Source organism: Oncorhynchus mykiss, chromosome 18 (genome assembly GCF_057628025.1).
Source record: "Oncorhynchus mykiss isolate SJ-2025 chromosome 18, ASM5762802v1, whole genome shotgun sequence".
Lineage (NCBI taxonomy): Eukaryota > Metazoa > Chordata > Actinopteri > Salmoniformes > Salmonidae > Oncorhynchus > Oncorhynchus mykiss.
In genome coordinates this window covers 6,273,305-6,417,483 of record NC_143039.1, presented here as the reverse complement: position 1 = coordinate 6,417,483, position 144,179 = coordinate 6,273,305, and the positions used below count along the sequence as shown (strand labels likewise).

The 144,179-nt window shown below is 41.3% G+C and overlaps 2 protein-coding genes and 1 long non-coding RNA gene across 24 annotated transcripts in view; 1 reads left to right on the top strand and 2 right to left on the bottom strand.

Moving 5' to 3' along the window:
* Positions 1-89,243: 89,243 nt before the first annotated feature.
* Positions 89,244-141,308, bottom strand: LOC149975367 (LIM domain only protein 7-like). 21 transcript variants are annotated; one of them, XM_090206703.1, is made up of 28 exons: positions 141,185-141,308; positions 137,373-137,443; positions 136,369-136,438; positions 135,566-135,672; positions 133,979-134,009; positions 133,134-133,247; positions 132,587-132,809; positions 130,388-130,544; positions 118,700-118,729; positions 117,647-117,806; positions 117,220-117,359; positions 116,212-117,076; positions 114,851-115,144; positions 111,017-111,128; positions 109,470-109,631; positions 107,906-107,967; positions 107,721-107,784; positions 106,181-106,240; positions 105,127-105,152; positions 104,893-105,000; positions 102,724-103,106; positions 102,138-102,182; positions 100,798-100,853; positions 99,076-99,259; positions 96,327-96,590; positions 93,755-93,863; positions 92,393-92,495; positions 89,527-90,251 (listed from the first exon to the last, which is right to left on the bottom strand). In XM_090206703.1, exons 1-28 carry the CDS (start codon positions 141,251-141,253, stop codon positions 90,229-90,231), a joined length of 4,092 nt encoding a protein of 1,363 aa, XP_090062829.1. In that variant the 5' UTR covers positions 141,254-141,308; the 3' UTR covers positions 89,527-90,228. The 21 variants fall into 21 exon arrangements, with proteins under 21 accessions (XP_090062846.1, XP_090062848.1, XP_090062837.1 ...); XM_090206704.1 differs by having other exon boundaries at positions 109,479-109,631; XM_090206720.1 differs by lacking the exons at positions 93,755-93,863; positions 102,138-102,182 and having other exon boundaries at positions 89,244-90,251; positions 116,212-116,958; positions 117,009-117,076; positions 141,185-141,284.
* On the bottom strand, positions 126,114-126,353 carry LOC149975368 (uncharacterized). 2 transcript variants are annotated; one of them, XR_016488191.1, is made up of 2 exons: positions 126,270-126,353; positions 126,114-126,225 (listed from the first exon to the last, which is right to left on the bottom strand). It is a non-coding gene; the product is annotated as an uncharacterized LOC149975368 (long non-coding RNA). The 2 variants fall into 2 exon arrangements; XR_016488190.1 differs by having other exon boundaries at positions 126,114-126,229; positions 126,270-126,316.
* Positions 141,309-142,417: 1,109 nt separating the features above from the next.
* LOC149975366 (Krueppel-like factor 12) overlaps positions 142,418-144,179 on the top strand; it is an 11,378-nt gene continuing 9,616 nt past the window's right edge. Inside the window, exon 1 of the mRNA XM_090206725.1 lies at positions 142,418-142,520. The gene's annotated coding sequence lies outside the window, so the exon portion shown is untranslated. The remainder of the gene's footprint in view (positions 142,521-144,179) is intronic.

Genomic DNA, 144,179 nt, shown 5'->3' with positions numbered 1-144,179 from the left:
AGTAGATGTAGGTGGTCTGTCATGATATTATAAAGACAGTAGATCTATCTGGTCTGTCATAATATAAATAAGACAGTAGATCTAGCTGGTCTGTCATAATATAATAGAGACAGTAGATGTAGGTGGTCTGTCATGATATTATAAAGACAGTAGATCTATCTGGTCTGTCATAATATAATAGAGACAGCAGATCTAGCTGGTCTGTCATAATATAATAGATACAGTACATCTGGCTGGTATTCCATAATATAATAGAGAGGGTAGATCTAGATGGTCTGTCATAATATAAATGAGACAGTAAATCTAGCTGGTCTGTCATATTATAATAGAGATATAGAGACAGTACATCTAGCTGGTCTGTCATATTATAATAGAGATATAGAGACAGTAGATCTAGCTGGTCTGTCATAATATAATAGAGACAATAGATCTAGCTGGTATGTCATAATATAATAGAGACAGTAGATCTATCTGGTCTGTCATAATATAATAGAGACAGTAGATCTAGCTGGTATGTCATGATATAATAGAGACAGTAGATCTAGTTGGTCTATCAAAATATAATAGAGACAGTAGATCTAGCTGGTCTGTCATAATATAATAGAGACAGTAGATCTATCTGGTCTGTCATAATATAATAGAGACAGTAGATCTAGCTGGTCTGTCATAATACAATAGAGACAGTAGATCTAGCTGGTCTGTCATAATATAATAGAGACAGTAGATCTAGCTGGTCTGTCATAATATAATAGAGACCGTAGATCTATCTGGTCTGTCATAATATAACATAGACAGTAGACTTATCTGGTCGGTCATATTATAATAGAGACAGTATATCTAGCTGGTATGTCATAATATAATAGAGACAGTAGATTTAGCTGGTATGTCATAATATAATAGAGACAGTAGATCTAACTGGTATTCCATAATATAATAGAGATGGTAGATCTAGCTGGTCTGTCATAATATGATAGAGATATAGAGACAGTAGATCTAGCTGGTCTGTCATAATATAATAGAGGCAGTAAATCTAGCTGGTGTGTCATAATATAAGAGAGACAGTAGATCTAGATGGCCTGTCATAATATAAATGAGACAGTAGACATAGCTGGTCTGTCATAATATAATAGAGACAGTTGATCTATTTGGTCTGTCGTAATATAATAGAGCCAGTAGATCTAGCTGGTCTGTCATAATACAATAAAGACAGTAGATCTAGCTGGTCTGTCATAATATAACAGTGACATTTGATCTAGCTGGTCTGTCATAATATAATAGAGACCGTAGATCTATCTGGTCTGTCATAATATAACATAGACAGTAGACTTATCTGGTCGGTCATATTATAATAGAGACAGTATATCTAGCTGGTATGTCATAATATAATAGAGACAGTAGATTTAGCTGGTATGTCATAATATAATAGAGACAGTAGATCGAGCTGGTCTGTCATAATATAAATAAGACAGTAGATCTAGCTGGTCTGTCATAATATAATAGAGACAGTAGATGTAGGTGGTCTGTCATGATATTATAAAGACAGTAGATCTATCTGGTCTGTCATAATATAAATAAGACAGTAGATCTAGCTGGTCTGTCATAATATAATAGAGACAGTAGATGTAGGTGGTCTGTCATGATATTATAAAGACAGTAGATCTATCTGGTCTGTCATAATATAAAAGAGACAGCAGATCTAGCTGGTCTGTCATAATATAATAGATACAGTACATCTGGCTGGTATTCCATAATATAATAGAGAGGGTAGATCTAGATGGTCTGTCATAATATAAATGAGACAGTAAATCTAGCTGGTCTGTCATATTATAATAGAGATATAGAGACAGTACATCTAGCTGGTCTGTCATATTATAATAGAGATATAGAGACAGTAGATCTAGCTGGTCTGTCATAATATAATAGAGACAATAGATCTAGCTGGTATGTCATAATATAATAGAGACAGTAGATCTATCTGGTCTGTCATAATATAATAGAGACAGTAGATCTAGCTGGTATGTCATGATATAATAGAGACAGTAGATCTAGTTGGTCTATCAAAATATAATAGAGACAGTAGATCTAGCTGGTCTGTCATAATATAAGAGACAGTAGATCTAGCTGGTCTGTCATAATACAATAGAGACAGTAGATCTAGCTGGTCTGTCATAATATAATAGAGACAGTAGATCTAGCTGGTCTGTCATAATATAATAGAGACCGTAGATCTATCTGGTCTGTCATAATATAACATAGACAGTAGACTTATCTGGTCGGTCATATTATAATAGAGACAGTATATCTAGCTGGTATGTCATAATATAATAGAGACAGTAGATTTAGCTGGTATGTCATAATATAATAGAGACAGTAGATCGAGCTGGTCTGTCATAATATAAATAAGACAGTAGATCTAACTGGTATTCCATAATATAATAGAGATGGTAGATCTAGCTGGTCTGTCATAATATGATAGAGATATAGAGACAGTAGATCTAGCTGGTCTGTCATAATATGATAGAGATATAGAGACAGTAGATCTAGCTGGTCTGTCATAATATAATAGAGGCAGTAAATCTAGCTGGTGTGTCATAATATAAGAGAGACAGTAGATCTAGATGGCCTGTCATAATATAAATGAGACAGTAGACATAGCTGGTCTGTCATAATATAATAGAGACAGTTGATCTATTTGGTCTGTCGTAATATAATAGAGCCAGTAGATCTAGCTGGTCTGTCATAATACAATAAAGACAGTAGATCTAGCTGGTCTGTCATAATATAACAGTGACATTTGATCTAGCTGGTCTGTCATAATATAATAGAGACCGTAGATCTATCTGGTCTGTCATAATATAACATAGACAGTAGACTTATCTGGTCGGTCATATTATAATAGAGACAGTATATCTAGCTGGTATGTCATAATATAATAGAGACAGTAGATTTAGCTGGTATGTCATAATATTATAGAGACAGTAGATCGAGCTGGTCTGTCATAATATAAATAAGACAGTAGATCTAGCTGGTCTGTCATAATATAATAGAGACAGTAGATGTAGGTGGTCTGTCATGATATTATAAAGACAGTAGATCTATCTGGTCTGTCATAATATAAATAAGACAGTAGATCTAGCTGGTCTGTCATAATATAATAGAGACAGTAGATGTAGGTGGTCTGTCATGATATTATAAAGACAGTAGATCTATCTGGTCTGTCATAATATAATAGAGACAGCAGATCTAGCTGGTCTGTCATAATATAATAGATACAGTACATCTGGCTGGTATTCCATAATATAATAGAGAGGGTAGATCTAGATGGTCTGTCATAATATAAATGAGACAGTAAATCTAGCTGGTCTGTCATATTATAATAGAGATATAGAGACAGTACATCTAGCTGGTCTGTCATATTATAATAGAGATATAGAGACAGTAGATCTAGCTGGTCTGTCATAATATAATAGAGACAATAGATCTAGCTGGTATGTCATAATATAATAGAGACAGTAGATCTATCTGGTCTGTCATAATATAATAGAGACAGTAGATCTAGCTGGTATGTCATGATATAATAGAGACAGTAGATCTAGTTGGTCTATCAAAATATAATAGAGACAGTAGATCTAGCTGGTCTGTCATAATATAATAGAGACAGTAGATCTATCTGGTCTGTCATAATATAATAGAGACAGTAGATCTAGCTGGTCTGTCATAATACAATAGAGACAGTAGATCTAGCTGGTCTGTCATAATATAATAGAGACAGTAGATCTAGCTGGTCTGTCATAATATAATAGAGACCGTAGATCTATCTGGTCTGTCATAATATAACATAGACAGTAGACTTATCTGGTCGGTCATATTATAATAGAGACAGTATATCTAGCTGGTATGTCATAATATAATAGAGACAGTAGATTTAGCTGGTATGTCATAATATAATAGAGACAGTAGATCTAACTGGTATTCCATAATATAATAGAGATGGTAGATCTAGCTGGTCTGTCATAATATGATAGAGATATAGAGACAGTAGATCTAGCTGGTCTGTCATAATATAATAGAGGCAGTAAATCTAGCTGGTGTGTCATAATATAAGAGAGACAGTAGATCTAGATGGCCTGTCATAATATAAATGAGACAGTAGACATAGCTGGTCTGTCATAATATAATAGAGACAGTTGATCTATTTGGTCTGTCGTAATATAATAGAGCCAGTAGATCTAGCTGGTCTGTCATAATACAATAAAGACAGTAGATCTAGCTGGTCTGTCATAATATAACAGTGACATTTGATCTAGCTGGTCTGTCATAATATAATAGAGACCGTAGATCTATCTGGTCTGTCATAATATAACATAGACAGTAGACTTATCTGGTCGGTCATATTATAATAGAGACAGTATATCTAGCTGGTATGTCATAATATAATAGAGACAGTAGATTTAGCTGGTATGTCATAATATAATAGAGACAGTAGATCGAGCTGGTCTGTCATAATATAAATAAGACAGTAGATCTAGCTGGTCTGTCATAATATAATAGAGACAGTAGATGTAGGTGGTCTGTCATGATATTATAAAGACAGTAGATCTATCTGGTCTGTCATAATATAAATAAGACAGTAGATCTAGCTGGTCTGTCATAATATAATAGAGACAGTAGATGTAGGTGGTCTGTCATGATATTATAAAGACAGTAGATCTATCTGGTCTGTCATAATATAAAAGAGACAGCAGATCTAGCTGGTCTGTCATAATATAATAGATACAGTACATCTGGCTGGTATTCCATAATATAATAGAGAGGGTAGATCTAGATGGTCTGTCATAATATAAATGAGACAGTAAATCTAGCTGGTCTGTCATATTATAATAGAGATATAGAGACAGTACATCTAGCTGGTCTGTCATATTATAATAGAGATATAGAGACAGTAGATCTAGCTGGTCTGTCATAATATAATAGAGACAATAGATCTAGCTGGTATGTCATAATATAATAGAGACAGTAGATCTATCTGGTCTGTCATAATATAATAGAGACAGTAGATCTAGCTGGTATGTCATGATATAATAGAGACAGTAGATCTAGTTGGTCTATCAAAATATAATAGAGACAGTAGATCTAGCTGGTCTGTCATAATATAAGAGACAGTAGATCTAGCTGGTCTGTCATAATACAATAGAGACAGTAGATCTAGCTGGTCTGTCATAATATAATAGAGACAGTAGATCTAGCTGGTCTGTCATAATATAATAGAGACCGTAGATCTATCTGGTCTGTCATAATATAACATAGACAGTAGACTTATCTGGTCGGTCATATTATAATAGAGACAGTATATCTAGCTGGTATGTCATAATATAATAGAGACAGTAGATTTAGCTGGTATGTCATAATATAATAGAGACAGTAGATCGAGCTGGTCTGTCATAATATAAATAAGACAGTAGATCTAGCTGGTCTGTCATAATATAATAGAGACAGTAGATGTAGGTGGTCTGTCGTGATATTATAAAGACAGTAGATCTATCTGGTCTGTCTTAATATAAATGAGACAGTAGATCTAGCTGGTCTGTCATAATATAATAGAGACATTAGATATAGCTGGTCTGTCATAATATAATAAAGACAGCAGATCTAGCTGGTCTGTCATAATATAATAGATACAGTACATCTGGCTGGTATTCCATAATATAATAGAGAGGGTAGATCTAGATGGTCTGTCATAATATAAATGAGACAGTAAATCTAGCTGGTCTGTCATAATATAATAGAGATATAGAGACAGTACATCTAGCTGGTCTGTCATATTATAATAGAGATATAGAGACAGTAGATCTAGCTGGTCTGTCATAAATCAAATCAAATCAAATCAAATCTTATTTGTCACATACACATGGTTAGCAGATGTTAATGCGAGTGTAGCGAAATGCTTGTGCTTCTAGTTCCGACAATGCAGTAATAACCAACAAGTAATCTAACTAACAATTCCAAAACTACTGTCTTGTACACAGTGTAAGGGGATAAAGAATATGTACATAAGGATATATGAATGAGTGATGGTACAGAGCAGCATAGGCAAGATACAGTAGATGGTATCGAGTACATTATGTACAAATGAGATGAGTATGTAAACAAAGTGGCATAGTTTAAAGTGGCTAGTGATACATGTATTACATAAGGATACAGTCGATGATATAGAGTACAGTATATACGTATGCATATGAGATGAATAATGTAGGGTAAGTAACATTATATAAGGTAGCATTGTTTAAAGTGGCTAGTGATATATTTACATCATTTCCCATCAATTCCCATTATTAAAGTGGCTGGAGTTGAGTCAGTGTCAGTGTGTTGGAAGCAGCCACTCAATGTTAGTGGTGGCTGTTTAACAGTCTGATGGCCTTGAGATAGAAGCTGTTTTTCAGTCTCTCGGTCCCAGCTTTGATGCACCTGTACTGACCTCGCCTTCTGGATGATAGCGGGGTGAACAGGCAGTGGCTCGGGTGGTTGATGTCCTTGATGATCTTTATGGCCTTCCTGTGACATCGGGTGGTGTAGGTGTCCTGGAGGGCAGGTAGTTTGCCCCCGGTGATGCGTTGTGCAGACCTCACCACCCTCTGGAGAGCCTTACGGTTGAGGGCGGAGCAGTTGCCGTACCAGGCGGTGATAATAGAGACAATAGATCTAGCTGGTATGTCATAATATAATAGAGACAGCAGATCTATCTGGTCTGTCATAATATAATAGAGACAGTAGATCTAGCTGGTATGTCATGATATAATAGAGACAGTAGATCTAGTTGGTCTATCATAATATAATAGAGACAGTAGATCTAGCTGGTTTGTCATGATAGAAATGAGACAGTAGATCTAGCTGGTCTGTCATAATTTAATAAAGACAGTAGATCTAGCTGGTATGTCATAATATAATAGAGACAGGAGATCTAGCTGGTCTGTCATATTATAATAGAGATATAGAGACAGTAGATCTAGCTGGTCTGTCATAATATAATAGAGGCAGTAAATCTAGCTGGTGTGTCATAATATAATAGAGACAGTAGATCTAGATGGTCTGTCATAATATAAATGAGACAGTAGACATAGCTGGTCTGTCATAATATAATAGAGACAGTAGATCTAGCTGGTCTGTCATAACATAATAGTGACATTAGATCTAGCTGGTATGTCATAATATAATAGAGACAGTAGATTTAGCTGGTATGTCATAATATAATAGAGACAGTAGATCGAGCTGGTCTGTCATAATATAAATAAGACAGTAGATCTAGCTGGTCTGTCATAATATAATAGAGACAGCAGATCTAACTGGTATTCCATAATATAATAGAGACAGAATATATACCTGGTCTGTCATAATATAATAGAGACAGTAGATCTATCTGGTCTGTCATAATATAACAGAGACAGTAGATCTAGCTGGTCTGTCATAATACAATAGAGACAGTAGATCTAGCTGGTCTGTCATAATATAATAGAGACAGTAGATCTATCTGGTCTGTCATATTATAATAGAGACAGTATATCTAGCTGGTCTGTCATAATATAATAGAGACATTCGATATAGCTGGTCTGTCATAATATAATAAAGACAGTAGATCTAGCTGGTCTGTCATAATATAACAGATATATTAGATATATCTGGTCTGTCATAGTATAATAGAGACAATATATCTAGCTGGTATGTCATAATATAATAGAGACAGTAGATCTAGCTTGTCTGTCATAATACAATAGAGACAGTAGATCTAACTTGTCTGTCATGATATAATCGAGACAGTAGATCTAGCTTTTCTGTCATAATACAATAGAGACAGTAGATCTAACTGGTATTCCATAATATAATAGAGATGGTAGATCTAGCTGGTCTGTCATAATATGATAGAGATATAGAGACAGTAGATCTAGCTGGTCTGTCATAATATAATAGAGGCAGTAAATCTAGCTGGTGTGTCATAATATAATAGAGACAGTAGATCTAGATGGCCTGTCATAATATAAATGAGACAGTAGACATAGCTGGTCTGTCATAATATAATAGAGACAGTTGATCTATTTGGTCTGTCGTAATATAATAGAGCCAGTAGATCTAGCTGGTCTGTCATAATACAATAAAGACAGTAGATCTAGCTGGTCTGTCATAATATAACAGTGACATTTGATCTAGCTGGTCTGTCATAATATAATAGAGACCGTAGATCTATCTGGTCTGTCATAATATAACATAGACAGTAGACTTATCTAGTCGGTCATATTATAATAGAGACAGTATATCTAGCTGGTATGTCATAATATAATAGAGACAGTAGATTTAGCTGGTATGTCATAATATAATAGAGACAGTAGATCGAGCTGGTCTGTCATAATACAATAAAGACAGTAGATCTAGCTGGTCTGTCATAATATAACAGTGACATTTGATCTAGCTGGTCTGTCATAATATAATAGAGACCGTAGATCTATCTGGTCTGTCATAATATAACATAGACAGTAGACTTATCTAGTCGGTCATATTATAATAGAGACAGTATATCTAGCTGGTATGTCATAATATAATAGAGACAGTAGATTTAGCTGGTATGTCATAATATAATAGAGACAGTAGATCGAGCTGGTCTGTCATAATATAAATAAGACAGTAGATCTAGCTGGTCTGTCATAATATAATAGAGACAGTAGATGTAGGTGGTCTGTCATGATATTATAAAGACAGTAGATCTATCTGGTCTGTCATAATATAAATAAGACAGTAGATCTAGCTGGTCTGTCATAATATAATAGAGACAGTAGATGTAGGTGGTCTGTCATGATATTATAAAGACAGTAGATCTATCTGGTCTGTCATAATATAATAGAGACAGCAGATCTAGCTGGTCTGTCATAATATAATAGATACAGTACATCTGGCTGGTATTTCATAATATAATAGAGAGGGTAGATCTAGATGGTCTGTCATAATATAAATGAGACAGTAAATCTAGCTGGTCTGTCATAATATAATAGAGATATAGAGACAGTACATCTAGCTGGTCTGTCATATTATAATAGAGATATAGAGACAGTAGATCTAGCTGGTCTGTCATAATATAATAGAGACAATAGATCTAGCTGGTATGTCATAATATAATAGAGACAGTAGATCTATCTGGTCTGTCATAATATAATAGAGACAGTAGATCTAGCTGGTATGTCATGATATAATAGAGACAGTAGATCTAGTTGGTCTATCATAATATAATAGAGACAGTAGATCTAGCTGGTTTGTCATAATAGAAATGAGACAGTAGATCTAGCTGGTCTGTCATAATATAATAGAGACAATAGATCTAGCTGGTATGTCATAATATAATAGAGACAGTAGATCTATCTGGTCTGTCATAATGTAATAGAGACAGTAGATCTAGCTGGTATGTCATGATATAATAGAGACAGTAGATCTAGTTGGTCTATCAAAATATAATAGAGACAGTAGATCTAGCTGGTCTGTCATAATATAATAGAGACAGTAGATCTATCTGGTCTGTCATAATATAATAGAGACAGTAGATCTAGCTGGTCTGTCATAATACAATAGAGACAGTAGATCTAGCTGGTCTGTCATAATATAATAGAGACAGTAGATCTATCTGGTCTGTCATATTATAATAGAGACAGTATATCTAGCTGGTCTGTCATAATATAATAGAGACATTCGATATAGCTGGTCTGTCATAATATAATAAAGACAGTAGATCTAGCTGGTCTGTCATAATATAACAGATATATTAGATATATCTGGTCTGTCATAGTATAATAGAGACAATATATCTAGCTGGTATGTCATAATATAATAGAGACAGTAGATCTAGCTTGTCTGTCATAATACAATAGAGACAGTAGATCTAACTTGTCTGTCATGATATAATCGAGACAGTAGATCTAGCTTTTCTGTCATAATACAATAGAGACAGTAGATCTAACTGGTATTCCATAATATAATAGAGATGGTAGATCTAGCTGGTCTGTCATAATATGATAGAGATATAGAGACAGTAGATCTAGCTGGTCTGTCATAATATAATAGAGGCAGTAAATCTAGCTGGTGTGTCATAATATAATAGAGACAGTAGATCTAGATGGCCTGTCATAATATAAATGAGACAGTAGACATAGCTGGTCTGTCATAATATAATAGAGACAGTTGATCTATTTGGTCTGTCGTAATATAATAGAGCCAGTAGATCTAGCTGGTCTGTCATAATACAATAAAGACAGTAGATCTAGCTGGTCTGTCATAATATAACAGTGACATTTGATCTAGCTGGTCTGTCATAATATAATAGAGACCGTAGATCTATCTGGTCTGTCATAATATAACATAGACAGTAGACTTATCTAGTCGGTCATATTATAATAGAGACAGTATATCTAGCTGGTATGTCATAATATAATAGAGACAGTAGATTTAGCTGGTATGTCATAATATAATAGAGACAGTAGATCGAGCTGGTCTGTCATAATATAAATAAGACAGTAGATCTAGCTGGTCTGTCATAATATAATAGAGACAGTAGATGTAGGTGGTCTGTCATGATATTATAAAGACAGTAGATCTATCTGGTCTGTCATAATATAAATAAGACAGTAGATCTAGCTGGTCTGTCATAATATAATAGAGACAGTAGATGTAGGTGGTCTGTCATGATATTATAAAGACAGTAGATCTATCTGGTCTGTCATAATATAATAGAGACAGCAGATCTAGCTGGTCTGTCATAATATAATAGATACAGTACATCTGGCTGGTATTTCATAATATAATAGAGAGGGTAGATCTAGATGGTCTGTCATAATATAAATGAGACAGTAAATCTAGCTGGTCTGTCATATTATAATAGAGATATAGAGACAGTACATCTAGCTGGTCTGTCATATTATAATAGAGATATAGAGACAGTAGATCTAGCTGGTCTGTCATAATATAATAGAGACAATAGATCTAGCTGGTATGTCATAATATAATAGAGACAGTAGATCTATCTGGTCTGTCATAATATAATAGAGACAGTAGATCTAGCTGGTATGTCATGATATAATAGAGACAGTAGATCTAGTTGGTCTATCAAAATGTAATAGAGACAGTAGATCTAGCTGGTTTGTCATAATACAAATGAGACAGTAGATCTAGCTGGTCTGTCATAATTTAATAAAGACAGTAGATCTAGCTGGTATGTCATAATATAATAGAGACAGGAGATCTAGCTGGTCTGTCATAATACAATAGAGACAGTAGATCTAACTGGTATTCCATAATATAATAGAGAGGGTAGATCTAGCTGGTCTGTCATATTATAATAGAGATATAGAGACAGTATATCTAGCTGGTCTGTCATAATATAATAGATGCAGTAAATCTAGCTGGTGTGTCATAATATAATAGAGACAGTAGATCTAGATGGTCTGTCATAATATAAATGAGACAGTAGACATAGCTGGTCTGTCATAATATAATAGAGACAGTAGATCTAGCTGGTCTGTCATAATATAATAGTGACATTAGATCTAGCTGGTCTGTCATAATATAATAGAGACAGTAGACTTATCTGGTCGGTCATATTATAATAGAGACAGTATATCTAGCTGGTATGTCATAATATAATAGAGACAGTAGATTTAGCTGGTATGTCATAATATAATAGAGACAGTAGATCGAGCTGGTCTATCATAATATAATAGAGACATTAGATATAGCTGGTCTGTCATAATATAATAAAGACAGTAGATCTAGCTGGTCTGTCATAATATAACAGATATATTAGATATATCTGGTCTGTCATAGTATAATAGAGACAGTAGATCTAGATGGCCTGTCATAATATAAATGAGACAGTAGACATAGCTGGTCTGTCATAATATAATAGAGACAGTTGATCTATTTGGCCTGTCGTAATATAATAGAGCCAGTAGATCTAGCTGGTCTGTCATAATACAATAGAGACAGTAGATCTAGCTGGTCTGTCATAATATAACAGTGACATTAGATCTAGCTGGTCTGTCATAATATAATAAAGACAGTAGATGTAGCTGGTCTGTCATAATATAATAGAGACATTAGATATAGCTGGTCTGTCATAATATAATAAAGACAGTAGATGTAGCTGGTCTGTCATAATATAATAGAGACAGCAGATCTAGCTGGTCTGTCATAATATAATAGATACAGTACATCTGGCTGGTATTCCATAATATAATAGAGAGGGTAGATCTAGATGGTCTGTCATAATATAAATGAGACAGTAAATCTAGCTGGTCTGTCATAATATAATAGAGATATAGAGACAGTACATCTAGCTGGTCTGTCATATTATAATAGAGATATAGAGACAGTAGATCTAGCTGGTCTGTCATAATATAATAGAGACAATAGATCTAGCTGGTATGTCATAATATAATAGAGACAGTAGATCTATCTGGTCTGTCATAATATAATAGAGACAGTAGATCTAGCTGGTATGTCATGATATAATAGAGACAGTAGATCTAGTTGGTCTATCATAATATAATAGAGACAGTAGATCTAGCTGGTTTGTCATAATAGAAATGAGACAGTAGATCTAGCTGGTCTGTCATAATTTAATAAAGACAGTAGATCTAGCTGGTATGTCATAATATAATAGAGAGGGTAGATCTAGCTGGTCTGTCATAATACAATAGAGACAGTAGATCTAACTGGTATTCCATAATATAATAGAGAGGGTAGATCTAGCTGGTCTGTCATATTATAATAGAGATATAGAGACAGTATATCTAGCTGGTCTGTCATAATATAATAGAGGCAGTAAATCTAGCTGGTGTGTCATAATATAATAGAGACAGTAGATCTAGATGGTCTGTCATAATATAAATGAGACAGTAGACATAGCTGGTCTGTCATAATATAATAGAGACAGTAGATCTAGCTGGTCTGTCATAATATAATAGTGACATTAGATCTAGCTGGTCTGTCATAATATTATAGAGACAGTAGACTTATCTGGTCGGTCATATTATAATAGAGACAGTATATCTAGCTGGTATGTCATAATATAATAGAGACAGTAGATTTAGCTGGTATGTCATAATATAATAGAGACAGTAGATCGAGCTGGTCTGTCATAATATAAATAAGACAGTAGATCTAGCTGGTCTGTCAAAATATAATAGAAACAGTAGATGTAGGTGGTCTGTCATGATATTATAAAGACATTCGATATAGCTGGTCTATCATAATATAAATGAGACAGTAGATCTAGCTGGTCTATCATAATATAATAGAGACATTAGATATAGCTGGTCTGTCATAATATAATAAAGACAGTAGATCTAGCTGGTCTGTCATAATATAACAGATATATTAGATATATCTGGTCTGTCATAGTATAATAGAGACAGTAGATCTAGATGGCCTGTCATAATATAAATGAGACAGTAGACATAGCTGGTCTGTCATAATATAATAGAGACAGTTGATCTATTTGGCCTGTCGTAATATAATAGAGCCAGTAGATCTAGCTGGTCTGTCATAATACAATAGAGACAGTAGATCTAGCTGGTCTGTCATAATATAACAGTGACATTAGAACTAGCTGGTCTGTCATAAAATAATAGAGACCGTAGATCTATCTGGTCTGTCATAATATAACATAGACAGTAGACTTATCTGGTCGGTCATATTATAATAGAGACAGTATATCTAGCTGGTATGTCATAATATAATAGAGACAGTAGATTTAGCTGGTATGTCATAATATAAATAAGACAGTAGATCTAGCTGGTCTGTCATAATATAATAGAGACAGTAGATGTAGGTGGTCTGTCATGATATTATAAAGACAGTAGATCTATCTGGTCTGTCTTAATATAAATGAGACAGTAGATCTAGCTGGTCTGTCATAATATAATAGAGACAGCAGATCTAGCTGGTCTGTCATAATATAATAGATACAGTACATCTGGCTGGTATTCCATAATATAATAGAGAGGGTAGATCTAGATGGTCTGTCATAATATAAATGAGACAGTAAATCTAGCTGGTCTGTCATAATATAATAGAGATATAGAGACAGTACATCTAGCTGGTCTGTCATATTATAATAGAGATATAGAGACAGTAGATCTAGCTGGTCTGTCATAATATAATAGAGACAATAGATCTAGCTGGTATGTCATAATATAATAGAGACAGTAGATCTATCTGGTCTGTCATAATATAATAGAGACAGTAGATCTAGCTGGTATGTCATGATATAATAGAGACAGTAGATCTAGCTGGTTTGTCATAATAGAAATGAGACAGTAGATCTAGCTGGTCTGTCATAATTTAATAAAGACAGTAGATCTAGCTGGTATGTCATAATATAATAGAGACAGGAGATCTAGCTGGTCTGTCATAATACAATAGAGACAGTAGATCTAACTGGTATTCCATAATATAATAGAGAGGGTAGATCTAGCTGGTCTGTCATATTATAATAGAGATATAGAGACAGTAGATCTAGCTGGTCTGTCATAATATAATAGAGGCAGAAAATCTAGCTGGTGTGTCATAATATAATAGAGACAGTAGATCTAGATGGTCTGTCATAATATAAATGAGACAGTAGACATAGCTGGTCTGTCATAATATAAAAGAGACATTAGATCTAGCTGGTCTGTCATAATATAATAGAGACAGTAGACTTATCTGGTCGGTCATATTATAATAGAGACAGTAGATCTAGCTGGTCTGTCATAATATAACAGATATATTAGATATATCTGGTCTGTCATAGTATAATAGAGACAGTAGATCTAGCTGGTCTGTCATAATATAACAGATATATTAGATATATCTGGTCTGTCATAGTATAATAGAGACAGTAGATCTAGATGGTCTGTCATGATATAAATGAGACAGTAGATCTAGCTGGTCTGTCATAATACAATAGAGACAGTAGATCTAGCTGGTCTGTCATAATATAATAGAGACAGTAGATCTAGCTGGTCTGTCATAATATAATAGTGACATTAGATCTAGCTGGTCTGTCATAATATAATAGAGACAGTAGACTTATCTGGTCGGTCATATTATAATAGAGACAGTATATCTAGCTGGTATGTCATAATATAATAGAGACAGTAGATTTAGCTGGTATGTCATAATATAATAGAGACAGTAGATCGAGCTGGTCTGTCATAATATAAATAAGACAGTAGATCTAGCTGGTCTGTCAAAATATAATAGAAACAGTAGATGTAGGTGGTCTGTCATGATATTATAAAGACATTCGATATAGCTGGTCTATCATAATATAAATGAAACAGTAGATCTAGCTGGTCTATCATAATATAATAGAGACATTAGATATAGCTGGTCTGTCATAATATAATAAAGACAGTAGATCTAGCTGGTCTGTCATAATATAACAGATATATTAGATATATCTGGTCTGTCATAGTATAATAGAGACAGTAGATCTAGATGGCCTGTCATAATATAAATGAGACAGTAGACATAGCTGGTCTGTCATAATATAATAGAGACAGTTGATCTATTTGGCCTGTCGTAATATAATAGAGCCAGTAGATCTAGCTGGTCTGTCATAATAGAATAGAGACAGTAGATCTAGCTGGTCTGTCATAATATAACAGTGACATTAGATCTAGCTGGTCTGTCATAATATAATAGAGACCGTAGATCTATCTGGTCTGTCATAATATAACATAGACAGTAGACTTATCTGGTCGGTCATATTATAATAGAGACAGTATATCTAGCTGGTATGTCATAATATAATAGAGACAGTAGATCGAGCTGGTCTGTCATAATATAAATAAGACAGTAGATCTAGCTGGTCTGTCATAATATAATAGAGACAGTAGATGTAGGTGGTCTGTCATGATATTATAAAGACAGTAGATCTATCTGGTCTGTCTTAATATAAATGAGACAGTAGATCTAGCTGGTCTGTCATAATATAATAGAGACATTAGATATAGCTGGTCTGTCATAATATAATAAAGACAGTAGATGTAGCTGGTCTGTCATAATATAATAGAGACAGCAGATCTAGCTGGTCTGTCATAATATCATAGATACAGTACATCTGGCTGGTATTCCATAATATAATAGAGAGGGTAGATCTAGATGGTCTGTCATAATATAAATGAGACAGTAAATCTAGCTGGTCTGTCATAATATAATAGAGATATAGAGACAGTACATCTAGCTGGTCTGTCATATTATAATAGAGATATAGAGACAGTAGATCTAGCTGGTCTGTCATAATATAATAGAGACAATAGATCTAGCTGGTATGTCATAATATAATAGAGACAGTAGATCTATCTGGTCTGTCATAATATAATAGAGACAGTAGATCTAGCTGGTATGTCATGATATAATAGAGACAGTAGATCTAGCTGGTCTGTCATAATTTAATAAAGACAGTAGATCTAGCTGGTATGTCATAATATAATAGAGACAGGAGATCTAGCTGGTCTGTCATAATACAATAGAGACAGTATATCTAACTGGTATTCCATAATATAATAGAGAGGGTAGATCTAGCTGGTCTGTCATATTATAATAGAGATATAGAGACAGTATATCTAGCTGGTCTGTCATAATATAATAGAGGCAGTAAATCTAGCTGGTGTGTCATAATATAATAGAGACAGTAGATCTAGATGGTCTGTCATAATATAAATGAGACAGTAGACATAGCTGGTCTGTCATAATATAATAGAGACAGTAGATCTAGCTGGTCTGTCATAATATAATAGTGACATTAGATCTAGCTGGTCTGTCATAATATTATAGAGACAGTAGACTTATCTGGTCGGTCATATTATAATAGAGACAGTATATCTAGCTGGTATGTCATAATATAATAGAGACAGTAGATTTAGCTGGTATGTCATAATATAATAGAGACAGTAGATCGAGCTGGTCTGTCATAATATAAATAAGACAGTAGATCTAGCTGGTCTGTCAAAATATAATAGAAACAGTAGATGTAGGTGGTCTGTCATGATATTATAAAGACATTCGATATAGCTGGTCTATCATAATATAAATGAGACAGTAGATCTAGCTGGTCTATCATAATATAATAGAGACATTAGATATAGCTGGTCTGTCATAATATAATAAAGACAGTAGATCTAGCTGGTCTGTCATAATATAACAGATATATTAGATATATCTGGTCTGTCATAGTATAATAGAGACAGTAGATCTAGATGGCCTGTCATAATATAAATGAGACAGTAGACATAGCTGGTCTGTCATAATATAATAGAGACAGTTGATCTATTTGGCCTGTCGTAATATAATAGAGCCAGTAGATCTAGCTGGTCTGTCATAATACAATAGAGACAGTAGATCTAGCTGGTCTGTCATAATATAACAGTGACATTAGATCTAGCTGGTCTGTCATAAAATAATAGAGACCGTAGATCTATCTGGTCTGTCATAATATAACATAGACAGTAGACTTATCTGGTCGGTCATATTATAATAGAGACAGTATATCTAGCTGGTATGTCATAATATAATAGAGACAGTAGATTTAGCTGGTATGTCATAATATAAATAAGACAGTAGATCTAGCTGGTCTGTCATAATATAATAGAGACAGTAGATGTAGGTGGTCTGTCATGATATTATAAAGACAGTAGATCTATCTGGTCTGTCTTAATATAAATGAGACAGTAGATCTAGCTGGTCTGTCATAATATAATAGAGACAGCAGATCTAGCTGGTCTGTCATAATATAATAGATACAGTACATCTGGCTGGTATTCCATAATATAATAGAGAGGGTAGATCTAGATGGTCTGTCATAATATAAATGAGACCGTAAATCTAGCTGGTCTGTCATAATATAATAGAGATATAGAGACAGTACATCTAGCTGGTCTGTCATATTATAATAGAGATATAGAGACAGTAGATCTAGCTGGTCTGTCATAATATAATAGAGACAATAGATCTAGCTGGTCTGTCATAATATAATAGAGACAATAGATCTAGCTGGTATGTCATAATATAATAGAGACAGTAGATCTATCTGGTCTGTCATAATATAATAGAGACAGTAGATCTAGCTGGTATGTCATGATATAATAGAGACAGTAGATCTAGCTGGTTTGTCATAATAGAAATGAGACAGTAGATCTAGCTGGTCTGTCATAATTTAATAAAGACAGTAGATCTAGCTGGTATGTCATAATATAATAGAGACAGGAGATCTAGCTGGTCTGTCATAATACAATAGAGACAGTAGATCTAACTGGTATTCCATAATATAATAGAGAGGGTAGATCTAGCTGGTCTGTCATATTATAATAGAGATATAGAGACAGTAGATCTAGCTGGTCTGTCATAATATAATAGAGGCAGTAAATCTAGCTGGTGTGTCATAATATAGTAGAGACAGTAGATCTAGATGGTCTGTCATAATATAAATGAGACAGTAGACATAGCTGGTCTGTCATAATATAATAGAGACATTAGATCTAGCTGGTCTGTCATAATATAATAGAGACAGTAGACTTATCTGGTCGGTCATATTATAATAGAGACAGTAGATCTAGCTGGTCTGTCATAATATAACAGATATATTAGATATATCTGGTCTGTCATAGTATAATAGAGACAGTAGATCTAGCTGGTCTGTCATAATATAACAGATATATTAGATATATCTGGTCTGTCATAGTATAATAGAGACAGTAGATCTAGATGGTCTGTCATGATATAAATGAGACAGTAGATCTAGCTGGTCTGTCATAATACAATAGAGACAGTTGATCTAGCTGGTCTGTCATAATATAATAGTGACATTAGATCTAGCTGGTCTGTCATAATATAATAGAGACGGTAGATCTATCTGGTCTGTCATAATATAACATAGACAGTTGTCTTATCTGGTCGGTCATATTATAATAGAGACAGTATATCTAGCTGGTATGTCATAATATAATAGAGACAGTAGATTTAGCTGGTATGTCATAATATAATAGAGACAGTAGATCGAGCTGGTCTGTCATAATATAAATAAGACAGTAGATCTAGCTGGTCTGTCATAATACAATAGAGACAGTAGATCTAGCTGGTCTGTCATAATATAATAGTGACATTAGATCTAGCTGGTCTGTCATAATATAATAGAGACAGTAGATCTATCTGGTCTGTCATAATATAACATAGACAGTAGACTTATCTGGTCGGTCATATTATAATAGAGACAGTATATTTAGCTGGTATGTCATAATATAATAGAGACAGTAGATTTAGCTGGTATGTCATAATATAATTGAGACAGTAGATCGAGCTGGTGTGTCATAATATAAATAAGACAGTAGATCTAGCTGGTCTGTCAAAATATAATAGAAACAGTAGATGTAGGTGGTCTGTCATGATATTATAAAGACATTCGATATAGCTGGTCTATCATAATATAAATGAGACAGTAGATCTAGCTGGTCTATCATAATATAATAGAGACATTAGATATAGCTGGTCTGTCATAATATAATAAAGACAGCAGATCTAGCTGGTCTGTCATAATATAATAGAGACATTCGATATAGCTGGTCTGTCATAATATAATAAAGACTGTAGATCTAGCTGGTCTGTCATAATATAACAGATATATTAGATATATCTGGTCTGTCATAGTATAATAGAGACAGTAGATCTAGCTGGTATGTCATAATATAATAGAGACAGTAGATCTAGCTTGTCTGTCATAATACAATAGAGACAGTAGATCTAACTTGTCTGTCATAATATAATAGAGAGGGTAGATCTAGCTGGTCTGTCATAATATAATAGAGATATAGAAACAGTAGATCTAGCTGGTCTGTCATAATATAATAGAGATATAGAGACAGTAAATCTAGCTGGTGTGTCATAATATAATAGAGACAGTAGATCTAGATGGTCTGTCATAATATAAATGAGACAGTAGACATAGCTGGTCTGTCATAATATAATAGGGACATTCGATATAGCTGGTATGTCATAATATAATAGAGACAGTAGGTCTAGCTGGTCTGTCATAATATAATAGAGACAGTAGATCTAGTTGGTCTATCATATTATAATAGAGACAGTAGATCTATCTGGTCTGTCATAAAATAATAGAGACCGTAGATCTATCTGGTCTGTCATAATATAACATAGACAGTAGACTTATCTGGTCGGTCATATTATAATAGAGACAGTATATCTAGCTGGTATGTCATAATATAATAGAGACAGTAGATTTAGCTGGTATGTCATAATATAAATAAGACAGTAGATCTAGCTGGTCTGTCATAATATAATAGAGACAGTAGATGTAGGTGGTCTGTCATGATATTATAAAGACAGTAGATCTATCTGGTCTGTCTTAATATAAATGAGACAGTAGATCTAGCTGGTCTGTCATAATATAATAGAGACAGCAGATCTAGCTGGTCTGTCATAATATAATAGATACAGTACATCTGGCTGGTATTCCATAATATAATAGAGAGGGTAGATCTAGATGGTCTGTCATAATATAAATGAGACAGTAAATCTAGCTGGTCTGTCATAATATAATAGAGATATAGAGACAGTACATCTAGCTGGTCTGTCATATTATAATAGAGATATAGAGACAGTAGATCTAGCTGGTCTGTCATAATATAATAGAGACAATAGATCTAGCTGGTATGTCATAATATAATAGAGACAGTAGATCTATCTGGTCTGTCATAATATAATAGAGACAGTAGATCTAGCTGGTATGTCATGATATAATAGAGACAGTAGATCTAGCTGGTTTGTCATAATAGAAATGAGACAGTAGATCTAGCTGGTCTGTCATAATTTAATAAAGACAGTAGATCTAGCTGGTATGTCATAATATAATAGAGACAGGAGATCTAGCTGGTCTGTCATAATACAATAGAGACAGTAGATCTAACTGGTATTCCATAATATAATAGAGAGGGTAGATCTAGCTGGTCTGTCATATTATAATAGAGATATAGAGACAGTAGATCTAGCTGGTCTGTCATAATATAATAGAGGCAGTAAATCTAGCTGGTGTGTCATAATATAATAGAGACAGTAGATCTAGATGGTCTGTCATAATATAAATGAGACAGTAGACATAGCTGGTCTGTCATAATATAAAAGAGACATTAGATCTAGCTGGTCTGTCATAATATAATAGAGACAGTAGACTTATCTGGTCGGTCATATTATAATAGAGACAGTAGATCTAGCTGGTCTGTCATAAAATAACAGATATATTAGATATATCTGGTCTGTCATAGTATAATAGAGACAGTAGATCTAGCTAGTCTGTCATAATATAACAGATATATTAGATATATCTGGTCTGTCATAGTATAATAGAGACAGTAGATCTAGATGGTCTGTCATGATATAAATGAGACAGTAGATCTAGCTGGTCTGTCATAATACAATAGAGACAGTAGATCTAGCTGGTCTGTCATAATATAATAGAGACAGTAGATCTAGCTGGTCTGTCATAATATAATAGTGACATTAGATCTAGCTGGTCTGTCATAATATAATAGAGACAGTAGACTTATCTGGTCGGTCATATTATAATAGAGACTGTATATCTAGCTGGTATGTCATAATATAATAGAGACAGTAGATTTAGCTGGTATGTCATAATATAATAGAGACAGTAGATCGAGCTGGTCTGTCATAATATAAATAAGACAGTAGATCTAGCTGGTCTGTCAAAATATAATAGAAACAGTAGATGTAGGTGGTCTGTCATGATATTATAAAGACATTCGATATAGCTGGTCTATCATAATATAAATGAAACAGTAGATCTAGCTGGTCTATCATAATATAATAGAGACATTAGATATAGCTGGTCTGTCATAATATAATAAAGACAGTAGATCTAGCTGGTCTGTCATAATATAACAGATATATTAGATATATCTGGTCTGTCATAGTATAATAGAGACAGTAGATCTAGATGGCCTGTCATAATATAAATGAGACAGTAGACATAGCTGGTCTGTCATAATATAATAGAGACAGTTGATCTATTTGGCCTGTCGTAATATAATAGAGCCAGTAGATCTAGCTGGTCTGTCATAATACAATAGAGACAGTAGATCTAGCTGGTCTGTCATAATATAACAGTGACATTAGATCTAGCTGGTCTGTCATAATATAATAGAGACCGTAGATCTATCTGGTCTGTCATAATATAACATAGACAGTAGACTTATCTGGTCGGTCATATTATAATAGAGACAGTATATCTATCTGGTATGTCATAATATAATAGAGACAGTAGATTTAGCTGGTATGTCATAATATAATAGAGACAGTAGATCGAGCTGGTCTGTCATAATATAAATAAGACAGTAGATCTAGCTGGTCTGTCATAATATAATAGAGACAGTAGATGTAGGTGGTCTGTCATGATATTATAAAGACAGTAGATCTATCTGATCTGTCTTAATATAAATGAGACAGTAGATCTAGCTGGTCTGTCATAATATAATAGAGACATTAGATATAGCTGGTCTGTCATAATATAATAAAGACAGTAGATGTAGCTGGTCTGTCATAATATAATAGAGACAGCAGATCTAGCTGGTCTGTCATAATATAATAGATACAGTACATCTGGCTGGTATTCCATAATATAATAGAGAGGGTAGATCTAGATGGTCTGTCATAATATAAATGAGACAGTAAATCTAGCTGGTCTGTCATAATATAATAGAGATATAGAGACAGTACATCTAGCTGGTCTGTCATATTATAATAGAGATATAGAGACAGTAGATCTAGCTGGTCTGTCATAATGTAATAGAGACAATAGATCTAGCTGGTATGTCATAATATAATAGAGACAGTAGATCTATCTGGTCTGTCATAATATAATAGAGACAGTAGATCTAGCTGGTATGTCATGATATAATAGAGACAGTAGATCTAGTTGGTCTATCATAATATAATAGAGACAGTAGATCTAGCTGGTTTGTCATAATAGAAATGAGACAGTAGATCTAGCTGGTCTGTCATAATTTAATAAAGACAGTAGATCTAGCTGGTATGTCATAATATAATAGAGACAGGAGATCTAGCTGGTCTGTCATAATACAATAGAGACAGTAGATCTAACTGGTATTCCATAATATAATAGAGAGGGTAGATCTAGCTGGTCTGTCACATTATAATAGAGATATAGAGACAGTATATCTAGCTGGTCTGTCATAATATAATAGAGGCAGTAAATCTAGCTGGTGTGTCATAATATAATAGAGACAGTAGATCTAGATGGTCTGTCATAATATAAATGAGACAGTAGACATAGCTGGTCTGTCATAATATAATAGAGACAGTAGATCTAGCTGGTCTGTCATAATATAATAGTGACATTAGATCTAGCTGGTCTGTCATAATATTATAGAGACAGTAGACTTATCTGGTCGGTCATATTATAATAGAGACAGTATATCTAGCTGGTATGTCATAATATAATAGAGACAGTAGATTTAGCTGGTATGTCATAATATAATAGAGACAGTAGATCGAGCTGGTCTGTCATAATATAAATAAGACAGTAGATCTAGCTGGTCTGTCAAAATATAATAGAAACAGTAGATGTAGGTGGTCTGTCATGATATTATAAAGACATTCGATATAGCTGGTCTATCATAATATAAATGAGACAGTAGATCTAGCTGGTCTATCATAATATAATAGAGACATTAGATATAGCTGGTCTGTCATAATATAATAAAGACAGTAGATCTAGCTGGTCTGTCATAATATAACAGATATATTAGATATATCTGGTCTGTCATAGTATAATAGAGACAGTAGATCTAGATGGCCTGTCATAATATAAATGAGACAGTAGACATAGCTGGTCTGTCATAATATAATAGAGACAGTTGATCTATTTGGCCTGTCGTAATATAATAGAGCCAGTAGATCTAGCTGGTCTGTCATAATACAATAGAGACAGTAGATCTAGCTGGTCTGTCATAATATAACAGTGACATTAGATCTAGCTGGTCTGTCATAAAATAATAGAGACCGTAGATCTATCTGGTCTGTCATAATATAACATAGACAGTAGACTTATCTGGTCGGTCATATTATAATAGAGACAGTATATCTAGCTGGTATGTCATAATATAATAGAGACAGTAGATTTAGCTGGTATGTCATAATATAAATAAGACAGTAGATCTAGCTGGTCTGTCATAATATAATAGAGACAGTAGATGTAGGTGGTCTGTCATGATATTATAAAGACAGTAGATCTATCTGGTCTGTCTTAATATAAATGAGACAGTAGATCTAGCTGGTCTGTCATAATATAATAGAGACAGCAGATCTAGCTGGTCTGTCATAATATAATAGATACAGTACATCTGGCTGGTATTCCATAATATAATAGAGAGGGTAGATCTAGATGGTCTGTCATAATATAAATGAGACCGTAAATCTAGCTGGTCTGTCATAATATAATAGAGATATAGAGACAGTACATCTAGCTGGTCTGTCATATTATAATAGAGATATAGAGACAGTAGATCTAGCTGGTCTGTCATAATATAATAGAGACAATAGATCTAGCTGGTCTGTCATAATATAATAGAGACAGTAGATCTATCTGGTCTGTCATAATATAATAGAGACAGTAGATCTAGCTGGTATGTCATGATATAATAGAGACAGTAGATCTAGCTGGTTTGTCATAATAGAAATGAGACAGTAGATCTAGCTGGTCTGTCATAATTTAATAAAGACAGTAGATCTAGCTGGTATGTCATAATATAATAGAGACAGGAGATCTAGCTGGTCTGTCATAATACAATAGAGACAGTAGATCTAACTGGTATTCCATAATATAATAGAGAGGGTAGATCTAGCTGGTCTGTCATATTATAATAGAGATATAGAGACAGTAGATCTAGCTGGTCTGTCATAATATAATAGAGGCAGTAAATCTAGCTGGTGTGTCATAATATAGTAGAGACAGTAGATCTAGATGGTCTGTCATAATATAAATGAGACAGTAGACATAGCTGGTCTGTCATAATATAATAGAGACATTAGATCTAGCTGGTCTGTCATAATATAATAGAGACAGTAGACTTATCTGGTCGGTCATATTATAATAGAGACAGTAGATCTAGCTGGTCTGTCATAATATAACAGATATATTAGATATATCTGGTCTGTCATAGTATAATAGAGACAGTAGATCTAGCTGGTCTGTCATAATATAACAGATATATTAGATATATCTGGTCTGTCATAGTATAATAGAGACAGTAGATCTAGATGGTCTGTCATGATATAAATGAGACAGTAGATCTAGCTGGTCTGTCATAATACAATAGAGACAGTTGATCTAGCTGGTCTGTCATAATATAATAGTGACATTAGATCTAGCTGGTCTGTCATAATATAATAGAGACAGTAGATCTATCTGGTCTGTCATAATATAACATAGACAGTTGTCTTATCTGGTCGGTCATATTATAATAGAGACAGTATATCTAGCTGGTATGTCATAATATAATAGAGACAGTAGATTTAGCTGGTATGTCATAATATAATAGAGACAGTAGATCGAGCTGGTCTGTCATAATATAAATAAGACAGTAGATCTAGCTGGTCTGTCATAATACAATAGAGACAGTAGATCTAGCTGGTCTGTCATAATATAATAGTGACATTAGATCTAGCTGGTCTGTCATAATATAATAGAGACAGTAGATTTAGCTGGTATGTCATAATATAATAGAGACAGTAGATCGAGCTGGTCTGTCATAATATAAATAAGACAGTAGATCTAGCTGGTCTGTCAAAATATAATAGAAACAGTAGATGTAGGTGGTCTGTCATGATATTATAAAGACATTCGATATAGCTGGTCTATCATAATATAAATGAGACAGTAGATCTAGCTGGTCTATCATAATATAATAGAGACATTAGATATAGCTGGTCTGTCATAATATAATAAAGACAGTAGATCTAGCTGGTCTGTCATAATATAACAGATATATTAGATATATCTGGTCTGTCATAGTATAATAGAGACAGTAGATCTAGATGGCCTGTCATAATATAAATGAGACAGTAGACATAGCTGGTCTGTCATAATATAATAGAGACAGTTGATCTATTTGGCCTGTCGTAATATAATAGAGCCAGTAGATCTAGCTGGTCTGTCATAATACAATAGAGACAGTAGATCTAGCTGGTCTGTCATAATATAACAGTGACATTAGATCTAGCTGGTCTGTCATAAAATAATAGAGACCGTAGATCTATCTGGTCTGTCATAATATAACATAGACAGTAGACTTATCTGGTCGGTCATATTATAATAGAGACAGTATATCTAGCTGGTATGTCATAATATAATAGAGACAGTAGATTTAGCTGGTATGTCATAATATAAATAAGACAGTAGATCTAGCTGGTCTGTCATAATATAATAGAGACAGTAGATGTAGGTGGTCTGTCATGATATTATAAAGACAGTAGATCTATCTGGTCTGTCTTAATATAAATGAGACAGTAGATCTAGCTGGTCTGTCATAATATAATAGAGACAGCAGATCTAGCTGGTCTGTCATAATATAATAGATACAGTACATCTGGCTGGTATTCCATAATATAATAGAGAGGGTAGATCTAGATGGTCTGTCATAATATAAATGAGACCGTAAATCTAGCTGGTCTGTCATAATATAATAGAGATATAGAGACAGTACATCTAGCTGGTCTGTCATATTATAATAGAGATATAGAGACAGTAGATCTAGCTGGTCTGTCATAATATAATAGAGACAATAGATCTAGCTGGTCTGTCATAATATAATAGAGACAATAGATCTAGCTGGTATGTCATAATATAATAGAGACAGTAGATCTATCTGGTCTGTCATAATATAATAGAGACAGTAGATCTAGCTGGTATGTCATGATATAATAGAGACAGTAGATCTAGCTGGTTTGTCATAATAGAAATGAGACAGTAGATCTAGCTGGTCTGTCATAATTTAATAAAGACAGTAGATCTAGCTGGTATGTCATAATATAATAGAGACAGGAGATCTAGCTGGTCTGTCATAATACAATAGAGACAGTAGATCTAACTGGTATTCCATAATATAATAGAGAGGGTAGATCTAGCTGGTCTGTCATATTATAATAGAGATATAGAGACAGTAGATCTAGCTGGTCTGTCATAATATAATAGAGGCAGTAAATCTAGCTGGTGTGTCATAATATAGTAGAGACAGTAGATCTAGATGGTCTGTCATAATATAAATGAGACAGTAGACATAGCTGGTCTGTCATAATATAATAGAGACATTAGATCTAGCTGGTCTGTCATAATATAATAGAGACAGTAGACTTATCTGGTCGGTCATATTATAATAGAGACAGTAGATCTAGCTGGTCTGTCATAATATAACAGATATATTAGATATATCTGGTCTGTCATAGTATAATAGAGACAGTAGATCTAGCTGGTCTGTCATAATATAACAGATATATTAGATATATCTGGTCTGTCATAGTATAATAGAGACAGTAGATCTAGATGGTCTGTCATGATATAAATGAGACAGTAGATCTAGCTGGTCTGTCATAATACAATAGAGACAGTTGATCTAGCTGGTCTGTCATAATATAATAGTGACATTAGATCTAGCTGGTCTGTCATAATATAATAGAGACAGTAGATCTATCTGGTCTGTCATAATATAACATAGACAGTTGTCTTATCTGGTCGGTCATATTATAATAGAGACAGTATATCTAGCTGGTATGTCATAATATAATAGAGACAGTAGATTTAGCTGGTATGTCATAATATAATAGAGACAGTAGATCGAGCTGGTCTGTCATAATATAAATAAGACAGTAGATCTAGCTGGTCTGTCATAATACAATAGAGACAGTAGATCTAGCTGGTCTGTCATAATATAATAGTGACATTAGATCTAGCTGGTCTGTCATAATATAATAGAGACAGTAGATCTATCTGGTCTGTCATAATATAACATAGACAGTAGACTTATCTGGTCGGTCATATTATAATAGAGACAGTATATTTAGCTGGTATGTCATAATATAATAGAGACAGTAGATTTAGCTGGTATGTCATAATATAATTGAGACAGTAGATCGAGCTGGTGTGTCATAATATAAATAAGACAGTAGATCTAGCTGGTCTGTCAAAATATAATAGAAACAGTAGATGTAGGTGGTCTGTCATGATATTATAAAGACATTCGATATAGCTGGTCTATCATAATATAAATGAGACAGTAGATCTAGCTGGTCTATCATAATATAATAGAGACATTAGATATAGCTGGTCTGTCATAATATAATAAAGACAGCAGATCTAGCTGGTCTGTCATAATATAATAGAGACATTCGATATAGCTGGTCTGTCATAATATAATAAAGACTGTAGATCTAGCTGGTCTGTCATAATATAACAGATATATTAGATATATCTGGTCTGTCATAGTATAATAGAGACAGTAGATCTAGCTGGTATGTCATAATATAATAGAGACAGTAGATCTAGCTTGTCTGTCATAATACAATAGAGACAGTAGATCTAACTTGTCTGTCATAATATAATAGAGAGGGTAGATCTAGCTGGTCTGTCATAATATAATAGAGATATAGAAACAGTAGATCTAGCTGGTCTGTCATAATATAATAGAGATATAGAGACAGTAAATCTAGCTGGTGTGTCATAATATAATAGAGACAGTAGATCTAGATGGTCTGTCATAATATAAATGAGACAGTAGACATAGCTGGTCTGTCATAATATAATAGGGACATTCGATATAGCTGGTATGTCATAATATAATAGAGACAGTAGGTCTAGCTGTTCTGTCATAATATAATAGAGACAGTAGATCTAGTTGGTCTATCATATTATAATAGAGACAGTAGATCTATCTGGTCTGTCATAATATAATAGAGACAGTGGATCTAGCTGGTCTGTCATAATTTAATAGAGACAGGAGATCTAGCTGGTCTGTCATAATATAATAGAGACCGTAGATCTAGCTGGTCTGTCATAATACAATAGAGACAGTAGATCTAACTGGTATTCCATAATATAATAGAGAGGGTAGATCTAGCTGGTCTGTCATATTATAATAGAGATATAGAGACAGTAGATCTAGCTGGTCTGTCATAATATAATAGAGGCAGTAAATCTAGCTGGTGTGTCATAATATAATAGAGACAGTTGATCTAGCTGGTCTGTCGTAATATAATAGAGCCAGTAGATCTAGCTGGTCTGTCATGATAAAATAGAGACAGTAGATCTAGCTGGTCTGTCATAATATAATAGTGACATTAGATCTAGCTGGTCTGTCATAATAAAATAGAGACAGTAGATCTATCTGGTCTGTCATAATATAACATAGACAGTAGACTTATCTGGTCGGTCATATTATAATAGAGACAGTATATCTAGCTGGTATGTCATAATATAAAAGAGACAATAGATTTAGCTGGTATGTCATAATATAATAGAGACAGTAGATCGAGCTGGTCTGTCATAATATAAATAAGACAGTAGATCTAGCTGGTCTGTCAAAATATAATAGAAACAGTAGATGTAGGTGGTCTGTCATGATATTATAAAGACAGTAGATCTAGCTGGTCTGTCTTAATATAAATGAGACAGTAGATCAAGCTGGTCTGTCATAATATAATAGAGACATTAGATATAGCTTGTCTGTCATAATATAATAAAGACAGTAGATCAAGCTGGTCTGTCATAATAGCATAGAGACAGCAGATCTAGCTGGTCTGTCATAATATAATAGAGACAGTAGATCTATCTGGTCTGTCATAATATAACATAGACAGTAGACTTATCTGGTCGGTCATATTATAATAGAGACAGTATATCTAGCTGGTATGTCATAATATAATAGAGACAGTAGATTTAGCTGGTATGTCATAATATAATTGAGACAGTAGATCGAGCTGGTGTGTCATAATATAAATAAGACAGTAGATCTAGCTGGTCTGTCAAAATATAATAGAAACAGTAGATGTAGGTGGTCTGTCATGATATTATAAAGACATTCGATATAGCTGGTCTATCATAGTATAAATGAGACAGTAGATCAAGCTGGTCTATCATAATATAATAGAGACATTAGATATAGATGGTCAGTCATAATATAATAAAGACAGTAGATCTACCTGGTCTGTCATAATATAGAGACAGCAGATCTAGCTGGAATGTCATAATAGAATAGAGACATTCGATATAGCTGGTCTGTCATAATATAATAAAGACAGTAGATCTAGCTTGTCTGTCATAATATAACAGATATATTAGATATATCTGGTCTGTCATAGTATAATAGAGACAGTAGATCTAGCTGGTATGTCATAATATAATAGAGACAGTAGATCTAGCTTGTCTGTCATAATACAATAGAGACAGTAGATCTAACTTGTCTGTCATAATATAATAGAGAGGGTAGATCTAGCTTGTCTGTCATAATATAATAGAGATATAGAGACAGTAGATCTAGCTGGTCTGTCATAATATAATAGAGATATAGAGACAGTACATCTAGCTGGTCTGTCATATTATAATAGAGATATAGAGACAGTAGATCTAGCTGGTCTGTCATAATATAATAGAGGCAGTAAATCTAGCTGGTGTGTCATAATATAATAGAGACAGTAGATCTAGATGGTCTGTCATAATATAAATGAGACAGTAGACATAGCTGGTCTGTCATAATATAACAGATACAGTAGATCTGGCTGCTCTGTCATAATATAATAGATACAGTAGATCTAGTTGGTCTATCATAATATAATAGAGACAGTGGATTTAGCTGGTTTGTCATAATATAAATGAGACAGTACATCTAGCTGGTCTGTCATAATATAACAGATACAGTAGATCTGGCTGCTCTGTCATAATATAATAGATACAGTAGATCTAGTTGGTCTATCATAATATAATAGAGACAGTGGATTTAGCTGGTATGTCATAATATAATTGAGACAGTAGATCGAGCTGGTGTGTCATAATATAAATAAGACAGTAGATCTAGCTGGTCTGTCAAAATATAATAGAAACAGTAGATGTAGGTGGTCTGTCATGATATTATAAAGACATTCGATATAGCTGGTCTATCATAATATAAATGAGACAGTAGATCTAGCTGGTCTATCATAATATAATAGAGACATTAGATATAGATGGTCAGTCATAATATAATAAAGACAGTAGATCTACCTGGTCTGTCATAATATAGAGACAGCAGATCTAGCTGGTCTGTCATAATATAATAGAGACATTCGATATAGCTGGTCTGTCATAATATAATAAAGACAGTAGATCTAGCTGGTCTGTCATAATATAACAGATATATTAGATATATCTGGTCTGTCATAGTATAATAGAGACAGTAGATCTAGCTGGTATGTCATAATATAATAGAGACAGTAGATCTAGCTTGTCTGTCATAATACAATAGAGACAGTAGATCTAACTTGTCTGTCATAATATAATAGAGAGGGTAGATCTAGCTTGTCTGTCATAATATAATAGAGATATAGAGACAGTAGATCTAGCTGGTCTGTCATAATATAATAGAGATATAGAGACAGTACATCTAGCTGGTCTGTCATATTATAATAGAGGCAGTAAATCTAGCTGGTGTGTCATAATATAATAGAGACAGTAGATCTAGATGGTCTGTCATAATATAAATGAGACAGTAGACATAGCTGGTCTGTCATAATATAATAGTACAGTTGATCTATTTGGTCTGTCGTAATATAATAGAGCCAGTAGATCTAGCTGGTCTGTCATAATACAATAGAGACAGTAGATCTAGCTGGTCTGTCATAATATAATAGTGACATTAGATCTAGCTGGTCTGTCATAATATAATAGAGACAGTAGATATATCTGGTCTGTCATAATATAACATAGACAGTAGACTTATCTGGTCGGTCATATTATAATAGAGACAGTATATCTAGCTGGTATGTCATAATATAATAGAGACAGTAGATTTAGCTGGTATGTCATAATATAATAGAGATAGTAGATCGAGCTGGTCTGTCATAATATAAATAAGACAGTAGATCTAGCTGGTCTGTCATAATATAATAGAGACAATAGATCTATCTGGTCTGTCATTCTATAATAGAGACAGTAGATCTATCTGGTCTGTCATAATATAATAGACACAGTAGATCTAGTTGGTCTATCATAATATAATACAGACAGTAGATCTTGTTGGTTTGTCATAATATAAATGAGACAGTAGATCTAGCTGGTCTGTCATAATTTAATAAAGACAGTAGATCTATCTGGTCTGTCATAATATAGTAGAGACAGTAGAACTTGTTGGTATGTCATAATAGAATAGAGACAGTAGGTCTAGCTGGTCTGTCATAATACAATAGAGCCAGTAGATCTAGCTGGTCTGTCATAATATAATAGAGATATAGAGACAGTAGATCTAGCTGGTCTGTCATATTATAATAGAGATATAGAGACAGTAGATCTAGCTGGTCTGTCATAATATAATAGAGGCAGTAAATCTAGCTGGTGTGTCATAATATAATAGAGACAGTAGATCTAGATGGTCTGTCATAATATAAATGAGACAGTAGACATAGCTGGTCTGTCATAATATAATAGGGACATTCGATATAGCTGGTATGTCATAATATAATAGAGACAGTAGGTCTAGCTGGTCTGTCATAATACAATAGAGACAGTAGATCTAGCTGGTCTATCATATTATAATAGAGACAGTAGATCTACATGGTCTGTCATAATATAATAGAGACAGTAGATCTAGTTGGTCTATCATATTATAATAGAGACAGTAGATCTATCTGGTCTGTCATAATATAATAGAGACAGTAGATCTAGCTGGTCTGTCATAATTTAATAAAGACAGTAGATCTAGCTGGTATGTCATAATATAATAGAGACAGGAGATCTAGCTGGTCTGTCATAATATAATAGAGACCTTAGATCTAGCTGGTCTGTCATAATACAATAGAGACAGTAGATCTAACTGGTATTCCATAATATAATAGAGAGGGTAGATCTAGCTGGTCTGTCATATTATAATAGAGATATAGAGACAGTAGATCTAGCTGGTCTGTCATAATATAATAGAGGCAGTAAATCTAGCTGGTGTGTCATAATATAATAGAGACAGTTGATCTAGCTGGTCTGTCGTAATATAATAGAGCCAGTAGATCTAGCTGGTCTGTCATAATAAAATAGAGACAGTAGATCTAGCTGGTCTGTCATAATATAATAGTGACATTAGATCTAGCTGGTCTGTCATAATATAATAGAGACAGTAGATCTATCTGGTCTGTCATAATATAACATAGACAGTAGACTTATCTGGTCGGTCATATTATAATAGAGACAGTATATCAAGCTGGTATGTCATAATATAATAGAGACAGTAGATTTAGCTGGTATGTCAAAATATAATAGAGACAGTAGATCGAGCTGGTCTGTCATAATATAAATAAGACAGTAGATCTAGCTGGTCTGTCAAAATATAATAGAAACAGTAGATGTAGGTGGTCTGTCATGATATTATAAAGACAGTAGATCTAGCTGGTCTGTCTTGATATAAATGAGACAGTAGATCTAGCTGGTCTGTCATAATATAATAGAGACATTAGATATAGCTTGTCTGTCATAATATAATAAAGACAGTAGATCTAGCTGGTCTGTCATAATATCATAGAGACAGCAGATCTAGCTGGTCTGTCATAATATAATAGAGATATAGAGACAGTACATCTAGCTGGTCTGTCATATTATAATAGAGATATAGAGACAGTAGATCTAGCTGGTGTGTCATAATATAATATAGACAGTAGATCTAGATGGTCTGTCATAATATAAATGAGACAGTAGACATAGCTGGTCTGTCATAATATAATAGAGACAGTTGATCTAGCTGGTCTGTCGTAATATAATAGAGCCAGTAGATCTAGCTGGTCTGTCATAATACAATAGAGACAGTAGATCTAGCTGGTCTGTCATAATACAATAGAGACAGTAGATCTAGCTGGTCTGTCATAATATAATAGAGACAGAAGATCTATCTGGTCTGTCATTTTATAATAGAGACAGTAGATCTATCTGGTATGTCATATTATAATAGAGACAGTAGATCTATCTGGTCTGTCATATTATAATAGAGACAGAAGATCTATCTGGTCTGTCATTTTATAATAGAGACAGTAGATCTATCTGGTCTGTCATAATACAATAGAGACTGTAGATCTAGCTGGTATGTCATAATATAATAGAGACAGTACATCTAGCTGGTCTGTCATAATATAACAGATACAGTAGATCTGGCTGCTCTGTCATAATATAATAGATACAGTAGATCTAGTTGGTCTATCATAATATAATAGAGACAGTGGATTTAGTTGGTTTGTCATAATATAAATGAGACAGTAGATCTAGCTGGTCTGTCATAATATAATAAAGACAGTAGATCTAGCTGGTCTGTCATAATATAATAGAGACAGTAGATCTATCTGGTCTGTCATAATATAATAGCGACAGTAGATCTAGCTGGTATGTCATAATATAATAGAGACAGTAGGTCTAGCTGGTCTGTCATAATACAATAGAGACAGTAGAGCTAGCTGGTCTGTCATAATATAATAGAGACATTAGATATAGCTGGTCTGTCATAATATAATAAAGACAGTAGATCTAGCTGGTCTGTCATAATATAATAGAGACAGCAGATCTAGCTTGTCTGTCATAATATAATAGAGACAGTAGATCTAGCTGGTCTGTCATAATACAATAGAGACAGTAGATCTAACTGGTATTCCATAATATAATAGAGAGGGTAGATCTAGCTGGTCTGTCATAATATAATAGAGATATAGAGACAGTACATCTAGCTGGTCTGTCATATTATAATAGAGATATAGAGACAGTAGATCTAGCTGGTCTGTCATAATATAATAGAGACAGTAGATCTAGATGTCTGTCATAATATAAATGAGACAGTAGACATAGCTGGTCTGTCATAATATAATAGAGACAGTTGATCTAGCTGGTCTGTCGTAATATAATAGAGCCAGTAGATCTAGCTGGTCTGTCATAATACAATAGAGACAGTAGATCTAGCTGGTCTGTCATAATATAATAGTGACATTAGATCTAGCTGGTCTGTCATAATATAATAGAGACAGTAGATCTATCTGGTCTGTCTCAATATAACATAGACAGTAGACTTATCTGGTCGGTCATATTATAATAGAGACAGTATATCTAGCTGGTATGTCATAATATAATAGAGACAGTAGATCTAGCTGGTATGTCATAATATAATAGAGACAGTAGATCTAGCTGGTCTATCATAATATAATAGAGACAGTAGATGTAGGTGGTCTGTCATAATATAATAGATACAGTACACCTGGCTGGTCTGTCATAATATAATAGAGAGTGTAGATCTAACTGGTCTGTCATAATATAAATGTGACAGTAACTCTAGCTGGTCTGTCATAATATAAATGAGACAGTAGATCTATCTGGTCTGTCATAATATAATAGGGACATTCGACATAGCTGGTCTATCATAATATAAATGAGACAGTAGATCTAGTTGGTCTGTCATAATATAATAAAGACAGTAGATCTAGCTGGTCTGTCATAATATAATAAAGGCAGTACATACAGCTGGTCTGTCATATTATAATAGAGACAGTAGATCTAGCTGGTCTGTCATAATATAATAGAGACATAGAGACAGTACATCTAGCTGATCTGTCATAATATAATAGATACAGTAGATCTGGCTGCTCTGTCATAATATAATAGATACAGTAGATCTGGCTGGTCTGTCATAATATAATAGAGACAGAATATCTATCTGCTCTGTCATAATATAATAGAGACAGAATATCTACCTGGTCTGTCATAATATAATAGAGACAGTAGATATATCTGGTCATTCATAATATAATAAAGGCAGTAGATCTAGCTGGTATGTCAGAATATAATAGAGACAGTAGATCTAGCTGGTCTGTCATAATACAATAGAGACAGTAGATCTAACTGGTCTGTCATAATATAATCGAGACAGTAGCTATATCTGGTCTGTCATAATATAATAGATACAGTAGATCTGGCTGGTCTGTCATAATATAATAGAGACAGTAGATCTAGCTGGTATGTCATAATATAATAGAGACAGTAGATCTAGCTGGTCTGTCATAATACAATAGAGACAGTAGATATAGCTGGTCTGTCATAATATAATAAAGACAGTAGATCTAGCTGGTCTGTCATAATATAATAAAGACATTACATACAGCTGGTCTGTCATATTATAATAGAGACAGTAGATCTATCTGGTCTAACATAATATAATAGAAACAGTAGATCTAGCTGGTCTGTCATAATATAATAGAGACATAGAGACAGTACATCTAGCTGGTCTGTCAAAATATAATAGAGACAGTAGATCTATCTGGTCTGTCATAATATAATAGAGACAGTAGATCGAGCTGGTATGTCATAATATAATAGAGCCAGTAGATCTAGCTGGTCTGTCATAATACAATAGAGACAGTAGATCTAGCTGGTCTGTCATAATATAATAGAGACAGTAGATCTAGCTGGTATGTCATAATATAATAGAGACAGTAGATGTAGCTGGTCTGTCATAATACAATAGAGTCAGTAGATCTAACTGGTCTGTCATAATATTATCGAGACAGTAGATATATCTGATCTGTCATAATACAATAGAGACATTAGATCTAACTTGTCTGTCATAACATAATAGAGACAGTAGATCTAGCTGGTCTGTCATAATATAATAGATACAGTACATCTGGCTGGTCTGTCATAATATAATAGATACATTACATCTGGCTGGTATTCCATAATATAATAGAATGGGTAGATCTAGCTGGTCTGTCATAATATAATAGAGATATAGAGACAGTACATCTAGCTGGTCTGTCTTAATATAAATGAGACAGTAGATCTAGCTGGTCTGTCATAATATAATAGAGACATTAGATATAGCTTGTCTGTCATAATATAATAAAGACAGTAGATCTAGCTGGTCTGTCATAATATCATAGAGACAGCAGATCTAGCTGGTCTGTCATAATATAATAGATACATTACATCTGGCTGGTATTCCATAATATAATAGAATGGGTAGATCTAGCTGGTCTGTCATAATATAATAGAGATATAGAGACAGTACATCTAGCTGGTCTGTCATATTATAATAGAGATATAGAGACAGTAGATCTAGCTGGTGTGTCATAATATAATATAGACAGTAGATCTAGATGGTCTGTCATAATATAAATGAGACAGTAGACATAGCTGGTCTGTCATAATATAATAGAGACAGTTGATCTAACTGGTCTGTCGTAATATAATAGAGCCAGTAGATCTAGCTGGTCTGTCATAATACAATAGAGACAGTAGATCTAGCTGGTCTGTCATAATACAATAGAGACAGTAGATCTAGCTGGTCTGTCATAATATAATAGAGACAGAAGATCTATCTGGTCTGTCATTTTATAATAGAGACAGTAGATCTATCTGGTATGTCATATTATAATAGAGACAGTAGATCTATCTGGTCTGTCATATTATAATAGAGACAGAAGATCTATCTGGTCTGTCATTTTATAATAGAGACAGTAGATCTATCTGGTCTGTCATAATACAATAGAGACTGTAGATCTAGCTGGTATGTCATAATATAATAGAGACAGTACATCTAGCTGGTCTGTCATAATATAATAAAGACAGTAGATCTAGCTGGTCTGTCATAATATAATAGAGACAGTAGATCTATCTGGTCTGTCATAATATAATAGCGACAGTAGATCTAGCTGGTATGTCATAATATAATAGAGACAGTAGGTCTAGCTGGTCTGTCATAATACAATAGAGACAGTAGATCTAGCTGGTCTGTCATAATATAATAGAGACATTAGATATAGCTGGTCTGTCATAATATAATAAAGACAGTAGATCTAGCTGGTCTGTCATAATATAATAGAGACAGCAGATCTAGCTGGTCTGTCATAATATAATAGAGACAGTAGATCAGGCTGGTCTGTCATATTATAATAGAGACAGTAGATCTAGCTGGTCTGTCATAATATAATAGAGACAGAGACAGTACATCTAGCTGGTCTGTCATAATATAATAGATACAGTAGATCTGGCTGCTCTGTCATAATATAATAGAGACAGTAGATCTGGCTGGTCTGTCATAATATAATAGAGACAGAATATCTATCTGCTCTGTCATAATATAATAGAGACAGAATATCTACCTGGTCTGTCATAATATAATAGAGACAGTAGATCTATCTGGTCATTCATAATATAATAAAGGCAGTAGATCTAGCTGGTATGTCAGAATATAATAGAGACAGTATATCTAGCTGGTCTGTCATAATACAATAGAGACAGTAGATCTAACTGGTCTGTCATAATATAATCGAGACAGTAGCTATATCTGGTCTGTCATAATATAATAGATACAGTAGATCTAGCTGGTCTGTCATAATATAATAGAGACAGTAGATCTAGCTGGTATGTCATAATATAATAGAGACAGTAGATCTAGCTGGTCTGTCATAATATAATAAAGACAGTAGATCTAGCTGGTCTGTCATAATATAATAAAGACAGTACATACAGCTGGTCTGTCATATTATAATAGAGACAGTAGATCTATCTGGTCTAACATAATATAATAGAAACAGTAGATCTAGCTGGTCTGTCATAATATAATAGAGACATAGAGACAGTACATCTAGCTGGTCTGTCAAAATATAATAGAGACAGTAGATCTATCTTGTCTGTCATAATATAATAGAGACAGTAGATCGATCTGGTATGTCATAATATAATAGAGCCAGTAGATCTAGCTGGTCTGTCATAATACAATAGAGAGAGTAGATCTAGCTGGTCTGTCATAATATAATAGAGACAGTAGATCGAGCTGGTATGTCATAATATAATAGAGCCAGTAGATCTAGCTGGTCTGTCATAATATAATAGAGACAGTAGATCTAGCTGGTATGTCATAATATAATAGAGACAGTAGATGTAGCTGGTCTGTCATAATACAATAGAGTCAGTAGATCTAACTGGTCTGTCATAATATTATCGAGACAGTAGATATATCTGATCTGTCATAATACAATAGAGACATTAGATCTCACTTGTCTGTCATAACATAATAGAGACAGTAGATCTAGCTGGTCTGTCATAATATAATAGATACAGTACATCTGGCTGGTCTGTCATAATATAATAGAGACATAGCGACAGTACATCTAGCTGGTCTGTCATAATATAATAGAGACAGTAGATCTAGCTGGTATGTCATAATATAATAGAGACAGTAGATCTAGCTGGTCTGTCATGATATAATAAAGACAGTAGATCAAGCTGGTCTGTCATAATATAATAAAGACAGTACATACAGCTGGTCTGTCATATTATAATAGAGACAGTAGATCTATCTGGTCTAACATAATATAATAGAAACAGTACATCTAGCTGGTCTGTCAAAATATAATAGAGACAGTAGATCTATCTGGTCTGTCATAATATAATAGAGACAGTAGATCGAGCTGGTATGTCATAATATAATAGAGCCAGTAGATCTAGCTGGTCTGTCATAATACAATAGAGACAATAGATCTAGCTGGTCTGTCATAATATAATAGAGACAGTAGATCTAGCTGGTATGTCATAATATAATAGAGACAATAGATGTAGCTGGTCTGTCATAATACAATAGAGTCAGTAGATCTAACTGGTCTGTCATAATATTATCGAGACAGTAGATATATCTGATCTGTCATAATATAATAGATACAGTACATCTGGCTGGTCTGTCATAATATAATAGAGACATAGCGACAGTACATCTAGCTGGTCTGTCATAATATAATAGATACAGTAGATCTAGCTGGTCTGTCATAATATAATAGAGACAGTAGATCAGGCTGGTCTGTCATATAATAATAGAGACAGAATGTCAATCTGGTCTGTCATAATATAATAAAGATAGTAGATCTAGCAGGTATGTCATAATATAATAGAGCCAGTAAATCTGGCTGCTCTGTCATAATATAATAGATACAGTAGATCTATCTGGTCTGTCATATTATAATAGAGACAGTAGATCTAGCTGGTCTGTCATAATATAATAGAGACAGTAAATCTAGTTGGTCTATCATAATATAATAGAAACACTAGATCTGGCTGGTCTGTCACAATATAATAGAGACAGTAGATCTAGCTGATCTGTCATATTATAAGAGAGACAGTAGATCTATCTGGTCTGTCATAATATAATTGAGACAGTAGATCTAGCTGGTCTGTCATAATATAATAGAGACAGTAGATCAGGCTGGTCTGTCATATTATAAAAGAGACAGAATGTCAATCTGGTCTGTCATAATATAATTAAGAAAGTAGATCTAGCTGGTATGTCATAATATAATAGAGCCAGTAGATCTAGCTGGTCTGTCATAATATAATAGAGACATAAAGACAGTAGATCTATCTGGTCTGTCATAATATAATTGAGACAGTAGATCTGGCTGGTCTGTCATAATATAATAGATACAGTAGATCTGGCTGGTCTGGCATAATATAATAGATACAGTAGATCTGGCTGGTCTGTCATAATATAATAAATACAGTAGATCTGGCTGCTCTGTCATAATATAATAGATACAGTAGATCTGGCTGGTCTGTCATAATATAATAGAGACAGAATATCTATCTGGTCTGTCATAATATAATAGAGACAGTAGATCTAGCTGGTCTGTCATAATATAATAGAGACAGAATATCTATCTGGTCTGTCATAATATAATAGAGACAGAATATCTATCTTGTCTGTCATAATATAATAGAGACAGTAGATCTAGCTGGTCTGTCATAATACAATAGAGACAGTAGATCTAACTGCACTGTCATAATATAATCGAGACAGTAGATATATCTCGTCTGTCATAATACAATAGAGACAGTAGATCTAACTGGTCTGTCATAATATAATAAATACAGTAGATCTGGCTGCTCTGTCATAATATAATAGATACAGTAGATCTGGCTGGTCTGTCATAATATAATAGAGACAGTAGATCTAGCTGGTCTGTCATAATATAATAGAGACAGAATATCTATCTGGTCTGTCATATTATAATAGAGACAGAATATATATATGGTCTGTCATAAAATAATAGAGACAGTAGATCTAGCTGGTCTGTCATAATACAATAGAGACAGTAGATCTAGCTGGTCTGTCATAATATAATAGAGACAGTAGATCTATCTGGTCTGTCATATTATAATAGAGACAGTATATCTAGCTGGTCTGTCATGATATAAGAGACATTCGATATAGCTGCTCTGTCATAATATAATAGAGACAGTAGATCTAGCTGGTCTGTCATAATACAATAGAGACAGTAGATCTAGCTGGTATGTCATAATATAATAGAGCCTGTAGATCTAGCTGGTCTGTCATAATACAATAGAGACAGTAGATCTAGCTGGTCTGTCATAATATAATCGAGACAGTAGATCTAGCTGGTCTGTCATAATACAATAGAGACAGTAGATCTAACTGGTCTGCCATAATAAAATACAGACAGTAGATATAGCTGGTCTGTCATAATACAATAGAGACAGTAGATCTAGCTGGTCTGTCATTATATAAATGAGACAGTAGATTTAGCTGGTCTGTCATAATATAGCAGAGACAGTAGTTATAGCTGGTCTGTCATAATATAAATGAGAAAGTAGATCTAGCTGGTCTGTCATAATATAAATGAGACAGTAGATCTAGCTGGTCTGTCATAATATAAATGAGACAGTAGATCTAGCTGGTCTGTCATAATACAATAGAGAGTGTAGATCTAGCTGGTCTGTCATAATATAAATGAGACAGTAGATCTAGCTGGTCTGTCATAATACAATAGAGAGTGTAGATCTAGCTGGTCTGTCATAATATAAATGAGACAGTAGATCTAGCTGGTCTGTCATAATATAAATGAGACAGTAGATCTAGCTGGTCTGTCATAATATAAATGAGACAGTAGATCTAGCTGGTCTGTCATAATATAATAGAGCCAGTAGATCTAGTTGGTCTATAATAATATAATAGAAACACTAGATCTAGCTGGTCTGTCATAATTTAATAGAGACAGTAAATCTAGCTGGTCTGTCATAATATAATAGAGACATAGAAACAGTACATCTAGCTGGTCTGTCATAATATAATAGATACAGTAGATCTGGCTGGTCTGTCATAATATAATAGAGACAGTAGATCTAACTGGTCTGTCATAATATAATCGAGACAGTAGATATATCTGGTCTGTCATAATACAATAGAGACAGCAGATCTAACTGGTCTGTCATAATATAATAGAGACAGTAGATCAAGCTGGTCTGTCATATTACAATAGAGACAGAATGTCAATCTGGTCTGTCATAATATAATAAAGACAGTAGATCTACTTGGTAAGTCATAATATAATAGAGCCAGTAGATCTAGCTGGTCTGTCATAATATAATAGAGACATATAGACAGTACACCTAGCTGGTCTGTCATAATATAACAGATACAGTAGATCTGGCTGGTCTGTCATAATATAATAGAGACAGTAGATCTATCTGGTCTGTCATATTATAATAGAGACAGTAGATCTAGTTGGTCTATCATAATATAATAGAGACAGTAAATCTAGTTGGTCTATCATAATATAATAGAAACACTAGATCTGGCTGGTCTGTCACAATATAATAGAGACAGTAGATCTAGCTGATCTGTCATATTATAATAGAGACAGTAGATCTAGCTGGTCTGTCATAATATAATAGAGACAGAATATCTATCTGGTCTGTCATAATATAATAGAGAGTGTAGATCTAGCTGGTCTGCCGTAATATAAATGAGACAGTAGATCTAGCTGGTCTGTCATAATATAAATGAGACAGTAGATCTAGCTGGTCTGTCATAATATAATAGAGACAGAATATCTATCTGGTCTGTCATAATATAATAAATACAGTAGATCTGGCTGCTCTGTCATAATATAATAGATACAGTAGATCTGGCTGGTCTGTCATAATATAATAGAGACAGAATATCTATCTGGTCTGTCATAATATAATAGAGAGTGTAGATCTAGCTGGTCTGCCGTAATATAAATGAGACAGTAGATCTAGCTGGTCTGTCATAATATAAATGAGACAGTAGATCTAGCTGGTCTGTCATAATATAATAGAGACAGAATATCTATCTGGTCTGTCATAATATAATAGAGACAGTAGATCTAGCTGGTCTGTCATAATATAATAGAGACAGAATATCTATCTGGTCTGTCATAATATAATAGAGACAGAATATATACATAGTATGTCATAATATAATAGAGACAGTAGATCTAGCTGGTCTGTCATAATATAATAGAGACAGTAGATCTAGCTGGTCTGTCATAATACAATAGAGACAGTAGATCTAGCTGGTCTGTCATAATATAATAGAGACAGTAGATCTAGTTGTTCTATCATAATATAATAGAGACAGTAGATCTAGCTGGTCTGTCATAATAGAAATGAGACACTAGATCTAGCTGATCTGTCATAATATAATAGAGACAGTAGATCTAGCTGGTCTGTCATAATAGAAATGAGACACTAGATCTAGCTGATCTGTCATAATATAATAGAGACATATAGACAGTACACCTAGCTGGTCTGTCATAATATAACAGATACAGTAGATCTGGCTGGTCTGTCATAATATAATAGAGACAGAATATCTATCTGGTCTGTCATAATATAATAGAGACAGAATATCTATATTGTCTGTCATAATATAATAGAGACAGTAGATCTAGCTGGTCTGTCATAATACAATAGAGACAGTAGATCTAACTGCACTGTCATAATATAATCGAGACAGTAGATATATCTCGTCTGTCATAATACAATAGAGACAGTAGATCTAACTGGTCTGTCATAATATAATAAATACAGTAGATCTGGCTGCTCTGTCATAATATAATAGATACAGTAGATCTGGCTGGTCTGTCCTAATATAATAAATACAGTAGATCTGGCTGCTCTGTCATAATATAATAGATACAGTAGATCTGTCTGGTCTGTCATAATATAATAGAGACAGAATATCTATCTGGTCTGTCATAATATAATAGAGACAGAATATCTATCTGGTCTGTCATATTATAATAGAGACAGAATATATATATGGTCTGTCATAAAATAATAGAGACAGTAGATCTAGCTGGTCTGTCATAATACAATAGAGACAGTAGATCTAGCTGGTCTGTCATAATATAATAGAGACAGTAGATCTATCTGGTCTGTCATATTATAATAGAGACAGTATATCTAGCTGGTCTGTCATGATATAAGAGACATTCGATATAGCTGCTCTGTCATAATATAATAGAGACAGTAGATCTAGCTGGTCTGTCATAATATAATAGAGCCTGTAGATCTAGCTGGTCTGTCATAATACAATAGAGACAGTAGATCTAGCTGGTATGTCATAATATAATAGAGCCTGTAGATCTAGCTGGTCTGTCATAATACAATAGAGACAGTAGATCTAGCTGGTCTGTCATAATACAATAGAGACAGTAGATCTAACTGGTCTGCCATAATAAAATACAGACAGTAGATATAGCTGGTCTGTCATAATACAATAGAGACAGTAGATCTAGCTGGTCTGTCATTATATAAATGAGACAGTAGATTTAGCTGGTCTGTCATAATATAGCAGAGACAGTAGTTATAGCTGGTCTGTCATAATATAAATGAGAAAGTAGATCTAGCTGGTCTGTCATAATACAATAGAGAGTGTAGATCTAGCTGGTCTGTCATAATATAAATGAGACAGTAGATCTAGCTGGTCTGTCATAATATAAATGAGACAGTAGATCTAGCTGGTCTGTCATAATATAATAAATACAGTAGATCTGGCTGCTCTGTCATAATATAATAGATACAGTAGATCTGGCTGGTCTGTCATAATATAATAAATACAGTAGATCTGGCTGCTCTGTCATAATATAATAGATACAGTAGATCTGGCTGGTCTGTCATAATATAATAGAGACAGAATATCTATCTGGTCTGTCATAATATAATAGAGACAGAATATATACATAGTATGTCATAATATAATAGAGACAGTAGATCTAGCTGGTCTGTCATAATATAATAGAGACAGTAGATCTAGCTGGTCTGTCATAATACAATAGAGACAGTAGATCTAGCTGGTCTGTCATAATATAATAGAGACAGTAGATCTAGTTGTTCTATCATAATATAATAGAGACAGTAGATCTAGCTGGTCTGTCATAATAGAAATGAGACACTAGATCTAGCTGATCTGTCATAATATAATAGAGACAGTAGATCTATCTGGTCTGTCATATTATAATAGAGACAGTATATCTAGCTGGTCTGTCATGATATAAGAGACATTTGATATGTCTGGTCTGTCATAATATAATAGAGACAGTAGATCTAGCTGGTCTGTCATAATACAATAGAGACAGTAGATCTATCTGGTCTGTCATATTATAATAGAGACAGTAGATCTATCTGGTCTGTCATATTATAATAGAGACAGTAGATCTATCTGGTCTGTCATATTATAATTGAGACAGTATATCTAGCTTGTCTGTCATGATATAAGAGACATTCGATATAGCTGGTCTGTCATAATATAACAGAGACAGTAGTTATAGCTGGTCTGTCATAATATAAATGAGACAGTAGATCTAGCTGGTCTGTCATAATATAATAGAGAGAGTAGATCTAGCTGGTCTGTCGTAATATAAATGAGACAGTAGATCTAGCTGGTCTGTCATAATATAAATGAGACAGTAGATCTAACTGGTCTGCCATAATAAAATACAGACAGTAGATATAGCTGGTCTGTCATAATACAATAGAGACAGTAGATCTAGCTGGTCTGTCATAATATAAATGAGACAGTAGATCTAGCTGGTCTGTCATAATATAAATGAGACAGTAGATCTAGCTGGTCTGTCATAATATAATAAATACAGTAGATCTGGCTGCTCTGTCATAATATAATAGATACAGTAGATCTGGCTGGTCTGTCATAATATAATAAATACAGTAGATCTGGCTGCTCTGTCATAATATAATAGATACAGTAGATCTGGCTGGTCTGTCATAATATAATAGAGACAGAATATCTATCTGGTCTGTCATAATATAATAGAGAGTGTAGATCTAGCTGGTCTGCCGTAATATAAATGAGACAGTAGATCTAGCTGGTCTGTCATAATATAAATGAGACAGTAGATCTAGCTGGTCTGTCATAATATAATCGAGACAGTAGATCTAGCTGGTCTGTCATAATACAATAGAGACAGTAGATCTAACTGGTCTGCCATAATAAAATACAGACAGTAGATATAGCTGGTCTGTCATAATACAATAGAGACAGTAGATCTAGCTGGTCTGTCATTATATAAATGAGACAGTAGATTTAGCTGGTCTGTCATAATATAGCAGAGACAGTAGTTATAGCTGGTCTGTCATAATATAAATGAGAAAGTAGATCTAGCTGGTCTGTCATAATACAATAGAGAGTGTAGATCTAGCTGGTCTGTCATAATATAAATGAGACAGTAGATCTAGCTGGTCTGTCATAATATAAATGAGACAGTAGATCTAGCTGGTCTGTCATAATATAATAAATACAGTAGATCTGGCTGCTCTGTCATAATATAATAGATACAGTAGATCTGGCTGGTCTGTCATAATATAATAAATACAGTAGATCTGGCTGCTCTGTCATAATATAATAGATACAGTAGATCTGGCTGGTCTGTCATAATATAATAGAGACAGAATATCTATCTGGTCTGTCATAATATAATAGAGAGTGTAGATCTAGCTGGTCTGCCGTAATATAAATGAGACAGTAGATCTAGCTGGTCTGTCATAATATAAATGAGACAGTAGATCTAGCTGGTCTGTCATAATATAATAGAGACAGAATATCTATCTGGCCTGTCATAATATAATAGAGACAGTAGATCTAGCTGGCCTGTCATAATATAATAGAGACAGAATATCTATCTGGTCTGTCATAATATAATAGAGACAGAATATATACATAGTATGTCATAATATAATAGAGACAGTAGATCTAGCTGGTCTGTCATAATATAATAGAGACAGTAGATCTAGCTGGTCTGTCATAATACAATAGAGACAGTAGATCTAGCTGGTCTGTCATAATATAATAGAGACAGTAGATCTAGTTGTTCTATCATAATATAATAGAGACAGTAGATCTAGCTGGTCTGTCATAATAGAAATGAGACACTAGATCTAGCTGATCTGTCATAATATAATAGAGACAGTAGATCTATCTGGTCTGTCATATTATAATAGAGACAGTATATCTAGCTGGTCTGTCATGATATAAGAGACATTTGATATGTCTGGTCTGTCATAATATAATAGAGACAGTAGATCTAGCTGGTCTGTCATAATACAATAGAGACAGTAGATCTATCTGGTCTGTCATATTATAATAGAGACAGTAGATCTATCTGGTCTGTCATATTATAATAGAGACAGTAGATCTATCTGGTCTGTCATATTATAATTGAGACAGTATATCTAGCTTGTCTGTCATGATATAAGAGACATTCGATATAGCTGGTCTGTCATAATATAACAGAGACAGTAGTTATAGCTGGTCTGTCATAATATAAATGAGACAGTAGATCTAGCTGGTCTGCCATAATAAAATACAGACAGTAGATCTAGCTGGTCTGTCGTAATATAAATGAGACAGTAGATCTAGCTGGTCTGTCATAATATAAATGAGACAGTAGATCTAACTGGTCTGCCATAATAAAATACAGACAGTAGATATAGCTGGTCTGTCATAATACAATAGAGACAGTAGATCTAGCTGGTCTGTCATAATATAAATGAGACAGTAGATCTAGCTGGTCTGTCATAATATAAATGAGACAGTAGATCTAGCTGGTCTGTCATAATATAATAAATACAGTAGATCTGGCTGCTCTGTCATTATATAATAGATACAGTAGATCTGGCTGGTCTGTCATAATATAATAAATACAGTAGATCTGGCTGCTCTGTCATAATATAATAGATACAGTAGATCTGGCTGGTCTGTCATAATATAATAGAGACATAATATCTATCTGGTCTGTCATAATATAATAGAGAGTGTAGATCTAGCTGGTCTGCCGTAATATAAATGAGACAGTAGATCTAGCTGGTCTGTCATAATATAAATGAGACAGTAGATCTAGCTGGTCTGTCATAATATAATAGAGACAGAATATCTATCTGGTCTGTCATAATATAATAGAGACAGTAGATCTAGCTGGTCTGTCATAATATAATAGAGACAGAATATCTATCTGGTCTGTCATAATATAATAGAGACAGAATATATACATAGTATGTCATAATATAATAGAGACAGTAGATCTAGCTGGTCTGTCATAATATAATAGAGACAGTAGATCTAGCTGGTCTGTCATAATACAATAGAGACAGTAGATCTAGCTGGTCTGTCATAATATAATAGAGACAGTAGATCTAGTTGTTCTATCATAATATAATAGAGACAGTAGATCTAGCTGGTCTGTCATAATAGAAATGAGACACTAGATCTAGCTGATCTGTCATAATATAATAGAGACAGTAGATCTAGCTGGTCTGTCATAATAGAAATGAGACACTAGATCTAGCTGATCTGTCATAATATAATAGAGACATATAGACAGTACACCTAGCTGGTCTGTCATAATATAACAGATACAGTAGATCTGGCTGGTCTGTCATAATATAATAGAGACAGAATATCTATCTGGTCTGTCATAATATAATAGAGACAGAATATCTATCTTGTCTGCAATAATATAATAGAGACAGTAGATCTAGCTTGTCTGTCATAATACAATAGAGACAGTAGATCTAACTGCACTGTCATAATATAATAGAGACAGAATATCTATCTGGTCTGTCATAATATAATAGAGACAGAATATCTATCTTGTCTGCAATAATATAATAGAGACAGTAGATATATCTCGTCTGTCATAATACAATAGAGACAGTAGATCTAACTGGTCTGTCATAATATAATAAATACAGTAGATCTGGCTGCTCTGTCATAATATAATAGATACAGTAGATCTGGCTGGTCTGTCCTAATATAATAAATACAGTAGATCTGGCTGCTCTGTCATAATATAATAGATACAGTAGATCTGGCTGGTCTGTCATAATATAATAGAGACAGTAGATCTATCTGGTCTGTCATATTATAATAGAGACAGTATATCTAGCTGGTCTGTCATGATATAAGAGACATTTGATATGCCTGGTCTGTCATAATATAATAGAGACAGTAGATCTAGCTGGTCTGTCATAATACAATAGAGACAGTAGATCTATCTGGTCTGTCATATTATAATAGAGACAGTAGATCTATCTGGTCTGTCATATTATAATAGAGACAGTAGATCTATCTGGTCTGTCATATTATAATTGAGACAGTATATCTAGCTTGTCTGTCATGATATAAGAGACATTCGATATAGCTGGTCTGTCATAATATAACAGAGACAGTAGTTATAGCTGGTCTGTCATAATATAAATGAGACAGATCTAGCTGGTCTGTCATAATATAATAGAGAGTGTAGATCTAGCTGGTCTGTCGTAATATAAATGAGACAGTAGATCTAGCTGGTCTGTCATAATATAAATGAGACAGTAGATCTAACTGGTCTGCCATAATAAAATACAGACAGTAGATATAGCTGGTCTGTCATAATACAATAGAGACAGTAGATCTAGCTGGTCTGTCATAATATAAATGAGACAGTAGATCTAGTTGTTCTATCATAATATAATAGAGACAGTAGATCTAGCTGGTCTGTCATAATAGAAATGAGACACTAGATCTAGCTGATCTGTCATAATATAATAGAGACAGAATATCTATCTGGTCTGTCATAATATAATAGAGACAGTAGATCTAGCTGGTCTGTCATAATATAATAGAGACAGAATATCTATCTGGTCTGTCGTAATATAATAGAGACAGAATATATACATAGTATGTCATAATATAATAGAGACAGTAGATCTAGCTGGTCTGTCATAATATAATAGAGACAGTAGATCTAGCTGGTCTGTCATAATACAATAGATACAGTAGATCTAGCTGGTCTGTCATAATATAATAGAGACAGTAGATCTAGTTGTTCTATCATAATATAATAGAGACAGTAGATCTAGCTGGTCTGTCATAATAGAAATGAGACACTAGATCTAGCTGATCTGTCATAATATAATAGAGACAGTAGATCTATCTGGTCTGTCATATTATAATAGAGACAGTATATCTAGCTGGTCTGTCATGATATAAGAGACATTTGATATGCCTGGTCTGTCATAATATAATAGAGACAGTAGATCTAGCTGGTCTGTCATAATACAATAGAGACAGTAGATCTATCTGGTCTGTCATATTATAATAGAGACAGTAGATCTATCTGGTCTGTCATATTATAATAGAGACAGTAGATCTATCTGGTCTGTCATATTATAATTGAGACAGTATATCTAGCTTGTCTGTCATGATATAAGAGACATTCGATATAGCTGGTCTGTCATAATATAACAGAGACAGTAGTTATAGCTGGTCTGTCATAATATAAATGAGACAGTAGATCTAGCTGGTCTGTCATAATATAATAGAGAGTGTAGATCTAGCTGGTCTGTCGTAATATAAATGAGACAGTAGATCTAGCTGGTCTGTCATAATATAAATGAGACAGTAGATCTAACTGGTCTGCCATAATAAAATACAGACAGTAGATATAGCTGGTCTGTCATAATACAATAGAGACAGTAGATCTAGCTGGTCTGTCATAATATAAATGAGACAGTAGATCTAGCTGGTCTGTCATAATATAAATGAGACAGTAGATCTAGCTGGTCTTTCATAATATAATAAATACAGTAGATCTGGCTGCTCTGTCATAATATAATAGATACAGTAGATCTGGCTGGTCTGTCATAATATAATAAATACAGTAGATCTGGCTGCTCTGTCATAATATAATAGATACAGTAGATCTGGCTGGTCTGTCATAATATAATAGAGACAGAATATCTATCTGGTCTGTCATAATATAATAGAGAGTGTAGATCTAGCTGGTCTGCCGTAATATAAATGAGACAGTAGATCTAGCTGGTCTGTCATAATATAAATGAGACAGTAGATCTAGCTGGTCTGTCATAATATAATAGAGACAGAATATCTATCTGGTCTGTCATAATATAATAGAGACAGTAGATCTAGCTGGTCTGTCATAATATAATAGAGACAGAATATCTATCTGGTCTGTCATAATATAATAGAGACAGAATATATACATAGTATGTCATAATATAATAGAGACAGTAGATCTAGCTGGTCTGTCATAATATAATAGAGACAGTAGATCTAGCTGGTCTGTCATAATACAATAGAGACAGTAGATCTAGCTGGTCTGTCATAATATAATAGAGACAGTAGATCTAGTTGTTCTATCATAATATAATAGAGACAGTAGATCTAGCTGGTCTGTCATAATAGAAATGAGACACTAGATCTAGCTGATCTGTCATAATATAATAGAGACAGTAGATCTAGCTGGTCTGTCATAATAGAAATGAGACACTAGATCTAGCTGATCTGTCATAATATAATAGAGACATATAGACAGTACACCTAGCTGGTCTGTCATAATATAACAGATACAGTAGATCTGGCTGGTCTGTCATAATATAATAGAGACAGAATATCTATCTGGTCTGTCATAATATAATAGAGACAGAATATCTATCTTGTCTGCAATAATATAATAGAGACAGTAGATCTAGCTGGTCTGTCATAATACAATAGAGACAGTAGATCTAACTGCACTGTCATAATATAATAGAGACAGAATATCTATCTGGTCTGTCATAATATAATAGAGACAGAATATCTATCTTGTCTGCAATAATATAATAGAGACAGTAGATATATCTCGTCTGTCATAATACAATAGAGACAGTAGATCTAACTGGTCTGTCATAATATAATAAATACAGTAGATCTGGCTGCTCTGTCATAATATAATAGATACAGTAGATCTGGCTGGTCTGTCCTAATATAATAAATACAGTAGATCTGGCTGCTCTGTCATAATATAATAGAGACAGAATATCTATCTGGTCTGTCATAATATAATAGAGACAGAATATCTATCTGGTCTGTCATATTATAATAGAGACAGAATATATATATGGTCTGTCATAAAATAATAGAGACAGTAGATCTAGCTGGTCTGTCATAATACAATAGAGACAGTAGATCTAGCTGGTCTGTCATAATATAATAGAGACAGTAGATCTATCTGGTCTTTCATATTATAATAGAGACAGTAGATCTAGCTGGTCTGTCATAATATAATAGAGCCTGTAGATCTAGCTGGTCTGTCATAATACAATAGAGACAGTAGATCTAGCTGGTATGTCATAATATAATAGAGCCTGTAGATCTAGCTGGTCTGTCATAATACAATAGAGACAGTAGATCTAGCTGGTCTGTCATAATATAATCGAGACAGTAGATCTAGCTGGTCTGTCATAATACAATAGAGACAGTAGATCTAACTGGTCTGCCATAATAAAATACAGACAGTAGATATAGCTGGTCTGTCATAATACAATAGAGACAGTAGATCTAGCTGGTCTGTCATTATATAAATGAGACAGTAGATTTAGCTGGTCTGTCATAATATAGCAGAGACAGTAGTTATAGCTGGTCTGTCATAATATAAATGAGAAAGTAGATCTAGCTGGTCTGTCATAATACAATAGAGAGTGTAGATCTAGCTGGTCTGTCATAATATAAATGAGACAGTAGATCTAGCTGGTCTGTCATAATATAAATGAGACAGTAGATCTAGCTGGTCTGTCAAAATATAATAAATACAGTAGATCTGGCTGCTCTGTCATAATATAATAGATACAGTAGATCTGGCTGGTCTGTCATAATATAATAAATACAGTAGATCTGGCTGCTCTGTCATAATATAATAGATACAGTAGATCTGGCTGGTCTGTCATAATATAATAGAGACAGAATATCTATCTGGTCTGTCATAATATAATAGAGAGTGTAGATCTAGCTGGTCTGCCGTAATATAAATGAGACAGTAGATCTAGCTGGTCTGTCATAATATAAATGAGACAGTAGATCTAGCTGGTCTGTCATAATATAATAGAGACAGAATATCTATCTGGTCTGTCATAATATAATAGAGACAGTAGATCTAGCTGGTCTGTCATAATAGAAATGAGACACTAGATCTAGCTGATCTGTCATAATATAATAGAGACAGTAGATCTAGCTGGTCTGTCATAATAGAAATGAGACACTAGATCTAGCTGATCTGTCATAATATAATAGAGACATATAGACAGTACACCTAGCTGGTCTGTCATAATATAACAGATACAGTAGATCTGGCTGGTCTGTCATAATATAATAGAGACAGAATATCTATCTGGTCTGTCATAATATAATAGAGACAGAATATCTATCTTGTCTGCAATAATATAATAGAGACAGTAGATCTAGCTGGTCTGTCATAATACAATAGAGACAGTAGATCTAACTGCACTGTCATAATATAATAGAGACAGAATATCTATCTGGTCTGTCATAATATAATAGAGACAGAATATCTATCTTGTCTGCAATAATATAATAGAGACAGTAGATCTAGCTGGTCTGTCATAATATAATAGAGACAGAATATCTATCTGGTCTGTCATAATATAATAGAGACAGAATATATACATAGTATGTCATAATATAATAGAGACAGTAGATCTAGCTGGTCTGTCATAATATAATAGAGACAGTAGATCTAGCTGGTCTGTCATAATACAATAGAGACAGTAGATCTAGCTGGTCTGTCATAATATAATAGAGACAGTAGATCTAGTTGTTCTATCATAATATAATAGAGACAGTAGATCTAGCTGGTCTGTCATAATAGAAATGAGACACTAGATCTAGCTGATCTGTCATAATATAATAGAGACAGTAGATCTATCTGGTCTGTCATATTATAATAGAGACAGTATATCTAGCTGGTCTGTCATGATATAAGAGACATTTGATATGCCTGGTCTGTCATAATATAATAGAGACAGTAGATCTAGCTGGTCTGTCATAATACAATAGAGACAGTAGATCTATCTGGTCTATCATATTATAATAGAGACAGTAGATCTATCTGGTCTGTCATATTATAATAGAGACAGTAGATCTATCTGGTCTGTCATATTATAATCGAGACAGTATATCTAGCTTGTCTGTCATGATATAAGAGACATTCGATATAGCTGGTCTGTCATAATATAACAGAGACAGTAGTTATAGCTGGTCTGTCATAATATAAATGAGACAGTAGATCTAGCTGGTCTGTCATAATATAATAGAGAGTGTAGATCTAGCTGGTCTGTCGTAATATAAATGAGACAGTAGATCTAGCTGGTCTGTCATAATATAAATGAGACAGTAGATCTAGCTGGTCTGTCATAATATAATCGAGACAGTAGATCTAGCTGGTCTGTCATAATACAATAGAGACAGTAGATCTAACTGGTCTTCCATAATACAATACAGACAGTAGATCTAGCTGGTCTGTCATAATATAATAGAGACAGTACATTTAGATCTAGCGGGTCTGTCATAATACAAACGAGACAGTAGATCTAACTGGTCTAACGTAATGTAATAGAAACAGTAGATCTAGCTGGTCTGTCATAATATAATAGAGGCACAGAGACAGTACATCTAGCTGGTCTGTCATAATATAATAAATACAGTAGATCTGGCTGCTCTGTCATAATATAATAGATACAGTAGATCTGGCTGGTCTGTCCTAATATAATAAATACAGTAGATCTGGCTGCTCTGTCATAATATAATAGATACAGTAGATCTGGCTGGTCTGTCATAATATAATAGAGACAGAATATCTATCTGGTCTGTCATAATATAATAGAGACAGTAGATCTAGCTGGTCTGTCATAATATAATAGAGACAGAAAATCTATCTGGTCTGTCATAATATAATAGAGACAGAATATCTATCTGGTCTGTCATAATATAATAGAGACAGTAGATCTAGCTGGTCTGTCATAATACAATAGAGACAGTAGATCTAGCTGGTCTGTCATAATATAATAGAGACAGTAGATCTAGTTGTTCTATCATAATATAATAGAGACAGTAGATCTAGCTGGTCTGTCATAATATAATAGAGAGTGTAGATCTAGCTGGTCTGTCATAATAGAAATGAGACACTAGATCAAGCTGATCTGTCATAATATAAATGAGACAGTAGATCTAGCTGGTCTGTCATAATATAATAAATACAGTAGATCTGGCTGCTCTGTCATAATATAATAGATACAGTAGATCTGGCTGGTCTGTCCTAATATAATAAATACAGTAGATCTGGCTGCTCTGTCATAATATAATAGATACAGTAGATCTGGCTGGTCTGTCATAATATAATAGAGACAGAATATCTATCTGGTCTGTCATAATATAATAGAGACAGTAGATCTAGCTGGTCTGTCATAATATAATAGAGACAGAAAATCTATCTGGTCTGTCATAATATAATAGAGACAGAATATCTATCTGGTCTGTCATAATATAATAGAGACAGTAGATCTAGCTGGTCTGTCATAATACAATAGAGACAGTAGATCTAGCTGGTCTGTCATAATATAATAGAGACAGTAGATCTAGTTGTTCTATCATAATATAATAGAGACAGTAGATCTAGCTGGTCTGTCATAATATAATAGAGAGTGTAGATCTAGCTGGTCTGTCATAATAGAAATGAGACACTAGATCTAGCTGATCTGTCATAATATAAATGAGACAGTAGATCTAGCTGGTCTGTCATAATATAATGAAGTCAGTAGATCTAGCTAGTCTGTCATAATATAATAGAGACAGTAGATCTATCTGGTCTGTCATAATATAATAGAGACAGTAGATCTATCTGGTCTGTCATAATATAATAGAGATAGTAGATCTATCTGGTATGTCATAATATAATAGCGACAGTAGATCGAGCTGGTATGTCATAATATAATAGAGCCAACAGATCTAGCTGGTCTGTCATAATACAATAGAGACAGAAGATCTAGCTGTTCAGTCATAATATAATAGAGACAGTAGATCTAGATCTAGCGGGTCTGTCATAATACAAACGAGACAGTAGATCTAACTGGTGTAACATAATATAATAGAAACAGTAGATCTAGCTGGTCTGTCATAATATAATAGAGGCATAGAGACAGTACATCTAGCTGGTCTGTCATAATATAATAAATACAGTAGATCTGGCTGCTCTGTCATAATATAATAGATACAGTAGATCTGGCTGGTCTGTCAAAATATAATAAATACAGTAGATCTGGCTGCTCTGTCATAATATAATAGATACAGTAGATCTGGCTGGTCTGTCATAATATAATAGAGACAGAATATCTATCTGGTCTGTCATAATATAATAGAGACAGTAGATCTAGCTGGTCTGTAATAATATAATAGAGACAGAATATCTATCTAGTCTGTCATAATATAATAGAGACAGAATATCTATCTGGTCTGTCATAATATAATAGAGACAGTAGATCTAGCTGGTCTGTCACAATAGAAATGAGACACTAGATCTAGCTGATCTGTCATAATATAATAGAGACAGTAGATCTAGCTGGTCTGTCATAATAGAAATGAGACACTAGATCTAGCTGATCTGTCATAATATAAATGAGACAGTAGATCTAGCTTGTCTGTCATAATATAATGAAGACAGTAGATCTAGTTAGTCTGTCATAATATAATAGAGACAGTAGATCTAGCTGGTCTGTCATAATATAATAGATACAGTAGATCTGGCTGTTCTGTCATAATATAATAGAGACAGTAGATCTATCTGGTCTGTCATATTATAATAGAGACAGTAGATCTAGTTGGTCTATCATAATATAATAGAGACAGTAAATCTAGTTGGTCTATCATAATATAATAGAGCCAGTAGATCTAGCTGGTCTGTCCTATTATAATAGAGACAGTAGATCTATCTGGTCTGTCATAATATAATAGAGACAGTAGATTGAGCTGGTATGTCATAATATAATAGAGCCAGTAGATCTAGCTGGTCTGTCATAATACAATAGAGACAGTAGATCTATCTGGTCTGTCATAATAGAATAGAGACAGTAGATCTAGATCTAGCGGGTCTGTCATAATACAAACGAGACAGTAGATCTAGCTGGTATGTCATAATATAATAGAGCCTGTAGATCTAGCTGTTCTGTCATAATACAATGGAGACAATAGATCGAGCTGCTCTGTCATAATATAACAGAGACAGTTGTTATAGCTGGTCTGTCATAATATAATAAAGACAGTAGATCTAGCTGGTCTGTCATAATATAAATGAGACAGTAGATCTAGCTGGTCTGTCATAATATAACAGAGACAGTTGTTATAGCTGGTCTGTCATAATATAAATGAGACAGTAGATCTAGCTGGTCTGTCATAATATAAATGAGACAGTAGATCTAGCTGGTCTGTCATAATATAATAGAGACAGTACATTTAGATCTAGCGGGTCTGTCATAATACAAACGAGACAGTAGATCTAACTGGTCTAACGTAATGTAATAGAAACAGTAGATCTAGCTGGTCTGTCATAATATAATAGAGGCACAGAGACAGTACATCTAGCTGGTCTGTCATAATATAATAAATACAGTAGATCTGGCTGCTCTGTCATAATATAATAGATACAGTAGATCTGGCTGGTCTGTCCTAATATAATAAATACAGTAGATCTGGCTGCTCTGTCATAATATAATAGATACAGTAGATCTGGCTGGTCTGTCATAATATAATAGAGACAGAATATCTATCTGGTCTGTCATAATATAATAGAGACAGTAGATCTAGCTGGTCTGTCATAATATAATAGAGACAGAAAATCTATCTGGTCTGTCATAATATAATAGAGACAGAATATCTATCTGGTCTGTCATAATATAATAGAGACAGTAGATCTAGCTGGTCTGTCATAATACAATAGAGACAGTAGATCTAGCTGGTCTGTCATAATATAATAGAGACAGTAGATCTAGTTGTTCTATCATAATATAATAGAGACAGTAGATCTAGCTGGTCTGTCATAATATAATAGAGAGTGTAGATCTAGCTGGTCTGTCATAATAGAAATGAGACACTAGATCAAGCTGATCTGTCATAATATAAATGAGACAGTAGATCTAGCTGGTCTGTCATAATATAATAAATACAGTAGATCTGGCTGCTCTGTCATAATATAATAGATACAGTAGATCTGGCTGGTCTGTCTTAATATAATAAATACAGTAGATCTGGCTGCTCTGTCATAATATAATAGATACAGTAGATCTGGCTGGTCTGTCATAATATAATAGAGACAGAATATCTATCTGGTCTGTCATAATATAATAGAGACAGTAGATCTAGCTGGTCTGTCATAATATAATAGAGACAGAAAATCTATCTGGTCTGTCATAATATAATAGAGACAGAATATCTATCTGGTCTGTCATAATATAATAGAGACAGTAGATCTAGCTGGTCTGTCATAATACAATAGAGACAGTAGATCTAGCTGGTCTGTCATAATATAATAGAGACAGTAGATCTAGTTGTTCTATCATAATATAATAGAGACAGTAGATCTAGCTGGTCTGTCATAATATAATAGAGAGTGTAGATCTAGCTGGTCTGTCATAATAGAAATGAGACACTAGATCTAGCTGATCTGTCATAATATAAATGAGACAGTAGATCTAGCTGGTCTGTCATAATATAATGAAGTCAGTAGATCTAGCTAGTCTGTCATAATATAATAGAGACAGTAGATCTATCTGGTCTGTCATAATATAATAGAGACAGTAGATCTATCTGGTCTGTCATAATATAATAGAGATAGTAGATCTATCTGGTATGTCATAATATAATAGCGACAGTAGATCGAGCTGGTATGTCATAATATAATAGAGCCAATAGATCTAGCTGGTCTGTCATAATACAATAGAGACAGAAGATCTAGCTGTTCAGTCATAATATAATAGAGACAGTAGATCTAGATCTAGCGGGTCTGTCATAATACAAACGAGACAGTAGATCTAACTGGTGTAACATAATATAATAGAAACAGTAGATCTAGCTGGTCTGTCATAATATAATAGAGGCATAGAGACAGTACATCTAGCTGGTCTGTCATAATATAATAAATACAGTAGATCTGGCTGCTCTGTCATAATATAATAGATACAGTAGATCTGGCTGGTCTGTCAAAATATAATAAATACAGTAGATCTGGCTGCTCTGTCATAATATAATAGATACAGTAGATCTGGCTGGTCTGTCATAATATAATAGAGACAGAATATCTATCTGGTCTGTCATAATATAATAGAGACAGTAGATCTAGCTGGTCTGTAATAATATAATAGAGACAGAATATCTATCTAGTCTGTCATAATATAATAGAGACAGAATATCTATCTGGTCTGTCATAATATAATAGAGACAGTAGATCTAGCTGGTCTGTCACAATAGAAATGAGACACTAGATCTAGCTGATCTGTCATAATATAATAGAGACAGTAGATCTAGCTGGTCTGTCATAATAGAAATGAGACACTAGATCTAGCTGATCTGTCATAATATAAATGAGACAGTAGATCTAGCTTGTCTGTCATAATATAATGAAGACAGTAGATCTAGTTAGTCTGTCATAATATAATAGAGACAGTAGATCTAGCTGGTCTGTCATAATATAATAGATACAGTAGATCTGGCTGTTCTGTCATAATATAATAGAGACAGTAGATCTATCTGGTCTGTCATATTATAATAGAGACAGTAGATCTAGTTGGTCTATCATAATATAATAGAGACAGTAAATCTAGTTGGTCTATCATAATATAATAGAGCCAGTAGATCTAGCTGGTCTGTCATATTATAATAGAGACAGTAGATCTATCTGGTCTGTCATAATATAATAGAGACAGTAGATTGAGCTGGTATGTCATAATATAATAGAGCCAGTAGATCTAGCTGGTCTGTCATAATACAATAGAGACAGTAGATCTATCTGGTCTGTCATAATAGAATAGAGACAGTAGATCTAGATCTAGCGGGTCTGTCATAATACAAACGAGACAGAAGATCTAGCTGGTATGTCATAATATAATAGAGCCTGTAGATCTAGCTGTTCTGTCATAATACAATGGAGACAATAGATCGAGCTGCTCTGTCATAATATAACAGAGACAGTTGTTATAGCTGGTCTGTCATAATATAATAAAGACAGTAGATCTAGCTGGTCTGTCATAATATAAATGAGACAGTAGATCTAGCTGGTCTGTCATAATATAACAGAGACAGTTGTTATAGCTGGTCTGTCATAATATAAATGAGACAGTAGATCTAGCTGGTCTGTCATAATATAAATGAGACAGTAGATCTAGCTGGTCTGTCATAATATAAATGAGACAGTAGATCTAGCTGGTCTGTCATAATATAATAGAGACAGAATATCTATCTGGTCTGTCATAATATAATAGAGACAGTAGATCTAGCTGGTCTGTCATAATATAATAGAGACAGAATATCTATCTGGTCTGTCATAATATAATAGAGACAGAATATATATATAGTATGTCATAATATAGTAGAGACAGTAGATCTAGCTGGTCTGTCATAATACAATAGAGACAGTAGATCTAGCTGGTCTGTCATAATATAATAGAGACAGTAGATCTATCTGGTCTGTCATATTATAATAGAGACAGTATATCTACCTGGTCTGTCATGATATAAGAGACATTTGATATACCTGGTCTGTCATAATATAATAGAGACAGTAGATCTAGCTGGTCTGTCATAATACAATAGAGACAGTAGATCTATCTGGTGTGTCATATTATAATCGAGACAGCATATCTAGCTTGTCTGTCATGATATAAGAGACATTCGATATAGCTGGTCTGTCATAATATAATAGAGACAGTAGATCTAGCTGGTCTGTCATAATATAACAGAGACAGTAGTTATAGCTGGTCTGTCATAATATAAATGAGACAGTAGATCTAGCTGGTCTGTCATAATATAATAGAGAGTGTAGATCTAGCTGGTCTGTCGTAATATAAATGAGACAGTAGATCTAGCTAGTCTGTCATAATATAAATGAGACAGTAGATCTAGCTGGTCTGTCATAATATAATCGAGACAGTAGATCTAGCAGGTCTGTCATAATACAATAGAGACAGTAGATCTAACTGGTCTTCCATAATACAATACAGACAGTAGATCTAGCTGGTCTGTCATAATATAATAGAGACAGTAGATTTAGATCTAGCGGGTCTGTCATAATACAAACGAGACAGTAGATCTAACTGGTCTAACGTAATATAATAGAAACAGTAGATCTAGCTGGTCTGTCATAATATAATAGAGGCATAGAGACAGCACATCTAGCTGGTCTGTCATAATATAATAAATACAGTAGATCTGGCTGCTCTGTCATAATATAAAAGATACAGTAGATCTAGCTGGTCTGTCATAATATAATAGAGACAGTAGATCTAGCTGATCTGTCATATTATAATAGAGACAGTAGATCTATCTGGTCTGTCATAATATAATAGAGACAGTAGATCCATCTGGTCTGTCATAATATAATAGAGATAGTAGATCTATCTGGTCTGTCATAATATAATAGAGACAGTAGATCGAGCTGGTATGTCATAATATAATAGAGCCAATAGATCTAGCTGGTCTGTCATAATACAATAGAGACAGAAGATCTAGCTGGTCAGTCATAATATAATAGAGACAGTAGATCTAGATCTAGCGGGTCTGTCATAATACAAACGAGACAGTAGATCTAACTGGTGTAACATAATATAATAGAAACAGTAGATCTAGCTGGTCTGTCATAATATAATAGAGGCATAGAGACAGTACATCTAGCTGGTGTGTCATAATATAATAAATACAGTAGATCTGGCTGCTCTGTCATAATATAATAGACACAGTAGATCTGGCTGGTCTGTCAAAATATAATAAATACAGTAGATCTGGCTGCTCTGTCATAATATAATAGATGCAGTAGATCTGGGTGGTCTGTCATAATATAATAGAGACAGAATATCTATCTGGTCTGTCATAATATAATAGAGACAGTAGATCTAGCTGGTCTGTCATAATATAATAGAGACAGAATATCTATCTGGTCTGTCATAATATAATAGAGACAGAATATCTATCTGGTCTGTCATAATATAATAGAGACAGTAGATCTAGCTGGTCTGTCATAATACAATAGAGACAGTAGATCTAGCTGGTCTGTCATAATATAATAGAGACAGAATATATATATAGTATGTCATAATATAATAGAGACAGTAGATCTAGCTGGTCTGTCATAATAGAAATGAGACACTAGATCTACCTGATCTGTCATAATATAAATGAGACAGTAGATCTAGCTGGTCTGTCATAATATAATGAAGACAGTAGATCTAGCTAGTCTGTCATAATATAATAGATACAGTAGATCTGGCTGGTCTGTCATAATATAATAGAGACAGTAGATCTATCTGGTCTGTCATATTATAATAGAGACAGTAGATCTAGTTGGTCTATCATAATATAATAGAGACAGTAAATCTAGTTGGTCTATCATAATATAATAGAAACACTAGATCTAGCTGGTCTGTCATAATATAATAGAGACAGTAGATCTGGCTGGTCTGTCAGAATATAATAGAGACAGTAGATCTAGCTGGTCTGTCACAATATAATAGAGCCAGTAGATCTAGCTGGTCTGTCATAATATAATAGAGACAGTAGATCTATCTGGTCTGTCATAATATAATAGAGACAGTAGATCGAGCTGGTATGTCATAATATAATAGAGCCAGTAGATCTAGCTGGTCTGTCATAATACAATAGAGACAGTAGATCTAGCTGGTCTGTCATAATACAAACGAGACAGTAGATCTAGCTGGTATGTCATAATATAATAGAGACAGTAGATCTAGCTGCTCTGTCATAATATAATCGAGACAGTAGATCTAGCTGGTCTGTCAAAATAGAATAGAGACAGTAAATCTAACTGGTCTGCCATAATACAATACAGACAGTAGATCTAACTGGTCTGTCATAATACAATAGAGACAGTAGATATAGCTGGTCTGTCCTAATTTAATAAAGACAGTAGATCTAGCTGGTCTGTCATAATATAAATGAGACAGTAGATCTAGCTGGTATGTCATAATATAACAGAGACAGTTGTTATAGCTGGTCTGTCATAATATAAATGAGACAGTAGATCTAGCTAGTCTGTCATAATATAAATGAGACAGTAGATCTAGCTGGTCTGTCATAATATAATAGAGACAGAATATCTATCTGGTCTGTCATAATATAATAGAGACAGTAGATCTAGCTGGTCTGTCATAATATAATAGAGACAGAATATCTATCTGGTCTGTCATATTATAATAGAGACAGTATATCTAGCTGGTCTGTCATGATATAAGAGACATTTGATATACCTGGTCTGTCATAATATAATAGAGACAGTAGATCGAGCTGGTATGTCATAATATAATAGAGCCGATAGATCTAGCTGGTCTGTCATAATACAATAGAGACAGAAGATCTAGCTGGTCAGTCATATTATAGTAGAGACAGTAGATCTAGATCTAGCGGGTTTGTCATAATACAAACGAGACAGTAGATCTAACTGGTGTAAACTAATATAATAGAAACAGTAGATCTAGCTGGTCTGCCATAATATAATAGAGGCATAGAGACAGTACATCTAGCTGGTCTGTCATAATATAATAAATACAGTAGATCTGGCTGCTCTGTCATAATATAATAGATACAGTAGATCTGGCTGGTCTGTCATAATATAATAGAGACAGAATATATATCTGGTCTGTCATAATATAATAGAGACAGTAGATCTAGCTGGTCTGTCATAATATAATAGAGACAGATTATCTATCTGGTCTGTCATAATATAATAGAGACAGAATATCTATCTGGTCTGTCATAATACAATAGAGACAGTAGATTTAGCTGGTCTGTCATAATATAATAGAGTGTGTAGATCTAGCTGGTCTGTCATAATAGAAATGAGACACTAGATCTAGCTGATCTGTCATAATATAAATGAGACAGTAGATCTAGCTGGTCTGTCATAATATAATAAATACAGTAGATCTGGCTGCTCTGTCATAATATAATAGATACAGTAGATCTGGCTGGTCTGTCATAATATAATAGAGACTGTAGATCTAGCTGGTCTGTCATAATACAATAGAGACAGTAGATTTAGCTGGTCTGTCATAATATAATAGAGAGTGTAGATCTAGCTGGTCTGTCATAATAGAAATGAGACAGTAGATCTAGCTGGTCTGTCATAATATAATAGATACAGTAGATCTGGCTGGTCTGTCATAATATAATAGAGACAGTAGATGTATCTGGTCTGTCATATTATAATAGAGACAGTAGATTTAGTTGGTCTATCATAATATAATAGAGACAGTAAATCTAGTTGGTCTATCATAATATAATAGAAATACTAGATCTAGCTGGTCTGTCATAATATAATAGAGACAGTAGATCTGGCTGGTCTGTCAGAATATAATAGAGACAGTAGATCTAGCTGGTCTGTCACAATATAATAGAGCCAGTAGATCTAGCTGGTCTGTCATATTATAATAGAGACAGTAGATCTATCTGGTCTGTCATAATATAATAGAGACAGTAGATCGAGCTGGTATGTCATAATATAATAGAGCCAGTAGATCTAGCTGGTCTGTCATAATACAATAGAGACAGTAGATCTAGCTGGTCTGTCATAATATAATAGAGACAGTAGATCTGGATCTAGCGGGTCTGTCATAATACAAACAAGACAGTAGATCTAGCTGGTATGTCATAATATAATAGAGCCTGTAGATCTAGCTGGTCTGTTATAATACAATGGAGACAATAGATCTAGCTGGTCTGTCATAATATAATCGAGACAGTAGATCTAGCTGGTCTGTTAAAATAGAATAGAGACAGTAAATCTAACTGGTCTGCCATAATACAATACAGACAGTAGATCTAGCTGGTCTGTCCTAATATAATAAAGACAGTAGATCTAGCTGGTCTGTCTTAATATAAATGAGACAGTGATCTAGCTGGTATGTCATAATATAACAGAGACAGTTGTTATAGCTGGTCTGTCATAATATAAATGAGACAGTAGATCTAGCTGGTCTGTCATAATATAAATGAGACAGTAGATCTAGCTGGTCTGTCATAATATAATAGAGACAGAATATCTATCTGGTCTGTCATAATATAATAGAGACAGTAGATCTAGCTGGTCTGTCATAATATAATAGAGACAGAATATCTATCTGGTCTGTCATAATATAATAGAGACAGAATATATATATAGTATGTCATAATATAATAGAGACAGTAGATCTAGCTGGTCTGTCATAATACAATAGAGACAGTAGATCTAGCTGGTCTGGCATAATATAATAGAGACAGTAGATCTATCTGGTCTGTCATATTATAATAGAGACAGTATATCTAGCTGGTCTGTCATGATATAAGAGACATTTGATATACCTAGTCTGTCATAATATAATAGAGACAGTAGATCGAGCTGGTATGTCATAATATAATAGAGCCAATAGATCTAGCTGGTCTGTCATAATACAATAGAGACAGAAGATCTAGCTGGTCAGTCATAATATAATAGAGACAGTAGATCTAGATCTAGCGGGTCTGTCATAATACAAACGGGACAGTAGATCTAACTGGTGTAACCTAATATAATAGAAACAGTAGATCTAGCTTGTCTGCCATAATATAATAGAGGCATAGAGACAGTACATCTAGCTGGTCTGTCATAATATAATAAATACAGTAGATCTGGCTGCTCTGTCATAATATAATAGATACAGTAGATCTGGCTGGTCTGTCAAAATATAATAAATACAGTAGATCTGGCTGCTCTGTCATAATATAATAGATACAGTAGATCTGGCTGGTCTGTCATAATATAATAGAGACATAATATATATCTGGTCTGTCATAATATAATAGAGACAGTAGATCTAGCTGGTCTGTCATAATATAATAGAGACAGAATATCTATCTGGTCTGTCATAATATAATAGAGACAGAATATCTACCTGGTCTGTCATAATATAATAGAGACAGTAGATCTAGCTGGTCTGTCATAATACAATAGAGACAGTAGATCTAGCTGGTCTGTCATAATATAATAGAGAGTGTAGATCTAGCTGGTCTGTCATAATAGAAATGAGACACTAGATCTAGCTGATCTGTCATAATATAAATGAGACAGTAGATCTAGCTGGTCTGTCATAATATAATGAAGACAGTAGATCTAGCTAGTCTGTCATAATATAATAGAGACAGTAGATCTAGCTGGTCTGTCATAATATAATAGATACAGTAGATCTGGCTGGTCTGTCATAATATAATAGAGACAGTAGATCTATCTGGTCTGTCATATTATAATAGAGACAGTAGATCTAGTTGGTCTATCATAATATAATAGAGACAGTAAATCTAGTTGGTCTATCATAATATAATAGAAACACTAGATATAGCTGGTCTGTCATAATATAATAGAGACAGTAGATCTGGCTGGTCTGTCAGAATATAATAGAGACAGTAGATCTAGCAGGTCTCTCACAATATAATAGAGCCATTAGATATAGCTGGTCTGTCATATTATAATAGAGACAGTAGATCTATCTGGTCTGTCATAATATAATAGAGACAGTAGATCGAGCTGGTATGTCATAATATAATAGAGCCAGTAGATCTAGCTGGTCTGTCATAATACAATAGAGACAGTAGATCTAGCTGGTCTGTCATAATATAATAGAGACAGTAGATCTAGATCTAGCGGGTCTGTCATAATACAAACGAGACAGTAGATCTAGCTGGTATGTCATAATATAATAGAGCCTGTAGATCTAGCTGGTCTGTCGTAATACAATAGAGACAGTAGATCTAGCTGGTCTGTCATAATATAATCGAGACAGTAGATCTAGCTGGTCTGTCATAATACAATAGAGACAGTAGATCTAACTGGTCTGCCATAATACAATAGAGACAGTAGATATAGCTGGTCTGTCCTAATATAATAAAGACAGTAGATCTAGCTGGTCTGTCATAATATAAATGAGACAGTAGATCTAGCTGCTCTGTCATAATATAATAGAGAGTGTAGATCTAGCTGGTCTGTCATAATATAAATGAGACAGTAGATCTAGCTGGTCTGTCATAATATAAATGAGACAGTAGATCTAGCTGGTCTGTCATAATATAATCGAGACAGTAGATCTAGCGGGTCTGTCATAATACAAACGAGACAGTGGATCTAACTGGTCTAACGTAATATAATAGAAACAGTAGATCTAGCTGGTCTGTCATAATATAATAGAGGCAGTAGATCTAGATCTAGCGGGTCTGTCATAATACAAACGAGACAGTAGATCTAACTGGTCTAACGTAATATAATAGAAACAGTAGATCTAGCTGGTCTGTCATAATATAATAGAGGCATAGAGACAGAGTACAGTAGTATGGTGTCATTAAACCAGTACAGTAGTGTGGTATCATTACACCAGTACAGTAGTATGGTATCATTACACCAGTACAGTAGTATGGTGTCAACACACCAGTACAGTAGTATGGTATCATTACACCAGTAGAGTAGTGTGGTATCATTACACCAGTACAGTAGTATGGTATCATTACACCAGTACAGTAGTATGATATCATTACACCAGTACAGTAGTATGGTATCATTACACCAGTACAGTAGTATGATATCATATTGGTATCATTACACCAGTACAGTAGTATTGTATCATATTAGTGTCATTACACCAGTACAGTAGTATGGTATCATTACACCAGTACAGTAGTATGATATCATATTGGTATCATTACACCAGTACAGTAGTATTGTATCATATTAGTGTCATTACACCAGTACAGTAGTATGGTATCATTACACCTGTACAGTAGTATGATATCATTTTGGTATCATTACACCAGTACAGTAGTATGATATCATATTGGTATCATTACACCAGTACAGTAGTATTGAATCATATTAGTGTCATTACACCAGTACAGTAGTATTGTATCATTACACCAGTACAGTACTATGGTATCATTAAACCAGAACAGTAGTATGGTATCATATTAGTGTCATTTCACCAGTACAGTAGTATGGTATCATTACACCAGTACAGTAGTATGGTATCATTACATCAGTACAGTAGTATGGTAGTATGATATCATTACACCAGTACAGTAGTATGGTATCATTACACCAGTACAGTAGTATGATATCATATTGGTATCATTACACCAGTACAGTAGTATTGTATCATATTAGTGCCATTACACCAGTACAGTAGTATGGTATCATTACACCAGTACAGTAGTATGATATCATATTGGTATCATTACACCAGTGCAGTAGTATTGTATCATATTAGTGTCATTACACCAGTACAGTAGTATGGTATCATTACACCTGTACAGAAGTATGATATCATTTTGGTATCATTACACCAATACAGTAGTATGATATCATATTGGTATCATTACACCAGTACAGTAGTATTGAATCATATTAGTGTCATTACACCAGTACAGTAGTATTGTATCATTACACCAGTACAGTAGTATGGTATCATTACACCAGTACAGTACTATGGTATCATTAAACCAGAACAGTAGTATGGTATCATATTAGTGTCATTTCACCAGTACAGTAGTATGGTATCATTACACCAGTACAGTAGTATGGTATCATTACATCAGTACAGTAGTATGGTATCATTACACCAGTACAGTAGTATGATATCATTACACCAGTACAGTAGTATGGTATCATTACACCAGTACAGTAGTATGATATCATATTGGTATCATTACACCAGTACAGTAGTATTGTATCATATTAGTGTCATTACACCAGTACAGTAGTATGGTATCATTACACCAGTAGAGTAGTGTGGTATCATTACACCAGTACAGTAGTATGGTATCATTACACCAGTACAGTAGTATGATATCATTACACCAGTACAGTAGTATGGTATCATTACACCAGTACAGTAGTATGATATCATATTGGTATCATTACACCAGTACAGTAGTATTGTATCATATTAGTGTCATTACACCAGTACAGTAGTATGGTATCATTACACCAGTACTGTAGTATGATATCATATTGGTATCATTACACCAGTACAGTAGTATTGTATCATAGTGTCATTACACCAGTACAGTAGTATGGTATCATTACACCTGTACAGTAGTATGATATCATTTTGGTATCATTACACCAGTACAGTAGTATGATATCATATTGGTATCATTACACCAGTACAGTAGTATTGAATCATATTAGTGTCATTACACCAGTACAGTAGTATTGTATCATTACACCAGTACAGTACTATGGTATCATTAAACCAGAACAGTAGTATGGTATCATATTAGTGTCATTTCACCAGTACAGTAGTATGGTATCATTACACCAGTACAGTAGTATGGTATCATTACATCAGTACAGTAGTATGGTAGTATGATATCATTACACCAGTACAGTAGTATGGTATCATTACACCAGTACAGTAGTATGATATCATATTGGTATCATTACACCAGTACAGTAGTATTGTATCATATTAGTGCCATTACACCAGTACAGTAGTATGGTATCATTACACCAGTACAGTAGTATGATATCATATTGGTATCATTACACCAGTGCAGTAGTATTGTATCATATTAGTGTCATTACACCAGTACAGTAGTATGGTATCATTACACCTGTACAGAAGTATGATATCATTTTGGTATCATTACACCAATACAGTAGTATGATATCATATTGGTATCATTACACCAGTACAGTAGTATTGAATCATATTAGTGTCATTACACCAGTACAGTAGTATGGTATCATTACACCAGTACAGTACTATGGTATCATTAAACCAGAACAGTAGTATGGTATCATATTAGTGTCATTTCACCAGTACAGTAGTATGGTATCATTACACCAGTACAGTAGTATGGTATCATTACATCAGTACAGTAGTATGGTATCATTACACCAGTACAGTAGTATGATATCATTACACCAGTACAGTAGTATGGTATCATTACACCAGTACAGTAGTATGATATCATATTGGTATCATTACACCAGTACAGTAGTATTGTATCATATTAGTGTCATTACACCAGTACAGTAGTATGGTATCATTACACCAGTAGAGTAGTGTGGTATCATTACACCAGTACAGTAGTATGGTATCATTACACCAGTACAGTAGTATGATATCATTACACCAGTACAGTAGTATGGTATCATTACACCAGTACAGTAGTATGATATCATATTGGTATCATTACACCAGTACAGTAGTATTGTATCATATTAGTGTCATTACACCAGTACAGTAGTATGGTATCATTACACCAGTACAGTAGTATGATATCATATTGGTATCATTACACCAGTACAGTAGTATTGTATCATATTAGTGTCATTACACCAGTACAGTAGTATGGTATCATTACACCTGTACAGTAGTATGATATCATTTTGGTATCATTACACCAGTACAGTAGTATGATATCATATTGGTATCATTACACCAGTACAGTAGTATCGAATCATATTAGTGTCATTACACCAGTACAGTAGTATTGTATCATTACACCAGTACAGTACTATGGTATCATTAAACCAGAACAGTAGTATGGTATCATATTAGTGTCATTTCACCAGTACAGTAGTATGGTATCATTACACCAGTACAGTAGTATGGTATCATTACATCAGTACAGTAGTATGGTAGTATGATATCATTACACCAGTACAGTAGTATGGTATCATTACACCAGTACAGTAGTATGATATCATATTGGTATCATTACACCAGTACAGTAGTATTGTATCATATTAGTGCCATTACACCAGTACAGTAGTATGGTATCATTACACCAGTACAGTAGTATGATATCATATTGGTATCATTACACCAGTGCAGTAGTATTGTATCATATTAGTGTCATTACACCAGTACAGTAGTATGGTATCATTACACCTGTACAGAAGTATGATATCATTTTGGTATCATTACACCAATACAGTAGTATGATATCATATTGGTATCATTACACCAGTACAGTAGTATTGAATCATATTAGTGTCATTACACCAGTACAGTAGTATTGTATCATTACACCAGTACAGTAGTATGGTATCATTACACCAGTACAGTACTATGGTATCATTAAACCAGAACAGTAGTATGGTATCATATTAGTGTCATTTCACCAGTACAGTAGTATGGTATCATTACACCAGTACAGTAGTATGGTATCATTACATCAGTACAGTAGTATGGTATCATTACACCAGTACAGTAGTATGATATCATTACACCAGTACAGTAGTATGGTATCATTACACCAGTACAGTAGTATGATATCATATTGGTATCATTACACCAGTACAGTAGTATTGTATCATATTAGTGTCATTACACCAGTACAGTAGTATGGTATCATTACACCTGTACAGTAGTATGATATCATTTTGGTATCATTACACCAGTACAGTAGTATGGTATCATATTAGTGTCATTTCACCAGTACAGTAGTATGGTATCATTACACCAGTACAGTAGTATGGTATCATTACATCAGTACAGTAGTACGGTATCATTACACCAGTACAGTAGTATGGTATCATTACACCAGTACAGTACTATGGTATCATTAAACCAGAACAGTAGTATGGTATCATATTAGTGTCATTTCACCAGTACAGTAGTATGGTATCATTACACCAGTACAGTAGTATGGTATCATATTAGTGTCATTTCACCAGTACAGTAGTGTGGTATCATTAAACCAGTACAGTAGTATGGTATCATATTAGTGTCATTACACCAGTACAGTAGTATGGTATCATATTGGTATCATTACACCAGTACAGTAGAATGGTATCATTACACCAGTACAGTGGTATGGTATCATATTGGTATCATTACACCAGTACAGTAGAATGGTATCATTACACCAGTACAGTAGTGTGGTATCTTATTGGTATCATTACACCAGTACAGTAGAATGGTATCATTACACCATTACAGTAGTGTGGTATCAGTACACCAGTACAGTAGTATGGTATCATATTGGTATCATTACACCAGTACAGTAGTATGGTATCATTACACCAGTACGGTAGTATGGTATCATTACACCAGTACAGTAGTATGGTATCATTACACCAGTACAGTAGAATGGTATCATTACACCAGTACAGTAGAATGGTATCATTACACCAGTACAGTAGTATGGTATCATTACACCAGTACAGTAGAATGGTATCATTACACCAGTACAGTAGTATGGTATCATATTGGTATCATTACACCAGTACAGTAGTATGGTATCATTAGAATAGTGATTTCATTATTATTCCCCCAGAAGCAGTCCTTTCCCAGCCAGCCCTTGGCCAGAAACTAACGCGTCTGGTTTGAGAACCACACAGGGGTCGTTAGAGAGAGTTTCACTGCTCACAATGGAAGTTATATGGATCCCTGGTTCCTCGTTAGGACTCAGGAGCTCTGACGCATCAAGAGGTTCTGATGGTGATTACACAACGCACAGGTGATCTCTGGGTCGGTGTCAGAACAGGTCTGTTGTCATGGAGACCAGCTTGGGGATGGGGGCAAGGGAGGACAGGTAGAGAATGAGGAGTCACTAGAGAGGAAGGTATTTAAAGGTTGGTCATGGTTGGTAGGATGAAGGAAGAGTATTTAAAGGTTGGTAGGATGAAGGAAGGTATTTAAAGGTTGGTCATGGTTGGTAGGATGAAAGAAGAGTTTTAAAAGGTTGGTCAGTGTTGGTAGGATGAAGGAAGAGTTTTAAAAGGTTGGTCAGTGTTGGTAGGATGAAGGAAGGTATTTAAAGGTTGGTCAGTGTTGGTAGGATGAAGGAAGGTATTTAAAGGTTGGTCATGGTTGGTAGGATGAAGGAAGAGTATTTAAAGGTTGGTCAGTGTTGGTAGGATGAAGGAATATATTTAAAGATCGGTCAGTGTTTTCATAGTCAGTACATTATTAACCTTCAGATATCTAGGTTAGACAACCACATATCTCAGTCACAGTCAGGTCATTCATCTTCAGATATCTTGGTTAGACAACCACATATCTCAGTCATAGTCAGGTCATTCATCTTCAGATATCTAGGTTAGACAACCACATTTCTCAGTCATAGTCAGGTCATTCATCTTCAGATATCTAGGTTAGACAACCACATATCTCAGTCACAGTCAGTGCATTCATCTTGAGATATCTAGGTTAGACAACCACATATCTCAGTCAGTCAGTACATTCATCTTCAGATATCTAGGTTAGACAACCACATATCTCAGTCACAGTCAGGTCATTCATCTTCAGATATCTAGGTTAGACAACCACATATCTCAGTCACAGTCAGGTCATTCATCTTCAGATATCTAGGTTAGACAACCACATATCTCAGTCACAGTCAGTGCATTCATCTCCAGATATCTAGGTTAGACAACCACATATCTCAGTCATAGTCAGGTCATTCATCTTCAGATATCTAGGTTAGACAACCACATATCTCAGTCACAGTCAGTGCATTCATCTTCAGATATCTAGGTTAGACAACCACATATCTCAGTCACAGTCAGTACATTCATCTTCAGATATCTAGGTTAGACAACCACATATCTCAGTCACAGTTAGGTCATTCATCTTCAGATATCTAGGTTAGACAACCACATATCTCAGTCACAGTCAGGTCATTCATCTTCAGATATCTAGGTTAGACAACCACATATCTCAGTCACAGTCAGGTCATTCATCTTCAGATATCTAGGTTAGACAACCACATATCTCAGTCACAGTCAGGTCATTCATCTTCAGATATCTAGGTTAGACAACCACATATCTCAGTTATAGTCAGGTCATTCATCTTCAGATATCTAGGTTAGACAACCACATTTCTCAGTCATAGTCAGTGCATTCATCTTCAGATATCTAGGTTAGACAACCACATATCTCAGTCACAGTCAGTGCATTCATCTTCAGATATCTAGGTTAGACAACCACACATCTCAGTCACAGTCAGTGCTTGTTCCTCCATAAAGGAAGGAGACGGACAGGGACTCTGCTGTCCTCACGTCAGCTGGTTCCACTAAGAGAGATCCTTTTAAACTCGTATTCTAACTACTAATTATATGATTCCGTTCTACGGTGGTTTGCCAGGACAGAGGAGAGGCTTTGTCTGGGCCTTCGGCTTGTTGTAAACACTCCCAACTTGTTTGTTTAAAAACTGAATTTTAGTTTCCCCCAAGTCAATACTTTTCATGGTCAGGTTTCGGGGGTCATGGAGATACTGTGGGAATGATGCAGGATGTGTTGTGTACAAAACCAACATCATTATCATACTCAATCATCATACCCAGTTTCTCTCAGTCTACAGCAGCATATCTGTTCAGGAGACTAAGAGACCAGACCAGTCTACAGCAGCATATCTGTTCAGGAGACTAAGAGACCAGACCAGTTAATTCAGTCTACAGCAACATATCTATTCAGGAGAATAAGAGACCAGACCAGTTAATTCAGTCTACAGCAGCATATCTATTCAGGAGACTAAGAGACCAGACCAGTCTACAGCAACATATCTATTCAGGAGACTAAGAGACCAGACCAGTTAATTCAGTCTACAGCAGCATATCTATTCAGGAGACTAAGAGACCAGACCAGTCTACAGCAACATATCTATTCAGGAGACTAAGAGACCAGACCAGTCTACAGCAACATATCTATTCAGGAGACTAAGAGACCAGACCAGTCTACAGCAACATATCTATTCAGGAGACTAAGAGACCAGACCAGTCTACAGCAGCATATCTATTCAGGAGACTAAGAGACCAGACCAGTCTACAGCAGCATATCTATTCAGGAGACTAAGAGACCAGACCAGTCTACAGCAACATATCTATTCAGGAGACTAAGAGACCAGACCAGTCTACAGCAGCATATCTATTCAGGAGACTAAGAGACCAGACCAGTCTACAGCAACATATCTATTCAGGAGACTAAGAGACCAGACCAGTTAATTCAGTCTACAGCAGCATATCTATTCAGGAGAATAAGAGACCAGACCAGTCTACAGCAGCATATCTATTCAGGAGACTAAGAGACCAGACCAGTTAATTCAGTCTACAGCAGCATATCTATTCAGGAGACTAAGAGACCAGACCAGTCTACAGCAACATATCTATTCAGGAGACTAAGAGACCAGACCAGTCTACAGCAACATATCTATTCAGGAGACTAAGAGACCAGACCAGTTAATTCAGTCTACAGCAACATATCTATTCAGGAGACTAAGAGACCAGACCAGTCTACAGCAACATATCTATTCAGGAGACTAAGAGACCAGACCAGTCTACAGCAGCATATCTATTCAGGAGAATAAGAGACCAGACCAGTCTACAGCAGCATATCTATTCAGGAGACTAAGAGACCAGACCAGTTAATTCAGTCTACAGCAACATATCTATTCAGGAGACTAAGAGACCAGACCAGTCTACAGCAGCATATCTATTCAGGAGACTAAGAGACCAGACCAGTCTACAGCAACATATCTATTCAGGAGACTAAGAGACCAGACCAGTCTACAGCAACATATCTATTCAGGAGACTAAGAGACCAGACCAGTTAATTCAGTCTACAGCAACATATCTATTCAGGAGACTAAGAGACCAGACCAGTTAATTCAGTCTACAGCAGCATATCTGTTCAGGAGACTAAGAGACCAGACCAGTCTACAGCAACATATCTATTCAGGAGACTAAGAGACCAGACCAGTTAATTCAGTCTACACAGCAGCATATCTATTCAGGAGACTAAGAGACCAGACCAGTCTACAGCAGCATATCTATTCAGGAGACTAAGAGACCAGACCAGTTAATTCAGTCTACAGCAACATATCTATTCAGGAGACTAAGAGACCAGACCAGTCTACAGCAACATATCTATTCAGGAGACTAAGAGACCAGACCAGTCTACAGCAGCATATCTATTCAGGAGACTAAGAGACCAGACCAGTCTACAGCAGCATATCTATTCAGGAGACTAAGAGACCAGACCAGTCTACAGCAACATATCTATTCAGGAGACTAAGAGACCAGACCAGTCTACAGCAGCATATCTATTCAGGAGACTAAGAGACCAGACCAGTCTACAGCAACATATCTATTCAGGAGACTAAGAGACCAGACCAGTTAATTCAGTCTACAGCAGCATATCTATTCAGGAGACTAAGAGACCAGACCAGTCTACAGCAGCATATCTATTCAGGAGACTAAGAGACCAGACCAGTTAATTCAGTCTACAGCAGCATATCTATTCAGGAGACTAAGAGACCAGACCAGTCTACAGCAACATATCTATTCAGGAGACTAAGAGACCAGACCAGTTAATTCAGTCTACAGCAACATATCTATTCAGGAGACTAAGAGACCAGACCAGTTAATTCAGTCTACAGCAGCATATCTATTCAGGAGACTAAGAGACCAGACCAGTCTACAGCAGCATATCTATTCAGGAGACTAAGAGACCAGACCAGTTAATTCAGTCTACAGCAACATATCTATTCAGGAGACTAAGAGACCAGACCAGTTAATTCAGTCTACAGCAGCATATCTATTCAGGAGACTAAGAGACCAGACCAGTCTACAGCAGCATATCTATTCAGGAGACTAAGAGACCAGACCAGTTAATTCAGTCTACAGCAACATATCTATTCAGGAGACTAAGAGACCAGACCAGTCTACAGCAACATATCTATTCAGGAGACTAAGAGACCAGACCAGTCTACAGCAACATATCTATTCAGGAGACTAAGAGACCAAACCAGTCTACAGCAGCATATCTATTCAGGAGACTAAGAGACCAGACCAGTCTACAGCAACATATCTATTCAGGAGACTAAGAGACCAAACCAGTCTACAGCAGCATATCTATTCAGGAGACTAAGAGACCAGACCAGTCTACAGCAACATATCTATTCAGGAGACTAAGAGACCAGACCAGTCTACAGCAACATATCTATTCAGGAGACTAAGAGACCAGACCAGTCTACAGCAACATATCTATTCAGGAGACTAAGAGACCAGACCAGTTAATTCAGTCTACAGCAACATATCTATTCAGGAGACTAAGAGACCAGACCAGTTAATTCAGTCTACAGCAACATATCTATTCAGGAGACTAAGAGACCAGACCAGTCTACAGCAACATATCTATTCAGGAGACTAAGAGACCAAACCAGTCTACAGCAGCATATCTATTCAGGAGACTAAGAGACCAGACCAGTCTACAGCAACATATCTATTCAGGAGACTAAGAGACCAGACCAGTCTACAGCAACATATCTATTCAGGAGACTAAGAGACCAGACCAGTCTACAGCAACATATCTATTCAGGAGACTAAGAGACCAGACCAGTTAATTCAGTCTACAGCAACATATCTATTCAGGAGACTAAGAGACCAGACCAGTTAATTCAGTCTACAGCAGCATATCTATTCAGGAGACTAAGAGACCAGACCAGTCTACAGCAGCATATCTATTCAGGAGACTAAGAGACCAGACCAGTTAATTCAGTCTACAGCAACATATCTATTCAGGAGACTAAGAGACCAGACCAGTCTACAGCAACATATCTATTCAGGAGACTAAGAGACCAGACCAGTCTACAGCAACATATCTATTCAGGAGACTAAGAGACCAAACCAGTCTACAGCAGCATATCTATTCAGGAGACTAAGAGACCAGACCAGTCTACAGCAACATATCTATTCAGGAGACTAAGAGACCAAACCAGTCTACAGCAGCATATCTATTCAGGAGACTAAGAGACCAGACCAGTCTACAGCAACATATCTATTCAGGAGACTAAGAGACCAGACCAGTCTACAGCAACATATCTATTCAGGAGACTAAGAGACCAGACCAGTCTACAGCAACATATCTATTCAGGAGACTAAGAGACCAGACCAGTTAATTCAGTCTACAGCAACATATCTATTCAGGAGACTAAGAGACCAGACCAGTTAATTCAGTCTACAGCAACATATCTATTCAGGAGACTAAGAGACCAGACCAGTCTACAGCAACATATCTATTCAGGAGACTAAGAGACCAAACCAGTCTACAGCAGCATATCTATTCAGGAGACTAAGAGACCAGACCAGTCTACAGCAACATATCTATTCAGGAGACTAAGAGACCAGACCAGTCTACAGCAACATATCTATTCAGGAGACTAAGAGACCAGACCAGTCTACAGCAACATATCTATTCAGGAGACTAAGAGACCAGACCAGTTAATTCAGTCTACAGCAACATATCTATTCAGGAGACTAAGAGACCAGACCAGTCTACAGCAACATATCTATTCAGGAGACTAAGAGACCAGACCAGTCTACAGCAACATATCTATTCAGGAGACTAAGAGACCAGACCAGTCTACAGCAGCATATCTATTCAGGAGACTAAGAGACCAGACCAGTTAATTCAGTCTACAGCAACATATCTATTCAGGAGACTAAGAGACCAGACCAGTCTACAGCAACATATCTATTCAGGAGAATAAGAGACCAGACCAGTCTACAGCAGCATATCTATTCAGGAGACTAAGAGACCAGACCAGTCTACAGCAACATATCTATTCAGGAGACTAAGAGACCAGACCAGTCTACAGCAGCATATCTATTCAGGAGACTAAGAGACCAGACCAGTCTACAGCAACATATCTATTCAGGAGACTAAGAGACCAGACCAGTCTACAGCAACATATCTATTCAGGAGACTAAGAGACCAGACCAGTCTACAGCAACATATCTATTCAGGAGACTAAGAGACCAGACCAGTCTACAGCAACATATCTATTCAGGAGACTAAGAGACCAGACCAGTTAATTCAGTCTACAGCAACATATCTATTCAGGAGACTAAGAGACCAGACCAGTCTACAGCAACATATCTATTCAGGAGACTAAGAGACCAGACCAGTCTACAGCAACATATCTATTCAGGAGACTAAGAGACCAGACCAGTCTACAGCAACATATCTATTCAGGAGACTAAGAGACCAGACCAGTTAATTCAGTCTACAGCAACATATCTATTCAGGAGACTAAGAGACCAGACCAGTCTACAGCAACATATCTATTCAGGAGACTAAGACACCAGACCAGTCTACAGGTTAATTGGTCCCTGTCCAACTGTCCTCGCGTCTCTCTTCTGGAGACACAAGGGGAATTATATAACGAGGTCAAAGAGTAACATGTTTCCAATGGGAACAGAACAGCATGTACTTCATGTACTTCATGTACTTTAACATGTTTCCAACGGGGACATGTACTTTAACATGTTTCCAACGGGGACATGTACTTTATGTACTTTAACATGTTTCCAACGGGGACATGTACTTTAACATGTTTCCAACGGGGACATGTACTTTATGTACTTTAACATGTTTCCAACGGGGACATGTACTTTATGTACTTTAACATGTTTCCAATGGGGACATGTACTTCATGTACTTTAACATGTTTCCAACAGGAACATGTACTTCATATACTTTGACATGTTTCCAACAGGAACATGTACTTCATATACTTTGACATGTTTCCAACAGGAACATGTACTTCATGTACTTTAACATGTTTCCAACGGGGACATGTACTTCATGTACTTTAACATGTTTCCAACGGGGACATGTACTTCATGTACTTTATGTACTTTAACATGTTTCCAACAGGGACATGTACTTTATGTACTTTATGTACTTTAACATGTTTCCAACGGGGACATGTACTTCATGTACTTTAACATGTTTCCAACGGGGACATGTACTTCATGTACTTTATGTACTTTAACATGTTTCCAACGGGGACATGTACTTCATGTACTTTATGTACTTTAACATGTTTCCAACAGGGACATGTACTTCATGTACTTTATGTACTTTAACATGTTTCCAACGGGGACATGTACTTCATGTACTTTATGTACTTTAACATGTTTCCAACGGGGACATGTACTTCATGTACTTTATGTACTTTAACATGTTTCCAACGGGGACATGTACTTCATGTACTTTATGTACTTTAACATGTTTCCAACGGGGACATGTACTTCATGTACTTTATGTACTTTAACATGTTTCCAACGGGGACATGTACTTCATGTACTTTATGTACTTTAACATGTTTCCAACGGGGACATGTACTTCATGTACTTTATGTACTTTAACATGTTTCCAACGGGGACATGTACTTCATGTACTTTAACATGTTTCCAACGGGGACAGAACAGCATGTACTTTATGTACTTTAACATGTTTCCAACGGGGACAGAACAGGATGTACTTTATGTACTTTAACATGTTTCCAACGGGGACAGAACAGGATGTACTTCATATACTTTAACATGTTTCCAACAGTTGTTTTTGTCACCAAATATCCATCACCTATAAACAACCCTGATCAAGAGGAACCGTTTAACAAACTGCCTTGTCTGTTGGTTGTCGATCTGGCTGCTGAGAAGCAGCCAAAACCCGTTATATTTTACATGCACAAAGACTAGCCGGTTCTATCTCTCTCTCCGCCCAATAAAGGGCTTTCCTTCCCTTCAACGTTCAAGACTAGCCGGTTCTATCTCTCTCTCCGCCCAATAAAGGGCATTCCTTCCCTTCAACGTTCCTTCACCTCAAACACTAACCAGAGGCATATCACATGACTGGATTCAAAAACAAGTCTCCTTTGAAATATTCCTCTCATCTAACTCCTAGGGGGAATTCTGGGAACTTTCCAGCATAGTATAGTAGGTCTGCTTCCCAAACGGCACCCTATATATACATATATATATAGCATTATAGGTCCGGGTCAAAAGTAGTGCACACCAGATAGGGAGCCATTTGGTACGTACCCTTAGTGACCACTTCCTCCTGTCCCTGTAATTTCCCAGTTCTTCTTCATATTTGGGATTTCCTTGGAGCCCAGGCGTAGACAGACACAAAGTATATTGGTCTGGCGACCATCGTGGTTTATACAAGTCCCCCCCCCCCCCATCACATCTCCACTTGGATAACTCAGAGTGCATTCCAAATGGCACCGTATGGGCCTTGGCTCAAAGGGAGTGCACTATATTGGGTGCAGTGAGCCTTTTAGGATGGAACCACAGTGTTGTAGAGCTGGAACCTCTGGTTAAACCCCGAGTCACCACCACAGTGTTGTAGAGCTGGAACCTCTGGTTAAACCCCGAGTCCCCACCACAGTGTTGTAGAGCTGGAACCTCTGGTTAAACCCCGAGTCCCCACCACAGTGTTGTAGAGCTGGAACCTCTGGTTAAACCCCGAGTCCCCAATCAGTCACACATTATACTGTTTCCATTTTCGTGACTTCCTTCTGTCAAAGGCCTTCATTTATTCAAGCTCCACTATCAAGGTTTTTCCAGCGCCTCACGACATCGTTATGCTGAAACAACTTCCTTTTCATAAACCACACAAATACACTTAATCACTGCTTGAAGGAAAATTAATTTCAGTAGAAAGAGAAAGCACGTAATAGCATCTGTATTTAAGCTGGAGCAGAGCAGAGATTGGACCCCAACCCCCCATGGAGGCTGGACCCTAACCCCCATGGAGGCTGGTCCCTAACACCCATGGAGGCTGGACACTAACCCCCATGGAGATTGAACCTTAAACCCTATGGAGATTGAACCTTAAACCCCATGGTGATTGGACCTTAAACCCAATGGAGATTGGAAATTAAACCCCATGGAGATTGGACCCTAACCCCCATGGAGGCTTGACCTTAACCCCCATGGAGATTGGACCTCAACCCCCATGGAGGCTGGATCCTAACCACCATGGAGGCTGGATCCTAACCACCATGGAGATTGGACCTTAACCCCCATGGAGATTGGACCTTAACCCCCATGGAGATTGGACCTTAACCCCCATGGAGATTGGACCTTAAACCCCATGGAGATTGGACCCTAACCCCCATTAAGATTGGACCCTAACCCCCATGGAGGCTGGACCCTTAACCCCCATGGAGATTGGACCTTAACCCCCATGGAGATTGGACCTTAACCCCCATGGAGATTGGACCTTAACCCCCATGGAGATTGGACCCTAACCCCCATGGAGATTGGACCCTAACCCCCATGGAGATTGGACCTTAACCCCCATGGAGATTGGACCTTAACCCCCATGGAGATTGGACCCTAACCCCCATGGAGATTGGACCTTAACCCCCATGGAGATTGGACCTTAACCCCCATGGAGATTGGACCTTAACCCCCATGGAGATTGGACCTTAACCCCCATGGAGATTGGACCCTAACCCCCATGGAGATTGGACCCTAACCCCCATGGAGGCTGGACCTTAAACCCCATGGAGATTGGACCCTAACCCCCATGGAGATTGGACCCTAACCCCCATTGAGATTAGACCTTAAACCCCGTGGAGATTGGACCTTAAACCCCCTTGGATGCTGGACACTAACCCCCATGGAGATTGAACCTTAAACTCCATGGAGATTGGACCTTGAACCCCATGGAGATTGGACCCTAACCCCCATTAAGATTGAACCATAACCCCCATGGAGGCTGGACCCTAACCCCCATGAGTTAAAGGGGAGGGAATGTGGTTCTAACCTGCATCTATCTAGTCCTCTGTTTCAGACCTCCTCATGGTCCCCACTTTATCTAGTCCTCTGTTTCAGACCTCATGGCCCCAATATCTAGTCCTCTGTTTCAGACCTCCTCATGGTCCCCACTGTCTAGTCCTCTGTTTGACCTCCTCATGGTCCCCACTGTCTAGTCCTCTGTTTGACCTCCTCATGGTCCCCACTGTCTAGTCCTCTGTTTCAGACCTCATGGTCCCCACTCTGTCTAGTCCTCTGTTTCAGACCTCATGGTCCCCACTGTCTAGTCCTCTGTTTCAGACCTCATGGTCCCCACTCTGTCTAGTCCTCTGTTTCAGACCTCATGGTCCCCACTCTATCTAGTCCTCTGTTTCAGACCTCCTCATGGTCCCCACTGTCTAGTCCTCTGTTTCAGACCTCCTCATGGTCCCCACTGTCTAGTCCTCTGTTTCAGACCTCATGGTCCCCACTCTACCTAGTCCTCTGTTTCAGACCTCCTCATGGTCCCCACTCTGTCTAGTCCTCTGCTTCAGACAGAGGACTAGATGGAGATAGTGGGGACTGTTTCAGAGAGGAGAGTGAGATGAGGAGAGAGATGAGGACAGAGGAGAGGGAGAGGAAAAGAGGGAGATGAGGAGAGGGAGAGGAGGAGAGGGAAATTAGGAGAAAGAGATGAGTGGAGGAGAGAGACATGAGGAGAGGAGAGATGTGGAGTGAGAGGAGAGAAGGCGATGAGGAGAAAGAGATACTGACATCATCCCTCTGTACTGACATCAGACTCAGGTGCCTGACCTCCAACCAAGATATTAATAACATCACTCATAGTCAATTGGATCTATAAAGACATCAACAAGATAGGGGGATAGAAGAGAGAGGGGAGGGGAGAGGTGAAAGGAGGGAGAGGGAGGAGAGGGAGATGAGAAGACAAGAGATGAGAGAGAGGGAGAGGAGAATTGAAAGAGAGGGAGGTGAGATGGGAAGGGGAGAGGAGAAAGGAGAGAGAGGGGGAAAGAGATATGAGGAGAGGGCCCATTGCTGAAAGATGAACCAGTCTACTGTATTTGATTTGGTTCATTAAATCATGACTGTGTGTTCGTACGCTGTGTATGTCTACGCTGTGTGTACGTGAGTTGTGATCAGGATAAAGATTCCCAGAATCAGAAGGAACACATGATTTAATGCACCCTATCAAACAATTTAACTTGTTTTCAACTTCAGTGAGTACCCTCTCCACCTTCCTCCACCTCCCTCGAAACCCCCTTCTCCCTCTCAACTACCTCCCTCCTTCCCTCCCTCTCCACCTTCCTCCATCTCTACATACCTCTTCTCCCTCTACCTCCCTCCCTCCCTCCTCCTCCTCTCCCTCTCGCTCGCTCCCTCCCTCCTCCTCTCCCTCTAGATGGCTCTTCCACCTCTCCTCTAGATTCCTCCTCTAGATGGCTCCTACTATAGAACAGACCAGAAGGGGGGAGCGGTCCACTACTACAGACCAGACGGGGTAGCGGTCCACTACTATAGACCAGACCAGACGGGGTAGCGGTCCACTACTATAGACCAGACGGGGTAGCGGTCCACTACTATAGACCAGACGGGGTAGCGGTCCACTACTATAGACCAGACGGGGTAGCGGTCCACTACTATAGACCAGACGGGGTAGCGGTCCACTACTATAGACCAGACGGGGTAGCGGTCCACTACTATAGACCAGACGGGGTAGCGGTCCACTACTATAGACCAGACGGGGTAGCGGTCCACTACTATAGACCAGACGGGGTAGCGGTCCACTACTATAGACCAGACGGGGTAGCGGTCCACTACTATAGACCAGATGGGGTAGCGGTCCACTACTATAGACCAGACGGGGTAGCGGTCCACTACTATAGACCAGACGGGGTAGCGGTCCACTACTATAGACCAGACGGGGTAGCGGTCCACTACTATAGACCAGACGGGGTAGCGGTCCACTACTATAGACCAGACGGGGTAGCGGTCCACTACTATAGACCAGACGGGGTAGCGGTCCACTACTATAGACCAGATGGGGTAGTGGTCCACTACTATAGACCAGACGGGGTAGCGGTCCACTACTATAGACCAGACGGGGTAGTGGTCCACTACTATAGACCAGACCAGACGGGGTAGCGGTCCACTACTATAGACCAGATGGGGTAGTGGTCCACTACTATAGACCAGATGGGGTAGTGGTCCACTACTATAGACCAGACGGGGTAGCGGTCCACTACTATAGACCAGATGGGGTAGTGGTCCACTACTATAGACCAGACGGGGTAGCGGTCCACTACTATAGACCAGACGGGGTAGTGGTCCACTACTATAGACCAGACCAGACGAGGTAGCGGTCCACTACTATAGACCAGACGGGGTAGCGGTCCACTACTATAGACCAGACGGGGTAGTGGTCCACTACTATAGACCAGACCAGACGGGGTAGCGGTCCACTACTATAGACCAGACCAGATGGGGTAGCGGTCCACTACTATAGACCAGACCAGACGGGGTAGCGGTCCACTACTATAGACCAGACGGGGTAGCGGTCCACTACTATAGACCAGACGGGGTAGTGGTCCACTACTATAGACCAGCCGGGGTAGTGGTCCACTACTATAGACCAGACCAGATGGGGTAGTGGTCCACTACTATAGACCAGACGGGGTAGTGGTCCACTACTATAGACCAGACGGGGTAGCGGTCCACTACTATAGACCAGACGGGGTAGCGGTCCACTACTATAGACCAGACGGGGTAGCGGTCCACTACTATAGACCAGACGGGGTAGCGGTCCACTACTATAGACCAGACGGGGTAGTGGTCCACTACTATAGACCAGACCAGACGGGGTAGTGGTCCACTACTATAGACCAGACCAGACTGGGTAGTGGTCCACTACTATAGACCAGACCAGACGGGGTAGTGGTCCACTACTATAGACCAGACGGGGTAGTGGTCCACTACTATAGACCAGACGGGGTAGCGGTCCACTACTATAGACCAGACGGGGTAGCGGTCCACTACTATAGACCAGACCAGACGGGGTAGTGGTCCACTACTATAGACCAGACGGGGTAGCGGTCCACTACTATAGACCAGACGGGGTAGCGGTCCACTACTATAGACCAGACGGGGTAGCGGTCCACTACTATAGACCAGACGGGGTAGCGGTCCACTACTATAGACCAGACGGGGTAGTGGTCCACTACTATAGACCAGACCAGACGGGGTAGTGGTCCACTACTATAGACCAGACCAGACTGGGTAGTGGTCCACTACTATAGACCAGACCAGACGGGGTAGTGGTCCACTACTATAGACCAGACGGGGTAGTGGTCCACTACTATAGACCAGACGGGGTAGCGGTCCACTACTATAGACCAGACGGGGTAGCGGTCCACTACTATAGACCAGACCAGACGGGGTAGTGGTCCACTACTATAGACCAGACGGGGTAGCGGTCCACTACTATAGACCAGACGGGGTAGTGGTCCACTACTATAGACCAGACGGGGTAGCGGTCCACTACTATAGACCAGACGGGGTAGTGGTCCACTACTATAGACCAGACGGGGTAGCGGTCCACTACTATAGACCAGACGGGGTAGTGGTCCACTACTATAGACCAGACGGGGTAGCGGTCCACTACTATAGACCAGACGGGGTAGCGGTCCACTACTATAGACCAGACGGGGTAGCGGTCCACTACTATAGACCAGACGGGGTAGCGGTCCACTACTATAGACCAGACCAGACGGGGTAGTGGTCCACTACTACAGACCAGACGGGGTAGTGGTCCACTACTATAGACCAGACGGGGTAGTGGTCCACTACTATAGACCAGCCGGGGTAGAGGTCCACTACTATAGACCAGACCAGATGGGGTAGTGGTCCACTACTATAGACCAGACGGGGTAGCGGTCCACTACTATAGACCAGACGGGGTAGCGGTCCACTACTATAGACCAGACGGGGTAGCGGTCCACTACTATAGACCAGACGGGGTAGCGGTCCACTACTATAGACCAGACGGGGTAGTGGTCCACTACTATAGACCAGACCAGACGGGGTAGTGGTCCACTACTATAGACCAGACGGGGTAGCGGTCCACTACTATAGACCAGACAGGGTAGTGGTCCACTACTACAGACCAGACGGGGTAGTGGTCCACTACTATAGACCAGACGGGGTAGTGGTCCACTACTATAGACCAGCCGGGGTAGTGGTCCACTACTATAGACCAGACCAGATGGGGTAGCGGTCCACTACTATAGACCAGACGGGGTAGCGGTCCACTACTATAGACCAGACGGGGTAGCGGTCCACTACTATAGACCAGCCGGGGTAGTGGTCCACTACTATAGACCAGACCAGACGGGGTAGTGGTCCACTACTATAGACCAGACCAGACGGGGTAGTGGTCCACTACTATGGACCAGACGGGGTAGCGGTCCACTACTATAGACCAGACGGGGTAGCGGTCCACTACTATAGACCAGACGGGGTAGTGGTCCACTACTATAGACCAGACGGGGTAGTGGTCCACTACTATAGACCAGACGGGGTAGTGGTCCACTACTATAGACCAGACGGGGTAGTGGTCCACTACTATAGACCAGACGGGGTAGTGGTCCACTACTACAGACCAGACGGGGTCTAACCCTGTCTTTCTGCCCCTGAACAGGCGGTTAACCCACTGTTCCCCAGTAGGCTGTCATTGAAAATAAGAATTTGTTCTTAACTCACTTGCCGAGTTAAATTAAGGTAAAGTAAAATTAATAAGAAACTGCCATCTAGTGGTGAAACACAGCCATGACAACCTAAAGTAAAATTAATAAGAAACTGCCATCTAGTGGTGAAACACAGCCATGACAACCTAAAGGGACATCCCTGTCCAATTTAACCTTTTTTTAACTCAGCAAGTCAGTTAAGAACAAATCCTTAATTTCAATGACAGCCTAGCGGGGAACAGTGGGTTAACCGCCTGTTCAGGGGCAGAAGGAACGATGTTGCCACTTGTCAGCTCAGGGATTCGATCTTGCAACCTTTTGGTTTCTAGTCCAACGCTCTAACCACTAGGCTACCTGCCTCCTCTACACTCTAACCACTAGGCTACCTGCCTCCTCTACACTCTAACCACTAGGCTACCTGCCTCCTCTACACTCTAACCACTAGGCTACCTGCCTCCTCTACACTCTAACCACTAGGCTACCTGCCTCCTCTACACTCTAACCACTAGGCTACCTGCCTCCTCTACACTCTAACCACTAGGCTACCTGCCTCCTCTACACTCTAACCACTAGGCTACCTGCCACCTCTACACTAACCACTAGGCTACCTGCCTCCTCTACACTCTAACCACTAGACTACCTGCCTCCTCTACACTATCCACCTGCCTCCTCTACACTCCATCCACTAGGCTACCTGCCTCCTCTACACTCTAACCACTAGGCTACCTGCCTCCTCTACACTCTAACCACTAGGCTGCCTGCCTCCTCTACACTCTAACCACTAGGCTACCTGCCTCCTCTACACTCTAACCACTAGGCTGCACTGCCGCCCCGATAGTCACTGTCCGTATTTAGAATACACAGATTAAATGCTCAACACCTGGTCCTTTTTATTTACAAACATGAAACAGTTTAGAGGGTAAATTCCTTTTAAAACGAGGCCCCTTTATACACCAGTGAGTCATACAACAAGCCTCCCTGCTTCCAGAGTCCACCAACCGCAGAGTTTCAGCGATGTGACGATAAACATGTGGAGAAGTCCTTTTTCTAACACTTGTTTGAGCTACTAATATTTTAGACATCTCAAAAAATGAAAATACAAAAATAAATCTTAACATAGTTCAACCAAACAACATAAATCTAACTTTCTTTTTTTAAGGTAGAGATTGTCGACGAAGAAAACAGAGAAGTATGTCAAATACAACTCACATTTATTAGATTCATTTAATAGAGCCTCATTTATCAATTTACTTCATCAACAAGAAAAAACAAATCCCAATTGTGATTTAAAACTCCCTATAGCTCTTAACTACACGTGTTCAGCTATTGTTGTGGATAGCCATCGATTGCATATTAAAAGCTACAGACGTGTACAGTAGTTAATTAACTAGGAAGAACGCCAAAACTGCATCTTAGTCAGAGACATAGGGTGTGTCGACATGTACAGTAGTTAATTAACTAGGAAGAACGCCAAAACTGATTCTTAGTCAGAGACATAGGGTATGTGGACATGTACAGTAGTTAATTAACTAGGAAGAACGCCAAAACTGATTCTTAGTCAGAGACATAGGGTATGTGGACATGTACAGTAGTTAATTAACTAGGAAGAACGCCAAAACTGCATCTTCGTCAGAGACATAGGGTGTGTCGACATGTACAGTAGTTAATTAACTAGGAAGAACGCCAAAACTGATTCTTAGTCAGAGACATAGGGTATGTGGACATGTACAGTAGTTAATTAACTAGGAAGAACGCCAAAACTGATTCTTAGTCAGAGACATAGGGTATGTGGACATGTACAGTAGTTAATTAACTAGGAAGAACGCCAAAACTGCATCTTAGTCAGAGACATAGGGTATGTCGACATGTACAGTAGTTAATTAACTAGGAAGAAAACCAAAACTGAATCTTTGAGACATGTCCCAAACGGCCCCCTATTCCCTACATAGTGCACTACTTTTGACCAGAGCCCTATGGGTAGTAGTGCACTATGTAGGGAATAGGAAGCCATTTGAGTCACAACCAATAGTATAAATCGGTACATTGTTCCCTAAAAAAAAAAAAGGTCAACCAGCTCTAAATACATGGTCAACACGAGGTCATAGTCAAGATCTCCACCGTCGTGTTTGAGGTTGATGTTGTCGTCGTCTCTTCCTCAATCTGCTGCAATGCATTCTGGTCACAGGGAGGTGGCAAGGTGTGCTGGAAGGTTGATAAGAGAACATCTGATTATGTCTGATCTAATAAAACATCTAATATAGTAATGACACATCATCTAATTACAGACTACTAGGACAGGACTTCCAAAATGACAGGCCCGTCTTCTCTAAATAGACATTCATGTCAGGTATGTTCTCATTAAAAAGGTGCAGTGAGAGCAGGTGGACCAGTAGAACGGGCCAGCAGGGTAAAATGAGGTGCAGTGAGAGCAGGTGGACCAGTAGAACGGGCCAGCAGAGTAAAATGAGGTGCAGTGAGAGCAGGTGGACCAGTAGAACGGGCCAGCAGAGTAAAATGACTTGGATACACAGAGCAGGTGGACCAGTAGAACGGGCCAGCAGGGTAAAATGACTTGGATACACAGAGGGGATGGACCAGTAGAACGGACCAGCAGAGTAAAATGACTTGGATACACAGAGGGGGAGGACCAGTAGAATGGGCCAGCAGAGTAAAATGACTTGGATACACAGAGGGGGTGGACCAGTAGAACGGGCCAGCAGGGTAAAATGACTTGGATACACAGAGGGGATGGACCAGTAGAACGGACCAGCAGAGTAAAATGACTTGGATACACAGAGGGGGAGGACCAGTAGAACGGGCCAGCAGAGTAAAATGACTTGGATACACAGAGGGGGAGGACCAGTAGAACGGGCCAGCAGGGTAAAATGACTTGGATACACAGAGGGGGTGGACCAGTAGAACAGGCCAGCAGGGTAAAATGAGGTGCAGTGAGAGCAGGTGGACCAGTAGAACGGGGCAGCAGAGTAAAATGACTTGGATACACAGAGGGGGTGGACCAGTAGAACGGGCCAGCAGGGTAAAATGACTTGGATACACAGAGGGGGTGGACCAGTAGAACGGGCCAGCAGAGTAAAATGACTTGGATACACAGAGGGGGTGGACCAGTAGAACAGGCCAGCAGGGTAAAATGAGGTGCAGTGAGAGCAGGTGGACCAGTAGAACGGGGCAGCAGAGTAAAATGACTTGGATACACAGAGGGGGTGGACCAGTAGAACGGGCCAGCAGGGTAAAATGACTTGGATACACAGAGGGGGTGGACCAGTAGAACGGGCCAGCAGAGTAAAATGACTTGGATACACAGAGGGGGTGGACCAGTAGAACAGGCCAGCAGGGTAAAATGAGGTGCAGTGAGAGCAGGTGGACCAGTAGAACGGGGCAGCAGAGTAAAATGACTTGGATACACAGAGGGGGTGGACCAGTAGAACGGGCCAGCAGGGTAAAATGACTTGGATACACAGAGGGGGTGGACCAGTAGAACGGGCCAGCAGGGTAAAATGACTTGGATACACAGAGGGGGTGGACCAGTAGAACGGGCCAGCAGAGTAAAATGACTTGGATACACAGAGGGGGTGGACCAGTAGAACGGGCCAGCAGAGTAAAATTACTTGGATACACAGAGGGGGTGGACCAGTAGAACGGGCCAGCAGAGTAAAATGACTTGGATACACAGAGGGGGTGGACCAGTAGAACGGGCCAGCAGGGTAAAATGACTTGGATACACAGAGGGGGTGGACCAGTAGAACGGGCCAGCAGGGTAAAATGACTTGGATACACAGAGGGGGAGGACCAGTAGAACGGGCCAGCAGGGTAAAATGACTTGGATACACAGAGGGGGTGGACCAGTAGAACGGGCCAGCAGAGTAAAATGACTTGGATACACAGAGGGGGTGGACCAGTAGAACAGGCCAGCAGGGTAAAATGACTTGGATACACAGAGGGGATGGACCAGTAGAAGAGGGGGGGGGGGGGGGGGATTCTTATCGGACTCCTCTAAGTTCTGTATAAATTACCTGGATACATGGGGGGGGGGGGGGGGATTCTTATCGGACTCCTCTAAGTTCTGTATAAATGACCTGGATACATGGGGGGGGGGTGATTCTTATCGGACTCCTTTGTGTTCTGTATAAATGACCTGGATACATGGGGGGGGGGGGGTGATTCTTATCGGACTTCTTTGTGTTCTGTATAAATGACCTGGATACATGGGGGGGAGGGGGGGGATTCTTATCTGACTCCTTTATGTTCTGTATAAATGACCTGGATACATGGGGGGGGGGGGGAATTCTTATCGGACTCCTTTATGTTCTGTATAAATGACTTACACTTGAGTCGGATGTAGCAGGGGTCACAGTAAGGCTTCCCGTTGCTGATTCTGATCTGGGCTCTGACCTCTGACCCTCCAAGTCGGCACCTGCAGTCCACACACTGAGGGAGAGGAGAAAGAGTTAGCATTACCAGCCCTACCACCGTGGAGAGAGAGTTAGCATTACCAGCCCTACCACCGTGTAGAGAGAGAGTTAGCATTCCCAGCCCTACCACCGTGGAGAGAGAGAGAGAGAGAGAGTTAGCATTCCCAGCCCTACCACCGTGGAGAGAGAGAGAGAGTTAGCATTCCCAGCCCTACCACCGTGGAGAGAGAGAGAGAGAGAGAGTTAGCATTCCCAGCCCTACCACCGTGGAGAGAGAGAGAGAGTTAGCATTCCCAGCCCTACCACCGTGGAGAGCGAGAGAGAGAGTTAGCATTATCAGCCCTACCACCGTGGAGAGAGAGAGAGTTAGCATTCCCAGCCCTACCACCGTGGAGAGAGAGAGAGTTAGCATTCCCAGCCCTACCACCGTGGAGAGAGAGTTAGCATTCCCAGCCCTACCACTGTGGAGAGAGAGAGTTAGCATTCCCAGCCCTACCACCGTGTAGAGAGAGAGTTAGCATTACCAGCCCTACCACCACAGAGAGAGAGTTAGCATTACCAGCCCTACCACCTCTCTCCAGAGAGAGAGTTAGCATTACCAGAGAGTTAAGAGGGTGAGGCAGGGAGAAACCAAGGAAACCCCCAAAGAAAGGTGACACCTCATGGATTCCTGTCAGACGTCAACCCTCCAGTTAGAACAGACAGTGAGCAGAAGCAGGACATGTATTCTGTCATGGAAGAAGATAAGCAGGTGAAGCCAGTCAGTCAGCTACAGAGCCCAAGTGAAGCCAGTCAGTCAGTCAGCTACAGAGCCCAAGTGAAGCCAGTCAGTCAGTCAGCTACAGAGCCCAAGTGAAGCCAGTCAGTCAGTCAGCTACAGAGCCCAGGTGAAGCCAGTCAGTCAGTCAGCTACAGAGCCCAGGTGAAGCCAGTCAGTCAGTCAGCTACAGAGCCCAGGTGAAGCCAGTCAGTCAGCTACAGAGCCCAGGTGAAGCCAGTCAGTCAGTCAGCTACAGAGCCCAGGTGAAGACAGTCAGTCAGTCTGCTACAGAGCCCAGGTGAAGCCAGTCAGGTCAGTCAGCTACAGTGCCCAAGTGAAGCCAGTCAGCTACAGTGCCCAGGTGAAGCCAGTCAGCTACAGTGCCCAGGTGAAGCCAGTCAGTCAGCTACAGTGACCATTAGCTCATGCACTGAAGGGTGATTGAGTGTGCTGACATGTTTTGTAGAGGACCTCTCCTCCAACCAGGTGAATGGAGGTGCAGACCAGACTCTCACCTGAAAACAGGCCAGGTGGAAGCAGAGGTTCAGGGTCTCAATGACCATGGCAGCCCCTCTGCCCATAGGACACACACACACTGAACACACCTGACGAGAAGTCAGCACTCTGGAGGGAGAGAGGGAACGGGAACACACAGGAAGACACAGGATGAGAGGGGGATCAGAGGGACCAGACTGATCCACAAGGTCTGGGGGTAAGATGAGAGAGAAGGGGATCAGAGGGACCAGACTGATCCACAAGGTCTGGGGGTAAGATGAGAGAGAAGGGGATCAGAGGGACCAGACTGATCCACAAGGTCTAGGGGTAAGATGAGAGAGAGGGGGATCAGAGGGACCAGACTGATCCACAAGGTCTGAGGTTAAGATGAGAAGGGTATCAGAGGGTCCAGACTGATCCACAAGCTCTGGGGGTAAGATGAGAGAGAGGGGGATCAGAGGGACCAGACTGATTCACAAGGTCTGGGGGAACATCCATTGAAAAGGTGTCCTCCTACAAATGCCTTGGTATGCGGCTGGACGATGAGCTACAAGTTCACCAGGAAGATAAAACTGAAATTGGGTTTTTATTTTCACAAAGTCCCTCGTGTCTAATGTATTATGATGTCTTATTGTATATGTATGAAGCCTGTTCTCTGTTCGAGACTGTTTATCATGCATTCATCCTCGTTACTAATGCTCTCATTCTCCTCTCTGGGATCAGACAATATGAGGAGACTACAGCACTGAAACTCAAAGATGGTGGATTTGGAAAGTGTTCACACCCCTCGACTTCATCCACATTTTGTTACATTACAGCCTGCCAACATGATTTCTTCCTCAATCTAAACACAAGACCCCATAGTGACATCACAAGACCCCATAGTGACATCACAAGACCCCATAGTGACATCACAAGACCCCATAGTGACATCACAAGACCCCATAGTGACATCACAAGACCCCATAGTGACATCACAAGACCCCATAGTGACATCACAAGACCCCATAGTGACATCACAAGACCCCATAGTGACATCACAAGACCCCATAGTGACATCACAAGACCCCATAGTGACAAAGTGAACACAAGTTTTTAGACACTTTACAAACACAGAAACACCTTATTTACATAAGTATTCAGACAATTTGCTATGAGACTTGAAATTGATCTCAGGTGCATCCTGTTTCTATTGATCATCCTAAAGATCTGTCTACAAGTTGATTGGAAGTTCACCTGTGGTAAATTAAATAGATTGGACATGATTTGGAAAGACACCTGTCTATAAGGTCAGAGCAAAAAGCAAGCCATGAGGTCGAAGGAATTGTCCGTAGAGCTCCGAGACAGGATTGTGTCGAGGCACAGATCTGGAAAAGGGTACCCACAAATTCTGCAGCATTGAAGGTCCCCAAGAACACAGTGGCCTCCATCATTCTTAAATGGAAGAAGTTTGGAACCACCAAGACTCTTCCTAGAGCTGGCCGCCCGGCCAAATTGAGCAATCGGGGGAGAAGGGCCTTGGTCAGGGAGGTAACCAAGAACCTGATAGTCACTCTGACAGAGCTCCAGAGTTCCTCTGTGGAAATGGTTGTCCTTCTGGAAGGTTCTCCCATCTCTGCAGCACTCCACCAATCAGGCTTTTATGGTAGAATGGCCAGACAGAAGCCACTCCTCAGCGAGTTTGCCAAAAGGCACCTAAAGGACTCTGACCATGAGAAACAAGATTCTCTGTTCTGATGAAACCAAGATTGAACTCTTTGGCCTGAATGCCAAGCGTCACGTCTGGAGGAAACCTGGCACCATCCCTACAATGAAGCATGGTGGTGGCAGCATCATGCTGAGGGGATGTTTTTCAACGGCAGGGACTGAGAGACTAGTCTGGATCGAGGGAAAGATGAACGGAGCGAAGTGCTCAGGACCTCTGACTGGAGTGAAAGTTCACACAGCCGAGACAACACAGCAGTGGCTTCGGGACAGCTCTCTCGTCATACCCAAGAAGACTCGAGGTCTGTAATCGCTGCCACAGATGCCTTCAACAAAGTACTGATTAAAAAAGGGTCTGAATACTTAAGGAAATGTCTTTAATAAACGTGAAAAAAATGTTTAGTCATTATGGGGTATTGTGATGTCATTATGGGGTATTGTGATGTCATTATGGGGGTATTGCGATGTCATTATGGGGGTATTGCGATGTCATTATGGGGGTATTGCGATGTCATTATGGGGGTATTGCGATGTCATTATGGGGGTATTGTGATGTCATTATGGGGGTATTGCGATGTCATTATGGGGGTATTGTGATGTCATTATGGGGGTATTGTGATGTCATTATGGGGTATTGTGATGTCATTACGGGGTATTGTGATGTCATTACGGGGTATTGTGATGTCATTATGGGGGTATTGTGATGTCATTATGGGGGTATTGTGATGTCATTATGGGGTATTGTGTGTAGATGGATGAGGGGGGGAAAAAACGATTTAATCCATTTTTGAACAAGGCTGTAATGTAACAAAGTCAAGGGCTCTGAACGCTTTCAAAATGCACTGTACATTATAAAACATACAACACAAGTCCTGATTGGTCTATTACCGGTGGTGCTGCTGTGAGACGGGTCGTGATTCGCCGGTGGCGGGTTCCTCTCCGGTGTTGGGCGGGGGGGAAGATGTGCTGAAGGGGCGGGGCCAGGTAGGGCTGTGCTTCTGGGTCCCGTTGGAGTAACCCCCCAGGGCCACACCCATGCTGTGCCGGGAGGAGGGGGGGCGGTACGGGGCGGAGAAACCCAGGGAGGAGTGGGGGCGTTGGGGGTTAGAGAGCAGGGTGGCGGAAGAGGGAAGGTTGTCCAGAGAGTCGTACCTGCCGAGAGGACAGATGGAGAGGTCAAATAACAGGTCACGTAGAGAGAGGCACGGTCCAAATGGCACACCCCCTCCTACCTCCTTATTGGGTAGACAACCCCCCTTCTACCTCCTCATAGGCCCTCGCTGGTTAATGGGTAGACAACCCCCCCTCCTACCTCCTCATAGGCCCTCGCTGGTTAATGGGTAGACAACCCCCCCTCCTACCTCCTCATAGGCCCTCGGTGGTTAATGGGTTGACAACCCCCCTCCTCATAGACCCTCGCTGGTTAATGGGTAGACAACCCCCCTCCTACCTCCTCATAGACCCTCGCTGGTTACTGGGTTGACAACCCCCCCTCCTACCTACCTCCGGTTACTGGGTTGACAACCCCCCCCCCTACCTACCTCCGGTTACTGGGTTGACAACCCCCCCTCCTACCTACCTCCGGTTACTGGGTTGACAACCCCCCCTCCTACCTACCTCCGGTTACTGGGTTGACAACCCCCCCCCCTACCTACCTCCGGTTACTGGGTTGACAACCCCCCCTCCTACCTACCTCCGGTTACTGGGTTGACAACCCCCCCTCCTACCTACCTCCGGTTACTGGGTTGACAACCCCCCCTCCTACCTACCTCCGGTTACTGGGTTGACAACCCCCCCTCCTACCTACCTCCGGTTACTGGGTTGACAACCCCCCCTCCTACCTACCTCCGGTTACTGGGTTGACAACCCCCCCTCCTACCTACCTCCGGTTACTGGGTTGACAACCCCCCCTCCTACCTACCTCCGGTTACTGGGTTGACAACCCCCCCTCCTACCTACCTCCGGTTACTGGGTTGACAACCCCCCCTCCTACCTACCTCCGGTTACTGGGTTGACAACCCCCCCTCCTACCTACCTCCGGTTACTGGGTTGACAACCCCCCCTCCTACCTACCTCCGGTTACTGGGTTGACAACCCCCCCTCCTACCTACCTCCGGTTACTGGGTTGACAACCCCCCCCCCCTACCTACCTCCGGTTACTGGGTTGACAACCCCCCCTCCTACCTACCTCCGGTTACTGGGTTGACAACCCCGCCTCCTACCTACCTCCGGTTACTGGGTTGACAACCCCCCCTCCTACCTACCTCCGGTTACTGGGTTGACAACCCCCCCTCCTACCTACCTCCGGTTACTGGGTTGACAACCCCCCCTCCTACCTACCTCCGGTTACTGGGTTGACAACCCCCCCTCCTACCTACCTCCGGTTACTGGGTTGACAACCCCCCCTCCTACCTACCTCCGGTTACTGGGTTGACAACCCCCCCTCCTACCTACCTCCGGTTACTGGGTTGACAACCCCCCCTCCTACCTACCTCCGGTTACTGGGTTGACAACCCCCCCTCCTACCTACCTCCGGTTACTGGGTTGACAACCCCCCCTCCTACCTACCTCCGGTTACTGGGTTGACAACCCCCCCTCCTACCTACCTCCGGTTACTGGGTTGACAACCCCCCCTCCTACCTACCTCCGGTTACTGGGTTGACAACCCCCCCTCCTACCTACCTCCGGTTACTGGGTTGACAACCCCCCCTCCTACCTACCTCCGGTTACTGGGTTGACAACCCCCCCTCCTACCTACCTCCGGTTACTGGGTTGACAACCCCCCCTCCTACCTACCTCCGGTTACTGGGTTGACAACCCCCCCTCCTACCTACCTCCGGTTACTGGGTTGACAACCCCCCCTCCTACCTACCTCCGGTTACTGGGTTGACAACCCCCCCTCCTACCGGTTACTGGGTTGACAACCCCCCCTCCTACCGGTTACTGGGTTGACAACCCCCCCTCCTACCGGTTACTGGGTTGACAACCCCCCCTCCTACCTACCTCCGGTTACTGGGTTGACAACCCCCCCTCCTACCTACCTCCGGTTACTGGGTTGACAACCCCCCCTCCTACCTATCTCAGGTTACTGGGTTGACAACCCCCCCTCCTACCTATCTCAGGTTACTGGGTTGACAACCCCCCCCTCCTACCTACCTCTGGTTACTGGGTTGACAACCCCCCCTCCTACCTACCTCTGGTTACTGGGTTGACAACCCCCCCTCCTACCTACCTCTGGTTACTGGGTTGACAACCCCCCCTCCTACCTACCTCCGGTTACTGGGTTGACAACCCCCCCTCCTACCTACCTCTGGTTACTGGGTTGACAACCCCCCCTCCTACCTACCTCCGGTTACTGGGTTGACAACCCCCCCTCCTACCTACCTCCGGTTACTGGGTTGACAACCCCCCCTCCTACCTACCTCCGGTTACTGGGTTGACAACCCCCCCTCCTACCTACCTCCGGTTACTGGGTTGACAACCCCCCTCCTACCTCCTCATAGGCCCTCACCGGTTAGTTGGTTGCCAACCCCCCTCCTACCTCCTCATAGGCCCTCACCGGTTAGTTGGTTGCCAACCCCCCTCCTACCTCCTCATAGGCCCTCACCGGTTAGTTGGTTGCCAACCCCCCTCCTACCTCCTCATAGGCCCTCGCCGGTTAGTTGGTTGTCTGTTGTCAGAGGTGGAGCGTTGTCGTATCCAGCTGTTGTCGGTCAGCAGAGCGGTCCTCTTCCTCATCTCGTCCAGGATCTGTTGCCTCTCAGCCTCTACTAACGACATGCTCTGAGGAGGCTTCCTCCTAGCGACCTCCCTGGCAGCGCCTAACAACCAACCAGAGAGCAGAGTCACGACGGTATGACCAATCATAGTTCGTACAGAAAGACCAATAAAAAGGACAGTCATTTGAGCATTGTCCAATGAGTGAACAATATTATTCCAACGACCAATCGGTGAAAACATCCCCTCTATCACAATACAGAAAGGTGAGGAGTAATTACCCTGGGCCTCGGCTAAATGAGGACTGGTTAGTCATTACCCAACCCCAGTATCCCTGGGCCTCGGCTAAATGAGAGGACTGGTTAGAGTCATTACCCACCCCTGTATCCCTGGGCCTCAGCTAAATGAGAGGACTGGTTAGTCATTACCCAACCCAGTATCCCTGGGCCTCAGCTAAATGAGAGGACTGGTTAGAGTCATTACCCACCCCACCCCCGTCTCCCTGGGCCTCGGCTAAATGAGAGGACCGGTTAGAGTAATTACCCACCCGAGTATCCCTGGGCCTCGGCTAAATGAGAGGACCGGTTAGAGTAATTACCCACCCCAGTATCCCTGGGCCTCGGCTAAATGAGAGGACCGGTTAGAGTCATTACCCACCCCTGTATCCCTGGGCCTCGGCTAAATGAGAGGACTGGTCAGTCATTACCCACCCCACCCCCGTCTCCCTGGGCCTCGGCTAAATGAGAGGACCGGTTAGAGTAATTACCCACCCCAGTATCCCTGGGCCTCGGCTAAATGAGAGGACCGGTTAGAGTCATTACCCACCCCTGTATCCCTGGGCCTCGGCTAAATGAGAGGACTGGTTAGAGTCGTTACCCACCCCACATCCGTCTCCCTGGGCCTCGGCTAAATGAGAGGACTGGTTAGTCATCACCCACCCCACCCCTGTATCCCTGGGCCTCGGCTAAATGAGAGGACCGGTTAGAGTCATTACCCACCCCACCCCCGTCTCCCTGGGCAAGGGTAAATGAGAGGACTGGTTAGAGTCATTACACACCCCACCCCCGTCTCCCTGGGCCTCGGCTAAATGAGGACTGGTTAGAGTCATTACCCACCCCACCCCCGTCTCCCTGGGCCTCGGCTAAATGAGAGGACCGGTTAGAGTAATTACCCACCCCAGTATCCCTGGGCCTCGGCTAAATGAGAGGACCGGTTAGAGTAATTACCCACCCCAGTATCCCTGGGCCTCGGCTAAATGAGAGGACCGGTTAGAGTCATTACCCACCCCTGTATCCCTGGGCCTCGGCTAAATGAGAGGACCGGTTAGAGTCATTACCCACCCCCGTCTCCCTGGGCCTCAGCTAAATGAGGACTGGTTAGAGTCATTACCCACCCCGTCTCCCTGGGCCTCAGCTAAATGAGGACTGGTTAGAGTCATTACCCACCCCGTCTCCCTGGGCCTCAGCTAAATGAGAGGACTGGTTAGAGTCATTACCCACCCCACCCCGTCTCCCTGGGCCTCGGCTAAATGAGGCCTGGTTAGATTTGACCAACATGGTGTAAAGTGCATCAACATCAAGGCTGGGTTTGGAATGGGGAACCCACTCATTAAACAGAGGGACAGTCAACAGCAGAGTCTGACCTTTCACCTCCTGTCTGTGGAAACCCTCCAACGATGGGGAGGACTTGGATTTCATCCTGATCAACAAACACACAAGTCAGGTTATACAACACCCTGCAGTACTCACACCACACCCTGCAGTACTCACACCACACCCTGCAGTACTCACACCACACCCTGCAGTACTCACACCACACCCTGCAGTACTCGCACACACACGACCACACCCTGCAGTACTCACACACACACAAGACCACACCCTGCAGTACTCACACACACACACAAAGACCACACCCTGCAGTACTCACACACACACACACAACCACACCCTGCAGTACTCACACACACACACACAACACCCTGCAGTACTCACACACACACACACACACACAACACCCTGCAGTACTCACACACACACACACACACACACACAACACCCTGCAGTACTCACACACACACACACACACACAACACCCTGCAGTACTCACACACACAACACCCTGCAGTACTCACACACACACACAACACCCTGCAGTACTCACACACAACACCCTGCAGTACTCACACACAACACCCTGCAGTACTCACACACAACACCCTGCAGTACTCACACACAACACCCTGCAGTACTCACACACACAAGACCACACCCTGCAGTACTCACACACACACCCTGCAGTACTCACACACACACACACACAAGACCACACCCTGCAGTACACACACACACACACACACACAACACCCTGCAGTACTCACACACACACACACACGACCACACCCTGCAGTACTCACACACAAGTCTGTCAGGTTATACAAGACAACACCCTGCAGTGCACACACGACAACACCCTGCAGTACACACACACACACAAGTCTGTCAGGCTATACAAGACCACACCCTGCAGTACACACACACGACAACACCCTGCAGTACTCACAAGTCTGTCAGGTTATACAAGACAACACCCTGCAGTACACACACACGACAACACCCTGCAGTACACACACACACACACACACGTCTGTCAGGCTATACAAGACCACACCCTGCAGTACACACACACACACGACAACACCCTGCAGTACACACACACACACACACACGTCTGTCAGGCTATACAAGACCACACCCTACAGTACACACACAAGTCTGTCAGGTTATACAAGACAACACCCTGCAGTACACACACACACACACACACACACACACGACAACACCCTGCAGTACTCACACATACAAACACTGAGCACAACTAGTCATACAAATATCACACGATTCATTTACAGTTTGTGATCAAAGGTGCACTCCCAAGCCCCCTAGCTTGGTGAAACCATAGGAGTCTCTAGTACTGACTGACCTGTCAGCTATAGATAGCTGGGTGAAACCATAGGAGTCCCCAGACCTGGAGGCAGAGGCAGCAGAGGAGGGCGAGAGGGTGAGAGGACAGAGGGCAGGGCGAGAGGACAGAGGGCAGGGCGAGAGGACAGAGGGCAGGGCGAGAGGACAGAGGGCAGGGCGAGAGGACAGAGGGCAGGGCGAGAGGACAGGGCGAGAGGACAGAGGGCAGGGCGAGAGGACAGAGGGCAGGGCGAGAGGACAGAGGGCAGGGCGAGAGGACAGAGGGCAGGGCGAGAAGGACAGAGGGCAGGGCGAGAAGGACAGAGGGCAGGGCGAGAAGGACAGAGGACAGAGGGCAGGGCGAGAAGGCAAGAGGACAGAGCGAGAGGACAGAAGAGTCAATTTGCAGACAGCAGCCAGCTTGTTTGACAGAAACCAGCAAGGTTGTGACTGACTGGTCCACAAATCACCTTGAAATCATAAACTAGTCATTATTTGTAGATAAGTGAATTGACCCACTATTGACCCACAATGCACTGGGCAGAGGGACGCCTTTAAAACACATCACCAGAACTAAATAGTAACCAAGGTGTGGTCTTTCTCACCACTTATCTCCTCCTGCCACTTCATCAGTCTCCTCTTCCAGGTTCCTCCCTTCTTGAGGACGAGGCTCCTCCCTTCTTCCCCCGTCAAAAACAACTTCCTTTGGATTGGATTCCACATGGCAACAGCCCATGGCAACAGGGGCCATGGGCTGGCTCAAGACTGGCTGAGGACTGGCAAGGCTAGCGATCCCATTGGTCATCTCTCCTGAGCTCTCCATGTTCGGTGTGGATGATTTGACACAAGGGACTACATATCCCACGATGCATCTGGACGGTAGAGGATCAGGGGTCACCTCAGCCTGCCTGTATCTCTCCGCCCCTGCCTCCTCCTGGGCCTGTTGCCACTCGGCATCCAGCCTCTCCTGGTCCTGACGGTACTTCTCCTGTACAACATCACACAAGACAACTGTCCAATCAGCTTCCTCTGAGACTACGGGTAAGTTTAGCCCAGAATTGGTGCTTTTATCTTAAGACATGAGGCACGAACAGTTCCAATGATTTCAGTGTGGAACTGCTTCACTGAAGTCAAAGATAAGTGGTATTTGCCCAGTGTGGTTGCAGGCTAAGTGGTATTTGCCCAGTGTGGTTGCAGGCTAAGTGGTATTTGCCCAGTGTGGTTGCAGGCTAAGTGGTATTTGCCCAGTGTGGTTGCAGGCTAAGTGGTATTTGCCCAGTGTGGTTGCAGGCTAAGTGGTATTTGCCCAGTGTGGTTGCAGGCTAAGTGGTATTTGCCCAGTGTGGTTGCAGGCTAAGTGGTATTTGCCCAGTGTGGTTGCAGGCTAAGTGGTATTTGCCCAGTGTGGTTGCAGGCTAAGTGGTATTTGCCCAGTGTGGTTGCAGGCTAAGTGGTATTTGCCCAGTGTGGTTGCAGGCTAAGTGGTATTTGCCCAGTGTGGTTGCAGGCTAAGTGGTATTTGCCCAGTGTGGTTGCAGGCTAAGTGGTATTTGCCCAGTGTGGTTGCAGGCTAAGTGGTATTTGCCCAGTGTGGTTGCAGGCTAAGTGGTATTTGCCCAGTGTGGTTGCAGGCTAAGTGGTATTTGCCCAGTGTGGTTGCAGGCTAAGTGGTATTTGCCCAGTGTGGTTGCAGGCTAAGTGGTATTTGCCCAGTGTGGTTGCAGGCTAAGTGGTATTTGCCCAGTGTGGTTGCAGGCTAAGTGGTATTTGCCCAGTGTGGTTGCAGGCTAAGTGGTATTTGCCCAGTGTGGTTGCAGGCTAAGTGGTATTTGCCCAGTGTGGTTGCAGGCTAAGTGGTATTTGCCCAGTGTGGTTGCAGGCTAAGTGGTATTTGCCCAGTGTGGTTGCAGGCTAAGTGGTATTTGCCCAGTGTGGTTCCAGGCTAAGTGGTATTTGCTCAGTGTGGTTCCAGGCTAAGTGGTATTTACTCAGTGTGGTTCCAGGCTAAGTGGTATTTACTCAGTGTGGTTCCAGGCTAAGTGGGCTTTACTCAGTGTGGTTCCAGGCTAAGTGGTATTTGCCCAGTGTGGTTCCAGGCTAAGTGGTATTTACTCAGTGTGGTTCCAGGCTAAGTGGTATTTACTCAGTGTGGTTCCAGGCTAAGTGGTATTTACTCAGTGTGGTTCCAGGCTAAGTGGTATTTGCTCAGTGTGGTTCCAGGCTAAGTGGGCTTTACTCAGTGTGGTTCCAGGCTAAGTGGTATTTAGTCAGTGTGGTTCCAGGCTAAGTGGGCTTTACTCAGTGTGGTTCCAGGCTAAGTGGTATTTAGTCAGTGTGGTTCCAGGCTAAGTGGTATTTAGTCAGTGTGGTTCCAGGCTAAGTGGTATTTAGTCAGTGTGGTTCCAGGCTAAGTGGGCTTTAGTCAGTGTGGTTCCAGGCTAAGTGGGCTTTAGTCAGTGTGGTTCCAGGCTAAGTGGGCTTTAGTCAGTGTGGTTCCAGGCTAAGTGGGCTTTAGTCAGTGTGGTTCCAGGCTAAGTGGTATTTGCCCAGTGTGGTTCCAGGCTAAGTGGTATTTACTCAGTGTGGTTCCAGGCTAAGTGGTATTTGCCCAGTGTGGTTCCAGGCTAAGTGGTATTTGCCCAGTGTGGTTCCAGGCTAAGTGGTATTTGCCCAGTGTGGTTCCAGGCTAAGTGGTATTTGCCCAGTGTGGTTCCAGGCTAAGTGGTATTTAGTCAGTGTGGTTCCAGGCTAAGTGGGATGTATGTCTTCCTGACCTGTAGGAGGCGCTCCTGCTCCTCCTGCCACTTCTCCTGCCTCCTCCTCTCTTCCTCGGGGTCCCAGGACCAACTGGAGGGGGAGGTGCTGAGGGACGGCACCTGGAGCTGGAGGACATCCCAGAATATTACCCTTCGATATTACCCCCCCCCCCCCCCCCCCCCCCTAATACTCAGTCTCAACACACACACCCTTAAGAGCCAGTGTTCCCCCCTCTTGTTCCTATGACTTACATCAGATATCGCCGACGCCGATCCTCCTAACAGAGAGAGCGAGAGAGAGAGGGGGGGGAGAAGGTGTGTTTTAACAGTCAGCCAATGTGAGAATAAATGTTTCCCCAACTGGGCTCACTTATAATATCACCACATTTATCATTCTATTTGTGATTTAAATCAGAGCACTGCAAACCAAGCACCCAATAGAGCCTTCTGAATGAATCAGGGAGCACTGCAAACCAAGCACCCAATAGATCCTTCTGAATGAATCAGGGAGCACTGCAAACCAAGCACCCAATAGAGCCTTCTGAATGAATCAGGGAGCACTGCAAACCAAGCACCCAATAGAGCCTTCTGAATGAATCAGGGAGCACTGCAAACCAAGCACCCAATAGAGCCATCTGGGTGAATCAGGGAGCACTGCAAACCAATAGAGCCTTCTGAATGAATCAGGGAGCACTGCAAACCAATAGAGCCTTCTGGATGATCTCAAACCACAGCTCCAATCAGCTGACATTCACACACACTGACTAGGTAGTAATCAACGAATCACAGAGCTGCTTGAGAGTGATGGTCCAGATACTGGAATGTTGTTGCGTTAACTTCAGAGCACTGCACACACACTCACCACACAGGTAGACCATAGAGCTGACTCCTGATGAGGCTGAGGGGAAAGAGCTGAATTATGACACTACCAGCAGCCAGCTACAGGGACGGACTGGGTAACCAGGGACGGACTGGGTAACCAGGGACGGACTGGGTAACCAGGGACGGACTGGGTAACCAGGGACGGTCCCGTCTCCAGCTATAGATGAGGTATATGTGACCAACAAAATCATCTCTGTATTCCCAGTCATGTGAAATCCATCGATTGGGGCCTAATTCATTTGATTTCCTTATATGAACTAACATCACGAAAATCATTGCGTTTATATTTGTGTTAAATATATATAAATAAGCAGCAGATTCGAGGACAAACAAGCAATCGCCAGAGTTGATTTAATCTACAAAGCAAATGCATAAACAACAACAACAACGAAGCCTGGCGACAGACATTAACATTGACTGTTACCTTCCTGATTAAAGAACTCTGCTCTCCTTTTCTGGGTTTTCAAAACAATCAGATCATGTTCTACACATAGGGGGGAAACAGGAAGTGTGAAAGAGAAGAGGAAGTGAGAGAGTAACTGAGTTTCCATAGAGTAACATCCGGGAACTACCAGGAAAAAGCAAAAACAAAAAAAATCTTGAGTCATTTCAAAAGATACATCGTCTTCAAAGTTATTCTGGACTTACTCCACATTTTGTGGTGTTACAGCCTGAATTCAAAACGGACTAAATAGATCTCACACACACACACACACCATAATGACAGTGTTTTTAGAAATGTTTGTAAGTGTAATTCACACCCCTGAGTCAATTCATGTTAGAGTCACCTTTGTTAGCGATTACATCTGTGAGTAAGAGATTTACACACCTGGATTTCACAATATATATGTACATTATTTAAATTCAAGCTGGTTGTTGATCATTGCTAGACAATCATTTAAGTCTTGCCATATACTTTCCAGCTGATTTAAGTCAAAACTTTAAGCTAGTCCGGAACATTCCGTCTTGGTAAGCAACTCCAGTCTACATTTGGCCTTTGGTTATTGTCATTTGGAAAATTGTTCCTCTCCCAGTGGAAGCAGACGATCAGCTTTCCCTCTCGGATTTTGCCTGTGCTTAGCGCCATTCAAGCATACCCATAACATGATGCAGCCCCCTCTATGCTTGAACATATGGAGAGCGGAAGTCTGATGTGTCTCAAACGTAACTTTGTATTCAGGACAATAAATTCATTATTTGTCGTCACATTTTTGTTGCATGTTTTAGATTCTATACAGACTTCCTTCTCTTCACTCTGTCGGTTAGTATTGTGGAGTAACAACCATGTTGATCCATCCACGGTTGTCTCCTTTCACAGCCATTAAACTCTGTAACTGTTTTATAGTCACCATTGGCCTCATGGTGAAATCCCTGAGCAGTTTCCTTCCTCTCCGGCAACTGAGTTAGGAAGGACGCCTGGATCTTTGTAGTAGACTGGGTGTATTGATACACCATCCAACGTGTAATTAATATTCACCTTTCACTTTCCTCAAAAAACATCTTCAATGTCTGCTTTTTTATTTATTTTTTACCCATCTACCAATAGGTGCCCTTTTTTGCAAGGCATTGGAAACCCTCCCTGGTCTTTGTGGTTGAATCTGTGTCTGAAATGTACTGTTTAACCGAGGGACCAGAATTGTATGAGCGGGGTACAGAGAGGTGGTGATTATTTATTTTTTTAATGTTAGTGCGAGAATATTTTTGCTCCTGAACTTAATTTAGGCCATAACAAAAGGATTGAATAGTTATTGACCAAAGTCACTTCAGCAATTCATTTATTTTATGAATTTCAACAAAAAATCTCATTACATAATTACACCGACATTATGGGGTATTGTGTAGGCCAGTGACATAAAACCTCTATTTTATACATTTTAAATTCAGACTAACAAAATGTGGACAAAGTCAAGGGGTGTGAATACTTCCTGAAGGCACTGTCAAGTCCCAGTCAATTCATTCATTACCTTTACTTCTGATAGTCAGGGGATCGTCCTGAAAACCTCCCTTACTGCTCTTAGAGGTCAGCACCTAAGAAGGGAAAGACACAAAGAGATTTACTAACCTGTTTCCTTCATCACTCAAATCATGTCAGTAAACGCGTTAGAGATGTCAACACTGATCGTATGAAAAAGTAGTGTCACACATTGACCTCTTGTCCGTTGATCTGGGCCAGTTTCATCATCGTTGCATCTCTGCTGGTGTCAGTTGGACCTGTAAGTGTCAGAGCACCACTGGTCAGATGGATGATCGAGGCCCGGTTCCACAGGGCCTCTGACCCAGTCCGTCACAACACAGGCCCGGTCCCACAGGGCCTCTGACCCAGTCAGTCACAACACAGGCCCGGTCCCACAGGGCCTCTGACCCAGTCCGTCACAACACAGGCCCGGTCCCACAGGGCCTCTGACCCAGTCCGTCACAACACAGGCCCGGTCCCACAGGGCCTCTGACCCAGTCAGTCACAACACAGGCCCGGTCCCACAGGGCCTCTGACCCAGTCCGTCACAACACAGGCCCGGTCCCACAGGGCCTCTGACCCAGTCCGTCACAACACAGGCCCGGTCCCACAGGGCCTCTGACCCAGTCCGTCACAACACAGGCCCGGTCCCACAGGGCCTCTGACCCAGTCAGTCACAACACAGGCCCGGTCCCACAGGGCCTCTGACCCAGTCCGTCACAACACAGGCCCGGTCCCACAGGGCCTCTGACCCAGTCAGTCACAACACAGGCCCGGTCCCACAGGGCCTCTGACCCAGTCCGTCACAACACAGGCCCGGTCCCACAGGGCCGCTGACCCGGTCCGTCACAACACAGGCCCGGTCCCACAGGGGCATCTGACCCAGTCCGTCACAACACAGGCCCGGTCCCACAGGGGCATCTGACCCAGTCCGTCACAACACAGGCCCGGTCCCACAGGGCCTCTGACCCAGTCCGTCACAACACAGGCCCGGTCCCACAGGGGCATCTGACCCAGTCCGTCACAACACAGGCCCGGTCCCACAGGGCCTCTGACCCAGTCCGTCACAACACAGGCCCGGTCCCACAGGGTTTACAAACATTGATTCACAAAATCAGTAAACACTACAGGACGGAAAGTGGTGAGGGACAGACAGAGTTCCCAGCAGGTCAGGGGGGGGGGGGGAAGTGGTGAGGGACAAACAAAGCTCCCAGCAGGTCGGGGGGGGGGGGGGGGGGGGAGAAGTGGTGAGGGACAAACAAAGCTCCCAGCAGGTCAGGAGGGGGGGGAGAAGTGGTGAGGGACAAACAAAGCTCCCAGCAGGTCAGGGGGGGGGGGGGGGAGAAGTGGTGAGGGACAAACAAAGCTCCCAGCAGGTCAGGGGGGGAAGTGGTGAGGGACAAACAAAGCTCCCAGCAGGTCAGTGGAGGGAGAAGTGGTGAGGGACAAACAAAGCTCCCAGCAGGTCAGTGGAGGGAGAAGTGGTGAGGGACAAACAAAGCTCCCAGCAGGTCAGGGGGGGAAGTGGTGAGGGACAGACAGAGCTCCCAGCAGGTCAGGGGGGGGGGAAGTGGTGAGGGACAAACAAAGCTCCCAACAGGTCAGGGGGGGGAAGAAGTGGTGAGGGACAAACAAAGCTCCCAGCAGGTCAGGGGGGGAAGTGGTGAGGGACAGACAGAGCTCCCAGCAGGTCAGGGGGGGAAGTGGTGAGGGACAGACAGAGCTCCCAGCAGGTCAGGGGGAAGTCTCTTTCGCACACCGTTGTTACCATAGCGCTGTACATCCATGGTGAGACTGCCTTTCTGCAGGGCAGAGGTCATCATGCCCTTCCACTGGCTGTGGCTCATCTCTGCCACCCTGTGCCCACCAACAGACACTATCTCATCACCTGCACGGAGCTGGCACAACTCTGCAGGACTACCTGGAGGGAGAGGAGAGGCTTTCACTATGTTGAGGCAAGCTACAGGCCAGCAGGAGAGAGAGAGAGAGAGAGAGAGAGAGGAGCTACAGGACAGCAGGAGAGAGAGAGAGAGAGAGGAGCTACAGGACAGCAGGAGAGAGAGAGAGAGAGAGGAGCTACAGGACAGCAGGAGAGAGAGAGAGAGAGAGGAGCTACAGGACAGCAGGAGAGAGAGAGAGAGAGGAGCTACAGGACAACAGGAGAGAGAGAGAGGAGCTACAGGACAGCAGGAGAGAGAGAGAGAGGAGCTACAGGACAGCAGGAGAGAGAGAGAGGAGCTACAGGACAGCAGGAGAGAGAGAGAGAGGAGCTACAGGACAGCAGGAGAGAGAGAGAGAGGAGCTACAGGACAGCAGGAGAGAGAGAGAGAGGAGCTACAGGACAGCAGGAGAGAGAGAGAGAGGAGCTACAGGACAGCAGGAGAGAGAGAGAGGAGCTACAGGACAGCAGGAGAGAGAGAGAGGAGCTACAGGACAGCAGGAGAGAGAGAGAGAGGAGCTACAGGACAGCAGGAGAGAGAGAGAGAGGAGCTACAGGACAGCAGGAGAGAGAGAGAGAGGAGCTACAGGACAGCAGGAGAGAGAGAGAGGAGTTACAGGACAGCAGGAGAGAGAGAGATGAGCTACAGGACAGCAGGAGAGAGAGAGAGGAGCTACAGGACAGCAGGAGAGAGAGAGATGAGTTACAGGACAGCAGGAGAGAGAGATGAGCTACAGGACAGCAGGAGAGAGAGAGATGAGCTACAGGACAGCAGGAGAGAGAGAGAGGAGCTACAGGACAGCAGGAGAGAGAGAGAGGAGCTACAGGACAGCAGGAGAGAGAGAGAGGAGCTACAGGACAGCAGGAGAGAGAGAGAGAGGAGCTACAGGACAGTAGTAGATGGTATTTCCAGTCACACCTGACCGACCCAGAGGAACAGGATAAGGTTATAGATCTCCTGAGTACAGATATCCAGAGTGGTTCTGACTAGGTCTCTGTTGCAGGGTAAGTCACACCTCTCACAGGTCTGTTTAAACATTAATGAATATCTCCCTGTACTGTAGGTAATGGACATCGGTGGAACAACCACTGTGTCATTACTAACGACCCAGCCACGGTCAATTCAACCGTTTCTAGCACCAAGACACCTTTAGACTAAAACATATCCCCCAAAAAAAGATATTAATCTGTTTGTTCAAACTTCTATTCATCCATTACTTACTGCTGTTGCTACATTTCTGTTGACATCTTACCTACTTTGGTAAACTCTTATTGGATTACAACCAATGCTAACAACAACACGGTACACAGGATATAGGTGTCCCCATCCATTCCTGAAGGAGGGGAGAGGTGAAGTCAACGCTCACCTGGTTGGATGCCTCCGACTCTTGCTCCTGTCGAGTCCCAGTGAGTGTTGAAACCAAAGTGTGGTCGACTGTTAATCTTCAAGGTAAGACTCACCCTGTCACTGTGACGTACCTGAGGAGGAGACGCAAGGTGAAGGTGACACCTGGAGATTCAATGTGCCACGAAACCAGACCCCCCCCCCCCACGAGGGCAGGTTCAAAGTCCTACAATTGAGGAGTGCCAAGATGGCTACTCAATGGCTTCAATAAAGCACCCCAGTCAGCCAGCTATGGTTTATACACATCGTTGTAGTACTCCAAGATGGCGCAGCAGTCAGACGTCTGTCTTGTCACGTGTAGATATCTTTGTTTCCTTCATAAATAATTTAATATTTTTTACCTCAATTTTAACATATTCTCCTGAAACCCACCTCACCCAATGTGGTATGGATCTACTATTTTCTATAGAACCCACAACAGACGCTAGCCAGCTAACTAGTTACTAGCTAGTAGTCAGTTAGCCACTGCTAGCTGTCATCAGCTAACCTCAGCCCGGTCAACTACTGCCAATCTGCACAGCGCGATTCAACCCAGAGCATATCGGGACCGCTTCCTCTCTACCACATCTCCGGATTCCTACCGCAAGCTCTGAACTTTTTCACCTGGATTATCGCAGCTAGCTAGCTGCTATCCGAATGGCTACTCCAGGCTAACGTCTCTGTCCGGAAGCAAACACCAGTTAGCCTAGCCTCGTGCTACGCCCATCTCTCGGCTAGCTGAAGAGGTCCATCAGTCAATTTCTTGGGCTACAATACCCATTTTGCCAATTGGCCTGGACCCCTTTTACTACACGGAGCCCTGCCAATCTATCCCGACTGGTCTGCCGATGTAACCGTCCGAGGAGGCTACAACAGACCCTTCCGTCGCGACATCCCCCTAAGGCCCTTCTGCTAACCCCGGCCCGCTAGCTGTCTGAATCGCCGTGCAAACAGCTCGCCTAGCTACTCACTGGACCCTATGATCACTCGGCTACTCATGCCTCTCCCTAATGTCAATATGCCTTTTCCCATTGCTGTTTTGGTTAGTGATTGTTTTCTTATTTCACTGTAGAGCCTCCAGCCCTGCTCAATATGCCTTAGAACAAAAGGGCTAGCTATCTCCCACCTGGTTTAAATGGTGTCTCTAGAGACAAAACCTCACTCATCATCACACAATGCCAAGGTTTACCTCCACTGTATTCACATCCTTGTCGGTACATTATGCCTTGAATCTATTCTTCAGCTCCCAGAAACCTGCTCCTTTTACTCTCTGTTCCGAACACACTAGACGACCAGTTCTTATAGCCTTTAGCCATACCCTACTCCTCCTCTAGTGATGTAGAGGTTAACCCAGGCCCTACAGCCCCTAGCTCCACTCCCATTCCCCAGGTGCTCTCATCTGTTGACTTCTGTAACCGTAAAAGCCTTGGTTTCATGCATGTTAACATCAGAAGCCTCCTCCCTAAGTTTGTTTTATTCGCTGCTTCAGCACTCTGCCAACCCTGATGTCAATCTGGCTTAGGAAGACAAAACCCCTGAAATTTCCATCCCTAACTATAACATTTTCCGACAACATAGAACTGCCAAAGGGGGCGGAGTTGCAACCTACTGCAGATATAGCCTAGAGTTCTGTCATGCTATCCAGGTCTGTGCCCAAATAATTCAAGCTTCTACTTTTAAAAATCCACCTTTTCAGAAACCAGTCTCTCACCGTTGCTGCTTGCTATATAGACCACCTTCTGCCCCCAGCTGTGCTCTGGACACCATTATGTGAATTGATTTCCCCCCCCATCTATCTTCAGAGCTCGTACTGTTAGGTGACCTAAACTGGGACATGCTCAACACCCCCGGCCGTCCTGCAATCTAAACTAGATACCCTCTTACACAAATTATCAATTAACCTACAAGGTGCAACCCCAAATCCGTAAACACGGGCACCCTCATATATATCCTGACCAACCTGCTCTCTAAATACACCTGTCTTCAACCAGGATCTCAGTGACCACTGCCTCATTGCCTGCGTCTGTAATGGGTCTGTAGTCAAGCGACCTCCACTCATCACTGTCAAAAGCTCCCTGAAACACTTTTTCTAATCGACCTGGCCCGGGTCTCCTGTAAGGATATTGACCTCAACCCGTTAGTAGAGGATACCTGGTTATTCTTTAAAAATACTTTCCTCGCCAACTTAAATAAGCATGCCCCATTCAAAAACTGTAAAACTAGGAACAGATATATCCCTTGGTTCACTCCAGACCTGACTGCCCTTGACCAGCACAAAAACATCCTGTGGCGTACTGCATTAGCATCGAATAGCCCCCGTGATAAACAACTTTTCATGGAAGTTCGGAACCAATATACACAGGCAGTTAGGAAAGCAAAGGCTAGCTTTTAACAGAAATTAGCATCCTGTAGCACAAACTCTGAAAAGGGTTCAGGGGAACCTAAAATCCATGCAGCTGCCCACTGCACTGAGGCTAGGAAAGACAGTCACTGCCGATAACACTACGATAGAGAATTTCAATAAGCATTTTTCTATGGCTGGCCATGCTTTCCACCTGGCTACCCCTATACCGGTCAACAGCTCTACATCCCCCACAGCAACTAGCCCAAGCCTCGATATCATAACCGCCATCGATAAGAGAACTGTGCAGCCGTATTCATTGACCTGGCCAAGGCTTTCGACTGTCAATCACCACATTCTTATTGGCAGACTCAACAGCCCTGGTTTCTCAAATGACTGCCTCGCCTGGTTCACCAACTACTTCTCTGATAGAGTTCAGTGTGTCAAATCGGAGGGTCTGTTGTCCGGACCTCTGGCAGTCTGTATGGGGGTGCCACAGGGTTCAATTCTCGGGCCGACTCTCTTCTCTGTATATATCAATGATGTCGCTCTTGCTGCTGGTTATTCTCTGATCCACCTTGACGCAGACAACACCATTCTGTATACCTCTGGCCCTTCGTTGGACACTGTTAACAACCCTCCAGGCAAGCTTCAATGCCATACAACTCTCCTTCCGTGGCCTCCAACTGCTCTTAAATGCAAGTAAAACTAAATGCATGCTCAGATCGCTGCCCGCCCGTCTAGCATCACTACTCTGGACGGTTCTGACTTAGAATATGTCTACAAATATATGTCTACCAAATACCAATACCTAGATGTCTGGTTAGACTAAACTCTCCTTCCAGACTCACATTAAGCATCTCCAATCCAAAATTAAATCTAGAACTGGCTTCCTATTTTTCAACAACGCCTCCTTCACTCATGCTGCCAAACATACCCTCGTAAAACTGACTATCCTACCTTGACTTCGGCGATGTCATCTACAAAAGTCTCCAACACTCTACTCAGCAGTTTGTTTACTCCATGTGTAACTCTGTTGTGTCACACTGCTTTTCTTTATCTGGGCCAGGTCGCAGTTGTAAACGAGAACTTGTTCTCAACTAGCCTACCTGGGTTAAATAAAGGTGTTCTCAACTGGCCTACCTGGTTAAATAAAGGTGTTCTCAACTAGCCTACCTGGTTAAATAAAGGTGTTCTCAACTAGCCTACCTGGGTTAAATAAAGGTGTTCTCAACTAGCCTACCTGGGTTAAATAAAGGTGTTCTCAACTAGCCTACCTGGTTAAATAAAGGTGTTCTCAACTAGCCTACCTGGTTAAATAAAGGTGTTCTCAACTAGCCTACCTGGTTAAATAAAGGTGTTCTCAACTAGCCTACCTGGGTTAAATACAGGTGAATTAAACAGTTGGGTGAAACTCTGGCCCTAATTAAGACAGTCCAGGTACAGATGATGTGATTCACAAGGTGTTGAGCTCACCTGGGCAGAGCCATTCTGTCTGACTGAGACAGGGAGGCTGGGCCGGAGAGAAGGGGGTAAGGGTTTGGGGTGGGTGGCAGGTCCAGGAACCCCTCTGGTCTTCAGGATGGAGGGCTGGGTCTGACTCCCACCCTCCTCTACTTCCTGGTTCACACTGCTCTGATTGGCTGTGGCCCAGGGCTGAGCCCTGACAGCGACCTCCGAGATAGTGACCATTTTCTGGGGGCGGGTGGGAGCAGTCTTGGTGGGGAGCAGGGAACCGTTTCCATTTTCATTCAGCAGAGAGTTCTCCAACTGTAGGTAGAAGACAGGGCAGAGTTTTACAGGGTCAGTCATAGTAGTATGATGGGTGCAGTGTAATGTGTTGTTTCCCTGGAGAAAATGAGGATGAAGTGCTTTGCTCAAGGGCACATTCTTCACCTTGTCTGCTCGGGTATTGAAACCAGTGACCTTTCAGGTTAGCGGCCCAACACTAACCGCTAGGCTACCTGCGGCCCTATATAGGGAACAGGGTGCTGGCCCAACGCTCTAACCGCTAGGCTACCTGCCGCCCTATATAGGGAACAGGGTCCTGGCCCAACGCTCTAACCACTAGGCTACCTGCCGGCCCTATATAGGGAACAGGCTGCTGGCCCAACGCTCTAACCACTAGGCTACCTGCCGCCCTATATAGGGAAATAGGGTGCTGGCCCAAAGCTCTAACCACTAGGCTACCTGCCGGCCCTATATAGGGAACAGGGTGCTGGCCCAACGCTCTAACCACTAGGCTACCTGCCGGCCCTATATAGGGAACAGGGTGCTGGCCCAACGCTCTAACCACTAGGCTACCTGTCACTGGCCCAATGCTCTAACCACTAGGCTACCTGCCGCCCTATATAGGGAACAGGGTGCTGGCCCAACGCTCTAACCACTAGGCTACCTGCCGGCCCTATATAGGGAATAGGGTGCCATTGGGCCTCAGGCTGGGCAGTGAGTCAGCCAGCAGTCTCCTGTTATAGTACTGCATTATTCATAGGAGATGGAAGAGGATCAGGAAGCACACGGTAACAAGACCACACACACCTCTCCCTCCACATACTACCAAGGAGGACTACAAGTACCAAGACCACCCACACACAGGCATCTCCCTCCAAATACTACCAAGGAGAACTACAAGTACCAAGACCACCCACCCACATTTATTTAGATACAGTGAACACGGGAGCATCCAATCACAAGAGATGTAGTGTACAACTGTTGAAATAATACTGAAACACTGTACAAATGAAGGGGGCATTAGTCACACAGAGAGAAACAGAGGGAGAGACACGGGGGGGGGGGACAGAGAGAGACGGAGGAACAGAGACGGAGGCATTCCTCACATTGTAGAGCCTGGGTAGCGAGGACACTCTGGAGGACTTGGCTCCAAACGGTCGGGGGGTGAAGCCGGCAGAGAGGCAGGACAAAGAGCCCTCAGACCGGCGGTATCCCCTGGGGAGAGAGGCAGATCCTCTTCCTCTTCCTCCCGGAGCCCTGGAACTGTACCTGTAGAGGGGAAGCTCCTGCTGCTGGGGAGCTGAGACATGACCCGGGGCTCCCACCGAGGTCAGGGACTCTACAGTAGAGAGGAGGGCTTGGTCTGGGATGTCCATGGAGGCAGAGGGGCTGTGGGAGCCGGTACCGCTGGTTAGGTTAGAGCCGGTACCGCTGGTTAGGTTAGAGCCGGTACCGTTCACCGGGTCAGAGGTAGTTAGAGAAGAACTGGTACCAGTAGTAAGACTGGAGCTAGATCCAGGGAGGGTCGTCGGGATCCCATTTGAGAGCAAGGAGACGTTGTGGTCTCGTCCAGTGGAGATGAAGAGAGCTGGGCTAGAGATGGTCTGGGTCTGGGAGGAGATGGGAGAGGCAGAGTTGGGGAAAGTGGCTAATCCTCCAGCTCCGTCTGGCTCCACCGGTGTGTGACGCCTCCCCTCTAGGACGAGGGGCTCTGATTGGGGCACGGCTCCGGGTCCCTGGAGGGTCACACTGGGGGCGGTGAAGGGTTCCGACGCTCCGGGGCTGTAGGGTGACTCCACGGAGGAGCTGAGGGCCAGCGGAGCTCTGGTGTGGGGTCGGAGCTCCAGGGAACCCTCACTTACCGAGGTGGGGGCTCTGGTGTGGGGTCGGAGCACCAGGGAACCCTCCATGAACGAGGTGGACGGAGAGACCTTGTGGCCATTGCTGCATAGGGACTCCTCATCCTCTTCCCTGTGATACCAGATGAAGAGAGGAAACATATGAATAGTGATGTTCATGTCACAGCAGAATGGGCAGGCAGGCATCCACACACAGACACACACAGGTACTACTCTAAAGTTATTTAAGTCTGTCTTCCATGTCCGTCCCCTTACCTGTCCTCTTGCAGACTATTGAATGTCCCGACTGTACCGACCCCTGCGTTGGCCATCAGGACGATGTTGTCTCTCTCCTGCATCTTCCTCCGCAGGTCACAGTTAGACCTGTGCCGCCGGAGCTTCCACTTGGTCAGGTCCTGACAGGAGGTAGTGGGGGTAACACTTAAAACAAGATGAATCACGACGGACACAAGAACTGCTGTTGAATTCATTTGTAGTGGCAACAATTAACCCAGTGAAGACCTCCGGGGAGTGTGGTTTTTAAACAACACTTTTAAGATGTCAGGGTGATTTGACAGAGTCATAGGTTGGGGCACAAAGAGATCACTGATTGTGGAATTTCAGTCAGATGAGAAATGGGTCAGGAGAGTAGTTAGACGGTCAGGATGGGACAGGTAATGGATGCCTGTGTGTGTGGACTCACATTGTGCCACTTGGCCTCACTCTCGTGGACCCGGGCTCTGACCATCTGCAGCTGGTCTTGGCTCACGGCGCTGGGGCTCAGCTCCATGCCACCCTCAGAAACCTGGCGCACCACTTGCGTGGGCGACGGGAACCGCCTGATGTCATTCAACGATTTGCTCCTGTTGTTGTGAAGAGAGCAAAAGAGACGAGAGAGAGAAGTGAAAGACGAACGAGAGAGAACACTGCAGATAGTATATTACAATGAAATCCTGATCACTGTCCAACATTCCACCAAGCCAAGCCAGCCAGCAGACTGAGCCAAACCAAGCCAAGCCAGCCAGCAGACTGAGCCCCACCAAGCCAAGCCAGCCAGCAGACTGAGCCCCACCAAGCCAAGCCAGCCAGCAGACTGAGCCAAACCAAGCCAAGCCAGCCAGCAGACTGAGCCAAACCAAGCCAAGCCAGCCAGCAGACTGAGCCAAACCAAGCCAAGCCAGCCAGCAGACTGAGCCAAACCAAGCCAAGCCAGCCAGCAGACTGAGCCAAACCAAGCCAAGCCAGCCAGCAGACTGAGCCAAACCAAGCCAAGCCAGCCAGCAGACTGAGCCAAACCAAGCCAAGCCAGCCAGCAGACTGAGCCAAACCAAGCCAAGCCAGCCAGCAGACTGAGCCAAACCAAGCCAAGCCAGCCAGCAGACTGAGCCAAACCAAACCATTGTACTTCAACTCAAGTAGTATCTTACTGGATTACTTTCACTTGAGTCATTTTCAATTAAGGTATCTTCAGTTTTACTCAAGTATGAAAATTAAGTACTTCATCCAGCAGGGGGCGCTAAGCCAAGCGGGGTGGGGGGGGCATATAGCCAAGCGAGCCCAGCAAGGGAGGGGGGGACACTAAAGCCAAGCGAGTCCAGCAGGGGAGGGGGGGGCGCTAAAGCCAAGCGAGCCCAGCTGGGGAGGGGGGGACACTAAAGCCAAGCGAGCCCAGCTGGGGAGGGGGGGGGCACTAAAGCCCAGCGGGGTGGGGGGGGGGGGGGGGCGCCATAGAGCCAAGCAAGCGCCGTTAACTCACCATATCCATCCTGGGTTTACCTCCAAGTTTCTACAGGAACCAGAGAAAGACCAGACCACTGGACACTCAGATACATGCCATTTAGCAGATCCATTTATTCAAATCACCTCACTATTTTTATTTAACCAGGTAGGCTAGTTGAGAACAAGTTCTCATTTGCAACTGCGTCAAGATAAAGCAAAGCAGTTCAACATATACAGAGTTACACGGAGAAAACATACAGAGTTACACGGAGAAAACATACAATAGAAAAATAAATAATTGATGCTTACATTATTTTTTCTTCATCTCCAGTACTGGTGATACCAACGGTAACTGAACCCACAGCCCTGGTATTGCGGTAACTGAACCCACAGCCCTGGTATTGCGGTAACTGAACCCACAGCCCTGGTATTGCGGTAACTGAACCCACAGCCCTGGTATTGCAGTAACTGAACCCACAGCCCTGGTATTGCAGTAACTGAACCCACAGCCCTGGTATTGCAGTAACTGAACCCACAGCCCTGGTATTGCAGTAACTGAACCCACAGCCCTGGTATTGCAGTAACTGAACCCACAGCCCTGGTATTGCAGTAACTGAACCCACAGCCCTGGTATTGCAGTAACTGAACCCACAGCCCTGGTATTGCAGTAACTGAACCCACAGCCCTGGTATTGCAGTAACTGAACCCACAGCCCTGGTATTGCAGTAACTGAACCCACAGCCCTGGTATTGCAGTAACTGAACCCACAGCCCTGGTATTGCAGTAACTGAACCCACAGCCCTGGTATTGCAGTAACTGAACCCACAGCCCTGGTATTGCAGTAACTGAACCCACAGCCCTGGTATTGCAGTAACTGAACCCACAGCCCTGGTATTGCAGTAACTGAACCCACAGCCCTGGTATTGCAGTAACTGAACCCACAGCCCTGGTATTGCAGTAACTGAACCCACAGCCCTGGTATTGCAGTAACTGAACCCACAGCCCTGGTATTGCAGTAACTGAACCCACAGCCCTGGTATTGCAGTAACTGAACCCACAGCCCTGGTATTGCAGTAACTGAACCCACAGCCCTGGTATTGCAGTAACTGAACCCACAGCCCTGGTATTGCAGTAACTGAACCCACAGCCCTGGTATTGCAGTAACTGAACCCACAGCCCTGGTATTGCAGTAACTGAACCCACAGCCCTGGTATTGCAGTAACTGTACCCACAGCCCTGGTATTGCAGTAACTGAACCCACAGCCCTGGTATTGCAGTAACTGTACCCACAGCCCTGGTATTGCAGTAACTGTACCCACAGCCCTGGTATTGCAGTAACTGAACCCACAGCCCTGGTATTGCAGTAACTGAACCCACAGCCCTGGTATTGCAGTAACTGAACCCACAGCCCTGGTATTGCAGTAACTGAACCCACAGCCCTGGTATTGCAGTAACTGAACCCACAGCCCTGGTATTGCAGTAACTGAACCCACAGCCCTGGTATTGCAGTAACTGAACCCACAGCCCTGGTATTGCAGTAACTGAACCCACAGCCCTGGTATTGCAGTAACTGAACCCACAGCCCTGGTATTGCAGTAACTGAACCCACAGCCCTGGTATTGCAGTAACTGAACCCACAGCCCTGGTATTGCAGTAACTGAACCCACAGCCCTGGTATTGCAGTAACTGAACCCACAGCACTGGTATTGCAGTAACTGAACCCACAGCCCTGGTATTGCAGTAACTGTACCCACAGCCCTGGTATTGCAGTAACTGTACCCACAGCCCTGGTATTGCAGTAACTGAACCCACAGCCCTGGTATTGCAGTAACTGAACCCACAGCCCTGGTATTGCAGTAACTGAACCCACAGCCCTGGTATTGCAGTAACTGAACCCACAGCCCTGGTATTGCAGTAACTGAACCCACAGCCCTGGTATTGCAGTAACTGAACCCACAGCCCTGGTATTGCAGTAACTGAACCCACAGCCCTGGTATTGCAGTAACTGAACCCACAGCCCTGGTATTGCAGTAACTGAACCCACAGCCCTGGTATTGCAGTACTGAACCCACAGCCCTGGTATTGCAGTAACTGAACCCACAGCCCTGGTATTGCAGTAACTGAACCCACAGCCCTGGTATTGCAGTAACTGAACCCACAGCCCTGGTATTGCAGTAACTGAACCCACAGCCCTGGTATTGCAGTAACTGAACCCACAGCCCTGGTATTGCAGTACTGAACCCACAGCCCTGGTATTGCAGTACTGAACCCACAGCCCTGGTATTGCAGTACTGAACCCACAGCCCTGGTATTGCAGTACTGAACCCACAGCCCTGGTATTGCAGTACTGAACCCACAGCCCTGGTATTGCAGTAACTGAACCCACAGCCCTGGTATTGCAGTAACTGAACCCACAGCCCTGGTATTGCAGTACTGAACCCACAGCCCTGGTATTGCAGTACTGAACCCACAGCCCTGGTATTGCAGTACTGAACCCACAGCCCTGGTATTGCAGTACTGAACCCACAGCCCTGGTATTGCAGTACTGAACCCACAGCCCTGGTATTGCAGTACTGAACCCACAGCCCTGGTATTGCCAAGTGCCATGGTCTACCAACTGAGCCACACACAACCACATGATATACCCGCTCTCTAGAACCCCACTGTAGAAGACCGTAGCAGTGAACACTAGTGTCACCACGATCCCAGGTTCAGTATCCCGATAGCAGTGAACACTAGTGTCACCACGATCCCAGGTTCAGTATCCCGATAGCAGTGAACACTAGTGTCACCACGATCCCAGGTTCAGTATCCCGATAGCAGATACCATGACAACATCTGCCAAAGTCACAGAAAGTCACTCGATCCAGAGTTGAGTTCAATATCATTCAAATTAAAATGTAATGTATGCATTAAATCAAGCAATTTGACTATAGTAACTAAATAAAATGCATGAAGTCATTTATTTTTTAAGTAAATCTCCATGGAAACATCTTGATTTACCCAGTTTCACCCAGGTCTAGTCACAATACAGGGGAATAGATATTCAACAGGAGTGTGTGCATGCATTGAGTTATTGAGCTTGTTTTGGCTGATTTCTTGAGACTACAGGTGGAAAAACATCCTGTTTCCATTTAGGACTTATTTTATTGTACTGATCAACATTTGCATTTAAGAAGCAATATATATTTTAATGAAAGTGAGACCTATGACCTCATTCACACAGAGTCACAGCCTTCAGTAATGATGATCTTGACTGAGAGACATTGTGACTATCAGCTTTGTAAAATCAGCAATATTTTGAATTATGGTTTGCATATTATAACAGACAAGGTACGGTAGTGAATTGATGTTGGTTTCAGCTGTAAGCTAGCAAGGAAACCTTACTGCATTGGAAAGTGTTCTAGACATTGTTTTGCGAACATGAAACCAACATTTCAACATCTCTACACGGCCGTGTTGAATTATTCAAGTGTGTTAACTTCTGTGCAGGACAAGTGGTGCAGCCCAGACTCAGAGGTTCCTCAGGACAGACTAGTCAGTATGAGAGAGGAGCTAACATGATACAGTCCAGACTCCCAGAGGTTCCTCAGGACAGACTAGTCAGTATGAGAGGAGCTAACATGATACAGTCCAGACTCCCAGAGGTTCCTCAGGACAGACTAGTCAGTATGAGAGAGGAGCTAACATGATACAGTCCAGACTCCCAGAGGTTCCTCAGGACAGACTAGTCAGTATGAGAGAGGAGCTAACATGATACAGTCCAGACTCCCAGAGGTTCCTCAGGACAGACTGGGGTCAGTATGAGAGGAGCTAACATGATACAGTCCAGACTCCCAGAGGTTCCTCAGGACAGACTCCCAGAGGTTCCTCAGGACAGACTCCCAGAGGTTCCTCAGGACAGACTAGTCAGTATGAGAGAGGAGCTAACATGATACAGTCCAGACTCCCAGAGGTTCCTCAGGACAGACTCCCAGAGGTTCCTCAGGACAGACTCCCAGAGGTTCCTCAGGACAGACTCCCAGAGGTTCCTCAGGACAGACTCCCAGAGGTTCCTCAGGACAGACTCCCAGAGGTTCCTCAGGACAGACTCCCAGAGGTTCCTCAGGACAGACTCCCAGAGGTTCCTCAGGACAGACTCCCAGAGGTTCCTCAGGACAGACTCCCAGAGGTTCCTCAGGACAGACTCCCAGAGGTTCCTCAGGACAGACTCCCAGAGGTTCCTCAGGACAGACTCCCAGTGAGTTCAGTGGTTCCTCAGCCCAGACTCCCAGTGGTTCCTCAGGACAGACTAGGGTCAGTATGAGAGAGGAGATAACATGAAGCAGCCCAGGCTCCCAGTGGTTCCTCAGGACAGACTAGAGCTAAAAATGAGGAAGTGGAACAGTGAAGGGACTCTCGCTATAAGGGGACATCGGCTGCACTGATAGACAGATCCTCTCAATCATTAGAAGTCAGACACATTTGATTCCGAAAGTAACAAATTCTAGTACAGAACCCGTTTTTCATTTTCTAGAATTTATTTTAAAAAACACACCATAGTTTCAATATACCGTGCAACACTAGTGAACGTCCTAACAACAAGGACGGAATCCTAACTATCCCAATTCACACCGGGCCGCGACCGACGTAGATCAGCAAGGACAACGTCCAAACCATTCATATTACACGCGGCCGTGACCGACGCTGAACATTCACCACACTAACGCCAAATACTTTTAAAAAAAAGACCATGTTGTTTATTGACCCACTGTTACATTGTTAGTTTGGTACATCACAGTTCAAATCTAAAACCCCATTTGATTTTCTTGGACACTTCTTTTGACCAGAAGCCATTATGAATAGGTTGCAAGTCCAACGCTCTAACCACTAGGCTACCCTGCCGACCCGATGCCGTGTGTGTGTGTGTGGGAGACAGAGAGATCGTCATAACTCCAATGTCAACAATACACCTTTAGCATTAAAAACACTTCCCAATAAAGGCTTCATATAAAATGTTTACAGCCTCATCACTTTGGTAGCACATCTACAGGGCAATATTATTTGCATGATGATTATGGACAAGCACATAGCTTACATTTTTTTAAACAAATGACTCCAGTCCTGCCCTTCGCAGTAGATTTTAACGGAAGGCTCGGTCCCTGCCTATATGACAAAGGTGATAAGCTTGTCGCAGGTTGTTTAAAAAGCTATAACTGTCACAATGACGTGGTTTAAAAGTAGGCTTGGGTGGTATACTGGGGTTTTTGGATATAGCCACGGGAATTATTTCTCAAATACCGTTAAAACTACTTGAAATTAATACATTTGAATATTAGATAGTATAATAATTAGTATAATATTACTTTAAGTAAATACCTGCAGTCAACTTGTACAATATGTTAGGAGATAAAGATGGCGTTCGTTTTACCGGTCACAATTGTTCCATTATGAAGCTTACCGATAGTCCCCAGGTCATGTGATGTGGAGGCGGGAGCGTTGAGTCTCACTGTTGTGCAGAACGCGCCACGTGATCTAATTACAGGATGGAATTCACAACTAAATCTTAGCCAGAGATGTAACTTATAACTAACTAACTATTAGTTATACGAGGTGTGGGTCTAAAAGCCCACGTTCTATGATAGTACTTAAACATTGCTCAGGGATTCGATCTTGCAACATTTCGGTTACAAGTCCAACTAGGACTTGCCTAACCACTAGGCAAAGGACTGACCTACTCATTCAAGGGTTTTTCTTTATTTTTACTATTTTCTACATTAAGAATAATATAGTGAAGACAACAAAACTATTAAATAACACATGGAATCATAGTGTCCAAAAAAAAAACTGTTAAACAAATCAATTTTCTATTTAGATTCTTCAAAGTAGCCACCCTTTGACTTGATGACAGCTTTGCACGCTCCTGGCATTCTCTCAACCAGATTCATGAGGAATGCTTTTCCAACAGTCTTGAAGGAGTTCCCACATATGCTGAGCAGTTGTTGGCTGCTTTTCCTTCACTCTGCTGTCCAACTCATCCCAAACCATCTCAATTGGGTTGAGGTCAGGGGATTGTGGAGGTCAAGTCATCTGATGCAGCACTCCATCACTCTCCTTCTTGGTCAAATAGTCCTTACACAGCCTGGAGGTGTGTTGGGTCATTGTCCTGTTGATAATGAAATGATAGTGGGACTAAGCCCAAACCAGACGGGATGGAGTTTCGCTGTGGTAGCCATGCTGCTTACGTGTGCCTTGAATTCTAAATAAATCACGGACTGTCACCATCACGCCTCCTCCTCCATGCTTCACGGTGGGAACCACACTCCATCACACCACCTCCTCCATGCTTCACGGTGGGAACCACACATGCGGAGATCACCCGTTCAAATGCTCTGTGTCTCAGAGACATGGCGGTTGGAACAACAATCAAATTTGGACTCAGATCAAGGGACAGATTTTCACCGGTCGTGTTCTTTTGGCCCAAGCAAGTCTCTTCTTATTGGTTTGGCCCCAAGCAAGTCTCTTCTTATTGGTTTGGCCCCAAGCAAGTCTCTTCTTATTGGTTTGGCCCCAAGCAAGTCTCTTCTTATTGGTTTGGCCCCAAGCAAGTCTCTTCTTATTGGTTTCCTTTAGTTGAGGTTTCTTTACAGCAATTCAACCATGAAGGCCTGATTCACACAGTCTCCTCTGAACAGTTGATGTTGAGATGTGTCTGTTACTTGAACTCTGTGAAGCATTTATTTGAGCTGCAATCTGAGGTGTAGTTAACTCCTCTGCAGCAGAGGTTGCTCTGGGACTTCCTTTCCTGTGGCGGACCTCATGAGAGCCAGTTTCATCACAGAGCATGATGGTTTTTGCAACTGCACTTAAAGAAACGTTCAAAGTTCTTGAAATGTTCCGTATTGGCTGACCTTCGTATCTTAAAGTAATGGACTGTTGTTTCTCTTTGCTTATTTGAGCTGTTCGTCATAATATGGACTTGGTCTTTTATCCCTATTTGGCATCTTCTGTATACCACCCCTAACCTTGTCACAACACAACTGATTGGCTCAAATGTATTAAGGAAAGAAATTACACTAATTAACTTAAGGCACAGCTGTTAATTGAAATGCATTCCAGGTGAATACCCCATAACTGGTTGAGAGAATGCCAAGAGTGTAAAGCTGTCAAGGCAAAGGGTGGCTACTTTGAAGAATCACAAATATATTTTAATTTGTTTACCACTTTGCTTACTACATGATTCCATGTGTTATTTCATTGTTTGTCTTAACTATTATTATACAATATAACAAATAGTAAAAATAAAATAAAAACCCTTGAATGAGTAGGTGTCCAAACTTTTGACTGGTACTGTACATCAACATATCTAATTACTTTATTCTTGCTGTGTAACTACTGTCAAAAATAAAACAAATTAAAATAAGAGACCGCTGTAGAAAGTACACAAGCGAAAGCTGTAAATACGAGGTTAATTTTTTATCATCCAAAAGGGTGATGGGCCTTTATTATTTTTAAGTTTTAAAATAAAGTTAAACGTCTAAAATGTATTAAATGCTCTGGTTAGCAAATTTAGTAGTTAGTTAGCTACCTAGCTAAGTGGTTAGCTAATTTAATAGCTAGTTAGCTACCTGCCTAGCTAAGTGGTTAGCTAATTTAGTAGTTAGTTAGCTACCTAGCTAAGTGGTTAGCTAATTTAATAGCTAGTTAGCTACCTACCTAGCTAAGTGGTTAGCTAATTTAGTAGTTAGTTAGCTACCTAGCTAAGTGGTTAGCTAATTTAGTAGCTAGTTAGCTACCTGGCTAAGTGGTTAGCTAATTTAGTAGCTAGTTAGCTACCTAGCTAAGTGGTTAGCTTCTTCCAAAATCAAGCTTTGCGTGATAACAGAAAATCCCCTCCTGGATCAAGATCCTTGCAGTCTAATATTTGCTTTGTGCGTGTAGCAAAGTGAGAAGCATTTTTTTTAAATTACTTGTAGAACTTCAATAGTTGGGATGTCTGTCCAGCAAATCGATTAAGTCTGAGACAATACAAATTTTTGCAATGCGTCCGTTAGCATTCTCTATGGGATTTTACATGTAGTTGTTAGCATTGCTAACCTTCGGATTACAGAGGCTCAGTGGAGTTTAAAAATGGCAGCCCTTGTGTTCAGTGCCGGTATTACTGAATATCTCAGGATGGATCAAGGTCGGTATGAAGACATGACAATCTGGATACCACACAAGCCTAGTTTAAAATCTACTCCTTTGGAAATAGTTCATTTTCAGTTGCACAAAGCACTGAACTGGGATACAGGGGTGAAGGTAAAGTCAGGATGGGGGTGGCTGGAGGGAGGGGGTGCAGACAAGACAGGAACAACGAGCCAAGGAGTGATGTCACAGCCTGAATCATCCTGAGGAACCTGTTGTCTTTCGGCTACAAACAGAAGAGGGGAAGGAGAGAGAAGGAAAGGGATGAAACTGAGGAAGAGAGGAGATTAAACAGGGCAAGATCAACAGAAAGGAAAACAGGAAGTTGCACCCCAAACAAAAAAAATGGAAATTCCTAAACGTTGAGAGAATGAACTGCCGTGGTGAAAAGCAGAGCAAAGCGTTGTGGTAAAAGTTTGGGGATTTTAATGTTTAGCATTGAGGTATTCTGGGATTACACAGCGAGGCTGTTAATGATAAGCATTGAGGTATTCTGGGATTACACGGCGAGGCTGTTAATGTTTAGCATTGAGGTATTCTGGGATTACACAGCGAGGCTGTTAATGATAAGCATTGAGGTATTCTGGGATTACACGGCGAGGCTGTTAATGATAAGCATTGAGGTATTCTGGGATTACACGGCGAGGCTTGTAATGATTAGCATTGAGGTATTCTGAGATTACACGGCGAGGCTTTTAATGTTTAGCATTGAGGTATTCTGGTTCTCTCACACAAGAGTTGAACACCAAACGTCAACATCAAGCATTATCCAAACCCAGTTTAAATCGAACCCGGCCATGGCACAAAACCCACATCTACCTATACCAGGGTTAGGGATAGAGTCAGGATTATTCAAACCCAGTCCCTGTACCAGGGTTAGGGATAGAGTTAGGATTATTCAAACCCAGTCATGTACCAGGGTTAGGGATAGAGTCAGGATTATTCAAACCCAGTCATGACCCAGTCCCTGTACCAGGGTTAGGGATAGAGTCAGGATTATTCAAACCCAGTCATGACCCAGTCCCTGTACCAGGGTTAGGGGTAGAGTTAGGATTATTCAAACCCAGTTCCTGTACCAGGGTTAGGGGTAGAGTTAGAATTATTATTACACATCCCACAGTAACGGGACAGATCCAGACCTGAATCTGTACATCTTGTGGTACCAGGGTCTCCTCTGAGAGCCCAGCCTGATGGTCCTGACGTGCACCTCCTCCTCGGGAGTCCAATAGCGGGGCAGGAAGCGGTTGTAGCCAGGGTTGGAGGTCGTCTGGTGGAGGGCCAGTTCCAACCGCCGAGCGTACAGATCATCTTTGACAGGGTCAGGATCCTCTCGCCCCTCCTCAGAGTCTTCCTCACACAGCTCCATCAGGAGGAGTTCCTCGTCGATGGAGCGCTCCACCTCGGAGAAGAGGGTGGGGGTGATGGAAGACGGGGGGTCGTGGAACGGGTTGGGAGGGAACAGAGACGCTGTAGTACTGCTACTGTTGAACCAGAGGACAGGCCGGGACGGCCGTCCGTGTTAACAGTGGACATTCCCAATACAAAAACACAGCGAGTCCCTTACAGCGAGGTGTCGAGTAAAGAGTTAGGAGCACTGGTCACACAACGCTGTGGAACTGCTGCTAACCAGAGCCATCTGTGTTATAGTAGTCGTCAACACTCTGAGGTGGACAATACGCCAACTAAACAGTCACAAGCACCCGGGGCTTCAGGTAGAGTTAGGAGCAGCCACACCTTTCACAGTTCAACACTACATACCCATGTTGAGCCACACGCTAGTTGTTTCAGTAGCCGTTAGCCTGATGACAGGAGCAGCCACACCTTTCACAGTTCAACACTACATACCCATGTTGAGCCACACGACCAGGGTTAGTGGAAAACAACAGCTAGCTCGGTTCCAGGAATGTCATGGAAACAGGCAAACTACTTCATCGTATTTCACCAAACTTGTTTGTTGGAGTCTAAAAGTTACAAAGACAGTCCCAGAGTAAACAAACCACCTGTGGCAGTTGAAGAAAATGAAATGTCAGTAATCCAGACAAACGTCAAGCCTCACGCTAGTAGTTTTATTAGCCGTTAGCTTGATGACAGGACCGGCCTCACGCTAGTTGTTTCAGTAGCTGTTAGCGCGATGACAGGACCAGCCTCATGCTAGTTGTTAAAGTAGCCGTTAGCTCGATGATGTAACGGATGTGAAACGGCTAGCTTAGTTAGCGTGGGCGCTAAATAGCGTTTCAATCAGTGACGTCACTTGCTCTGAGACCTTGAAGTAGTAGTTCCCCTTGCTCTGCAAGGGCCGCGGCTTTTGTGGAGCGATGGGTAACGATGCTTCGAGGGTGACTGTTGATGATGTGTGCAGAGGGTCCCTGGTTCGCGCCCGGGTATGGGCGAGGGGGCGGTCTAAAGTTACTGTCACAATGACAGGACCGGCCTCATGCTAGTTGTTTCAGTAGCTGTTAGCTTGATGACAGGACCGGCCTCATGCTAGTTGTTTCAGTAGCTGTTAGCTTGATGACAGGACCAGCCTCATGCTAGTTGTTTCAGTAGTTGTTAGCTTGATGACAGGACCGGCCTCATGCTAGTTGTTAGCTTGATGACAGGACCGGCCTCATGCTAGTTGTTTCAGTAGCTGTTAGCTTGATGACAGGACCGGCCTCATGCTAGTTGTTTCAGTAGCTGTTAGCTTGATGACAGGACCGGCCTCATGCTAGTTGTTTCAGTAGCCGTTAGCTTGATGACAGGACCGGCCTCATGCAAGTTGTTTCAGTAGCTGTTAGCTTGATGACAGGACCGGCCTCATGCTAGTTGTTAGCTTGATGACAGGACCAGCCTCATGCTAGTTGTTTCAGAAGCCGTTAGCGTGATGACAATCACAACCCTGATATAAAGCCATTAAACACGAACGCCTCTCTCTCTCTCTGTCTGACCTGGGAGAGAACACTGCGGTGTGTCTGGGAGGGGAGTCAATCCTAAACAGGCAAGGGCTTCCTGTCCACAGCCTCAACGTGCCCTGCGGGCTCATGGGTACCGCAAAATTTATGGGCGTGGATGGTGAAGGGGAGCGGAACCGTCGACTGGCCAGGTCGTCCGCGACGACGTCAGGCTGGGGCCGGTCGGCGTCCGAGTCGCTGTCGCTATAGTAAGCAAATCAGCAATCAGAGTTAGGTCAACAACATGAGGTTCGGTTTGTAATGTGACAATGTTTATTTTTTTTATTTTTTTTAAACAGTCAATTCCAACTTCCTGGAATGTAGAAAACACAACGATGTGTATTACATCAGCACCTACACAACGACGTGCATTACATCAGCACCTACACAACGATGTGTATTACATCAGCACCTACACAACGATGTGTATTACATCAGCACCTACACAACGATGTGTATTACATCAGCACACGTTGACACCTACACAACGGAACTGAATAGAAACCTCCACACCATGCAAATTCAACTAGCAGAAAACTAAACGTGGTACTCAGGTAAAGCAACTAACTAAACGAAGATTAACAATTATTGTTTAAAACAGTCATTCGGTAGGTATGACATCACAGTACCTGGTGAGGGGGCTCGGGAGGCAGCCCTTAATTCGGTTTTCCTCACGTTTCTTCCTCTGGAAGGGTGCAGGTACGTTGCCCCAGTTCAGTCCCGATTCTCTGCCCTCCGCCGCCTTCATCCTAAAAGAGTTCTCTGCCTCCACGTCACTGCTGGAGTCTGGGGAGAGGAGAGGGGGGAGAGGGGAGGGAGAGCAGCTCACAGACCAGTAGGAGTCCAACAGAGAGAAGGCAACAAACCTAGACAGCCGCCAGAGAGAAGGCAACGAACCTAGACAGCCGCCAGAGAGAAAAGGCAACGAACCTAGACAGCCGCCAGAGAGAAGGCAACGAACCTAGACAGCCGCCAGAGAGAAGGCAACGAACCTAGACAGCCGCCAGAGAGAAGGCAACGAACCTAGACAGCCGCCAGAGAGAAGGCAACGAACCTAGACAGCCGCCAGAGAGAAGGCAACGAACCTAGACAGCCGCCAGAGAGAAGGCAACGAACCTAGACAGCCGCCAGAGAGAAGGCAACGAACCTAGACAGCCGCCAGAGAGAAGGCAACGAACCTAGACAGCCGCCAGAGAGAAGGCAACGAACCTAGACAGCCGCCAGAGAGAAGGCAACGAACCTAGACAGCCGCCTGAGAGAAGGCAACGAACCTAGACAGCCGCCAGGGAGAAGGCAACGAACCTAGACAGCCGCCAGAGAGAAGGCAACGAACCTAGACAGCCGCCACAGAGAGAAGGCAACGATCCTAGAGAGCCGTCAGAGAGAAGGCAACGAACCTAGACAGCCGTCAGAGAGAAGGCAACGAACCTAGACCGCCGTCAGAGAGAAGGCAACGAACCTAGACCGCCGTCAGAGAGAAGGCAACGAACCTAGACCGTCGTCAGAGAGAAGGCAACGAACCTAGACCGTCAGAGAGAAGGCAACGAACCTAGACCGTCAGAGAGAAGGCAACGAACCTAGACAGCCAGAGAGAAGGCAACGAACCTAGACAGCCAGAGAGAAGGTACCGAACCTAGACAGCCAGAGAGAAGGCAACGAACCTAGACAGCCAGAGAGAAGGTAACGAACCTAGACAGCCAGAGAGAAGGTAACGAACCTAGACAGCCAGAGAGAAGGTAACGAACCTAGACAGCCAACGGTGGAGCGGCATTAGGGAGCATCCCTAACAGAGTCCCAAATGGAGCCCTATTCCCTACATAGTGCACTACTAATAGGGCTCTGGTTTATAGTAGTGCACTGCGTAAGGAATAGGGCTCTAGTCTATAGTAGTGCACTACGTAGGGAATAGGGTTTTACAGTGCCCTAGTCTATAGTAGTGCACTCCGTAGGGAATAGGGCTCTAGTCTATAGTAGTGCACTACGTAGGGAATAGGGTTTTACAGTGCCCTAGTCTATAGTAGTGCACTCCGTAGGGAATAGGGCTCTAGTCTATAGTAGTGCACTACGTAGGGAATAGGGCTCTAGTCTATAGTAGTGCACTCCGTAGGGAATAGGGCTCTAGTCTATAGTAGTGCACTCCGTAGGGAATAGGGCTCTAGTCTATAGTAGTGCACTCCGTAGGGAATAGGGCTCTAGTCTATAGCAGTGCACTCCGTAGGGAATAGGGCTCTAGTCTATAGTAGTGCACTCTGTAGGGAATAGGGCTCTAGTCTATAGTAGTGCACTCCGTAGGGAATAGGGCTCTAGTCTATAGTAGTGCACTCCGTAGGGAATAGGGCTCTAGTCTATAGCAGTGCACTCCGTAGGGAATAGGGCTCTAGTCTATAGCAGTGCACTCCGTAGGGAATAGGGCTCTAGTCTATAGTAGTGCACTCTGTAGGGAATAGGGCTCTAGTCTATAGTAGTGCACTCCGTAGGGAATAGGGCTCTAGTCTATAGTAGTGCACTCCGTAGGGAATAGGGTGCCTCTGGCCCGCTCCAGGCATGAGACATGTCCATTATCAGACCCGTGTGGAACCAGATGGAATGTCTCACTGAGAGGAGAGAGCTGGCAGGACGGGGGGCAGGGAAAGGCCGTGGCCGTAAGCACGTCCTTCTCTGGGAAGAGCGACATTCCTGATAGTGACTACTAATACGGTGACCATTAACTTTGGATTCTGTTGGTAGCGTATTTTCGTATCGACCGGGAACTCCCCACATCCTGCGTTGACCGTATTCTGACTAAAAACCAGCCAACGCTGTTGACTATAACATATTCCAGTCGTTACCCTCGCTGCCGGCCCTCAGGATGGAGTCAGAGATACAGCTGAGGGTACGTGACTCCGCCGAGTCAAAGCTCAGGGCCGAGTTAAAGCTCTCTACGGAGTCCTCTCTGCTGTAGCCGGGTGTCTGGGACCGGGTTAGAGGCAGCAGCTCATCATCCCTCTCTGGGTAGATCACGTCACTGTAGTCCCTGTCTGTTACACTGCCTCTGGGGGTTTCTTCTAGAGCCTGGGACACACAGGGACACACATTTTTATTTAGCTTTGAGTTTGCACGTTTATAAATATCCATTGGTTCAGTTGTACAGGGCAAAGTACATGTATTAGCCCCAGGTGTGGGGTACAGACAGAGATAAACCCAGGGGGTTCAGGTCTGGGGTACAGACAGAGATAAACCCAGGGGGTTCAGGTCTGGGGTACAGACCGAGATAAACCCAGGGGGTTCAGGTCTGGGGTACAGACAGAGGAGCAGTACCACACCATAGAGCTAAGCTTAGTGGTCCCTTGAAGGCCTTGAGGTTGAGCTGAGGCTTAAGGTGAGGGAGCGTGTTACCTTGGACAGAGCGATGCCCAGTAGTCCCTCGAATGCTTTGAGGTTGAGCTGAGGGCCAGAGTAGAAGGGATCCGCCTGGGCCTTCCGACCCAGCCAGTAGATGGTGATTAGAACCTGGAGGAGAGATCACTGCTTTGGGCGGGAACTTTATCTTTCATTATGTAGAGGACAGGTTGCTCCCTGTCACGACAGACTAGAGGCCAGTCGTAGCAGGGCCGCTCCCCGTCACGACGTAGACTAGAGAACAGTCGCAGCAGGGCCGCTCCCCGTCACGACGTAGACTAGAGAACAGTCGCAGCAGGGCCGCTCCCCGTCACGACGTAGACTAGAGAACAGTCGCAGCAGGGCCGCTCCCCGTCACGACGTAGACTAGAGAACAGTCGCAGCAGGGCCGCTCCCCGTCACGACGTAGACTAGAGGACAGGTCGCTCCCCGTCACGACGTAGACTAGAGGACAGGCCGCTCCCCGTCACGACGTAGACTAGAGGACAGGCCGCTCCCCGTCACGACGTAGACTAGAGGACAGGCCGCTCCCCGTCACGACGTAGACTAGAGGACAGGCTGCTCCCCGTCACGACGGACTAGAGAACAGTCGTAGCAGGGCCGCTCCCCGTCACGACGTAGACTAGAGGACAGGCCGCTCCCCGTCACGACGTAGACTAGAGGACAGGCCGCTCCCCGTCACGACGTAGACTAGAGGCCAGGCTGCTCCCCGTCACGACGGACTAGAGGCCAGTCGTAGCAGGGCTGTTACACAGTAAGAGATTCTTCGATGGGAATTATGACAATTCCAAGTTAAAGCTCAACACCTTTCACACAAACAATTCAAGTACAAATCCACTTACGTTTTTCAGCCTCCTTTTGCTCTCTGCACACCTGAGAAGAAAATGAGATCTCTTAGTCCGAGCAAAGACGACACACCGGCTAACCTTTACCCACGGCTAACCTTTACCCACGGCTAACCTTTACCCACGGCTAACCTTTACCCACGGCTAACCTTTACCCACGGCTAACCTTTACCCACGGCTAACCTTTACCCACGGCTAACCTTTACCCACGGCTAACCTTTACCCACGGCTAACCTTTACCCACGGCTTCTCTCTAACAAAAGGTGATCTATTATGGACAGTCTATAAAATATTATTCTGTTTAAATAGTCACTCTGATAGGACTCATGTGAAACACCATACTGTGGACTACTCATCTAGCCACGTGATTTAGCTGCCAAGTCAAACCAGACAACCCACTATCAACACCATGCAATCAGTGATAACACAGAACTGGCTGTATAACCCGATATACACAACCACAGGCCAGTGTACGTCATTAGTGAGTCCAGTCCGCGTACACTAACGTTCCAACTAGTGAGACGCTGGCCAAGAAATACATTAAACAGTCTATACATCAACAGGCACAGTCTACTGAACAACCCCTCCAACAGGCACCGTCTAACTAAACAGGCACCGTCTAACTAAACAGGCACCGTCTAACTAAACAGGCACCGTCTAACTAAACAGCCACCGTCTAACTAAACAGGCACCGTCTAACTAAACAGGCACCGTCTAACTAAACAGGCACCGTCTAACTAAACAGGCACCGTCTAACTAAACAGCCACCGTCTAACTAAACAGGCACCGTCTAACTAAACAGGCACCGTCTAACTAAACAGGCACCGTCTAACTAAACAGCCACCGTCTAACTAAACAGGCACCGTCTAACTAAACAGCCACCGTCTAACTAAACAGCCACCGTCTAACTAAACAGCCACCGTCTAACTAAACAGCCACCGTCTAACTAAACAGCCACCGTCTAACTAAACAGGCACCGTCTAACTAAACAGCCACCGTCTAACTAAACAGCCACCGTCTAACTAAACAGCCACCGTCTAACTAAACAGCCACCGTCTAACTAAACAGCCACCGTCTAACTAAACAGCCACCGTCTAACTAAACAGCCACCGTCTAACTAAACAGCCACCGTCTAACTAAACAGCCACCGTCTAACTAAACAGGCACCGTCTAATGAACAGGCACCGTCTAATGAACAGGCACCGTCTAATGAACAGGCACCGTCTAATGAACAGGCACCATCTAATGAACAGGCACCATCTAATGAACAGGCACCATCTAATGAACAGGCACCATCTAATGAACAGGCACCATCTAATGAACAGGCACCATCTAATGAACAGGCACCATCTAATGAACAGGCACCATCTAATGAACAGGCACCATCTAATGAACAGGCACCATCTAATGAACAGGCACCATCTAATGAACAGGCACCATCTAATGAACAGCCCCTCCAACAGGCACCCTCTAACATCACTATAAGTCCAGCAGCTGGGGATGAAAACCATATTAATCCTCCACTTCCATTTGATTTGTTCTACAAATAAAATATATATATTGACCAAATAAAAGGAGTTTTACCTGAGTGTAGCGCGTGTGGACAGGTCTTGCAGGTCTCCAGGATGAAACAGCTGAGCCTCGTGTAGACCGAGTGTACCACACGCTCTCAGAAACACATTCACATTGTCCTGGAGGAGAGAGTAGGTAGAGGGGCAGAGAGGGGAGGGGCAGAGAGGGGAGGGGCAGAGAGGGGAGAGGGGTGGGGCAGTACTGGGAGTTACCATACAGAACAATCAGAAGGCTTGGCCTAAGGATGATCATGTGACTGGTGGGAGGAGTCTCTTAATAGCTTTCCAGGATCCGTTCCAAACAAGTGGAACCTTGACAGTTGGACCAGCCTCTGAACCAAATGTGTTGAGCTGCCCCACTCACCACTCAGCCTGACTGCCCCACTCAGCCTGACTGCCCCACTCACCACTCAGCCTGACTGCCCCACTCAGCCTGACTGCCCCACTCAGCCTGACTGCCCCACTCAGCCTGACTGCCCCACTCAGCCTGACTGCCCCACTCAGCCTGACTGCCCCACTCAGCCTGACTGCCCCACTCAGCCTGACTGCCCCACTCAGCCTGACTGCCCCACTCAGCCTGACTGCCCCACTCAGCCTGACTGCCCCACTCAGGTTTGTCATGTTCATCACATCACTAGATCCTTAGACAGTTTCAGATCTGTCACACTAAGCAGGAACCGCCGAGCGACACGCAGGAAACCACAGAGGACGACTTCCTGAAAGACCCAAGTCGTCAAACTACTGTCACCCTGGCAGACAAGAGATCCCTCTGCCTTCTCATATGAAATGTAGAACGGCTACACGCAGTGAACTCACCAGTCCAGCCATTGGAGTAGACAGCGTGTTCATTCTCTTAATAAGGCCTGGTTTCAACTGGTTGATTAGACTGAGAAAGGGAGGGACAGAGGGAAGAACAGACGAGTTAGACAGCGTGACCATCGACCACACCAGGACCTGGTACTTAAACCACTAAGGTGTTTATAGAACCACAGCCTATGGGATTCATTCATCACTACTGGCAGTGCAGGACTCCATTCTGCAGATATATTTACACACTACAGTTCCCATAATACTCACTGGCAGAGCAGGACTCCATTCTCCAGATATATACACTACACTTCCCATAATACTCACTGGCAGAGCAGGACTCCATTCTCCAGATATATACACTACACTTCCCATAATACTCACTGGCAGAGCAGGACTCCATTCTCCAGATATATACACTACAGTTCCCATAATACTCACTGGCAGAGCAGGACTCCATTCTCCAGATATACACACTACAGTTCCCATAATACTCACTGGCAGAGCAGGACTCCATTCTCCAGATATATACACTACAGTTCCCATAATACTCACTGGCAGAGCAGGACTCCATTCTCCAGATATATATACACTACAGTTCCCATAATACTCACTGGCAGAGCAGGACTCCATTCTCCAGATATATACACTACAGTTCCCATAATACTCACTGGCAGAGCAGGACTCCATTCTCCAGATATATACACTACAGTTCCCATAATACTCACTGGCAGAGCAGGACTCCATTCTCCAGATATATACACTACAGTTCCCATAATACTCACTGGCAGAGCAGGACTCCATTCTCCAGATATACACACTACAGTTCCCATAATACACCCTGGCAGAGCAGGACTCCATTCTCCAGATATATACACTACAGTTCCCATAATACTCACTGGCAGAGCAGGACTCCATTCTCCAGATATATACACTACAGTTCCCATAATACTCACTGGCAGAGCAGGACTCCATTCTCCAGATATATACACTACAGTTCCCATAATACTCACTGGCAGAGCAGGACTCCATTCTCCAGAGCAGAGCGGAAGTTGTTGTTTCCAAATGATTTATTTGTCACTTCCTATATATACAGGAAGAGGAAACACAATACCATCTTAGATAAACTAACAAGCAAACATGCAAGTGTCATTTTTTTTTAAACTAAAAGTCCTCTTGGATCACAGATTATGATCTATACTTACCTAGTGCATAATTATGTTTGTTTTATTTTTTATCAGATTTGCATTTTACCACAATGTTTTACTAAATTCTCATTGCTGTTACAGTCCAAAAATGAATAAACAAATCAATGTTTCCATTTTTTTTTTTTTTAAACATGGCTCCTTATGAAAAGGTCTGAGACAACAGGATACAGAGAAAGCCAAGCAGGGTAATGACAAAGCCCAGCGGGGCAAAGGGGGGTAATGAGAAAGCCCAAGGGGTTAAAGGGGGATAAAGAGGGGTAATGAGAAAGCCCAGCGGGGCAAAAGGGGGTAATGAGAAAGCCCAGCAGGGTAAAGGGGGGTAATGAGAAAGCCCAGTGGGTTAAAGGGGGATAAAGAGGGGTAATGAGAAAGCCCAGCGGGGCAAAGGGGGGTAATGAGAAAGCCCAGCGGGGCAAAGGGGGGTAATGAGAAAGCCCAGTGGGTTAAAGGGGGGGTAATGAGAAAGCCCAGTGGGTTAAAGGGGGGGGATGAGAAAGCCCAGTGGGTTAAAGGGGGGGGGGGGGGGGTAATGAGAAAGCCCAGTGGGTTAAAGGGGGGGGTAATGAGAAAGCCCAGTGGGTTAAAGGGGGGGGGGGGTAATGAGAAAGCCCAGTGGGTTAAAGGGGGGGGGGGGTAATGAGAAAGCCCAGTGGGTTAAAGGGGGGGGGGGTAATGAGAAAGCCCAGCGGGTTAAAGGGGGGGGGGTAATGAGAAAGCCCAGCGGGTTAAAGAGGGGTAATGAGAAAGCCCAGCGGGTTAAAGAGGGGTAATGAGAAAGCCCAGCGGGTTAAAGAGGGGTAATGAGAAAGCCCAGCGGGTTAAAGAGGGGTAATGAGAAAGCCCAGTGGGGTAAAGGGGGGTAATGAGAAAGCCCAGTGGGGTAAAGGGGGGTAATGAGAAAGCCCAGTGGGGTAAAGGGGGGTAATGAGAAAGCCCAGTGGGGTAAAGGGGGGTAATGAGAAAGCCCAGTGGGGTAAAGGGGGGTAATGAGAAAGCCCAGTGGGGTAAAGGGGGGTAATGAGAAAGCCCAGTGGGGTAAAGGGGGGTGATGAGAAAGCCCAGTGGGGTAAAGGGGGGGGTAATGAGAAAGCCCAGCAGGATAAAGGGGGGTACAGAGAAAGCCCAGCAGGGTAAAGGGGGGTACAGAGAAAGCCCAGCAGGGTAAAGGGGGGTACAGAGAAAGCCCAGCAGGGTAAAGGGGGGGTGATGAGAAAGCCCAGCAGGGTAAAGGGGGGGTGATGAGAAAGCCCAGCAGGGTAAAGGGGGGGGTGATGAGAAAGCCCAGCAGGGTAAAGGGGGGGTGATGAGAAAGCCCAGCAGGGTAAAGGGGGGGTAATGAGAAAGCCCAGCGGGGTAAAGGGGGGGTGATGAGAAAGCCCAGCGGGTTAAAGGGGGGGTAATGAGAAAGCCCAGCGGGTTAAAGGGGGGGTAATGAGAAAGCCCAGCAGGGTTAAAGGGGGGGTAATGAGAAAGCCCAGCAGGGTTAAAGGGGGGGTAATGAGAAAGCCCAGCAGGGTAAAGGGGGGATAATGAGAAAGCCCAGCGGGGTAAAGGGGGGGTGATGAGAAAGCCCAGCAGGGTAAAGGGGGGGTAATGAGAAAGCCCAGCGGGGTAAAGGGGGGGTAATGAGAAAGCCCAGCGGGTTAAAGGGGGGGTAATGAGAAAGCCCAGCAGGGTAAAGGGGGGGTAATGAGAAAGCCCAGCGGGGTAAAGGGGGGGTAATGAGAAAGCCCAGCAGGGTAAAGGGGGGGTAATGAGAAAGCCCAGCGGGGTAAAGGGGGGTGTTGGAAAACAAGAAGGCCAGTCTGAGAACTCATCTGTTCCCCAGAAAACCTTCATTGTAAATTAGAATGTGTTCTTCATTTAACTTAACTGACTTTGCTCGTTAAATTAAGGTTAAAAAAAACTAAACAGTTACATCTACTACTCCTCTAGATGATGCATCATGGGTAATAAAAGTGTTTATTTAAAAACTGATGGGAGTTTTTACAGGAACTTGAAGTGTTATGGTAATGAGATGTCCACAGACACGTGTTTGTACGTAGTATAGTTTCATGTAGACTTCAACTACACTGAACAAGAACATTAAAAACACAACATGTAACGTGTTGGTCCCCACGTCTCACGTAAAAAAACCTCTCAAATTGTGTCCATCCCTGTTAGTGAGTATTTTAAACCTGTCAAGATAATCCATCCACCTGACAGGTGCGGCACATCAAGAAGACGATTAAACAGCATGATCATTACACAGGTGCACCTTGTGCTGGGGTACAATAAAAGGCCACAAAAATTTGCAGTTTTGTCGCACAACACAATGTCACAGATGTCAGAGGTTGACGGGGGCGTGCAATTGGCATGCTGAACGCAGGAATATCCACCAGAGCTGCTGGTAGAGATGTGAATGTTAATTTCTCTACCATAAGCCGCTTCCAACTCCAACCTGGCCTCATAACCGCAGGTGACAAGCAGGGGGGGTGCTGGTAAAGTATTTCTGTTTGTAATAAAGCCATTTTGTGGGTAAAGACTCATACTGATTGGCTGGACCTGGCTCCCAAGTGGCTGGGCGCTGTTCCCCATCTGAATGGTGCTGGGCACTGTTCCCCATCTGAATGGTGCTGGGCACTGTTCCCCATCTGAATGGTGCTGGGCACTGTTCCCCATCTGAATGGTGCTGGGCACTGTTCCCCATCTGAATGGTGCTGGGCACTGTTCCCCATCTGAATGGTGCTGGGTCACATCACGTGGCCAGCTGGGGTCTGCTGGGCTCAAGCCTATGGGACACTGTTGCCCATCCCCTTGGTGAGAGTCCTTTGTTCCTTCATTCATTCACTGTTCCCCTCACACCCCCTTCAGCTCTCCCTGTCCCCTACCCTTCACCCCCTTCAGCTCTCCCTGTCCCCTACCCCTCTTTCCCCCTCTCCTCTACCTCTGAGAGGGAACAGAACGCAGCCTGCCACCTCTCTGGAGGGCAACACTGCCACTGGCCGATGAGGAAAACTATATAAGGGAATCATATGAGCCGGGGGAAAGTTTATATAAAATGTGATGATTCAAAATGACAAAACAGCACATCTCAAAAAGCACAAAGACGGTGCATGACGTCATCCACTCCCAACAGCAGATAACCCTCAAGGTTCTATTGGCAAAACGGTGAAGTAACCCGTGTTCTTTTATACGTGTATTGATCTGTGCGCTATAAAGCGTATTTGACTCTTAAAACTGAACACGTTCACAGTTCACACTCAGTTCCACAGCGGCTTCCACTGTCAACATCGTCACCAATTATTTGCATTTACAGGATTATATCACATTTTTACGTGTCATTAGGTGATGTTATGGTCATCGTAAACCAGTAGATTTAATGAGTGCGCCTCTGTCTGTATAAATGTATCACGTGGAACAATTACCCAAATGTAATTAGATAATGAATAAGACAGGTCTAAGTTTGGACTAGCGGGAACATTTAACTTTAAACACCTTTGACGTAGAGCTCTGTAGGCTGCTGTAGTCTTAATCAAAAACATTTACCTGGATATATTTAGTTCGTCACATCAACCCAATCACGGATCAAACGAGATGTTTTCGACGTGGTTATAACTTCATTATCTCCAACCTACCTCCATCCACCGTTGAGCCTCCGTGAAGGCGTCTTCACAGGTCACACTGGTCTGTTCTCGCCACTCCATCTTACCACACAGGCCTCAAACAGACACGGGACTTATTGATATCGTTATGCCTCCCCTAAATACATAACAAGCAGCTTCAATCAAAACATTTCCCCTGTCGACTAGGACACAATTATCCAGCGGTAACGGTATTGTAAAAACAAATGTGTTACCTGCGTCAAACTTCAGCTGCGATACTTGAAAGTCTAAACTCTGCTCACCGGAGAACGATTCCCGTTAATTGACTTCCGCGCGCCTCGTAAGGGCTCACTTGATACCAAACATTATTGACACGTGCGATAAACTAAAGTGGGCGTTTCCTGATGTTTGAAACGTCATCCTGTTCTGCAGCTGACGGCGTTTCTCTTTTACTGAACACCAGGGGGCGTTACGGAGTCATAACGCGGCCTTCGCTGCTCACGTCGCTGTCTTCAGTGAAGGAGAAGGAGTTCCACTAAATAACACAGCCACAAAGTCAGATTCCACAGCCACAAAGTCAAAATATGGCTACAAAAATGTGCTTTTTGGGTCTTCATCTGAGGTTTGGGTTATGCATAAGGTAAGCAGGGTGGTTAAGGTTAGGGGTAGGTTAGGAGTAAGTTTAAAATCTGATTTAAAGAAGAGAAATTGTCAGAGACAAACAGACAGACAGACAGAGACAGACAGACAGACAGACAGACAGACAGAGAAAGAGAGAGAGATGGGAGAGAAAGAGAGGGAGAGAGAGAGAGAGAGAGAGAGAGAGAGAGAGTCAGAAAGACAGACAGAGAGAGAAAGAGAGAGAGGGAGAGAGAGCGAGAGAGAGAAAGAGAGGGAGAGGGAGAGAGAGAGAGAGAGAGAGAGAGTCAGAAAGACAGACAGAGAGAGAAAGAGAGAGAGGGAGAAAAGAAAGAGAGAGAGAGAGTCAGAAAGACAGAGAGAGAAAGAGAGAGAGGGAGAGAGACAGAGAGAGAGTCAGAAAGACAGACAGAGAGAAAGAGAGAGAGAGAGAGTCAGAAAGACAGACAGAGAGAGAAAAAGAGAGAGGGAGAGAGAGAGAGTCAGAAAGACAGACAGAGAGAGAAAGAGAGAGGGAGAGAGAGAGTCAGAAAGACAGACAGAGAGAGAAAGAGAGAGAGAGAGAGAGTCAGAAAGACAGACAGAGAGAGAAAGAGAGAGAGGAAGAGGAAGACAGAGAGAGGAAGAGGGAGACAGAGAGAGGAAGAGGGAGACAGAGAGGGGGGGGGGTGAAATAACTGTAAACTGTTTCATCACTCCAGTCTACTCTACAGCTTCAGTCTCAATCCAGGTCTGGAAGCTATTTCTTCTTCATGCTCTCTCTGTTTGGCTTTATGAGGAATATATTCAGCATCAACAACAGCATTCAGGGTTACAGCAGGATGTACATGTTTATTGGTCGTACACAGTTTAGCAGATGATACAACGGTGCAGTTGAATGCTACCTCTACACTCTAATGGTACTAACTCCTAGAAACATGGTTATGTTACTAACTCCTAGAAACATGTTATGTTACTAACTCCTAGAAACATGTTATGTTACTAACTCCTAACAGGATAGAAACATGTTATGTTACTAACTCCTAGAAACATGTTATGTTACTAACTCCTAGAAACATGTTATGTTACTAACTCCTAGAAACATGTTATGTTACTAACTCCTAGAAACATGTTATGTTACTAACTCCTAGAAACATGTTATGTTACTAACTCCTAGAAACATGTTATGTTACTAACTCCTAGAAACATGTTTATGTTACTAACTCCTAACAGGGTAGAAACATGTTATGTTACTAACTCCTAGAAACATGTTTTGTTACTAACTCCTAGAAACATGTTTATGTTACTAACTCCTAGAAACATGTTTATGTTACTAACTCCTAGAAACATGTTATGTTACTAACTCCTAGAAACATGTTATGTTACTAACTCCTAGAAACATGTTATGTTACTAACTCCTAGAAACATGTTATGTTACTAACTCCTAACAGTTATGTTACTAACTCCTAACAGTTATGTTACTAACTCCTAGAAACATGTTATGTCACTAACTCCTAGAAACATGTTATGTTACTAACTCCTAGAAACATGTTATGTTACTAACTCCTAGAAACATGTTATGTTACTAACTCCTAGAAACATGTTATGTTACTAACTCCTAACAGTTATGTTACTAACTCCTAACAGTTATGTTACTAACTCCTAACAGTTATGTTACTAACTCCTAGAAACATGTTATGTTACTAACTCCTAGAAACATGTTATGTTACTAACTCCTAACAGTTATGTTACTAACTCCTAGAAACATGTTATGTTACTAACTCCTAGAAACATGTTATGTTACTAACTCCTAGAAACATGTTTATGTTAACAGGGCAGCCTCCTAACAGGGCAGCCTCCTCCTAGCCTCCTAACAGATCAACCTCCTAACAGGTCAGCCTCCTAACAGATCAGCCCCCTAACAGGTCAGACTCCTAACAGGGCAGACTCCTAACAGGGCAGCCTCCTAACAGGGCAGCCTCCAAACAGGGCAGCCTCCTAACAGTGGGTTAGCTGCCTTGTTCAGGATCAGAACTACAGATTTGTACCTTGTCAGCTCGGGGATTCAATCTTGCAACATTTCGGCTGCTAGTCCAACGCTCTAACCACTAGGCTACCTACCTCCTCTACATTCTAACCACTAGGCTACCTACCTCCTCTACACTCTAACCACTAGGCTACCTGCCTCCTCTACACTCTAACCACTAGGCTACCTGCCTCCTCTACACTCTAACCACTAGTCTACCTGCCGCCTCTACACTCTAACCACTAGGCTACCTGCCTCCTCTACACTCTAACCACTAGGCTACCTGCCTCCTCTACACTCTAACCACTAGGCTACCTGCCTCCTCTACACTCTAACCACTAGGCTACCTACCTCCTCTACACTCTAACCACTAGGCTGCCCTGA

Coding starts and splice junctions, on each gene's coding strand:
- LOC149975367 (XM_090206703.1), bottom strand. CDS start 141,253: ATGGAGTGGCGAGAACAGACCAGTGTGACCTGTGAAGACGCCTTCACG. Junction 137,444..141,184: donor AGGCTCAACGGTGGATGGAG/GTAGGTTGGAGA, acceptor CTGTATATATAG/GAAGTGACAAATAAATCATT. Junction 102,183..102,723: donor GTGGCAGGAGGAGATAAGTG/GTGAGAAAGACC, acceptor CTCTGCCTCCAG/GTCTGGGGACTCCTATGGTT.